Raw genomic sequence first — 103,754 nt, 5'->3', positions numbered from 1 at the left:
GTAAAACCTTTGATTGCAAAGTTGGGGGGGGGGGGGGGGGGGGGGGCGAGAGGATTGGACGATTGACGTTCACTATTCCACTTCTCTGGAGTTTGCACTTTTAAAAAAAAATCTCAGGAGTCTATTCCACCTATTGAGAAGGGATGGTGGAAGATCTGATGAATTATATATTATAAACCTGTACTCTACCCAAAATTACCCAATTATATAATTACACTAGCATTGTTTTAAATTTATTGTGATTTAGGAACAGAAGAACAGGAGTTGACCATTCAGTTTCCCTCAAGCTCACTCTGCATTCCAAATAGATCAGTGCTTTTCAAACGTTTTTTCCTGCGACCCCCATTCACAGAATGGCCGACTCTTGCGATCCATCCAATTTCACAAAATATTCTCCATAGTTACTTTTAAAAACGTCACACTCATTGTTGGCACTTCTGTATTATGATTGCAAAATTGTAAATTGACCTGCTGTTTCACCTGAAGCGACAGCTCCACCCTGACCTTTCTAATGGATGTAACTCAGCATTCTTCCGTATCTTCGCACCCATTATTAGCATTTGGACATTTGACAGCAAGTGCTGGTAAGGTTATCAAGCTCAATATTGCACAGTTTTAACAACGTCATGTTCACTCGTTCAACACCCAACACGATCTCAGATAGGAAATTAAACTCAAAACACCAACTTCAGAAACAGGAATCCTCACAGCTGAACTAAAAACACTCAGACAGAATGTCATTGGACACCTGTTAGCATTTGATTGGGTGGAGTGGCGGTACTTGTTTTGGGAAGGTTTGGGTTTGGGCTGAGATTTGTGGCATGGGTGCGGTTGCTGTATGTGGCACCAAGAGCGACGGTGAGGACGAATGATATGAGCTCACGAAGCTTTGACTTATACAGGGGTATGAGGCAGGGGTGCCCGCTGTCACTGCTGCTGTTTGCGCTGGCCATAGAGCCATTGGCGATGGCTCTCGGGGGTCGGCAGAGTGGCAGGGGATAATGAGGGGACAGAGGGAGCATCAGGTGTCGCTCTATGCCGATGACCTCTTGCTGTATGTTTTGGATCCGTTGGAGAGTATGGGAAGGATTATGGGCCTGTAGGGGAGTTTTGGAGGGTTCTCGGGCTACAAGCTGAATGTAGGGAAAAGCGAGGTATTCCCGGTGCATGAGCTGGCACAGCGGGCTAATTTAGGGGGGATGCCATTTACGGTAGCGAGGGATAGGTTTAGGTACTTGGGGATTCAGGTAGCGAGGGAATGGACGGGACTCCATAAGTGGAACTTAACGAAGCTGGTGGAGGAGGCCAGGGAGGATCTTAGGAGGTGGGATACACTGCACTTAACATTGGCGGGGAGGGTCCAAGTGGTGAAAATGAATATTCTGCCGAGGTTCTTGTTTATCTTTCAGGCTCTCCCAATCTTTATACCAAAGACCTTTTTTCGGAAAGTGGACACAATTATCTCTGACTTTGTATGGGCGGGGAAGGTGCCGAGGGTGGGGAGGACTCTGCTACAGATGCAGAGGCAGCAGGGTGGTTGGTGTCGCCAAACTTGCGTCATTATTATTGGGCGGTGAATGTGGGCATGGTGCGGCGGTGGTGGGAAGGAGAAGGGGTAGAGTGGGTTAGGATGGAGAGGAATCTTGTAAGGGGTCTAGTTTGAGGGCTATGGTAACTGCAGCATTGGCAATGGCTCAGAGTAGGTACTCAGGGAGCCCAGTGGTGCGGTCCACGGTGAAGATTTGCAATCAGCTGAGGAGGCATTTTAGGGTGGAAGGGATGTCGGTGCTAACGCACCGGGGGAGATGGATAGTGTACACAGGAGGTGGAGGGAAGTGGGACTGGTCAAGATGAGGGATTTGTATTTGGAGGAAGGGTTCGCCAGTCTGGAGGAGCTAAAGGAGAGGGTAGAGCTGCCGAGGGGTAGTGAGTTCAGGTATCTACAGGTTAGGGACTTTGCACGAAAGGTCTGGAAGGGGTTCCCTAGATTGCCGGGATACACCCTGCTGGAGCGACTGTTGCTTCCGGATGTGGAAGGGGAGGGAAGAATTGGGGATATATATAAGTGGCTGGGGGAGCAGGGAGGCGAGAGGGTGGTGAAGATCAAGGAGAAATGGGAAGCGGAGTTGGGAATGGAGATCAATTGGGGAGTATGGAGTGAGGCACTGCAAAGGGTAAACGGGACCTTCTCTTGTGCAAGGATGAGCCTGATACAGTTTAAGGTGGTGCACAGGGTACATATGACTCGGGCAAGAATGAGTGGGTTCTTTCAGGGGATAGCAGATGAGTGTGAGAGGTGTGGGCGGGGGCCAGCGAATCATGCGCACATGTTTTGGGGTTGTGAAAAATTGGGAAGATTCTGGGCGGGGGTGTTCGTGGTCTTAGCCAGGGTAGCGGAGGAGGAGGTGGACCCGAACCGTTTGGTGGCGATATTTGGGGTTTCAGAGAAGCCGGAGCTCATGGAGAGGAGGAAGGCCGATGTCTTGGCCTTCACCTCTCTGATTGCACGGCGATGAATTTTGCTGGAGTGGCGGTCGGCATTGCCAGGGGGGTAGCAGCTTGGTTGGGTGACCTGTATGACTTCCTGTGGGTAGAGAAGATAAAGTATGAGTTAAGGGGCTCAGCGGGGGAGTTTGAGAAAAGGTGGGGGATGTTTGTGACCGTGTTTGAGGAGCTGTTCGTCGCAGGGGGGTGGGGGGGGGGGGGGGTGATGGAGAGGGGGTGGGGTGAAAAATGAGAAAAATCTGTACAAACTGTATAGTTGATTGCTGGGAAGAATGTTTCCCGGGGTGTTTATTTGCTGTAACCTACTTTGATACAAGTTTGAATAAATGGCTTTAAAAAAAACCGAAGTACGTCATTCAGGCGAAGGAAGTAGTCTACCTGGGTTATCGGGTGGACCGCGAAGGTTTGCACCCCGTCGCGGAGAATGTGCGCGCAATTCAACAGGCCCCCGCCCCGACTGACACTGCGCATCTTTGTTCTTTTCTCGGCCTCGTAAACTATTATGGGAAGTCCCCCACCCGGCAACTACGCTGGCCCCATTGCACCTTCTGTCAAAGAAGAATCACACATTGTCTGGGTTACTAACCCACTATGATCCTGGAATGCCTTTGCTCATCACGTGTGATGCATCCCCGTATGGTATTGGGGCCGTCCTGGCCTACAAGATGGAGAACGGGGCTGAGCGTCCGATAGCTTTCACCCCCCGCACATTGACTGCAGCGGAAAGGAACTACGTGCAGATTGAGAAGGAAGGTCTGGCGGTGGTCTTTGCGGTGAAACGCTTCCACCAGTGTGTGTATGGCCACCACTTCACTATCGTGACTGATCATAAGCCTCTGCTGGGACTTTTCCGAGAGGATAAGCCAATACCGCCCATTCTCTGGAGCACAAACCAGGAACCCAGCTAGGGAATGCCGACACACTGACCCAATTGCCTTTATCAACCGGCCCCATGTCGACCCCCACGACCGGTGAGGTGGTTGCAATCCTAAATTTTATGGACTCCTTGCCTGTCACAACATCACAGATCCGTGAGTGGACCCAGATGGAGCCAGTCCTATCAATGGTTCGGCACATAGTCCTGTATGGTGAACAGCATAGACAGCTCCCAGGCGAGTTGCGGGCATTTTCCTTTAAGCTGCCAGAATTTAGCGTGGAAGACGGTATCCTCTTGTGGGGGACGCTTGTGATTGTCCCGGAAAAAGGACAGGAGCGGATGCTAAGAGACTTGCACAATGGGCATCCGGGTGTGACCAAAAGCAAAATGTTGGCCCGGAGTTATGTCTGGTGGCCAGGCCTCAACAACGACGCTGAGAAGGTGGCCCAAAACTGCTCCATTTGCCAGGAGCATCAGAAGCTTCCGCTGGCCGCGCCCCTACATCACTGGGAATGGCCAGAGCGGCCTTGGGCGCGCTTGCATGCGGATCTCGCCGGCCCTTTTCAAGGATCTATGTTCTTTCTATTAATCGATGCCCAGTCTAACTGGTTGGAGGTGCATAAGATGGTAGGCACAAAGTCCTGCACAACAATCGAGAAGAAGCGTTTGTCTTTCAGTACGCATTGCCTCCCCGAGGTGCTGGTCACAGACAACGGCACTCCGTTCACAAGTGAAGAGTTTGCAAGGTTCATAAAGATGAACGGCATATGCCATAGCCGCACTGCTCCATACCACCCGGCTTCCAGTGGGTTGGCGGAGCGCTCAGTACAGACATTCAAACGAGGCCTAAAAAAGCAGTCTTCCGGGTCTACGTTTTTTGTTTTCATATAGGACCACTCCACATGTGGTGACTGGGGTAGCTTCTGCGGAACTCCTAATGAGCTGGAGACTTCGCACCCGCCTTAGCATGGTTTTCCCGGACATTGGCGCAAAAGTACGCTGCACTCAAGAGCGGCAGGGACGTGGTTTTTCTTGGCATCGGCCGATTCGGCAGTTTGCGCCCAGTGACCCAGTGTTCGTTCGGAATTTTGCTGGTGGTGCCCAGTGGGTCCCTGGCATTATCTTTCGCCAAACGGGCCCTATCTCTTCCAAGGTGCAAGCCCAGGGCTGTCTCCAGCGCAAGCATGTAGACTACGTTCGGTCCAGAAGACCATCTCTTCCCCGTCCCAGGAGCTCATTTCTACAGCCACAGAGACCAGATACAGTGGAGAGTATTCCTCACAATCTTCCTCTGGTGCCGCACTCAAAGCCTGCGCAGGTCGTTGCAGAACCGCGTGGAGATAGAGAAGCTGAGATGACGGAGACAGCGGACACCGACTCCGAGATGGAGACACAGGACGCCTCGAAGGGGGAGTCCTCAGGCCCACGGGGCCGTGGATGTACAACCATTACACCATTCATCATGAAAGCGCCGTTCTCCGTCTCGTTACACGCCGCCCGATCCAGCGCCTCGTACAAATGGTGTCCGGCCTGCGGCAAAACGAGTCCAACACCCTCCTTCGCCAGGGTCTTCAGTAGATTCCTTGGACTTTGGGGGGGGGGGGAGGGATGTTATAATCTGCCTGCTTACCATTGGCTGGGGACTAATGACAATCCCACAATCCTTTGGGAGTATGAGCTTCCCCAATGAGGGGGGCGGAGAAATCATTAGCAGATTCCTGCATAAATAAAGCTGGCCAGTTTGGAACCAGGTAGAGAGGAGAGGAGCAGCAGCAAAGGAGTTGCTGTTGCTGCTATTGTGTGTATATATGTTATTGTAAATAAATGTTATTTCTTTCTATCCTTCAACTCGTGCTGGATTCTTCGTGGCCCTCACAAAAGAGGTGTTTAGCGTAATCTCTAAAGTGGTGCACGTGAAACTAGACCCGGACCCTTGGGAGGCCATATTTGAGGTGTCGGACCAGCCGGGGTTGGAAACGGGCGCGGAGGCAGATGTTGTAGCCTTCGCCTCGTTGATCGCCCGAAGGCGGATCCTGTTAGGGTGCAGATCAACCTCTTCACTCTGTGCCCTGGAGTGGTGTGGGGGTGGAAGGATGGAGGGATTCTACAATTCATGGGTGTTATTCATTACGCACTTTCGAGAATTGAATCACATCGAACATTAGGGGGGTTGGGGGCTGGAAGGGTTGGGGGGGTGGGGGGCTGGAAGGGTTGGGGGGTGGGGGGCTGGAAGGGTTGGGGGGTGGGGGACTGAGTGTTAATGGGGACTATGGGTGCTTCCTGATTCCATTTTGCCTTTGTTTATGTTAACATGCGAGCCAATGTCTGGGGTTTGGTGGGAGGATGGGATCGTTGATATGGGGATTGACATTTCATTCGTTACTGATTATAGTTTATTGCTGGGTGTAAATTTGGGAGAAAATGTGAAAAAGGAGGAGAATAAAAAATATTTTTATAAAAAAGAGACAGGAAAGCTGTAGTCCATGTCCGTGAGGAGACGGATCTGCGACCTCACATACGCGCCGCAGGACCTGACAAGTTGCAGGTCCCGCAGCGCGCTCTTCTTCTCTCACCAGCCCCAGGGCCGGGTCCTCATCGAGCTCCGTAAGGCGTGACTCCAGATCGAAGATCTCTCCGGCCAATTTGGTGATCTTGGATTTCCGCGTCGCCGTCGACCCCTTCGCGTTCCCCTGACAGAAGGCACGGACGTGAGTCTTGCCTAGGTCCCACCATAGCCTCAAAGCAGAGGAAGCCTCCCAGCTTTCTTCTCCAGCCAGCCCAGAAATGGCGAAACGAGACCAGGAACTGCTCCTCCTCCATTAGCAAGTTGTTGAAATGCCAGTATACGGACTGTTTTTGATTCCGGGTTGGGGCGAGCTCTGCCCACACCACGTGGTGATCCGAGCATGGCACCTGCTCCGCAGAGGCCTTCGGAATGCTGGCCAAGAACGTCTTAGAAATGTAAAGACGGACTTCCGGTGGCGGCGATGTCCGAGTGAGCCGCACATTCGGTGGGCTCTCACTCCGGCGGGACTGAACAGCTGTTTCCCCGCGATAGCGGGACCACGGAGGCGGCAGAAAGGCTGCCGGGAACAGAAGAGGAGAGCGGGCTGCAGAAAATGAAAGTGTGGGAGGCCAGCAGATGAGGAAGAAAGAGAGAGAGACGGAGGCAAGGAGGAAGCTGACCTGCAGGGTAAGATGGCGGACCCACGGACCTTCCTTCCTCCAGGACAAAGGGAAAAAAAAGTTTGGAGTTGCTGAGGAGGGACAGCTTGGACCCACTTCAGATGCCCAGGAGGGGGTAAAAATTTAAGGTGCTGGGCAAAGGAAAGCGGCAGCGAAGGCGCTGAGGAGCGGGCTGCGGCATATGGAACAGCGGGATTCCAGAAGGCAGAAGAAGAAGGAGAAAAAGGGACAGAGACAAGGACCTGAAGAAAATTACCTGGGACCTAAGATGGCGGACACACGGACCCCGGACTCAGCAATCCAGTTGGCGCTGGATAACATGCTCCAGGTAATGAAGTCCAGTTTTGAAGCGCTGAAGCGGGACAGCTTGGACCCAATCCAGAAAGCGGTGGATCAGCTGAACCAGAGGATGGACGCCCAGGATGTGAAAGTTAAGGAGCTGGGAGAGGCGGTGGAGGAGCAGGCGGATGCGCAAACGGTTGCAGCGGTAGAAGTGGACGGCCTGAAAGAGCGGCAGAGAAGACTGCTGGACAGAGTGGAGGAGCTGGAGAATAGAGTCCGCAGGAACAATCTGAGGATGGTCGGCCTCCCGGAGGGGGCGGAGGGAGCTGATGCTGCAGCGTTTGTAGCAGACCTGCTGAAGCAGCTGATGGGAGCCGAAGCCTTTCCACGACCGTTGGAGCTGGAGGGGGCACACAGAGTGCAGGCAAGGCAGGGGCGGCCGGGCGGACCCCCCGCCCGATGGTGATTAGGTTCCACAGGTTCGTGGACAAGGAGCGGGTGCTGCAGTGGGCAAAGAGCGCCAGGAGCAGCACGTGGAACAACAGTGTTCTCCGCATTTATCAGGATCTAAGCCAGGAGGTGGCTCAGCGGCGAGCAGCCTTTAAGAATGTCAAGGAGGTGCTGTTCAAGAAGCACGTGAAGTTTGGTCTGCTGTTCCCAGCCCGGCTATGGGTCACGCACCAGGGTCAACACCACTACTTCTCCGAGCCCGAAGAAGCGATGGATTTTGTGAGGGACCTGGGGCTGGTCCCGAAAGGAGGCCCCAAGGACGCGAGTTAGGGCCCGAGGATTTTTGTGGGAAGGAACGCCGAATGTGCCTGGACCGCTGCTCAACGGTTTGCTGGGCCAAAGGGGCCAAGCGGAACATTTGAGACTCTTTCCTTTGTTCATGGACATTTATGTGCTTTTTCTCTTTTTTCTGTGGTTTTTTTTCCCTTTTTATGGGTTTTTTTTGTTTTTTTTTTATTTTTATTTTTTCCTGTTTGGGCTTTTTGTGCAGCTCGTGGAAGACACTGGAACCGGCTTGCCCCAGTGGGTGGGGAGGAGGGCGGGGAAACAAGGGGAATGGGACAGGAAGGCGCCGGAGTGTTGAGTCACCGGGCTAGCAGATTGGCTAGTCAAGGAAGTCAGATGGGGGGGGAAGTAACAGCCAGTAGATGGCGGGGGTGGGGGTATCGGGGGATGGGGTTAGGGGAGGGGGGGGTTGTTCTGCTGACGGGAGAGGGACTTGAAATAGGCACTGGAAAGGAGGTCGAGGGTGGAGGCAGCCAAAGGGCGGGCCTGGAATGGCGCGACGCACGGGTCAGGGGCCGGCCCGAGAAAGGCTATGGCTGACCGGCGGGGTGGGGGGGGTGGGATGTGCCCCCCGACCAGGCTGATCACCTGGAACGTCAAGGGACTGAATGGGCCGGTTAAGAGGGCGTGGGTGTTCGCGCACTTGCGGGCCCTGAGGGCGGACGTAATTATGTTGCAGGAGACACATCTGAAAGTGTCAGACCAGACCAGGCTAAGGAAGGGCTGGATTAGCCAGGTCTTCCACTCGGACTTGGACTCGAAGTCCAGAGGGGTGGCAATCATGATCAACAAGCGCGTGCAATTTGAGGCAGAGGGCATATCTGCAGACAGGGGGGGCAGATACCTGATGGTACGGGGCAGACTGGAGGGGAGAAGGGTGGTGCTGGTGAATATATATGCCCCGAACTGGGATGATGTGGACTTTATTAAAAGAGTGCTGGGGAAGATCCCGGACTTGGATTCTCGCAAGCTAATAATGGGAGGGGACTTTAACATGGTCCTTGACCCGACTTTGGATCGGTCGGGTCCCAGAACGGGTAGACTCTCAGCAATGGCAAGGGAGCTGAAAGGGTTTATGGGGCAAATGGGGGCAGTGGACCCCTGGAGAGAGGGACAGCCAACAGGAAGGGGCTACTCGTTTTACTCGCACGTCCATAAAGTATATTCCAGGATAGATTTCTTTGTAATAAGCAGGGACTGTATGGGGGAGGTAAAGAACACGGAATACTCAGCAATTACCATTTCAGACCATGCCCCGCATTGGGTGGACCTGCAGTTCGGGGGAGCGAGTTATCAACGCCCGCAATGGAGGCTAGATGTGGGACTGCTGTCGGAGGAGGGGATCTGCGAGAGGCTTCGGAAATGTATAAAAAATTACCTGCAGGTGAATGACACTGGGGAGGTCTCAGCGGCGACCGTGTGGGAGGCGCTAAAGGCAGTAGTTCGGGGGGAGCTGATTTCAATTGGGGCCCACAAAGCCAAGGCAGACCGGGCAGAGATGGATAGATTGGTCAGGGAAATGGGCCGGATAGATGAAGAGCACGCGGAGTCCCCGGGGGAGGTTTTACTCAGGGAAAGGCGGAGGCTACAGGCGGAACTGGGGGCACTATCCACGAGCAGGGCCGTGGAACAGCTTAGGAAGGCGAGGGGAGTGGTGTACGAGTATGGGGAAAAGGCTAGCAGACTGTTAGCGCAGCAACTCAGGAGGAGGGAGGCGGCCAGGGAAATAGGTAGAGTGAGGGACGAGGGGGGGCGCAAAGTGGAGGATCCGGCAGAATTGAATAGGGTATTCCGGGACTTCTATCGTAAGCTGTATACTTCGGAGCCGCCGGAAGAACCGGAGGGGATGAAAAGGTTTCTGGACGGGTTAACATTCCCAACAGTTGGGGGGGGGCAAGTGGAAGAGCTGGGCGCCCCGATTAGAGTAGAGGAGGTATTGGGGGGCCTAAAGGCCATGCAGTCGGGGAAGTCCCCGGGGCCGGATGGATACCCAGTAGAGTTTTATAGGAAGTTCTCTGAGCTGGTGGGCCCGGTCTTGGCGAGGGTTTTCAATGAGGCAAGGGACAGAGGGACCCTGCCGCCGACAATGTCACAAGCCACCATATCTCTGATATTGAAGCGGGGTAAAGACCCGGAGGTGTGCGGGTCGTACAGGCCAATCTCCCTGATTAATGTAGACGCCAAGCTCCTGGCAAAGGTACTGCCGGGGAGAATGGAGGACTGTGTACCGGAGGTGATTGGGGAGGATCAAACTGGGTTCGTTAAAGGTCGGCAGCTGGCGGCCAATCTGAGGAGATTGCTCAACGTGATAATGATGCCCCCGGCGGGTAGAGATGTGGAGGTAGTGGTGGCAATGGACGCCGAGAAGGCCTTTGACCGGGTAGAGTGGGACTATCTATGGGAGGTGCTCGGACGGTTTGGGTTCGGGGAGGGATTGGTGGATTGGATCAAATTATTATATCAGGCCCCGAGGGCCAGCGTCAGGACTAACAGAGAAGTGTCGGAGTACTTTAGGTTGTACCGAGGGACCAGGCAGGGCTGCCCGCTCTCCCCGCTGCTGTTTGCGCTGGCCATAGAGCCGCTGGCGATGGCGCTGAGAGCCGCAGAGGGTTGGAAGGGGATGGTGAGGGGCGGGGTTGAACACAGGGTTTCTCTTTATGCAGACGACCTGCTCCTGTACGTGTCGGACCCAGTGGCCGGGATGGGAACTATACTAGGAATGCTGAGGGAGTTCGGCCAGTTCTCAGGATACAAATTAAATACGGTCAAGAGTGAAATGTTTGTGGTCCAGGCAAGGGGCCAGGAGAATAGATTGAGAGGGCTACCGTTTAGGCTGGTTGAGGAAAATTTCCGGTATTTGGGAATCCAGGTGGCACGAGACTGGGGCAGGCTGCATAAGTTAAATTTGGCCAGGGTGGTGGAGCAAATGAAGGGAGAGTTTCGGAGATGGGATGCACTCCCGCTGTCGCTGGCAGGGAGGGTGCAGACTGTAAAGATGACAATCCTCCCTCGATTTTTGTTTATTTTTCAGTGCCTCCCGATCTTTATCCCACAGTCCTTCTTCAAAAGAGCTAACGGGCTGATCATGAGCTTTGTCTGGGCGGGAAAGTCTCCGCGGGTAAAGAAGGCGATGTTGGAGAGGAACCGCAGCGAGGGAGGGCTGGCTTTGCCGAGTCTGGTCAATTATTACTGGGCGGCCAACATCGCTATGATAAGGAAGTGGATGGTGGGTACGGGGTCTATTTGGGAGCGGGTGGAGGCGGCTTCGTGCAGGGGCTCCAGTTTGGAAGCCCTGGTCACGGCTCCTCTACCGCTGCCGCCGGCCAAGTACACCACCAGCCCGGTAGTGGTGGCGACCCTGCGGATATGGGGCCAGTGGAGGAGGCATGTGGGGGAGATGGGGGCGTCTGTCTGGGCGGCAATCTGCGACAACCATCGGTTTGCCCCCGGCAGTATGGATGGGGGGTTCCGAGTATGGCGGCGAGCAGGGGCGGGAAGGGTGGGTGATATGTTCCTGGAAGGGAGCTTCGCGAGTTTGAGGAGCTTGGAGGAGAAATTTGGGGTGGTAAGGGGAAATGATTTTAGATACCTACAGTTGCGGGACTTTGTTCGTAGACAGGTCCCATCTTTCCCGCGCCTCCCGCCAATGGGGATCCTAGACAGAATAGTCTCTGGGAGGGATGAAGGGGAGGGTAGAGTCTCGGGTATTTATAAGGTGCTCATGAGGGAGGAAGGGTCCCAGACAGAGGAACTGAAACTTAAATGGGAGGAGGAGCTAGGCGGGGAATCCTAGGAGGATGGGCTGTGGGCAGAGGCCCTGAGTAGGGTAAACTCGACCGCGACATGTGCTAGGCTCGGGCTGATCCAATTTAAGGTCGTTCACCGGGCCCATATGACGGTGGCTCGGATGAGCAAATTTTTCGGGATAGAGGACAAATGCGCTAGGTGTGCGGGAGGACCAGCGAACCATGTTCACATGTTTTGGGCATGCCCTGAGCTGAGGGGGTACTGGGAGGGATTTGCGGGGGTCATGTCCCAGGTGCTAAAAACAAGGGTGGTGATGAGCCCAGGGGTGGCAATTTTTGGGGTTTCGGAAGACCCGGGCGTCCAGGGGGAGAAAGAGGCCGATGTGCTGGCCTTTGCTTCCCTGATAGCCCGGCGACGAATACTATTGGCGTGGAGGGACTCAAAGCCCCCGAAGACGGAGTGGTGGCTTGCGGACATGTCGAGTTTCCTGGGGATGGAAAAAATCAAGTTCGCCTTGAGGGGTTCTGTGCAGGGGTTCACGCGGAGGTGGCAACCATTTATTGACTTCTTTGCGGGAGAGTGAGCGTCAGCGGGGGGGGGGTTAGAGTAGAGTAGGAGGGAAAATATGGCGGGTAGTACCGGTGGGAGGGGAGCGGGCTTGTGCAATATGTTATGGTGGAAGTATTGAAAGAACGTGGATGCTTGCACATTTTTGCCTTTTTCGCTTCCTTTCTGATGATGTCTGTAACTGTTTATAAAGCCAAAAACTACCTCAATAAAATTGTTTATTAAAAAAAAAAGAAATGTAAAGACGTTAATTTTGGACGCTCTGACCAGAGGGCGCACAAAAGTGTACACCCTAGAGTCAGGATGGAGAGTTTGCCAGATGTCCACCAAGTCAAAGGACCTGACCAGGTTCCTCAACTTTACCGCCGGTGAGCTGTGCTGGACTCCATGACGATCCATGTCCTGGAGGGTGTAGTTAAAATCCCCTCTTGAGGATGATGCACATGCCCACCAGGATGGTGCCGAGAAGAGTGGACACTTTGTCGAAGAACGTCGCCTGCTGCGGCCCGGCCTGGGGAGCATAGACATTCACAAAGTGAAGCACCACGTTCCCGTCACGGACCGTTAAGTGCAGCAGGTGACCTGGCACTGGCTCCTTGACCCTTCAAGATCTCTGACTGAAAATGCGGAGCCAACAAGATAGCCACCCCGCCCTAACGTGGGGCCAAGTGACTCATGAAGACTCCCCGCGCCCCCCGTCACTCCAGGTTCCACTTAGCTTTGTCTCCCGGAGTGGTGTGGGTTTCTTGCAGGAAGCACACCCCGTGCTTTCTGTCCCGGAGGACAGCGGGGGAACAATGGAATCGGTGATGCGTGTCGCTGCTGAATTGGCTATGGTTACCTCCATGTCAGTTGTAGTGTGTGTCCGTCACCAATCACCCATAACTCAGAGCTCGGAGGGAGCAGAGGGATGCCTGTCCCTCCATTCCCGAGGAGCCCTGCGAGGAAGAGGACAGCTTGGCGCTGCTCTTCCGGTCCTGGTCGAACTCCCGTGCCTCCTTGGCATAGGCACGGGTGGATTATAGGAGCAGCGCCAAATTGGACCAACTGCTCAGGGCCAGCCGCACACAGTCTCGGTGACCGTGATGTTGTTTCAAAAAGGCCTGGAGTTCCCCCAATGGGATGTGGGGAGACTCAGTGCCGGGCAGCAGGGCGCCCTCAGCCTCACTGCAGAGAGTGTCAAAATCCTCCTTCTCGCCCGCCACCGAGTAGCCGTCCTCCTCCGAGCAGTCACTGCCCGGGCCCGAGTCCCCCGCCAAACAGAATGTGGCGAGCGGCACGGGCCCATCAACTAGCCCTTGGCCCGAGTCGATCCCACTCCCAGGATCGACAACAGGCGGGGTCCCTGCCGACAACTCCCGGGATTCAGGGTCTGTGGGCGGCAACGGCTCTGACCCCGCCTCCACTCCCAATGCTGGACCACCGGAGAGATCCGGGATAAACCCCGGAAAAAGATCCGGAATGGTAGCCGGTCGTCCTGGCATCGAGAGCTGGGATGGAGGAGGCAGGGGATCTCCATCGCTGGCACCTACCCGTGACCCAAAAATAAACAAGTCGCCGCTTCCCTCCCCGGTGTCGAAAGGAAAGGTGTCCGGGTGTAAAACTGCACCGGGCGGAACGAGTCCTTGGGGGTCACATCTCCGCCAGACCCCTGTGCTCGGGGACAACAACAACCCGGGTGTCTTGGCAGCCTTGACGGCCGTCTTGACTTTCTTCCTCGTGGGGCTGGCCGTGATGTCGATGGGGATGTACTCGGGCAACACCCATCCCTCGCCTGGGGAGGGGGTAGCGAGGGATGGGCGTCGCCCAAGTACATCCCTTCCCTGAAATGAACATGTCCAATTTCCGAAAAATGGTATAAAGATCCGGAGAGCCTGAGAAATAAACAAGAACCTCGGCAGAATATTCAGTTTCCCCACTTGGACCCTCCTCAGCAACGTCAACTGCAATGTATCCACCTCTTATGATCCTCCTTGGCTTCCTCCAGCAGCTTCGTTAAGTTCCACTTATGGAGCCCGTCCATTCCCTCGCTACCTGAATCCCCAAATACCTAAACCTATCCCTCGCTACCGTAAATGGCATTCCCCCTAAATTTGCCCGCCATCCCAGATCATTCACCAGGAATACCTTGCTTTACCCTACATTCAATTTATACCCCGAGAACCCTCCAAGTCTCCCCAGCAGGCCCATAATCCTTTCCATACTCACCAGCGGGATCCAAAACATACAGCAAGAGGTCATTGGCATAGAACAACACCCAATGCTCTCTCTGTCCCCTCATAATCCCCTGCCACTCCTCCAACCCCCTGAGAGCTATCACCAATGGCTCTATGGCCAGCGCAAACAGTAACGGCGACAGCAGGCACCCCTGCCTTGTACCCCATGTGTAAGTCAAAGCTCCGCAAACTCATATTCTTCGTCCTCACGTTCGCCCTTGGTGCCACATAGAGCAACTGCACCCATGCCATAAATCATGGCCCAAACCTCGAACAAGTAGAGCCACTCCACCTGATCAAATGCCTTCTCCGCGTCCATGGACACCACCATCTCCGGTACCAGAGCCCCCGACGGATTCATCACTACATTCAACGGCTGTCTTATATTACTCGTGAGCTGCCTGCCCTTCACGAAGCCTGTTTGTTCTTTCCAGAACTAACTCCTGACCTTTTTTTGTACAAAGCCACTTGGCCTTTTACAAAGTCAGGTCATTGTAATGTGTGAGCAAATTGAATAAAGATTTTGTATTCACACATTATTGCATTACTATGTTGCCATTCAGCATCTGAATCTGTTGTTTTGACATCGACCATCTTTATAGGCATATTGGGATACCTAGGGATGGGGTCTGCTCAGCTATTACGAACACAAAAATTTGGAGGTGGTTCCCATTTTACTGTGTATTAAATAGCGAAAAACTGCAACTCCAACACAAAATCAGAAAGTGTAAAGTTAGTGTGCCTGAAATGTTCACTTCGCTGTTCTCTCCAGAGATGCCCACTGAGCTGTTTTCAACAATTTTGGAAAGAAGGAGTGATTTGTTTCTGCAACCCTTTCTCTGGAATGTCTCCAAATATTTGTTCATCCAATCACATTATGTAATCTGTACTGGTGAGTGTGGGTGGTGTTTGTGCCTTTCTTGATAATCCTTTTGAGAAGACAGACTCCATTCAGTAGGAGAAGCAGCTGTCTGCAATTACAGAGGTATTTTTAAGTAGAGCAGGAATAACCACTGGATCAATTGCAAGAGGAATACATTTACCTGGGCAGTTAATGGGCAGGGACATAGGAAAGTCAAGATCTTGTAGAAGGCTTATTTTCCCACAGGCTGTGAGTTATGTAGAAAATGGTTAGGTGGGGTCACGGGGATAGGGCAAGGAAGTGGGGTGCTCTTTCTGGGGGTCAGTTTAGACATGATGGGGCAAACGGCCTCCTTCTGCACTGTAGGGTTTCTATGGATAATCTCAGTTCAGGTGAACTAAACGGAACATGACCCCAAATAGTTCCAGGTCTGCAGGAAAACCAGTTAAGACAGCTTGGGAGGATAAATATTCACCGTGAGCGTCACGTAAAGAAAATAATAATTAGACTTGTTTTAAGACTACGGGAGTCACAAAATGGCATTAATTCCAATTAGGACTTTTGTGATAAGAAAGTCCTTTAAATGGGGATACTTTTCCTAAAACAGATTAATTGTTGACGGATTTAAATGACTGAGAGGAGAATTTAATCATAGGAAAAGCACTTGATATATGAGACTGATTTGGTTTCATTGAATAGTTCCCTACAAACAGGTTACGTGACATAAGTAAATGCTATAGGAACAGGACTCTGATTGAACAGATTTGGCAATTTGTTGGATGATGAATTCCTAAATATATCAATATTGCAGACGGATGTAAAAGATTGAGGGATGTGTGAGCTATTTTATTGGATTACACTAAATTATAGATATTTCTTACACCTGAAGACAGATGACGAGGGAGACTGGTGCCTGTAGGTTGTGATTGCAAGCAGAGCAGTGGATGTTTGCAGATAAACTTCTACTTGAGCTGAAACACCGACTCTTATTCTGCAGAGACCTGTAAACCTTCACTATGTCCAAACAAAGGACCCTGCGCGTGGAATGTGGGAAACCCAACCAGGTGATTTATGTGCTGGGAACTGTGCTCAACATCGATGTTTACAAGTAAGTTGCTAAAATGATTTGACTTTACTCCCTTACTAGTTGATCCTTGTACGTATGTTTGATGCTCTTTCAAACATCCTTCTTGCAAATGCTGGACTCCTGAAATCTGAACTGTGAGGCTCCACGGCTGGTGTAATCATTTTCCACTTGCTGCCTCATTTTCTAGTCCCAGCTCCTCCAGGACATTTGCGTTGTGTGTCACCAAGTGTAGTCCCCTCTGACTCGCTAACTAAGCCTGTCTTGAGTGGGTGTCTTAGGACTGCTGCTTGTGAGGGTGAATTGTAGTGACAGGATTCACGGAGAATGCTGAGGATTGCTGAAGCAGAGAGGCCAGGTTTCTCTTGCTAATCTCGTAAAAGTATAGTATCATTGCGTCTGTTGCTGAAACCTTCATGCATGCAAGGGCATGACTACTCCAATGCTCTGTCACCAATTTGCCACCCATATAAATCATCCACACCTCAGGTGCCCCCATCCTAGCTCTTGGTCTGTAACATTGTAGATCAGGGGTGGGCAAACTACGGCCCGAAGGTCTTTATGCGGCCCACCAAGATCAAGTCATAAAAAAATTTTTTTTTTTAAAATAAAAAAATAAAAATTTTTTTTTTTTTAAATTTTAAGGTTAATGGGGGGGGGGGGGCTGTTGGGTTACTGGTATAGGGTGGATACGTTGACTTGAGTAGGGTGATCATTGCTCGGCACAACATGTGTTTCATGTGAAGTTTCTACTTTAAAATATTAATTAATAAAAATTAATTGCTTTTTTTCTTTAAACTGAGTTACTTTGTTTTTCAAATAAATGTGTTTCATGTAAAGTTTCTACTTTAAAATATTAATTAATAAAAATTAATTGCTTTTTTTTCTTTAAAAACCTTTTATTTTGGCTATTTTAAATATTAATTATTTTACTTAATATACTATGCGGCCCTTTAAAATTGTGAATTTCTGAATGTGGCCCTTGCACGGAAAAGTTTGCCCACCCCTGTTGTAGATGGTAGATTAGAAACATACTAGCCATGATAGAATGGCGGAGAAGACTCGATGGGCCAAATGGCCTAATTGTGCTCCTATATCTTATGAACTTATGAGTTCAACCACGTTCCATTTACCAATCACCCCTGTGCATGTTGACCCACATTGGCTCCCAGTCCAGCAACATCTCAATTTTCAAATTATTATTAATTATTATCATTGTTTTAAAATTCCCGTTTTTTTTCAAACTTTTCTGTCATAATCTCTGCAAACGGCTCTCGTGCCCCTTAACCCTCTTGGGTATCTGCGCTCCTCAGGTTCTGGCCTGTTATGTATTCCTGTTTTAATTATTTTATGATTGTCAGCTCTGCCTCACCGCCTGAGGCCCTCTAGAAATCCTAACCTGAACCTCTGTTCACTGGAGGAGTACTGGCTTGTCAGTTGGGAAAGGTATTGGGCAATAAATGTATGAATTTAAATTTGGTATTGCACGCCCTGCTCAAATAAGAATCCAACTTCAAATGCACTGAAGTTGAATGGCTGTCTTGACTAAAACTACTCATGCTCTCTTGGTCCTCCATGTGCAATGTGTATACTTCAGCGTTTTGTCCTTATAAAAGCTGAGAAACTGAAGGGAGAAGTTTCTTCTATCTAGATCATAGAATAGAACAGTACAGCACAGAACAGGCCCTTCGGCCCTCGATGTTGTGCCGAGCAATGATCACCCTACTTAACCCACGTAACCCGTATCCCAACAATCCCCCCATTAACTTTACACTACGGGCAATTTAGAACAGCCAATCCACCTAACCCGCACATCTTTGGACTGTGGGAGGAAACCGGAGCACCCGGAGGAAACCCACGCACACACAGGGAGGATGTGCAGACTCCACACAGACAGTGACCCAGCCGGGAATCGAACCTGGGACCCTGGAGCTGTGAAGCATTGATGCTAACCACCATGCTACCTTGAGGCCCCCAACAGCAGTTCTTCATCAATTATTATTGGTGTCCAGAGCAATGTTTTTTTATGATTGTCGATCAGCACCCTTTTGATTTGTGTCCAGTCAGTTGAAAATATATTGAAACCAGCAGAATGGAAGTCACTCTGTTTTGCACAGTCAGGATTTGAATGTTTGCAAATCTAGCAGGGATTGGAATGGGTGGGGTGGGGGGTGGCGGTGAAGGTTTTCATGGAGAAGTAGTGAAGAAAACAATAAACTCATTACTTCTCTGAATCTAACTGATTGAACTCGGGTGGCACAGTGCTTAGCAATGCTGCCTCATAGCACCAGGGACCCGTGTTCAACTCTAACTCTGGGTAACTTTTTGTATGGAGTCTGTATTGTTAAAGGTAAAAATTGTACATGGAGAAATTAAAATTAAGGGTCTCTCTGTTTTAATTATGCTTGCAATTGCGATTCTGCAAAGATCTGGTGCAGCTTGCAATAATGTGATTGGAAGATTCTGCAAAGTTCTGATACAAAAGTGCAACAAACTAACCGTTTGCTGTTGAGATACCTGCTATTCTTGTAACTGAAAACAAGACGTTGTGGACATCAGTTATCAAATGTTTTCAGAAGAATGTGATTGGAAGCTAATTGTTGCTAGGGAGACCGAATTGGTCATGTATGTAACCCCTTCAAGCTAATGAGGAACATGTATAAAGAAGGCTAACGGCGGCTGTGAAATAGAGAAGGTGACTGCGAGCACTGTGGAGTGCCCGCTCTTCCCCCAAAAGCTTTTGCTGATAAATGGACTTGACTCAACTCTTTGGTGTGGATAGAGAAAAGCCCTAGCTCCCTCAACCTTTCCTCATAAGACCTATTCTTCAAACCAGACAGCATCCTGGTAAATCTCCTTTGCACCCTTTCCAATGCTTCCACAACCTTCCTATAGTGAGGTGACCAGAAATGCACACAATACTCCAAATGTGGTCTCACCAGGGTCACGAACAGTTGCAACATAACCCCACGGCTCTTAAACTCAAGCCCCCTGTTATTAAACACGAACACACTATCGGCTTTCTTCACGGCTCTATCCACTTGAGTGGCAACCTTCAGAGATCTGTGGACGTGAACCCCAGGATCTCTATGTTCCTCCACATTCCTCAGAACACTGCCGTTGACCCTGTAATCCACATTCAAATTTTTCCTACCAAAATGAATCACCTCGCACTTATCAGGGTTAAACTCCATCTGCCATTTTTCGGCCCAGCTCTGCATCCTATCAATGTCTCTTTGCAGCCATAACACCATAATCTGAGCCAAGCTCATTAAAGCTCCAAAACCTAGGACTTGGCTCTCCACTCTGCAACTGGATCCTCCAGTTAAACATTAAAACTTAAAAGTTGGATTGGAGGGAGAGAGCAGCGGGCAGTGTCAATTTCAGCGGCCGGCTGATTGTTTCAGTGAGAGAGCAGCTTCCCTCTCCGGATCAAAGTGAGCAGCCGCTGAAATTGACACTGTTTTAATTAGATCCACGATGGGGGTTTTAAATTTATTTAAAAATCTATGCTAGCGCTTCCCATTGTGAGTCTACGGGGGTCTGACCTCTCCCCCCGCCCCCCGTAGACTCTCAATGGGAAGCGCTAGCATAGATTTTTAAATAAATTTAAAACCCCCATCGTGGATATCCGCGGCTCGGTTGCAACGCGGGTGGCTGTCTTGGACCCCAACACCCGCGTTATAAAGGGGGACTACTGTAGTACTAACTTTAACCTCACAAAGAAAGTAGCTTTCAATTACCAGTTAAACAATGCATAACATTACAATGAAACAATAAATTCTAACTGCTAACTTTATCTCCACTCAAACAAAACGCAACTCACATCAAAATCAACTTTTCAATACAGTTAGCAGACCCAGGAATACTTGCTTAATAGAGATCCCTTTAAAAGGCCTATTGGAGAGAGAGAAATCTGGTCAGGAAACAGTCTGCAGATTCTTGCCTGTCTGAGTATTGTTTAACCTGACAGGCTTTGAGAAACTGCTCCTCTCCTGTTCACAGGCAAATCTGTAACTCACTGTTTTGAGGGAGAAACTGCTAGTCTGTCCATAGACAGATCAAAACTCACTGAAGAGAGGGGGTGGGGGTTAGGGGGGAGGGGCTGGGGGGGTCCCTCAACGACCCCATAGCAGGATGTGCTCACTTTGGGGGGGGGGGGGATTGATGGGTGTAGGTTGGGCCACCCTCATGCCAGCATTGTGTGTTTCTGTGTGTGGGTGAGGGGGGGGGGGGGGGGGGGGGGGGGGGAGGGGGGGGGGGGGGGGGGGGGGGGGGGGGAGGGGGGGGGCGGGGTCGTGTGGACGGAGGGGGGGTCGCAATATCTGTGAGTGGGAGGTATGGAGGACCCTCAACCTCACTTTAAAAAGGGCGCCCGATGTCTGAGGGAGCCGTCTTGTAGTTAATTAAGAGGTTAATAAATGACCACTTAAGGGCCTCCTCCTGACATTGCTGGTACTTTACCAATGGTGGTCTTGCCCAATCCACATGCCAAGGCAGTCAAGTCCTTGTTTGGCCTTGGGGGTTGTTGGCAATCACAAAGGTTCGGGCACCTTATACCTAAAGGAGACCTTCCTGTCCCATGATACTCTTCCCACTAGTTCTTCCCCCCAACCCCCCAATTACCTGGGTCTCCAGCTCCATCAACAATTATCACTGGGAACTCCCTTCATTCTTAGCAGTGGTCACCACTTACAGTGGTGCTCCTGGGAATAGGGAACTGCTGGCCATTTGAGGGACAAACTTCTTTAGGGGCTTGTTTAGCACAGGGCTAAATAGCTGGCTTTTAAAGCAGACCATGTCAGGCCAGCAGCGCGGGTTGAATTCCCATATCAGCCTCCCCGAACAGGCGGCAGCATGTGGTGACTAGGGGCTTTTCACAGTAACTTCATTTGAAGCCTACTTGTGACAATAAGCAATTTTCATTTCATTTCGTTTCCCGAGATAAAAGAAGAAGTCTTTCCCCGAGTCACTTAACTGCCTGACAGTTATGTCAGCTAGTGGCTACTCTTTCGAGCGGCGACAGGCTCACCCAGAGTTTTCAGCCAGGTGACCTGTTACCAGCTGCATGCGAATTCTGCCCCATGTCATCATGGCCTTTCACAACCTGAAACATGGGGAGCGATCTAACGGGAAAAGCACTAAGTGTGGTAGCGAGCGAAACTTGCCGTGTGCTTCCCAACCGCCAACCCAGCAGGACTGCGACTGGTATCTAACGTCAATTTGGGCTGGCTGATTTCCCTGCAGCTCCCCACTAACAAAGGTTGGAGCAGCTCTTAAACCGCTCCCTCCGAGCAAACCCCAAACAGCACGCAGCCATGCCACCAAGCAGCCCAGTCCCACGTGGTAGTGATGCCGACCTGGCCCAACTGTTGCGTGCGGTGGGGTCTCGACGGAACGTCCTGTTCCCCCGAGGGGGTCAGAGGGTCAGCCACAGGTAAGACAGTGCCACCTGGGAGGCAGTGGCAGTGGCCGTCAGCTCAGGGAGTTTCACAAGGACAACCACCATCCAGTGCGGTAAGAGGCTCAGCTATCACCCTCATCTTCCACCAGGGCAGAGACACACACTTTGATGGGGGGCACTAGTGGAAAGGCCTCTGGGGTACGATCTGGTGAATACCACACAGTTGTCAATGCACATCAGGTGGAAGTAGGAACTTTGAGAGGAGACAGCATCACCGCCACGTGGGACTGGGCTGCTTGGTGGCATGGCTGCGTGCTGTTTGGGGTTTGCTCGGAGGGAGCGGTTTAAGAGCTGCTCCTCCTTGTTAGTGGGGAGCTGCCGGGCCCGGTCCAGGATGTTTCTTTGTTGGCTGCTGCCTCTGGGGTGTTTTTTCAATATTTTTATTGGAATTTTTGCACTTAATATCAAAACTTTGCAGAATATAGAAAGAATAATAATAACCAAAACAATAACAACTCCAACACAAGTATCACAAGCTGCCACTGCGTCTGTGATGTGGTCCCAGTTCTATCACTCCCTTACATCATTTACATTTGTGTATTTCATGCCACTTTTTACAAATGTTCTTATTGGGATTTTTAACAGTTAGTAATAAGAATTACCCACAACTTTACATACGTTTTTACAATTACCACCAGGACTCTTTACATTGTTTATAATTACATTCATTTTGCTGAGAGTGGGGGTGGGGGTGGGGGGGGGGGGGGGGGGGGGAAGAGTCCTGGCCGACTTGAGTTCTCGATGGGGCTTAGGATGGTCCGCCTTCTCGATTTGACACGTGTGGGAGGGATCCGTGTCCCCCTCCTACGAATGGCCTTCCTCCCGTTCCTTCTTTGCTATACGTGAGCTCCCTTTCATCCAGACGGTGCACCCTGCCTCTGTGGTGTTGACACACCCAGTGTTCAGGCAAAGTTTCCAGGCACAGTCTGATCGGGATGCTAGGCAATAACACTTGCTTGCAACATGGCACATCTACCTAGGGGAATCCACTTGAGAGCTTTGAAGTGCACATGTAACTAACAATGCCTATTCCCCATAGCTGTTAGTCTTCAGCTGTGCCAGAGGCTGCCATTGTCAGAGGAAGTTAAAACGGCCGTCACCATATTACCATGGACAGGGCTCTCCTTGGGCTGTTCGGTGGGATCGACAGGCAGCAACTGAAGTTGACCCTGTTACAGGTATACACAATCCAGCGGGTGGCCTGTTGGACCCACAGGTGCTGAGCCCATCGCTCCCCCGACTGCCCCGCCCCCTCCAGCAGCGGTGGCAGCAGCTCCAGAGCCCCCGAGCTGACTGCTCGAGTTCGAAGGTGGCCACTCACCTCCTCCGATCCCCTCAGCAGCAATGTTGCCAGCTTGATGTTTTTAAGTAGGTGTGCTAAAGGCCACCCGCGTGACCGCTCACTGGGGAGCCGGTTAGATCACAAGAGGCCAATAGATAGGGGGTCCATCCCATTGACGATGTGGCGATTGGCTCAATTGCTGCTATCGCCACATCAAGGCGGGATCTAGAACCAGCCAATGGGAATGGGCCGATTTTATTTTTTTTATAAATATTTTTATTCCCCTCCTTTTTCACATTTTCTCCCAAATTTACATCCACCAACAATAAACAATAATCAGTAACGAATGCAATGTCAATCCCCATGTCAATAACAACAATCCCATCCTCCCACCAAACCCCAGACATTAGCCCGCATGTTAACATAAACAAATGACAAAAAGGAATCAGGAATCACCCATAGTCAACATTAACACTCACAGTCCCCCTCCCCCCAACCCTCCCAACCAACCGCCCCCCCCCCCCCCCCCCCAACTAATGTTCGATGTTATCAGGTTCTTGAAAATGCATAATGAATAATGGCCATGAATTGTCAAACCCCTCCGTCCTTCCCCTCAGTTCAAACTTAACCTCAAGAGTCAAGCATTCCAACAGGTCCCCCCGTCACACCAGGGCACAGGGTGGAGAGGCCGCTCTCCATCCCATCAGGATCTGCCTTTGGGCGATCAACGAGGCGAAGGCTACAACATCTGCCTCCCAAGGGCCCGGGTCCAGTTTCACATGCACCACGTTAGAGATTACCCTAAAAACCTCCTTCCAGTAATCCTCCGGCTTTGGACAGGACCAAAACATATGAACGTGATTTGCGGGGACCCCCCCGCAACGTTCCTCATCCTCGCCCCCCGTGAGGTGTGCACTATATACCGCCTTCAACTGTATCAGCCCCAAGCTCGCTCACGAGGTGGAGGCATTCACTCTCCGGAGCACCTCACATGAGAATCCCTCCTCCATATCCTCTCTCAACTCGTCCTCCCACTTTGCTTTGATCTCTTCCAGTGGTGCCTTCTCCTCTTCCAAAATAGCTCCGTAAACCCCCTTCTCCACCGGAAAACTCTGTATCTCCTCTCTAGCAAAATCTCGAACCTGCATGTATCTAAACATTTCCCCCTGCTCCAGCCCATACTTCGCTTCCAGCTCCTTCAATCCTGCAAACCGACCCTCAAGAAACAAATCTTTTAGTGTCATAATCCCCTTCTCCTCCCATTTCCATCCCACTTCCCTGGCTGAAATCTGTGGTTCCCCCGAATCAGCATTTCCCTTGACCCTGCCCCCAACCCGAAGTGTTGCCGAAACTGCCTCCAAATTCCCAATGAAGCTATTATTACCGGACTCCCTGAGTATTTCCCCGGGGCTATCGGGAGCGGCGCTGTTGCCAGTGCTTTCAGTCCTGACCCCCTGCACAAACTCTCCTCCATTCTGACCCACTGGGAATCAACCCCTCTGACCCAGCTCCGCACCTTCTCCACATTCGCCGTCCAGAAATAATACATCAGGTTCGGAAGACCCAAACCCCCTGCCTGCCTTCCCCTCTGTAGCGGCACCTTTCTAACTCTGGTCACCTTCCCTCTCCATATGAACGAGGTAATCATTCCTTTAATCGCTCTGAAAAATGTCTTTGGCGGGAAAATCGCCAGGCATTGAAAAATAAACAGAAATCGCGGCAACACGTTCATTTAAACCGCCAGTGACAGAGGGAAACCATCCCATCTTGCCAGATTAGATTTCACTCTCCCCACCAAACTAGAAATGTTGTACCTGCGGAGCACTCCCCACTCCTGGGCAACCTCAGGTATCTAAAGTGAGTCCCTGCCCTACGGAATGGCAGCCCCCCCAACCCTGCCCTCACCCCTGGCCGAGACACCACAAAATACTCACTCTTGTCTAGATTTAGTTTGTACCCCGAGAAAGACCCAAACACCCGAAGCAGCTCCAATATTCCCCCTATCGACACACTCAGTTCCAACACGTATAGCAGCAAGTCATCAGCATATGAGGACACCCTATGCTCTATCCGCACCCCCCCCCCACTATTCCTTTCCACACCCCCGAACTTCTTAATGCAATGGCCACCGGCTCAATCGCGAGTGCAAACAACAGGGGGGACATAGGACATCCCTCCCTAGTCCCACTGTGGAGAGAAAAGTATCTCGAGCTGATGTTTTTTGTGCTCCTTATATGGTAGCTTTACCCAGTCCACAAATCTTGGTCCAATCCCAAACTGCTCCAGAACTGCCATCAAGTACCCCCATTCTACCCAGTCAAATGCCTTCTCGGCGTCTGATGCCACCCTCCGCATAAGCACGTTCAATACCCTTCTAAAGAAAAGAGCTGCCTCATTCTCACGAACCCAGTCTGATCTTCACCTATCACCTTTGGGAGGCACTCCTCCAGCCTACCTGCCAGTACCTTCGCCAATACCTTTGCGTCCACATTAAGAAGTGATATGGGCCTATATGACCCACACTCCGTCGGATCCTTATCCTTTTTAAGCAACAGTGAAATCGAAGCCTGCCCCAAGGATTCCGGCAGCACTCCCTTCCCTATCACCTCTTCAAATATCCCCACCATCAGGGGTGCCAACTTATCCTTAAATTTTTTATAATATTCCACCGGAAACCCATCCGGCCCTGCCACCTTCCCCGACTGCATCCTCCCAATCGCATATTTTATCTCCTGCTCCAGTATTGCTCCTTCTAATGTCGCCCTGTCCCCCTCCCCTAGCCTCGGGTACTCCAACCCATCTAGAAATTGCAGCATCTCACTGTCTCCCCTGGGTGGCTCTGACCTGTACAACCTCTCGTAAAATTCCTCAAAAACCTTGTTAATCAGCTCCGGAGCCACAACCAACTTCCCGGCCCCATCCCTTACCTGAAGAATTTCCCTTGCCGCTGCCTCCCTCCGGAGCTGATCTGCTAACATTATCTTATCTCCATGTTCATAAACTGCACCCCTTGCTCGTCTCAGTTGGCGCACCGCCTTCCTGGTGGATAGTCAGTCAAAGCTCGCCTGTAGTTCCTTCCTCTTTCCCAGCATCGCTGGGTCTCCATCCTCTGCGCAACTCCTATCTGCCTCCAACATCTCATCTATTAGCCTCTGCCACTCCAACCTCTCCTCTTTGTCCACCCTGGCCTTGAACGAAATTACCTCACCCCTCACCACCGCCTTTAGAGCCTCCCAGACGACTGCCTTCGACACCTCACCCGTACAGTTAAATATTACATATTCTTTAATTACCTTTTCAATTTTCTCACAGAATACTTGGTTCACCAAAAGCCCCACATCCAGTTTCCACCCCGGCCTCCGCACTACCCCCTTCTCCAGCACCATATCCACCCAATGTGGCGCGTGATCTGACACTGCAATTGCAGAGTATTCTGACCCCTTGACTCCAGCCAGCAAAGCCTTCCCCACCACGAAAAAGTCGATCCACGAGTATATCTTATGGACTGCTGAGAAAAACGAGTACTCCCGCTCCCTCGAGTGCAAAAACCTCCAAGGGTCCACCCCTCCCATTTCCACCATTAGCTCAGCCAACACCTTCGTCCCCTCTGATGGAACTAGCGAGCGCGGCCGTGACCTGTCCAACCTTGGCTCCTGCACAAAGTTCCAGTCCCCCCCCCCTCCCCCCCCCACACACAATCAGTTTGTGTGTGTCCAAGTCGGGGATGGCCCCAAACACCTTCTTCGCGAATCCCACATCGTCCCAATTACCAGCGCCACTAACCTCCCCTCCAGCACCCCTGTCACAATCACATATCTACCCCCCCCGATCTGCAACCACATTCTCCATCTGAAACGTACTCTTTTGCTGACCATTACCGCTACCCCTCGAGCCCTTCCGTTAAATCCAGAGTGAAACACCTGACTAACCCAGCCCTTTTTAAGTCTCACCTGGTCCTTCGCCCTCAAGTGAGTCTCCTGCAGCATTGCTGCATCGGCTTTCAAACTATTAAGATGCGCAAATCTCACCTGTACAGTTGAAACCTACATATTCCTCAATTACCTGACTGGACCTCCTAACCCCCTCATGTTCCACGTGACTATCCTAACTGGGGCTCTCTCACCCCCCCCAACCATTGTTATCCACCATCATCATACCACCGTGCCCTGCCCCATGAGCGAGATCTGCCCCTGCCCATTATTAACATTGAATCCCTTCCCCCCCCCCCCTTGCTTGCCTCGTAGGCCCATCGAAACCTGCTATCCAGGCTCCACCTCACCTCCGTTCACTAACCAACTTTAATTAGCTAGCGCGGGTGGCTCCCCCCGCCAAGATATACCGTCTCCTCCCACCCAATCCCAGAGAAAGCAAAACAACAATCCAATCCATACTGTGGTGGTATGATTAGCATAGCTGCCTGCCATTGGTGCAGAACATCGGCTTACCATTGGCCCTGGTCGATCATGTGCCTCTCGACCGATTGGTTGAGACCAGTCATGTGACGGCTCCCCGATTGGTCGAGAGGCTGAGTTAACCCCGCCTCCAGGGCGGGGTATAAATACCCAGTACTCCCGGCAGTCATCCATATACTGTAATCGACCGCAGGGCTAACATTTAGCTGATTAAAGCCATACCTTTGTACAGCAACTCGTCTCGCGTTCAATTGATGGTACATCACATACAATGCACTAATATAAGATATAACCGTCGCAACACAGAATGCCAATCAACCCAACCAATAACTTCAACTCTGTAACAATGTGATGTGAAGTAAATTACAATACACATCAATGAAAAGAAAGTTGCAGCATTTATACATTTTCCAGCTCCCCAATCACAGTCCACAGTCTCTCTTCCAGCTCCGCTCCTCACGTCTGTCCCAAGCCTTCTGCCCTCATGAATGGCTCAGCCACCTCCACTGTTTCAATATAAAAGTCTTGGCGTTATACGTCACCCTCAGATTCGCCGGGTATACCATACCAAATTGCAGCCTCTTGTTGTATGGTGTCGTCTTCACTCGGCAGAACGCTGCTTATCTTTTTGCCAACTCCACCGTCAAGTCCTGGTAAATCTGAACTCTAGCACCATCCCACTGCACCTCGTGCTTCTGCTTTGCCCAACTTAACACCTTCTCCTTCATGCGGTATTCATGGAAGCTGATAATTACTGCTCTTGGCGGCTCATTTACTTTGGGCTTCAGCCTTAATGACCGGTGAGCTCGGTCCAGCTCATACCGGGAGGGGTTCTCATCCTCCCCCCATCAACTCCGCCACCCTCTTAGCGAAGCACTTTGTTGGCCTTGAGCCCTCTGTCCCTTCGGGCAAGCCCACAATTCTTAGATTGTGCCGCCTCGAGGGGTTCTCCAAATCCTCAAGCTTTGCTCGGAGTCCTCTGACCTCCACCACCATCCGCAGCTCGTCCCCCACCGAGGTGACCTGGTCGCTGTGCTACGACAGGGCCTCCTCCACTTCCTTCATCTTCTCGCCCTGCTCTCTCACCTCTTTGCCACAGCTACCCTCACCGGGGCCATTGTCTCCTCCACCAATGGCTTCAATGTGACCGTCATCTCTTTCTTCAAAACCTCCATGTGCCTCGCTAACTGCTTTTCCAGCTCCACAGCCATCACCTCGGTCATCTTCTCCACCGTAGGCAGTGTGGCCTCACCATGCGGTCAGGCATCCGCCATCTTGTCAGTGCTTTTGCTGGTCCTCTCATTCAACGGCGAGCCTGCATTTCCTCCCTTCTTCGAAGCTGCTTTTCGCATCCTTTAACGAAATCTTTTTTTTTTAAATTCTTGCTTCAAAAAAAAGCTTTCTTTAAAGATTTTTGCTCTTTTTTTATTTTCCTCAAAAATTCCCCTGGGACCGGACTTCAGACTTCTTTAAACAAACACATTCTAGGCGGGAGCCACCCGATGTGCAACATCTCCAGTACATCGCGCCCTGGCTTCGGGCCGGCCGCCTCGCCTTCTGTTTGGCTTCACCCCCGCTGCTCCAAACGCCGCTCCCCCTGGGCCCGATGCCTCAGCTCCAGCCGCCCAACATTTGTGCGAGGTTCCCTCGCCGGTTCTCAAACCGGCCTGGCTTGGTGCCCGGGACGGCCCCAAAGGCCGACAACATTCGGGGGGGGGGGGGAAACCGAAAAATCGGGGAAACCCCCGAAAGCATCGTAGACAGTGGCCACAGGCGGGAGTTCCTCTCAATGCGGCCGACCCGCTCACAAATGCCACCGGATGTCCGGGAGTGGGCCGATTATATTGGAAACCGATTGGCTCCCAACGTGGATCCTGATTTCGGCCTCTCCTACGATCCAACCAGCTTGCACAGAATCGCACCGGGCACAACACAGCCATTAAGATCACGCTCATGAACTCTGTTTATCTCCACAGATGCTGCATGACCTGTTGAGTATTACACAACATTTTACTGTTTAGTGTGTGACCCTCATGGTCAGGACAATACCCTTTTTTGACTGAATTACGTTTCCGTTTTGGAAGAAGCAAATATCTCAACTTAAGTATTTTATCTTCCTTCAGGCCAGCACCTGTCGGATCCAAGTCATTTGAAGTGCACTCCAGTCCTGGTGTCAAATGTTCCATTTCAGACCTCCACAATGTAACTATTGTAGCTCAACATGCAAAAAGGTGGATCCTCAACAATGGGACTTTGCTTGTGGTCACAATGGGAAAAAGAAGCAATTATCTCAATGATAACAAGGTAATATTGCAAACAAAAGATGGTACAATGACAGAAGTGATATCATCATGAGATATTAGCAGCCTAATGAGAGAAATTAGAGATGTTCCTGATGCCCAGAACCTGTTAACAGGTGGGGAGGAGGCAGGTGTAAATGGAAGGATGTAAAACTGAGGCGAGGTTAGGAGATTTAAAAGTGCAGGTCGATACCAATTGTCATGACATCCTGACAGGTGGTTCCCCCAACCTACTCTGAGACAAGCCAGCAAACCCATCCCACATCATCAGTTTTTCTACCAAAGAGCAAGTGGGGCTAGTTATCATTTGAAATGATTAAAGTTAGTATTAAGGCTGGAGGATTGCAAAGTGCCCAGTACAACATTGCTGTCAATTCAGCTTACATTGGGCTTCATTGAAAGAGTGTGGAAGGGCAAAGATAGACAGATCAGACTGGGAGAGTGGTGGGGAAGGAAAGCGACATGCAACAGACAGTTTGAGTCACGTTTGTCGACCAGGGTTCATCACTGCGGCCAACTAATCTGGTTTATGTCTTTCGATCTCCATCCATTTTTCAACTCTCTTCTCAGCTATTCACATGTCTGCATTAATGTTTACACAGCAGAGTAGCAACAGGGTCCACACTCACCACTTTCCTGCTGACTAAATGTCCCTCCACTACCAAACTTGCCTCAGGGAGGGCATTTAATTCCACCCTATCTGGCAACTCATTATTCCTCCTATGATTTATTCTCGTTTATAACTAATCACCTTACTGGCTGGTATAAAGATGGCCTGTAAAGAAGCATACTCCGCAGCCTACCAGACTGTTAATCAGCCTGAGAGCAAATCCATCCAGTGCTTCACTCTATTCTTCAGCAGAAGAAGATTAAATATAAGAGGCAGAGTGGGGAGGTTACCATCAACGGTGAACCGACAACACTACACACCCTTCAATATGATATGCTTTATTTTTCATGACAAATCTTTTTTTAAATGTTTTTATTAAGGCATTTATATCAAACATGACCAAAACCAAAAAGAACAAACAGGAAATCACATGACAAATGTGGTAGTATGGCTAGAGAGATCATATTACCGGAGAACCAAGCTGCCATTGGTACAGCAGCCTCGCTGCCCATGGCCCAGGCAAGTCATGTGCCTCTCTGCCAATTGGTTGTGGCTGGTCATGTGACTCCCCGCCGATTGGCTGAGAGGTTGGTAGCTCCGCCTACAAGGCAGGGTATAAGAGCTCGTGTTGGCTGGCAGTCGGCCTTTCTCTGTATGACCACTGCCGGGCTCACATCTAGCGTATTAAAGCCTGTTGTTTGGAACTTCACTACGACTCGAGTCCAATTGATGGTGCATCAACAAATAAATAACCAAAACCCCCCCACCCCACCCTCCCGGCCATTACTCTCCACCCACTCTGCCTCCTTTTTTAACCCCAAACCACCCCCCCCCCCCCCCCCCCCCCCCCCCCCCCCCGCTGACTTCTTAACTATCCTTGAACAAGTCGATAAACGGTTTCCATCTCCGGGCAAACCCCTCCACAGTCCCTCTCAAGGCAAACTTGATTTTTTTCCAACCTAAGGAATTTTGCGACGTCACTCACCCACACCCGCCATTCTGACAGGATCTGTCTCTGGGCTACCCCAGGGAGGCAGAGGCCAAGATGCCGGCCTCTCCCACCCCCTGGACTTCCAGGTCTTCCAACACTCCAGAAATCACCACTTCTGGACTCAGCGCCTCAGAGATCACGTCAACAACCCCCACCAAAATCTCTCCAGCTTTGGCCAGGCCCAAAACATGTGGACATGGTTCGCGGAACCCCCCCATGCACCACCCTCACCTATTCTCTACCCTCTCAAAAAACCTTCTCATTCTGGCCACTGTCATATGCGCCCTGTGGACTACTTTAAATTGAATGAAGCTCAGTTTAGCAGAAAAAGAGAATGCACTCACCCTCCTCAGAGCCTCTTCCCATAACCTAGCCTCCAACACCCTTCCCAGCTCTTCCTCCCACTTCCTGCCAGTCCATTAATTCTTTGTTATTTCTGACACCCTGCCCTCAACAACCCCTGTTTTCGACACCAACTTGTCCTGCAACCCCAGGGGTGGCAGGTCAGGAAAGGACGGCAATGTAAGTACCGAAACCCATTCTCGCTGGACAGCTCATACTCCTCCACCAGTCCCTCCAAGTGTGGGAAGCTGGCCCCCCATGAACAGGTCTCCAAACCACTCAATCCCCGCCCACTGCCATCCCCGAAACCCTGCGTCCAGCCTCCCCAGAACAAACTGTGATTCCCAAATCGGAGCCCACACCAAGGCACCTTCCAGCCTCAGGTGCTGCCGTTACTGTCCCCACACGCTCAGGGCTGCCGTCAATAATACACCTAAACTAGTGTCCTTCAAATAGGCTGCCTCCATCCGCTCCCACATGACCCTTCCCCTTACCCACTCTGACCATGGCTATGTTTGCTGGTCAGTAGTAGTTCATCAAATTTGGCAAGGCCAGCCTGCAAACCCCCCCCCCCCCCCCCCCCTCCCCCCGCCCCCACCACGTCCCCAAGCGAGCAGCACCTTCTTCACCTGTGGGGCTTTCCCCACCCGCACAAACCCCAAAATCAATGCATTAATCTTCCTAAAGAAGGCCTTTGGAATAAAAATCGGAAGGTTCTGGAACACGAATAAAAACCTCTGGAGTAGTGTCATTTTCACAGACTGCACCCGCCCTACCAATGGCAACCGGAACACATCCCGTGTTAAAATTCCCCTTCATCAGCACATCCCACGTGGTAAAATCCCCCTTCATCAGCACATCCCACATGGTAAAATCCCCCATCATTAGCACATCCCACATGGTAAAATCCCCCTTCATTAGCACATCCCACGTGTTAAAATCCCCCTTCATCTGCTCCAACAACTGCAGCAGATTTAATTTATGTAGCTGCTCCCATTACCGTGCTATCTGGATGCCTAGATACCTGAAACTCGCCCTCACTGCCTCAAGTGGCATCTTGTCCAACCTCCTCTCCTGGATCGGAAAGGCATCACTCTTCCCCATGTTTAAATTATACCCAGAGAACAGGCCGAATTCCACCAAAATATCAATGATTCCTCCAATACATTCCAATGGGTCCGATATGTAAAGCAACAGATCGTCCACATATAGCAAGGCCTGTGCTCCCCCCCCCCCCCCCCCCACCCCCTGCCCACACCACAATATCCCTTTCCAACCCCTTGACACTCTGCGCCATTGCCTGTGGATCTATCGCCAAGGCAAAGAGCAACGACGAGAGTGGGCATCATTCCTCGTCCTACAATGTAGCCTAAAATACCCCAAACTCATCTGGTTCGTCCTTACACTCGCTGTTTCTGCCCGATACAACAACCATCCAAATCCACAAACCCCTGCCCGAACCCGAACTGCCCCAGTACCTCCCACAAATATTCCCATTCTACCCGATCAAAGGCCTTCTCGGCATCCATAGCGACCGCCACCTCCACATTCCGTCCCTCCGACGGCATCATTATAACGTTCAACAGATGCCTAACATTAGCTCACAGATACAGGTGAGGTTTTGGCCGCTACACTGTGGGAGGCGCTCAAGGCAATGGTTAGGGGGAGTTCATATTGATCTGGGTGCATAGGGAGAAGGAGGAGCGAGCAGAGATGGCAAGGTTGATGGACGAGAGTCTGCGGGTGGACAAGAGGTATTCGGAGGCCCTGGAGGCAGGAGTGTCGAAGGAGAGGCAGAAGCTTGAGATGGAGTTTGGGCTGGTATCTCCTTTACAAACCCCGTCTGGTCTTCTGCTATCACCCCCCGGCGTATAGTCCTCAATCCACGAGACCAAGAGCTTTGCCAACAACTTGGCGTCCACATTCAACAGTGATATAGGGTGGTAGGACCCACACTGCTCTGGGTCCTTATCCTTCTTCAAAATTAAAGATATTGAGACCTGCGATAAATTGCGGGGAGCTCCCCCTTCTGCCTCGCCTCATTAAATGTCCTTACCAGCAGGGGCCACAAGTCTCCCAAAAACTGTTAATAAAATTCTACCGGGAAGCCATCTGGGCCCAGGGCTTTCCCTGCCTGCATCACCGTCCTCCATCTTGGGGAACTCCAACCCATCCAGAATCACTGCATTCCCTCTCCCCCGGTCAGGGGCTCAGATTCATAAAGCCTCCTATAAAACTCAACTACACCGTTCATTCCCACCAGTCCAGAACCACTCTACCCCTCCCGTCTTTCACCCTTCCAATCTCCCTCGCCGCCTCCTGCTTCCTGAGTTGGTGGGCCAGCATCCTACTCACCTTCTCCCCGTACTCATATACTGCCCCTCTGGCCCTCCGCACCAGCCCTACTGCCTTCCACGTGGATACCAGCCCAAACTCCATCTCAAGCTTCTGCCTCTCCTTCGACACTCCTGCCTCCAGGGCCTCCGAATACATCTTGTCCACCCGCAAACTCTCGTCCATCAAACTTGCCATCTCTGCTCGCTCCTCCTTCTCCCTATGCACCCAGATCAATATGAACTCCCCCCTAACCATTGCCTTGAGCGCCTCCCACAGTGTAGCGGCCAAAACCTCACCTGTATCATTTAGTTCCACATACTCCTGGATGGCGTCCCTTACCCGCTCACACACCTCCTCATCCGCTAACAACCATACATCCAGCCTCCACTGCGGTGCTGGTCCCCCGTGATCCATTTGCAAGTCCACCCAAATGTGGCGCGTGATCTGACACCATGATCGCCAAGTACCCTGAGTCGACCACCCCCGCCAATAACGTCTTGCCCACCACAAAATAATCAATCCGCGAAGTGCGAAACATACTTCACCCTCAGCCTCCTAAACCTCCACGGGTCCACTCCCCCATGCACTCCATGAACCCCTTCAGCTCCTTCGCCGACATCCTCCCCGACCTCAGGCTCAACCGGTCCAACCCTGGATCAATGCCCATGTTAAATTCCCAACCATAATCAACCAGTGTGAGGCCAGGTTTGGGACCTTCCCCAGCACTCTCCTCATAAACTCTACATCGTCCCAATTTGGAGCATAAACATTTACCAAGACCACTGGCATACCCTCCAGCTTCCCACTTACCATCACGAACCTACCCCCTGAATCTGCTACTATTTTTCCCACCTAAAAAAGCCACCCGTTTATTTGCCATCACCACCAGCCCCCGCATCTTTATGTCTTCATCCTGAATGGAACACTTGTTCCACCCACCCTTTCCTTAAGCCTTTTATGACCCCTCCGATCTTCAACTGTGTTTCTTGTAAAAAGGCCACATCAGCCTTCAAGCTTCTCGGGTACATGAAAACACCTGACTGTTTAACTGGCCCATTCAGCCCCCTCCATTCCATGTGACCATCCCAATCGGAGGGCACCCCGCCCCCTCCCCTGTGGATCAACCATACCCCTTTTTAGGCCAACCCCTCGCCCATGCCACCTGACCCTCCAGGCCCACTCTCGGTGTTCACCATCACCACTCCCTCCCATATTACACCACAGCACCTTTGTCAGCACCCCCCCCCCAACAAAACAACAACCTCATCCCCCTCTGCTTCACTAATCACCTGATCAACCCCCAATGCATTCCTGTTAACTTGCCCATCCAGCTAGCCTTTCAGCCTCTGCCCAAAGCGTCTGAGCCTCTTACCCCACCACCCTGCCGAATCCCCTCCCCCCCCGCTCGCACACCTCACAACAACAATAAAACAAGAAAGATGTTCTCACCCACAATGCAACAAAACATCTCGAAGGAGAAAAGTTTTCCAACAACCAACAAATGAGAAAAAAGGTACAAGAAAAAATGGGCAGAAAGAGCCCCCATCTCCTCACATCTCTTCCTCAGTTCAATATCCTCCTTCTGCCAGACCATTGTCTCTTAAAAACTCCTTTGCCTCCTCTGTTGTTCCAAAATAATGTTCTCGGCTATTAAAAGTCACCCAGAAGCGGGCCGGGTACAACATCCCAAACTCCACTCCCTTTTTAAAGAGGGCAGCCTTCGCCCGATTAAACCCGGCTCTCCTCTTTGCCAGGTCCGCGCCCAGGTCCTGGTATACTCTAAGCTCGCTCCATTCCCAGGTGTACCTCCTCGTCTGCCTTGCCCACTGCAATGTCTTCTTGTCGAAGAATCGGTGGAGAAGCACCACCACCGCCCTCGGCAGCTTGTTCCCCTGTGGCTTTCTCATGAGTGCCCTGGATGCTCAGTCAACCTCCAGGGGCCGGTCAAAGGCTCCCTCCTCCACCAGCATCTTGGCAACATACATGCCAGAGTCCGCTCCCTCGATGCCTTCAAACATCCCCATGATTCTTAGATTCTGTCTCCGGGAGCGATTCTCCGGGTCCCCCCCACCTTCTCCTTTAACCGCTTCTGGGACTCTCGCATCAGATCCACTTCAGCCACCAATGAGGCAAACTCCCCCACCGCCTCCTCCACTTTCCGAATACCCTGGCGCTGAGATTCCGGCCTGTGCTCCACCCGGTCAATTCCCGCTTTTAACGGTTCCACTGCCTTGGCTAGGTCCTCCTGGGCCTCCCCCCTCTGTTGGCTAAACTTCTGAAGTCCACCAGGTGCTCTGTCGACCATTAGGCAGGCAAGGCAGACCCTTTAACCTCCGCCATCTTGATCTGCGGCGCACAGAGATTCTCTGGCTCCAACTGCTCCCTTCTTCTCGACCCACTTCTGGTCCCTGGCCCCATCCACCAGCCCCATTGGTGGAGTTAAACTTTTCTCCAGTCATCCCCTGCATCCTTTTTCCACAAAACATCCACCCTACAAACAGGGAAAAGTTTCGAAAAAACAGCCTCGGCTGGAGCTGCCAAATGTGCGACCGCTCACATCATGGCCGCCACCGGAAGTCCTTCATGACAAATCTTTTTGATAGAATTAATTTGCTCACTAACTTCATCAACATTCTGGTTCTCAAGGTTTAGCACAAATAACTGGCCTATAATTTGATGACATATCTCCTTCACCTTTCTTCAATTGATTTTGGTGGAAAAGGAAATTGGGCACAATGTGTGATGGGTGGCTGATCCATTAGGCCCATTTTAATAGTTCTGGCACTGTATATTTAAAAAAAAAGTTAGAGTATCCAATTATTTTTTTCCAATTTAGAGGCAATTTAATGTGGCCAATCCACCTACCCTGCACATCTTCGGGTTGTGGTGGTGAGTCCTGTCATGATATGCAGACATGCACATAATGAGATACAGACAGGCAGCTAATGAACACAGAGGACAGGACATAACCAATCAGCAGGCAGAACACTTGGGGGTGGTTTCCCACTATAAAAGGCACGAGGCACTCACACTCCGCCTCTTTCCACTGGGGACATCTACAGAGTGAGTCAGGGTGTATATATCGCATAACACCTCCAGCACATGGCTAAGAGCTAGTCTGGTTCAGTCAGGCAGAGAGATCACACTTAGGTTAGCAGAGAGTCCCACTCACAGAGAACTGTGCTAACTGTGTGGCAGGTTCAATAAATCGTATTGAACTAACTTCAAGGTCTGGAGTATCTTTCAGTTAAAGCTGCATCCAGTTGTAGCGCGTGTTATCTCAGTGTGCTTAATACGACAAGATCCACGCAGATACGGGTTGAATATGCAAACTCCACACAGACAGTGACCCGGGGCCAGGATCGAACCGGGATCCTCGGCGCCGTGAGACAGCAGTGCAAACCACTGCACCGTGCCTCCCGTCCCTGCACTATTTCTAATCTGTTGTCTGATTTCTCCCCGTAGGTTACAATTACCTATTACGGAGACAAGTTGGATCAGCCAATTGACAAGATTATCCTCCAGCTCACGGCTGTCTGTAAGTAACTCACACTTCCAGGTTCAACAGACAGGTCTGGAAATTTCATGCGATGAGCTGAACTACTATTATGTTTGTGGGAAATGAGTTGTATTTGGGACGGAGTCGGAGGGGTACTTAGACACAGAATGTTGTGTGTCAGTTCAGTCAGTTGTAATCAGTGTACACCTGATGTAGGCAGGGATAATACGCCGGATGCATGGAAACTACAGAACAACATTCAGCAAGCCAGTTCGGGCTGAAAACTGAGGGGCCATGTTCGGCTCAGTCAGTTGATTGTTAACCAGCTCGAACGGATGCTTCATGACTGCGCCACTTTACACTGGGCAACCCATGAAATTCCCTCGCTTCTATGGTGGGATTTAAGCTCATGGGCAGGACATTCTGTTCAAACCCGCCATTAGCCGGTGGCGGGATCTTCTGGTCCCGCTGTTGTCAATGTGGTTTCCCGCTGAATGCCCCCCTTGCCTCCGGGACCCCACGGCAGGGGGTGCATCGTGAGCAGGATATGAAGATCCCACCAGCGTGAATGGCCAGAGATTTCGGTCCATGTCTCTGGATCATTAGTCCTAGCCTCTGGATTACTAGTCCAGTAATATAACCACTCTGTTAATGTACCCCCAAGAAGCAGTGGCTGTCTTTGGCAGGAAAGCTGTCAAATCTCTCCTCAGGCAGCGGGAGGTGTATACAGAACCAATGTGAGGGTGGCAAGCTTGTGTGATGCGTTGGGCTTTTTTATTATAAATTTAAAGTGCCCAATTAATTTTTTTCCAATTAAGGAAAATAATAATACGGCCAACCCACCTACCCTGCACATCTTTGGGTGGGGGTGAGACCCACACAGACACAGGGAGAATGTGCAGCAAACTCCACACGGACAGTGACTTGGCACCAGGATTGAACATGGGTCTTCAGTGCTGTGAAGGAGCAGTGCTAACCCCTGCGCCACCGTGCCGCCCAACAGCAATTACTTATGTGCACAACACTAAAATGCTTTCCTCCAGTTTGACAGGGTGTTTGCTCCATGTCTTATTTACCCCATGCCAATTAGCACACTGTCCCCAATTGCTTGTTAATCTCTGCATCCCTTCTTTAACAGACATATCCCTGGATGTGGATGCAGATCGTGATGGTAAAGTTGAGAAGAATAATCCAAATAAGGTGATTAAATGAAAACTTGTACAGTTTATGTTTTAGAACTCACTTGGGGTGAATTCCATTGAATTCTCCCTCTGTTATTGTATTGTTGGTGGAAGAGCTGGAGAACTGCAGAAAACAAGAACGTGTTGCATTTCCATAGTTTCTTTCACATATTAAAGCAAGGGCAGCATGATGGCACAGTGGTTAGCACTGCTGCCTCATGGCACCGAGGTCCCAGGTTCGATCCTGGCTCTGGGTCACTGTCCGTGTGGAGTTTGCACATTCTCCCCGTGTTTGCGTGGGTTTCACCCCCACAACCCAAAGATGTGCAGGATAGGTGAATTGGCCACGCTAAATTGCCCCTTAATTGGAAAAAATGATTTGGGTACTCTAAATTTATTTTTAAAAAGAGAAAAAAAAATTAAAGCAGCCTGAAGTAGCACTAGATGCTTCACAGCATTATCAGTGAAAGATCGATCCTGATATATAAGTAACAAAAAACTTAGTCAAAGATTTAAATGAGCAGAGAGAGGTCGGGATCTTTCGGGAGGGAATTCTAGATTTTAGGACCTATACTGTTGAAGGCACAGTAGTCCACAGTGGGGCGAAGGAAATTGGTGATGTCCAAGTGGGCACAATAAGAGGAACACAGAGATCTCAAAGGGTTGTAGGGCTGAAGGAGGTTGAAAATGAAATGAAAATCGCTTATTGTCATGAGTAGGCTTCAATTAAGTTACTGTGAAAAGCCCCTAGTCGCCACATTCTGGTGCCTATTCGGGGAGACTGATACGGGAATTGAACCGTGCTGCTAGCCTGCCTTGGTCTGCTTTCAAAGCCAGCGATTTAGACCAGTGTACTAAACCAGCCCCTAAGGTTACAGAGATAGGAGAGGGTGAGGCCACAGAGGGATTTCATAGAATTTACAGTGCAGAAGAGGGCAATTCAGCCCATCGAGTCTGCACTGGTCCTTGGAAAGAGCGTCCCACTTAAGCCCACACCTCCACCCCAGTAACTTCACCTAACCATTTTGGACACTCAACACTAAGGGCAATTTTGGACTCTAAGGAGCAATTTATCATGGCCAATCCACCTAACCTGCACATCTTTGGACTGTGGGAGGAAAGTGGAGCACCCGGAGGAAACCCACACAGACACGGGAAGAACCTGCAGACTCCACATTGACAGTGACCCAAACTGGGAATTGAAGCTGGGACCCTGGAGCTGTGAAGCAACTGTGCTAACCACCGTGCTACCGTGTCGCCCCCTCGTAATTTTTTTTATGATTGATCATTACAGATTGTGCATTGATTTCTAAAGATTGATCATGATTGATCTTTACAGATTGTGCATTGATTTCAGATGGTTTATCATTGATCATTGTTGACCGGTGACTCTGCCCATCTAATTAGTACGATGATGAGTTGCTAATCTTACGCGCATCTCATTATATGCATGAGCAGGCCACTCTCCTGCCCACCCACTGCTCAGTTTCACATTCACTCCCCCCCCACACTCTCTATCACGGTGGCCGGGCCCCGCGGGCCGCTCGGTTTCAAGGCCACGGTGGCCGGGCCCCTTACATCCCAATGGCCAACGGCCGGGTCCCGCGCGCCGCTCGGTTTCAAGTCCCGGTCCATCACACCAGCCGGGTCGCGCGCCACTTGGCTTCCAGTCCTCCCCATCTACATCACACTGGCTAATGGCCGGGCCCTACAGTTTGAGCACAGGAATTACATTTTCTTTTTGGAAATCTTTTTATTGGCTTTCTCATATTTATAAACAGTTGTTGCTTATATACATTACATTTTTCTTGCCCGCGCTAATTTGCTTTATTTTACAGAGAGGTTTGTTTTGTCCTTCATTTAACTAACTGTATATACAGGACGTACAGTACGTACAGGGGCTGGTTTAGCTCACTTGGCTAAATCGCTGGCTTTTAAAGCAGACCAAGCAGGCCAGCAGCATGGTTCGATTCCCGTACCAGCCTCCCTGCGCAGGCGCCGGAATGTGGCGACTAGGGGCTTTTCACAGTAACTTCATTGAAGCCTACTCGTGACAATAAGTGATTTTCATTTTTCATTTCATTTTGTTGCCCTCTGGATCGGTCTATGATATCCTCTCCTTCCTCCTCTCCCCCACTCCTCATTGGTTTCAGCACCCTACCTCTTCTCTTGTACTTTCCCCATTTTCCTCCCCCCTCCGCCCCAGGTTGCGCAGTCTTTTGGTTCTTCATCTTGTTTTTTCCTGGCTTACTCCTCTTTGCTGGCCTCGAACAGGTTTTGGAACAGGCCGATGAACTGCCCCCAAGTATCCAGGAAGCCTTCGTCTGACCCTCGGATGACGTACTTAATCTTCTCCAGGTGGAGAAATTCTCAGAGGTCAGCGAGCCAGTCTGCAGCTTTGGGCGGTGCTGCCGATCGCCAGCCGAGCAGGATTCTCCGGCGAGCGATTAGGGAAACGAAAGCAAGGGCGTGGCCCCCTTCCCCATGTGTAACTCTGGCTGCTCCGATACCCCGAAGATTGCCACTATTGGGCATGGCTTCACCCTCACCCCCACAACCTTGGACATTGCCTCGGAGAAGGCTGTCCAGAACCCAGCAAGCATGGGGCAAGCCCAAAACATGTGGGTGTGGTTGGCCGGGCCCCTCTGGCACCGCTCACATTTGTCCTCCACCTCCGGGAAGAACATACTCATTTGGGTTCTGGTCAGGTGCGTTCTGTGCACCACTTTCAGCTGCATTAGGCTTAGCCTTGCGCAGGAAGAGGTGGAGCTCACCCTGCTCAGTGCTTCGCTCCAGAGTCCCCATCCTACCTCTGTCCCCAGTTCAACCTCCCATTTTTGTCTGGTCCCGTCCAGTGGTGTTCGGGCTCTGTCCAGTATCTGTCCGTATATCCCCCCCCCCCCCCCCCCCCCCCCCCCCCCCCTCGCTGCTTATGCCTATCAGGTCCTCTAGTAGTGTGCTTTCTGGGGCACCGTACTGTCTCTTTGCGGAGGAAGTGCTTTATTTGGAGGTGTCTCAATTCCTGTCCTTTTACTAGTTTCTGGAATGACATTTTAAGAAGCTAAGCCTCTCTGCCAGACTAGGGTTTGATGCAGGCTCGCAGGTACAGGTGTTCGGTGAGCTAGACTTGGTGAAAGTTTGGATATGGGCAGCAACAATTTGGATAGGGAATTTGAGTCATTTGAAAATGGCGCCCCCATCTGGTTTAGCACAGGGCTAAATCGCTGGCTTTGAAAGCAGACCAAGGCAGGCCAGCAGCACGGTTCAATTCCCGTACCAGCCTCTCCGAACAGGTGCCGGAATATGGTGACTAGGGACTTTTCACAGTAACCTCATTTGAAGCCTATTTGTGATAATAAGCGATTTTCATCTCTCGCTATACTGAGGAGTTCCAGCGAGCAGAGCTCCTCGGTGTAGAAAATAGGGCCATGTGCGGTATTGGCGTGCGTTCCCCGCTCAGGCCCCTTATCTGACACGGGTGGTGTTTTATAGCCATTGTCATAATATACATCCAGGTATATGATGGTGTGCAGACAGGCAGTGATTGACACACAGGATGACCAGTGAACACACAGAACACAGCAGCCAATCACCAGACAGGACACGACCACTATAAAGCCAGAGGGCACTAGTTTTCCCGCTCTCTCGGGATCCAACCTCTGAGACAGTCAGAGCTCGTGAGCAGCAACTAGAACAAACACCATGTGGTAGTCAGTTAGTCTGGTCAGGTTAGCCTCTGGTCTCCAGTCAAGTGAGCATAGTGTCAACCCACAGTTAAAGTATGTATTATAGTTAAGTGTTCAATAAAATCGAGTTGCATTTCTTCAAGTGTTGGAAGCCTGTCTCTCTCACTACTGCAGTAAATGCAGTCCTCGCAGACCCAGCTTACCCAACACATCAGCCATGTGTTTCTTTGTGCTGCCAACGCCAGGAAACACGGAGCTAAATGCGCTTGCTGTGGGACTTTGTTCACATTTATTGAATCGCGCCCGTTGTCTTTCAGCCGAGTAAGATTTCTTTGAACTTAGGCCATTTTCACATTCAGTGATATCGATCAGTAGGAGGTGGGATTTGGATGGCTGCTGAGATGTGCAGTGGAATTCTCCGTCGGCTGGATCCTCTGGTCCGCCTGCAGTATATCCAGGCCCTGCGGGTTTCCCGACGACGTGAGGTGGCCACAATGGGAGACCCCATTGGCTGGCTGCAATGGGAGGGTGTGGATTGAGGCACTGGGTTGGGTGGTGTGGGGTGTTGGGGGGGGACAACCACACGCGGCACCACCATGCCAACCCTTGGATTGAGTGAACTAGTCCGTGGGCAACCCTTGCTCCTGCCCGACCGACCACCCATAACCCCCACGAACTGCCAAGGCCTCTGGCCGAGCAGCTGAAGATTATTGCTAATAGGGAATTGGCAATCGTGGTTAAGTTAACACTTCACACAACCCAAGTGGATTTCCGTGGGTAGGCGGGCCATGTAGCATGTGGGGATCATTACAGAGCATCCCAATCAGACTGTGATGCCTGGACACTGTGCCTGAACACTGCGGGAGGCAACACCACACACGCAGCAGCCAACATCCAAACACCCAGGGGATAGGACAATGCTCCAGGGACATATCCACGTCCGGAGGATGGGGGGTGCAATGGAGAGCGGACCAGCGCCCGGTCCAGTTGAAGTTGTAAGCAGGTGTGCGGGATACAGGGTCCGGGGTTCGCTGTTGGGAGCCTGCTGCAGCCGAGTGTGCTTGGGCGCCACCACTGTTTGTCAGTCAAACACCCTCTCCAAATTCCTTACAGATATTGAAAAGTATGGACATTATTTTGGACCCCGCAGACCTTACCCCAGTGGTGCTGCTGCTGGGCCGAACAGCCAGACGCCAGAGACGGTGGCAGCATCAGCGTCAGCAGATGCTCGAGGTGGCGGCCCATGTGCCGGATCCCGCCCCACAGCCTGAGGACCCGGATGCCCATCAGGCCAGGGAAGGACCTGAGGGGAAGGCCCACAACCGCCCAGGGTGTACAGGCATCACTGGTCGTTTGAACAGATGATGACAGTGTGTGCCGCAGGAGGCTCGGCCTCCACAAGGAGATGGTGTGGAACCTGTGCCATGTCTTTGGCAGCACGGGGAGGAGGAGGACACCCGCTCCCAGTGGCCATCAAGGTCACTGCAGCTCTGAGCTTTTAAGCCTCAGGATCATTCCAGGGCTCGAGCGGAGACCTGTGTGGTATCTCGCAGGCCACAGCCCACAGGTGCATCTGACAGGTCACGGATACCCTGTATGCCCGAGCGGAAAACTATATGAAAATGAAATGAAAAATGAAAATCGCTTATTGTCACGAGTAGGCTTCAATGAAGTTACTGTGAAAAGCCCCTAGTCGCCACATTCCGGCGCCTGTCCGGGGAGGCTGGTACGGGTCCATATCAACTTTGACATGGACCCAACCCAACAGGATGCCCAGGCAGCAGGATTCTCCCGCAATCTCCGGGATGACCCAGGTCCAGGAACTGATAGACTCCACACATGTCACCTTGTGCTCACCGGGCTATCTGGGAGTGCTCTACGTTAACAGAAAGGAATTCCACTCCCTGAACATAGAGCTCATGTGTGACCACCACATGCAGATCATGTACATGTGTGCAGGTTTCCCAGGAAGTGTGCACGACATCAACATCCTGGGGCAGTCAGACAACCCGGTCTCGTCGAGGACCACCCCAAGATGGGCATCTGACTCTTGGGGGATAAGGGGTACTCGCTGAGGACCTGGCTAATGGGCCAGATCTGGCTAGTACGGAGGCCGAAGACTAAGGCAGAGATCCGATACAAGTAGGCCTATGTGGCCATCCGGGCTGTCATTTGAGCATCATCAGATGCTCAAAATACGGTTCCGATGCCTCGACCACTCCGGTGGTGCCCTGCAGTACACCACCCAGAGGGTTATCTGCTTTATGGTGTCTGCTATGTCCTCCTCAACCTGGCACAGCAGTGGGGTCATGAGCTGGAGGTTAGGGATGAGGAATATGTGGCCACCGAGGAGGAGGATGCGAGGTGGCGCCGGACCAGCAAGAGCTGGAGGATGATCCCAGGGAGGAACTGAAGGACCAGTTGGAGGCTGCAGGACACGTGGCAGCGGCTCTCCTTCGAGGAGTTCTGCTGGGAGGTAGGAGAGGGGGCCACCCAGGGTGGGCTGACGACATCAGTTGGAGGACCGTCAGGAGAATGGGTATGTGGTCAGTGGGAGGGATGTGCCAGACAGGATGGTAATAACAACTCACGTTTGACATGTTCTCCGGGTGGAGTCTGGTGGATCCTCACCTCTGCAGCTTCCGCCAACCACCGTGTTGGTGACTGCTCTGTCTTTGGTCACCCCCATCACTCCAGGGCCCATTCCTCGAAGGTGATGTGGATCTGTATGTCTGGCACACTGCCAGTCTGGGTCCTCTCTTGACGATTGTGGGAGAGCTTCTCCTGCAGAGACACAGAGAGTGCGCCATTAGACACACACGTGGTTCACAGTGAGCGGGGCCTGTGAAGGAAGTGTTGGGGGGTGTTGAAGGGAGGATTGGGGACCGCATGGAGAGTTGGAGGGGGTGGATGCTCGCTTGGGGGCAGAAAGGTCTCGGTGGGAGGTGGGGGGGGTATTGGTGTCAACTCACCCTTGTTGCCCGGTTGAGGTCATTGACCTTCTTACAACACTGGAGGCCAGTCGTCCTGGTCACACTCCCCGAGCTGACAGCTGCTGCCACCTCGTCCCAGGCAGCACTGACTGCTTTGTGACTCATCTTCCGGGATCTTCAGGGGAACAGGACATCTCTCATGGCCTTCACCATATCGAGGAGCCTCCCCAAGTCTGCATTCCCGAATCTTAGGGGCCGGTCTTCTCGGCGCCGTGGCTGCAGGCTGAGTGGGGCTGGCTGGTCAGCTGCCTGTTTAAGTGCTGCTCGATCTTGTTAGCGTGGGTTGGGGTCCCAGCGAGTCGGCTGGTGAGCCTTCATTTGCTGTGAGCAGCCCGTGGACCAATTAACACTGAATAACGTTGCTGGCCTCGCTGGGTCGAGCACTGGGAAGCTTGCGGCAGTTCCCACTCGCTACCACACTTAGAAATATTTCCAGAGAATCGGACTCGGCGTTTTCGTTTTCTCCATGCTATTGTGAAGTGACTCAAGACACCTTTTGCTAAGCTGAAGATACTATACCAATGCAAGTCTTTTTTTTTTTAAACCAGGGTTCTTGGAAATGGGGTCCAAAAGGACATGGAGCTATTCTTCTTGTGAACTGTGACAAGGATGCACCTGGAGCTGCTGTATCTGACAGAAATGATGACACAGTGCCCATATTTGAAGGTGACAATTAACCTGTATTGAGATACTGCTGGCTGAGTCATCAGACTGGAATTATTTTTTAGGGGGTAAATGAAAGTTGAGATTTTATTGATAAGAACAGTCATTTTAAAATATCACTGTTTTGGGAGGTAACTGAAACCATGCGAAGAAAAGTAAATATTTCTGGTTAGTTGACTCATTGTTCAACTTAAGAATATAGCTACCACCATTATTTTACTGTCATATGTGGATATTTTGTTTTTTCAGACCTTGGTGATATGTCTCAAATGATCTTACGAACTGAAGGACCCAACTCTCTGCCACCTGACTACAAACTCCAGCTGTATATTTCAGCTTCTGATGAAAAGAAAGTACATGTCTTTCGTCATGACCTAAGTGAGTCTGTGGCCTTGATTTTCAAATCAGGGTCCCAAAGGTTGGATCATTTTCAGATCCTGACTCTATGTTGTTACCATATCACTCATGTGATTCTATCCTCAAAGTGCCCAAGTAAGTGGCACCAAGTATAACCAGGAATGATCCAGCACCAGATCCCCAGCTCATGATATTTTTCAACATTACAAAAAGCTTTAACTTTTGCCCACTTTGAATCCAACAGCAGTGCACTAATATGTACTGTTAGGATGCTGGACAAGACCCCAACTATTTGCAATTTGTAAAATTGTGAGGAAATGTTATTGCAGTACTAACCATGTTAACAGCACAGAAATAGCTTTGCAGTTAACAGTTACTGTTCTTACTTCCTAAATCTGCTTATGTATTCCAATTAAGCAAACCAATATAGTCCTAATACCACTCGTGAATAACATTAACAACCAGCTTTCCACTTGTTTTTCTCTGCGCAGAATCTTTGAAGGGAGAACCTTTCAGGACAAAAACTGAAAAAAGTTCAGATCAAAATCCTATAGAGCTAACTTTTCAGACAGACCTGGCTCCCCTTAATTGTATGATCTGTACTCAAAGCATTCATAGAATTTACAGTGCAGAAGGAGGCCATTAAATAAGATATTTTGTCTCCTGCCACAAGATGCTCCATGGCCTGTTTAGCCATCAATACCCCACATAAAGTATCTACACCACTGTTGTCCCTAAAACATAAACGCTAATGCATTACTAGAACATTTCAATTATAAAATCAATGATGATCTCACTAGTATGGCCCCTTAATCACAACTTTAGCAGACATACTGGGTGCGATTCAGTGACCGCGTTGCAACCAGCACGGATCTAGGTGAATAGCGAGAGAGGGAAAAATCAAGATTTGCGTTGGGTGCAACCCGTTTTGTGTTTCACCTGATCCACTTCTGATGGTGAGTTCCGGACCATGCACAAAAATGGCGAGAATATCATTAACCCTCATTTGCATTCATTTCAATCTCATTAACAAGATTGAAGTCAAATGCAGCAGCCTCCGATGAATTACCCATGTGTCGTTTAGTACTCCTTTTCAAAAAAAGGAAGCTATCGCAATGGCTACTGAGGGGAAGTGAGGAGGCGAGTAGCCGTTTCTATTTTCCGGCATGCAGTTCAAGGGCACCGGAACTGCTGCCCCAGTGCTCGGGGAGGCGGGGGGTGCGTGGGGCCTCGGTGGTTGGGCTTGGTCAGGAGATTTAAGCGTTCCAGGTCGAGGGTCTCCCTGGGCTGGGGGTGTGAGGGGTTTTGCGTCTGTGAGGCCTTCAAGCTATCTTTAAATATTGTGAAGATCCATAACAAGGGCAAGCAGAGCTGCAGACTGTCTGTCCTACCAAACACTTCCAGGACAGATCCCTGCTCTGGCTTATATCCTGAAATGCAATTTCACTCCCTTTAACTGTGAGCAGCCTCTAGCTTCACAGATGAAGGCTATTTCAAATGAGGAATTAACCTTATTAGTTATTACAGCACATCACACTCAACTCTCAAGTGCCTCATCAATGGCACACATGCCATGTCTCAGGAGTATGATGAGTGCATTGCATGTCCAGAAAACTTTGATGCCTGAACAGTATGCCTGAACTCTAGGAGCATCAGCATCATAGAGGCAGCTGCCAACAAACAGACACTTAAGAGGAGGGCTTCACCACTGTGGGTCTTCTCGCAACCCGAGATAAATGTGTGGATGAGCGGAGGGCAGCTGAGCACGGCCTCCCTAATGTTCCCAGCAGAGGTCTAGGGTCTCCTGATGTTGCCAGGAGTGTGTGTGTGCAGAGCAAGGTTTTCCTGCACAGCTGGCTCACTGGATGGCATTCCAAAGAACAAAGAAAATTATAGCACAAGAACAGGCCCTTCGGCCCTCCAAGCCTGCACCGACCATGCTGCCTGTCTGAACTAAAACCCCTCTTGAGAGAAGGCGTGACACAAAGGGTTAGGGAGGCTTGGGGGATTTGAAGGTCCCGGGGTGAAGTTCTAAGTGATCAGCAATATCTCTCCATCTCCAATTACGTCCAGATGAAACAATGTTTGCTAGTGGGATCACGTGGAGGTTGCCTTTGTGTTGCTTGTAGCAGCTGAGGCGGGTGGAGGTCGGAGACAGCAGCAATACCAACACAGGCTGGAGGGGGCACCACATATGCAGAGGGCCACTGAACACCCTGAAGACCCGGCCGTCCATCAGGCTGAGGAGGGACTCAGAAGGGCAGGCCACCGACAGGTGTCATTGGTCATTCAATGAGCTGACGAACATCATGTGTCACAGAAGACTGCATCTTAATAGAGAGACAGTGCGGCACCTGTGCCACATCCTTGCGGACTTGGCACCCGTGGAGAAGGAGGAGGACACTCACTTCTGGTAGCTGTGAAGCTCACTGCAGCCCTGAACGTTTATGCCACCCAGTCATTCCAGGGCTCAAACGGGGTCGTGTGTGGCATATCCCAATCTTCCACCTACAGGTGCATCCAGACTATACCACCTTCCAGCTAGACCAGGCCCACTAAGATGCCTGGGCTGCACAATTTGCTGCCATCGCCAGGATGCCCAAGGTCTGGAGGGTGATCGAATCCATGCATGGCACCCTGTGAGCACCGGGGCATCATATTAATCGGAAGGGGTTCCACTCCCTGAATGTTCAGATCGTGTGTGACCATCACATCTGAATCTTGCATGTGTGTGCCTGATACCCAGGGAGCGTGCATGACAGCTACATTTTGGGCATTCAGAGATCCCCAGTGTCTTTGAGGACCACCCCAGGATGTCGGGTTGGCTCATGGGAGACAAAGGATACCCGCTGAGGTCATGGCTGATGACTCTGGTGCAGAGGCCTGAGACGAGGAGGAGACTCATTATAATGGGGCCCACGTTCCCACCCATGTTGTCATTGAGTGGTGCATCAGGCTGCTGGAAATTCGGTTCTGATGTCTGGACCGCTCTGGTGGTGCCCTGCAGTACACCAGATTGAGGGTCTCCCACTTTGTGGTGGTCTGCTGTGCCCTCCACAATCTGGCACAGCAGTGGGGCGATATGCTGGGACATGCACCTCATCTGCAGAGGAGGCAGTCCAGGTAGGGCTGGAGGATGAGCCTGAGGAGGAGCCGGAGGATGGAGAACATGCAGCAGCAAAAAGGAGGCCCTCATGCTTTCCAGATTCTCCTTGGACGAGGTTGTGCCCATCAGTTCAATTCCCCGTTTCCCTCCCAGCCTCCCTCACCCCATTCCCCCCTTCCCTCCAATCCCCCCTCCCCCAATTCCTGTGCCTTCCGCCCCCATTCCCCACCCTGAATCCCCCTGCCCTCTCCTCTTTTCCCTCCCTCCTTCCCTCCCCCATTCCCCTCCCCCTCCATCACACCGCCCATACCCTGAGTTGGCACTGTCAGTGTGTCAGCGTACAAGGCAGGGGAGTGATGGTAACTCATTGTGATGAAAGCTCTGGTGCTTCTCAGTTTTTGCAAAAGTCTGACTTGTCTTTCTGCTGACAGCGTGCTCACACTATCCTGTGAACGGGGTCTGCATCAGAGGCTAGAAATCTTGGGCGATTGGGCGATTGTGCTCCGGGGGCGGGAGGGGGTGGAGCTTAAAAGGGGGGTGGAAGCAGGCACACTGAAGATTAAAATGACAACAGAGGCTTCACATGTATCAGGTGTGGCATGTTGTAATAGTGAACATTTTACTGTTACAGATTTCCATTCCCCAAAGCTGTAGATAGTGACCTCATCAGTGCCCACTCAGTGCTCGTCCCTCTTCTTGATCCTCCGTGGTCTTGAGCTCCATTTAGATATGTACCCAGGACGCACATCAGAGTTGGAAGCAGCCTGCGGCCTTCCGTACCCTATGGCCTTTGATGCCTGTAGTGGACGTATTCTGGAGGGCCTGGAGCCAGCGGGCTCCGTCCAACTTACCGGTGTCAATAGTGTTGCCATGCCACCCTGTTATGCCCACTTTGACATCTTTCCATTGAATCGCACCCGCTGTCTGCCAGTTTCGTAACATTACTGCAGAAAAAGAATGACAATTTCTTACATTCATCACAGTTCAATACTGTTCAGTGATTTCAATTTGAAAATTCCCTTTTCAGCCTCCCCCAACCTATTAACAAACCCCTTGAGGAGTTTAATGGGCTGGTAATTGGAAGCAATTATGTACCCAGTTACCCACCCCCACTCTCCCTTTGAAAACTGCATTGCATTCTGGAGGTGATGGGATGCAGTGCTGCCCACCAGGAACACAATTATTAAATTGTGTCTACACCGGTCCCTGACCTCACCAGCAATTGAAAATCCCTTCCTATTTGCCTGATGTTCTCCAGAAGGTGCAGATTTTCATTAATGTCCTTCATCCCTCTCTGACAATTAAAAAAAACTCACATTTGACAACACATCACTCCTGCTTTCTCATTTGTCTCTCTTTCTATTTTCTTTGGAGCCGTGGTGAATTTTGGATTTAGGCCACTCATTCCAGTTTCTCAATTTTCTAAATTAAAGCCAAATAGAATGAAAACCTCAACCTGTTTCTTGCTCACCCTCCATTTCCTCCCTGGCTTTCTCTTATTCAGGACCTCATTCCATTGTCATTGTGTCATTTTCCTTTTTTTCCCTGCACACTGCAGTAAAAATGACAAAGGTCCTGGGTGGCACCTTGCTGTCGACAGTTATGGATTATACAAAAGGGAACAATGAATATAATTTCTTCATCGAGGGGCTCAAGTTTCCAGATGAGGACACTGGAAGTCTGGTGACCGTCAACCTTAGCCTGCTGGAACCAATGGTAAAATTCTAACCTAATTCCAGTTGTATTTTATGAATGGTGGGAAGTTTGCATCAGTGGGTTAAAATCATTGAATTGATAGCCATTGTTAGATTTTAGCTGCCTTCTGGTCTCACTATTTTATGGGTGCTTGTGCCAGATAGTGCAATGCTTCATTACAAAATATAAGATTTTGTGTCCTCTCCCTGATCTTACATTGACATGAATCATGGGAAACCTGCAGGCTAATTTTCCCCAAGAAATGCCCAAGTGTAATTTTCGGCGTGAAAATTGTTGCGAGTTCCGCTGGCACGATTTGGATCACAATCTTGAGGCACTTTGAAAAATGTATTTTCTCCATGTGAAAAACATCGTTCCTGAGGCGCAGAGCACCTGATTCACACGCCCCAGGGGTCAGTTGAGCACTTCAATTAAGGGGCGCTGCATTTAAACATCTCCACAACAATTTGATCTAATTCAAGCCAGGAGGATGGCAGCAGGAAGACCAGCCCCCAGATTCTCGGAGGGAGCCCTGACTCGATTGCTGGATGCTGTGAGGAGAGATGGGCCACAATTTACCCATAGGTTGGGAGGAGATCACCTACACCATCCCCACCTGACCAAGAAGACGAAGGCTTAATGTAGAAAAAAATGAATGACCTGCTACAATCTGCAAGGGAAGTGTCCCCTGTCTCCCCTTGGCACTCCACCCTTCAGTCAAACCCTGGAATGTCACCAAGAACCCACATGTCACCATCTTGCAGGATCCCATCTCCCACCAGCACCCTCAAACCCCCGCCAGCACGCCTCATCAGAACCCTCCCTATTTGAGTGCAGTGCTCACACATGCCAGGTGCTATCGACCTCTGACCCACCAAGCGTCCGGCTCGAATTCCCCCTTTTGTGTCCCTGCAGGAGAAGACAACCACAAAAATAGGGAGAGAAAGCATCCAAATTAAAGACATTGGGCTACATTCACCATTTTTGAGGCTATGTGCGGAGGATCTGTAGCGTTTTACGTCAAACAAACCTGCGGCGCCCCCTCAGCGGTCACAGGATCGGCCCTTGAGCCAGCCCTGCAGCCCAGTGCCGCTGGGTGCAGCCATTTGTTGCTGGTATGAGCAGAATTGCCAACTCCACTGGCTCCATCCCAAGATTTCTAGAAAGCTGCGAGGGATGAGCGACAGAGCGAGAGAGAGTGAGGGAGAGAGTCTGGTTGGTGTACCAGCCCGCTACCTTCAGATCCTCCCCATACTCTCTGTCCTCCCGGTCCTGTAAGCAGCCATTCCTACTCCTTATCCGGCATATGTCTAGTGCTCTTCCCACTTCATCGTTTGACTGGCCCCGGTCAAGAGTCAGATGTGGCCTCCCGTCTGGTTGTCCCCTGCCTTAATATATACATTTTTGGGTATTCTGACAGGGTGTTTCAAAGGTCTCCCATACCTCATGGGCAGGGTCAACTGGATGTTTACGTATACCCTGAGGGCTAATGGATCCTCCATGGCAGACGCTGGGGTCCAGCAATACGCTTGCACATTCCCCCTCGATTCCCTGCAGCCAATCTTTTGTCCTTGAAACCTATCCTTGACTTAAGAATGTGGACAGCTGACATTGTTAAGGTGTAACACATGGTGGCCAATTAGTTTGATGACCATGAGTCTGAGGAACATTAGAGGGCACAATTACTCTCTGAATCAGGGATAGATAAGGCTAATGATGCACTGTTCTTACTTGGGCTGCACCATTCCGATATTTGATTGTTGCTGGCCTTTACACTTAAAACACCCCGACAGTCACTCCATGACCTTTAAATGTTTGCCCCTCACCCCCATCCGGCTCGCCGCTATCCTGCCTTCTCTTTCGGGGTCCAACCAGCCCCTTCGGCTGAGCTCCTTCAATCTCATCATACCCTTTCCCCCCACCTTCCCCTCACACCCACAGACCGCCCATACCCCTATGCCACTAATAGCTGAGTAACTCAGAACTCATTTTCATTTCCTGACAATACAGCTTGCAGACTAACACGGCGCTCTGAATACTTTAAAAAATAAAAAGCCTGCAGCCTTCAGGGCGACTAGCACCAGCCGCGACCCCCATCCCGAAGGAGGCCCTCAAACACCTGCACCTCCCAACACCCTTGAACCATCCCCCTCTGGAGCTGGCCAACAGAAACTGTCCCCTTGTACTCCCTGGTACAGGTGGAGAGGGGGAGCTCACTTCCTTTCTCCTTAGAACATAAGAACTAGGAGCAGGAGTAGGCCATCTGGCCCCTCAAGCCTGCTCCGCCATTCAATGAGATCATGGCTCATCTTTTGTGGACTCAGCTCCACTCCTTCTCAGACATCATGGCACCTGGTTCCTATTTAATAAAACTTAGTGATTCACACCCATATGACTTCACGCTGTGGGTGGAATGATTCAACGAGGTCTGAAGATTCAACTTTAAACTCACTAATGACATTGAAATGGATTCAGATTCGAAGGGCGAGAACCTGATTGCGTCATCAGGGAGGAACCGGGGACATCGTACTGCGAAATCTCACCGCTGCAAATCCTGTTTATGACCTCTTGCGATAGTTCATGGCCATTGGAGGATTTGCGCCTGCGGCTAATGGTCCTGCAAAATCGTGGCTGCAATCTTTAGTAGTAGTTTAACAGCATTGCAACTAGTGCATAAGGGTTAGGATTATCTCCAGACATTCTTCCTATGTTTTAAAGAGTTGGCAGGAGACACCTCCACCCAGAATTCTGAAATATGTTATATGGGGTGGAAATCTGTCAGGTATGAGTCCAGCCCAAAGGGAAACCCCTTCCCATTATCTCCCAACAGGACTGCTCAGGTTTCTGCTCTGCTAGGGCAGCACAGTGGCACATTGGTTAGTACTGCTGCCTCACGGCGCTGAGGACCCAGGTTCGATCCCGGCCCTGGGTCACTGCCCGTGTGAAGTTTGCACATTCTCCCTGTGTCTGCGTGGATCTCGCCTCGACAACCCAAAAAGATGTGCAGGCCCAAATGAAAGAGAAAATGCTGGAAAATCTCAGCAGGTCTGGCAGCATCTGTAGGGAGAGAAAAGAGCTAACGTTTCGAGTCCAGTGACTCTTTGTCAAAGCTAACAGACAGAGAAAGTGGAAAATATTTATACTGAGGGGATGGTGAGAATGAAAGATGAGTCATAGTCACAGAAACCCAGGGAAACCAGGTGCTAATGGCCACAGAAACCAAGGGAAAAGAGTGTTAATGGCAGTCCCCAGAGTGAAGAGCTAATCATCTGAAGTTGTTGAATTCGATGTTGAGACCGGAAGCGTGCCTAACCGGAAGATGAGATGTTGTTCCTCCAGTTTGCGTTGAGCTTCAGTGGAACATTGCAGCAGGCCAAGGACAGACATATGGGCATGGGAGCAGGGTCTTCTGTTGAAATGGCAAGCAACAGGAAGATCAGGGACCTGAATGCGCAGAGACCGAAGGTGCTCAGCAAAGCGATCACCCAGTCTGCGTTTGGTCTCTCCGATATAGAGGGGACCACAATGCAGTCAACCAGATTGAAAGAGGTGCAAGTGAAACGCTGCTTAACCTGGAATGAGTGTTTTGGGCGTGGGATGTTAAGCATGGAAGAGGTAAAGGGGCAGGTGTTACACCTTCTGCGATTGCATGGGAAGGTGCCATGGGTGATGAGGGAGGTACTGGATATGGTGGAGGAGTGGACTAGAGTATTTTGGAGGGAAGGTCTCTGCGGACTGCAGAGTGAGGGAGTGAAAGGAAGATGTGTTTGGTGGTGGCATCACTCTGGAGTTGACGAAAATGGCGGAGGATTACGGAGGCTGGTGGGATGAAATATGAGAACGAGGGGGACTCTATCCTTGTTTTGGAAGGGAGGGGAGTGGGCGAGGATAGTGGCGCGGGATGTGGACCGCACACTGTTGAGGGCACTGTCACCAGCTGTAGGTGGGAAATCGCGGTTGAGGAAGGAGGAACACATTTTCAAAGCACCATTTTGGAAAGTGGCATCATCAGAACAAATGCGAGGGAGGCGAAGTAGCTGAGAGAAAGGGATGGAGTCCTTACAGGGTGTCCTCTTCCATGCTTGACATCCCAGGCCCAAAACACTCATTTCACGTTCAGCAGCGTTTCACTTGCACCTTTTTCAATCTGGTCTATCGTTTCAGATTCTAGCAACCGCAGTAATTAGCTTTTATTAAGGTGTGCAGGGTAGGTAGATTGGCCACACTAAATTGCCCCTTAATTGGAAAAAGATTATTGGATGTTCTAAATTTATTTAAAAAAAATTTCTTGCCCTGTTTCACTACAACATTATGAAACTAAATCTTAAATTCACGGTACCAGGTTGTACTAAATAAAGTGCGGGAATACTGCTGGAAAATGAAATATCAATACAAATATAAATCCATAAGATGTTTCTGTAAACCTATCACTTTTTTAACCCATTTTTTTCCAGATTGTTGGACATGCTCCCATTTTCACAGAACAAGTTGTATTCCATTTGGCACCATGGATTATGACTCCTAATACTCTGGCTCCTCGGGATGTGTTTGTGTGCAGGTATGAGGTTGTCACTGAAAGAAGTGACTGGTTTTCCTAGTGGACACAGCATCAACTTCCCTCGTTGAACACAATGGTCAGATTTCCACGACAGCGGCAGTGAAAACCATGGTTCTCATCCTCAGACTCAGCAAACATTCATTGAACTCGCCAGTTGTGATTGGGTTTAGTCATGAGAACAACTGATTCACTGTCGGTGTGGTGGAAATCTGGGCCGGGCTTCTCCCCTACCCGGCGGGGCGGGGGGTCCCGGCGTGTTGGAGTGGCGTGAAACACTCCGGCGTCGGGCCGCCCCAAAGGTGTGGACGCCTCTGCACTTTTAGGGGCCAAGCCCTCACATTGAGGGGCTAGGTCCGCGCCGGTGTGGTTGGCGCTCCGCCGGCTGGCGTGAACAGCCTTTGGCGCCATGCCAGCCGGGGCCGAAAGGACTTTGCTGACCGACATGTGCCGAATGTCAGCGGTTGCTGACATCATCCTGGCGCATGCGCAGGGGAGAGGGTCTCTTCCGCCTCCGCCATGGTGAAGACCATGGCGAAGGCGGAAGAAAAAGAGTGCCCCCACGGCACAGGCCCGCCCGCCGATCGGTGGGCCCCAATCGTGGGCCAGGCCACCATGGGGGCACTGCTGGTGGGAAAATTCCAACTAGCCAATTGATTGTCTCTTCTTCTCAATATAGATTATACACGGCAATCTATTAGTGGAGGAGTTATTGAAAACTGCTATTAGGGAGAGTGATTGTGCATTTTGATTGATATTATAGCTGGATTTTTTGTCCATTCCGCCATCGGGATTTCTGATCCCGACAATGTTTAGCCCCCATTGTGGGATCCCCGACAGCGGGGGGGTGGGTGGCTGCATACAATGGAAAACCCCATTGACAGCGATGCGACCGGAAGATCCCGCCACTAGCCAATGGTGAGTTGCCTCCGCCGCCGCCCAAACACACCAAGGGGGCGGGGGGCCAGAAAAATCCCTTCCTATTGATTTGTAAATGCTAAATCATGTCGCACTAACCTAGATGAGAATGGAGAAACACAGGGGTGGCACGTTGGCAGAGAGGATAACACCGCTGCCTCACAGCGCCGAGAATCCGGGTTCGATCCCAGCCCCGGGTCACTGTCTGTGTGGAGTTTGTACATTCTCCCCATGTTTGCCTGGGTTTCGCCCCCACAACCCAAAGATGTGCAAGCTGGGTGGATTGGCCACGCTAAATTGCCCCTTAATTGGGAAAAAAAAAATTGGGTACTCTAAATTTATATAAAATTTATATAAATGGAGGGAGGTGGGGCTGGAGAGGGTTAGGGACTTACACTTGGAAGAGACATTTGTGGATCGATTTGAGCTGTGGGAGGGTTTTGTTTTGGAAAATATTTTATTGAGGCAGTTATAATTTTAAAACTTTAACACATCATCCCTAAACACAAACCCCAACAACATAGCTTATAAAAACGCACCGCCTGCCCTCCCCCCCCCCCCCCCCCCCCCCCCCCCCCCAAATGACATCCTTAAACCCCAGCCAAAAGCTCCTCAGCCTCGGACATGCCCAGAACATGTGTACATGATCCGTAGGACTTCCTCCACATCGCCCACACCTTTCCTCAACCTCCTCAAATAACCTGTTCACCCGGGCAACATATGAGCCCTGTGGACTACCTTGAATTGAATCAGGCTGAGCCTGGCATACGATGAGGATGTGTTCCCTCTCCGCAGGGCCTCCTCCCATAACCCAGCCTCCAACTTCCCCTACCCCCTCCCAGCTCTTCTCCTACTTTCTCTACACCTCCCCTATTGGGGCTCCCTCCCACTCCATCAGTTCCTTAAAGATCTCCGATACCTTCCCCTCCCCAACTCCTGTTCTAGACATCACTTTATCCTGTAACCCCCTTTGCGGGAGGCGTGGGAAGCTCGAGACCTGCCTCCGAACAAAATCCTTCACATGCAGGTACCGGATCCCGTTCCAACCTGGCAACTCAAACTCCTCCTCCAGGTCATCCAAACCCTCATCAAGGAAGAGACCCCCAAATCTCTCGATCCCTGCCCGCTGCCACCTCTGAAAGCCCCCGTCCAGCTCCTTGGAGAGAACCGATGGTTATCGCAAATCAGTGCCCACACCGACGCCCCTTCCAAACCCATATACTGCCACCACTGTCCCCACACCCTCAGGGCTGCCACTACTACCGGGTTTGTGGAGTACCGCGCTGGGGAGAATAGCAGAGGTGCTGTTAACAATGCCCTTAAACGCATGCCCTTACATGACGCCTCCTCCACTCGTTCCCACACCAACCCCTCCACCACTACCCACTTCCTGACCATCAATATATTCGCCACCAAGTAATAGTTAATAAAGTTCGGAAGAGCCAGCCTCCCCCTCCCCACACCCCGACTCCAGCAGCACCTTCCTCACCCAACGCCTTGGCCATTGAGGCGAACTGTTCATCGTGCTCCCTTGTCAGCTCCTCCAACTTCTGGATTGCTTGACCCTGAGCTACCAGCCTCGTCTCCATGCGGTCAACCACCACCTTGATCGAGTCCATTGCCTTGGCCAGGTCCTCCAGACGCTCCTTTTGTTGGCGGGTGAACTTTTCATTCAAGAAGCTCACCAGCTGCTCTGTGGACCATTGACCCGCAGGGCCGCTCCTTGCCCCTCCGCCATCTCCACGTGCGTTGCCAGCTCCTCACCCGCTTTGACCGACTTATTCCTTCTTTTCGGGCACTTCTGGTCCTCATCTCCATAAACTAGATGGTCAGTCTCCTCTACTCACACTTTTACTCCTTTTCCCATCTCACTTCCACTTGAAAACTGAGGAACAAAAACCCAAAAAGACTCCACGAGTGCGGAAATGTGCGACCACTCACTCCTTGGATGCCACCGGAAGTCCTGCGGAAGGCTTTTGAGTTACCACGAGGGGTCGTGAGTTTAGATACATGCAGGTGCAGGACTTTGCGCAGAAAGAGTGGAGGATGTTTCCCAGGTTGCCAGAATGCACTCTGTTGGAGCAATAGCTGCTCCTGGATGAGCCAGGGAGGTTAGGATAGGGGATATTTACACGTGGTTGAGGGAGCAGGGTGGGGCGCAAGAGGTGAGGATCAAGAAAAAAATAGAGGGGGAGTTGGGGTGGGAAATAGGCTGGGGATTGTGGTACGAGGCGATGCAGAGGGTGAACTCAATCTCCTCCTGCGTGACTATGAGCTTGATTCAGTTCAAGGTGCTGCAAAAGGTACATGTGATTCGGTCGAGAATGAGTGAGTTCTTCCAGGGGATGGCCAATGAGTGCGAGAAGTGAGGGCCAGGGCCGGCGAATCATGCGTTTATGTTCTGGGGTTGTGGGCAGGTGGAGAGATACTGGGAGGCGGTGCTCGGGACACTATCTAAAATACATGGGGTGGAGGTCAGGTCGGGCCTGATGGTGGTGATTTTGGGGTTGCCAGAAGTGCCGGAGCTGCTGGAGGGTAAGGGGGCTCTCTAATTTCCGGTGAAGGATCTTGCTAAATTGGAAGTCAGATACGCCACTGGGGGTGGTGGGTTGGCTGGGGACTTGTATGACTTTCTCCGGTTGGAGAAGATTAAGTTGGAGTTGAGGGGGGTCATAGAATCATAGAATTTACAGTGCAGAAGGAGGCCATTCGGCCCATCGAGTCTGCACCGGCTCTTGGAAAGAGCACCCTACCCAAGGTCCACACTTCCACCCTATCCCCATAACCTGATAACCCCACCCAACACGAAGGGCAATTTTGGACTCTAAGGAGCAATTTATCATGGCCAATCCACCTAACCTGCACATCTTTGGACTGTGGGAGGAAACTGGAGCACCCGGAGGAAACCCACGGACACATGGGGAGAACGTGCAGACTCCACACAGACAGTGACCCAAGCCGGGAATCGAACCTGGGACCTTGGAACTGTGAAGCAATTGTGCTAACCACAATGCTACCGTGCTGCCCTTTTTTTCCAGCCAAGGGCTTCGAGTTGCGGTGGGGGTTGTTCATGATGCTGTTTCAGGAACTGTTCATCGCAGGGGTGGGTGAGAGGAGGGGATAGAAGGGGAAAAACTGTACAAACTGTGGATTGTGATTGTATGGAATGTGTATTTCATATTTTGCTGTTTTTACACATGTTTGGAATAAAGTACTTTTGGAAAAAAAAACTAACCTAGTTGAATTTTGGTATTAAAATGATAGCTCAAGTAGTGGACAGGTACAAAAATATTTAGAAGGCTTGAATCAGGAAGTACATATTGGCTTAGGAGGAGATACAGTCAAGTTTGCAGGACTGAATAGTCAAATGATAAAGACAGATTGCATAGACTTTTCTTGTATATCCTAGAGTACAGAAAAGTAAGGCTGGGACAAATTCAGCTGCTCCCTTCTCCAGAATCTCATTTCTTTTTGCCTAGTGTAATGGATAATGCAACATTTCTGAAGGAATTCACAGCTTTGGTGGAAAAGGCAATGAGCAAGCTGACAATTTGTAACATGGATGTGAACCGCGGTGATCGCTGGATCCAGGTAAAACACTGAACTCTATTATTCTGCAGCAAGATCTCTAGGAAAACAAAATCTTCTTGTGAAATTTTGCTCATGGAAGTGCAGCAAAAAGTTCCTTTCTCCCCTCCTCAGTTGATCAGATGCAGCCCTATCTTTGTCTCCTTTCTCTTGTTCAGATACCAGGCAAGAACTCCAAACATCTTTTTTTTAATTTGTAAAACTGTAAGGAAAGGATACTTCGCCCCAGGCGTAATGACTCTGACCAATTGGTATCTTTTATGTTAAAACAAACTTTAATTTAAACACAGAATTAGCCACATTAACGGCAAGGAGATAGCTTCAGGTATATCAACTAAACATTTCTTAAACAAAAGGGAAACCTTGAACTTACCATCTATACCTGCTACTAACTCCAATTAAGCAACCCAATGTAGTTCAAATGCCACTTATAAATAGAGTTAACAGATTACTTACTTAGCTGTGTAGAGACGTTTGGAAAGAGAAACCAGCGGCAGGATTCTCCGTTCCTGAGACTAGGTGTTGAGGCTGGAGCAGGATCCGTGGACTTCCACGACTGCAAAACTGGCGCCGCACCTGGACCAATTCAGCCATTGTTAAGGGGCTTGCACTGGCGCCATGTGGAACACAGGTGATTCCCATGAGGAACAATGCCGGATTCGCAATTGACACTTAGGAGCTCGACCAGCTGCAGCCGCATATACATATTACAATCCCCACACACACCATCCCAGCCAACAAGACGGCACTGGTTGTGCTGGAGTGCGCCCACACGGCTGATGGGTCGGCTGGGGCTAGAGGGCACCGGGGGGGGGGGGGGGGGGGGGGGAGGCTGGAGGGTGGAGGGACACCCATATGACCCATGGCCCTAGGTTCACAGTGGGCAGTCAGTGGATTGTGCAGCTGCATGGCTGCCTTGCAGGCTGCGGCAATGGTGTTTCGTGTCCATCCAGCCCACCCCACAGTCCAACTACTGGTCAGCTCCCAATACTCCTCCCAGCCCTGGCAGAAGCCCCCTTCATAGCAAACTATGGCCATGTTGGGCACTTTCTGTACCCCCTCTCTCTTCCTCAGCAGCCACTACATCGGTTTCACAATTTTTGAAAGCACAAGTGAACCTCGCCATTGGGAATCTGGCCCTTTTGAAGGCAGAGAATTGCGGAGACCCCGGAGAATACCGGGTTGGGTGCGCTGATGATATACCAAGGGTGTTTACTGTACATGCGTTCTGGAATGCATTGACGCCGCTGTCGAGGTGATGGAGAATTGCGATTTGGCGTGAAATCAACGCCCGCCATGATGCTGGTGTAGGGACCGATTCTACACCCAATTACGTTTCCCGATTCCGGTGTCAGCCAACACAGAATCCCGCCAAAAATCTAGTATACATCTGGTCAACCTAGCACCATTTGGCAAAACTTAAAATCAACTTAAAATCCAATATCATCTGCAAAAGTACAGACAGACCTTGCTCCTCCCATCAATAACATCTTCTGCATCCCACTAAGTTCCATGACCTGCTTAGCTAGGTCTAAAAGTCACTCCCCCATAAATTATATATACTCTTGGGAATCTCCAGCAATCAAACACAATTCCATTAGCCCTTTACCTGTGACCAAGTAAGTGATTGGAATCAATCGTGATCTCACCTTTTTAGGATTCACACATACTGCCTGTATGTATTTTAAATACCAGCGTTTTTAATAACATCACTGCCACAAATACAAAATATAGAATGCGATCTAACCCCAAAAATATCAGAATCCATTCTGGGCGGGATTAGTGGGGTCGTTTCCGGCGCTTGTAGCACTGGAAATTACCCAGCTATCTAGCAGCACTCTGTTGGTATTTGGGGCGCCGATGGGAAATGCACCCCTCCCTCCATCCGAGGCCGTACTTAGTGTTGTTTCCTGCTCTGAGGAGGTCCGACGAGTGGTGCTCCACAGTGCAGGAAGAGAAATGGGGCAGAATTCTCCGTTGCCCAATGCCGATATCGTAATCGGTGATCAGGCGGAGAATCTCTTCCGATGCCCAAATCGGGGGCGGTGCCGATTTGACGCTGGTTTTTGAGTCTCCCCCTCATCTTAAATGGCGTGATCGCTTTGCGCACCGCATGCCATTGGAAAGGCATTGGCGCGTAATCAGAAGCCCCTCACCCGATGCTCCACTCCCGATTGGCCGAGTTCCGGATGGCACGTAACACTTATGCTACTTTTGTTTAGCCGACCTCGCTTGGCGACTGCAGTTTGTGTCCAGTGCTGCCATAGGTGGGGGGGGGGGGGGGGGGGGTTGGAGCCGTGCCACTGGCTGGGGGGACTTTGGCAAGGGCTGGGGGTCCTGGTGGGGAGTGGTCCGGGGGTAGCGAGCGGGGTTACTGGAGGTCATTATTTGGCAGGTCGGGTCCGCGCGTAGCCGGCACCATGTTGCATGGCGCGACTGCCACCGTCCACATACGCGACCACGGACCCGACCATTCTCCAGCTGTTTTTGCCGTGAGACTTACCCGCCGCGGCTACTAGCCCCCAACGGTCCCAGGATCGGTGCAGATGTTGCACTGTTTTTTATGGCATAAAACGGCACGATTCCCACACCGGCATCACCACAGTCGGAAAATCGGAGAATCCAGCCCATTGCGTCCCAATCTCTTGATCCCCTGACGCGACCCTGGACCCTCTTAATTCCACAACTCACCTGTTCACCCTCTCAGCACTCCATCACATACCGACAGGGCACTCCCGAGGCCGATCCCTGGTGCGGACAAAATTCCAGCTTGGCACCATGACACTGCCAGGCTGGTACCCAGGTGACACAGCCAGGGTGCCAGGGCCAAGGTACTCTGGTGGCACCAGCAGTGTCAGTCTGTCCCGAAGCTGACCACCCAGGGGCCTCTGATTGCCTGGGAAACCCCCCGAAGAAGAGCAGGTACACCAGGTCCCCATTTGTGGGGACCAGTACTAATCAGTGCCTGGCTAGCGTCTCCTCGGCGAGGCCGATAGATGTCGGGTGTCTGTTCCATCCGGTGACTGCAAAGCTAAGTGGGTTTTTAAACTCACTTAACCCTGCAACGCTAGACGGGACACAGATCGCGATGTCTCATGAGATCTGATTAGATCTCACGAGGAGTTCACGACCATTCGGAATCCCGAGGGCCTCTCCCAGGATCAACTGGCTGCGTCCTGCCCTGATTCCGGCGGGATGGGGCCGGTAAATCATACCCATAACATATATCAATTTCTGCATTCATCATATCCTCCTACTACTTTACATTGAAGGGTGCTAAATAACTCTCAATATGCCTAGGGAGCTTAATGCCCTTTATGGGCCAGATCAGACCTCTTTAAATATCTCAAGCAGAATCTTCAGAAAATAAACAGATTGAAATGTCCTAAATTGAAATAACCGCAAAATCTCCCGATTCTCCTCATTGTCCATTCTCACCAGACTCAAGTTCAAATCTGGAAACAGCTTGTTGATTCACTGCTAGCTATTCACAAAAGCCCGGGCCTGTCTGTTCTAGATCGGCCCTCTGTCTAATGTAATTAGAGACAGGGTGATGGACTATGTGACAATTAATGATGTAATCCAACCTTATTTTGTCTGTCCTGTGCTGCGTTCTATGATGGCGGGAAGGGCGCCCTCTTCTGTTTGCCTCACTTTGTATTTCTTTGTCTTTTTCTACCTTGCCTTTCTGAGGCTCTGCAAGCTGATCTTTCTTTCTTTCAGGATGAAATTGAGTTTGGTTACTCAGAAGCTCCTCACAAAACCTTCCCCATTGTGTTTGATTCTCCTCGGAATCGCGGACTGGAGATGTTGCCCTACAAAAAACTCCTGGTGAGGCACAATGTTTCTTCAGAATATTATTTTATCCCAACACTGGTCCTTTCTCTTTTTATGATCTTACATTCCACTTGTGTCTTGCTGGGTGCTTGAGATGCATTTCAAGTGTGAAGGGAAAGATAAATAAACAATCCCACCAAGAGCTGTATTTGAACCATTAAGCTGTCAATCTAGGCTAGTGAAAGGTATTTCTCTGTGAAATTGAATGGATGCTTAGCATTTCCGAGCTCACCCAGGGATCTCAGAGGTGGGCAGAGCTCTCGGGGACCGGGGGGGGGGGGGAGGGGGGGGGGGGGGGGGGGGGGGGGGGGAGACGACGACACGAGGGGTGGGGTGTCATACATGCCAGGGTTTATGTCATAATAATGCCAGGCAGTGTCAGGAAAGCCAGCTTGTTGCCAGTGGATGGTGGCGGTGCACCTGGCTGAAGGTTGTTTCCTGGTGTACTTACTGTGCACTGGGGTGGCCTTTAAAAATGGAGCCAAGATTATTGATTCACTGAATTAACGGATACAACATGAAACTCCTGTCTCCTTTCATTTCCTTCAAAGTCCCGCACTATATGGTGGAAAAAGCTGTCAATGCTATCGGTGCCCTCAATGCCTTTGCCAAAATCTCACCCTAAGAAACCAAAAGCTTTAATCAGTCGTAAACCTACATTTATAAATGTATACATATAATGACCCCCTCCGGGGAGAGAACACAAGAGGTGATCGTCTCCCTGGACGCAGAAAAGGCCTTCGACAGAGTCGAATGGAAATACCTCATAGAGGTACTGGAGCGGTTTGGGCTTGGAACAGGGTTCACCGCTTGGGTAAAGCTCCTATACAACGCTCCCATGGCGAGTGTACGGACCAACGATACCAACTCCCAATACTTCCAGCTGCACAGGGGCACCAGACAAGGATGCCCACTGTCCCCGCTGCTGTTCGCACTAGCAATCGAACCGCTAGCAATCGCGCTCAGGGCAACAAAAAATTGGAGGGGAATCCGAAGGGGAGGTAGAGAGCACAGAGTCTCACTCTATGCGGATGATCTGCTCCTCTATATCTCGGACCCACAATGCAGCATGGACGGAATCATCGGGCTCCTGAAAGAGTTTGGAGCCTTCTCGGGCTACAAACTCAACATGAGCAAAAGTGAGATCTTCCCAGTACACCCGCAAGGGGGGGGGGGGCAGCACTAAAGGGGCTGCCGTTCAAACAAGCCCGACACAAATTCCGCTACCTGGGGATCCAAATAGCCCATGACTGGAAAGGGATCCACAAATGGAACCTCACCAGCCTGACGGAGGAAGTTAAAAAGGACCTGCAAAGATGGAACACACTCCCGCTCTCCCTCGCGGGGAGAGTCCAGACGATCAAAATGAACGTACTGCCCAGGTTCCTTTTCCTGTTTAGATCCATTCCGATCTACATCCCCAAGGCCTTTTTCAAAGCGCTGGACAAACTTATCGTTCGTATTGGGGGGGGTGGGGGAAAAAATGCTAGGATCCCAAAGAAGGTCCTACAAAAAACAATATCCGGGGGGGCTAGCCCTCCCGAATCTACAATTCTACCACTGGGCGGCGACAGCCGAGCGAGTAAGGGGATGGATCCAGGAGCCAGAAGCCGAGTGGGTGCGTGCGGAGGAGGCCTCCTGCATGGGGACCTCCCTCCGGGCCCTCGCCACGGCAGCACTCCCATCCCCACCCAAAAAACACTCCAGCAGCCCAGTGGTGACAGCCACCCTCCAATCCTGGAACCAACTGCGGCAGCAATTTGGCCTGACCAAAATGTCGGACAAAGCTCCCATCTGCAACAACCATAGGTTCACACCAGCACTGACTGACGCCACCTTCAAAAGGTGGAGGCAGGACGGGGGGGACACTAACAGTCAGGGACCTATACACGGATGACAGGATCGCAACACTGGACGAACTGACAGAGAAATTTCAGCTAGCTGGGGGGAACGAGCTACGGTACCTGCAGCTCAATAACTGCCTACGAAAGGAGACAAGGTCGTACCCACAACCGCCACGACAGACACTACTGGAAGACCTACTGGACGCAAGTATCCTAGAGAAAGGGAACTGTAGCGACATGTATGACCGACTGGTAGAAAGGGACGACACCGTACTGGACGCAACAAGAAGGAAATGGGAGGACGACCTGGGGATGGAGATAGGGTGGGGACTCTGGAGCGAAGCACTGCATAGGGTCAACTCCACCTCCACGTGCACAAGGCTCAGCCTGACGCAACTAAAAGTGGTACATAGAGCCCACTTAACAAGAAACCGTATGAGTAGGTTCTTCCCGGAGGTGGAGGACAGATGTGAACGGTGCTAAAGAGGCCCGGCCAACCACGCCCACATGTTCTGGTCTTGCCCCAGACTTGTGGAGTACTGGACAGCCTTCTTCGAGGCTATGTCCAAAGTGGTGAGGGTGAGGGTGGAGCCATGCCCGATTGTGGCGGTCTTCGGGGTTTCAGACCAGCCAGATCTATTCCTGGGGAGGAGGGCGGACGCCCTTGCCTTTGCCTCCCTGATCGCCTGCCGTAGAATCCTGTTTGGCTGGCGGTCAGCAGCACCGCCCAGAGCTGCAGACTGGCTGTCCGACCTCTTGGAATCTCCCCAAATGGAGAAAATCAAATTCGCCATCCGAGGGTCGGACGACGGCTTCCACAGAACGTGGGAGCCATTCATGCAATCGTTCCGGGACTTGTTTGTGGCCAACGAACAAGAGGAAGAATAGTCGGGCGGTCAAGAATCAGGGGAAAATGGATGGGAATCGGGGGAAGGTAGGGGGGGGGGGGCTACGGGTTCGTTATGGGGGTTTGATGGCTAGCTAAGGCCCAAAACCAAACTGTAAATAAATGCCAATAAACATGTGCCTCGGCCATATTGGGGAATGTAAAATATGTATGCCGGCTAAAGGGGGCGGCCACAGTTATTATTACGAAGATGCTTACCTGTAAATATATATGTTAATTTTTGCGTGTTCTTTTTTTTTCTCTCTCTCTCTAACAATTTGTAATTTGTTCAATATAAAACATGAAAACTGAATAAAAACATTTATAAAAAAAATAAATGTATACATGAACTACATATTGGATGCTGGATGTCTTACCATGTGACATCCTGTCCCCATGCTTCACAATTGGATGAATAGAACATCCATCCTTCCAACAAGGTTCATTATTTGTCAATTCAATGATTTTTGGTGGCACGGTGACACAGTGGTTGTAGTGATATCATAATTGTGTTGTAATTCACTTCCGGTGGCGGCTATGAAGGAGTAAGTCGCACATTTGGTGGCTCCCGCTCGGGTCGGACTTTTGGACCTTTTGCCCCGATTTTCTACCGGACTTGAATTGAAAAACTGATGACAGAGGCAATTGTGTACTGAATTCCCACATCGGTGCATGGACAGAAAGACTAGAAGTCCTCGTAAAGGCAGAAACAGAAAGACAGAGAAGGCTTGGGCTGAAGCTGCAGCGGGAGACAGCATGGCGGAGGACCCGACCTCTGGTTTGTCAACCCAGCGGTCAACGAAGCAGCTGATGCAAGTTATTCAGGAAGGCTTTGCTAAGCAGAAACGGGACTGCTTGGACCCGATAAAAGAGTAGATTGAGCGGCTGGATCACAATCTCAGACCATGCTCTGCACTGGGTTGACCTGCAGCTTAGTAAAGACAGTAACCAGCGCCCGCACTGGAGGTAAGATGTGGGACTTGTAGCTGACGAGGAGGTGTGCGAGCGGCTGAGGAAATGTATTCAGAACTACCTGCAGGTCAACGAGACGGGGGAAGTTTCAGCAGCGATGGTCTGGGAAGCACTGAAGGCGGTGGTCAGAGGGGAGCTGATCTCAATACGGACCCAAAGGGAGAGAGTGGACAGGGCGGAGATGGACCGACTGGTTAAGGAGATACTCCAGGTCAACGGGTGAAATGCGGAGACCCAAGAGGCAGGGCTTTTAAGGGAACGGCGGAGGCTACAGGCGGAGTTTGGCTTGTTAACCACAGGGAGGGGGGTGGAGCAGCTGAGAAAGGTGAGGGGGGCTATATATGAGCATGGAGAGAAGGCTAGCCGAATGCTTGCACAGAAGCTTAGAAAGAGGGAGGCAGGCAAGGAGATAGGGAAAGTAAATGACGGAGATGGGAACCTGGTTGGAGATTCAGCAGGGGTGAAGAAGGCATTTAGGGATTTTTACAGTAGGCTGTATGGGTCGGAACCCCCTACGGGGCCGGAGGGGATGAGGCACTTTTTAGGGGGGCTCAATTTCCCAAAGGTGGACGGGGAGCTGGTAGAAGGGCTGGGGGCCCCGATCGGGTTGGAAGAGATAGGGGAGGGTCTGCAGGCCATGCAGTCGGGTAACGGCCCGGGGCCAGACGGATATCCAGTGGAGTTCTGTAAAACATTCTCTGGGATATTGGGACCGGTGTTGATCAGAATGTTAATGAGGCAAGGGAGAGAGAGAGGTGCTGTCACCGACAATGTCACAGGCCACGATTTTGTTGATACTGAAGCGGGACAAGAACCCGGAGCTGTGTGGGTCCTGCAGGCCGATATCCTTGTTGAATTTGGAAGCCAAAATGCTGGCCAAAATTTTGTCCTCCAGGATTGAGAATTGTGTTCCGGACGTTATTGGGGAGGACCAGATGGGGTTTGTTAAGGGTAGGTAGTTGGTGACCAACATAAGGTGCGGGATTCTCCGAAACCCCTCTGGGTTGGAGAATCACCCAGGGCCGGCGTCAATCCCGCTCCTGCCGCGTCCCAAATTTTCAGCCACCCGAGATTCGGCGCGGGCGGAAATCGCGCCGTGCCGGTCGGCAGGCCCTCGGGGCGATTCTCAGGCCCGCAATGGGCCGAAGTCCCGCTACTGACAAACCTCTCCCGCCGGCATGGATTAAACCACCTACCTGACCGGCGGGATTGGTGGCGCGGGCAGGTGCCAGGTTCCTGGCGAGGGGCGATCTGACCCCGTGGGACGCCCCCACAGTGGCCTGGCCTGAGATCGGGGCCCACCGATTGGCGGGCGTGCCTGTGCCGTGGGGGCACTCTTTTTCTTCCACCTTCACCATGGTCTTCATCATGGCGGGGGCGGAAGAGACCCCCTCCCCTGCGCATGTGCTGGTATGACGTCAGCAGCCGCTGATGCTCCGGCGCATGCCCGGACTTACGCCGTTAATCTCCCGGCGATTGGGGGAGCCTCCGGTTAGATTAGTGGGGGGGAGCTTTAGGTATCTAGGCATCCAGGTGGTGCGGGAATGGGACCGGCTGCATAAATTAAATCTTGCCCGACTAGTAGACCAAATAAAAGACGAGTTTCAGAGATGGGACGCTCTTCCGTTGTCACTGGCTGGGAGGGTGCTGACGGTGAAGATGACGGTCCTCCTGAGATTCCTGTTTGTGTTTCAGTGTCTCCCCATTTTGTTCCGCGGTCATTTTTTAAACGGGTAAACAAAGTGATCACTGGCTTTGTTTGGGCGGGCAAGACCCCGTGAGTAAGGAAGGTACTGCTTGAGCAAAGTCGGGGAGAGGGCGGGCTGGTGCTGCCAAATTTTCGTAACTATTACTGGACGGCGAATATAGCCATGATCAGGAAGTGGGTGGTGGGGGGAGGGCCGGCATGGGAGCGTATAGAGGCGGCTTCATGCAAGGGCATTGGTAACTGCGCCTCTGCTGTTCCCGTTGGCACGGTACTCCACCAGCCCCATGGTGGTGGCGGCCCTGAGAGGCTGGGGGGCAATGGAGGAGACATGTGGGAGCAGATGGAGCATTGGTCTGGTCCCCAATCTGTACTAATCACCGGTTTGCCCCGGGAAATATGGATGGGGGGTTCCGGATATGGCGGAGAGCCGGGATTGAGAGGATGGGAGATATGTTTATAGAGGGGAGCTTTCCGAGTTTGAGGGCGCTGGAGGAGAGGTTTGGGTTGGCGAGGGGAAATTAATTCAGGTACCTGCAGGTGCAGGACTTCCTACGCAAACAGACGTCAACCTTCCCGCTCCTCCCACCAAGAGGGATTCAGGACAGGGTAGTTTCCAGAGGGTGGGTAGGAGAAGGGAGCGTCTCGGACATTTACAAGGAACTTATGGGGTCAGAGGAGACGCAGACCGAGGAGCTGAAACGCAAGTGGGAGAAGGAGCTGGGAGGAGAGATAGAAGATGCCAGGCTTCGATCATGTGCCAGGCTCAGCCTGATACAATTCAAGGTCGTTCACTGGGCTCACATTGATGAGCAGATTCTTTGGGGTTGAAGACAGGTGTGAAAAGTGTGCGGGAGGACCAGCGAACTATGTCCACATGTTCTGGACATGTCCGAAGCTTTGGGGATTTTGGCAGGGGTTTGCAGGTGTCATGTCTACGATGTTAAAAACAAGGGTGGAGCTGAGTCCCGAGATGGCAATTTTCAGAGTGTCAGAAGACCCGGGAATCCAGGAGGAGAAAGAGGCGGACGTTCTGGCCTTTTCTTCCCTGGTAGCCCGGAGACGGATACTATTAGCTTGAAGACACTCAAAGCCCCCAAAGTCGGAGACCTGGCTATTGGACATGGCTAGCTTTCTCTGTTTGGAGAAAATAAGTTCGCCTTGAGAGGGTCACTGTCAGGGTCCGCCCGGAGGTGGCAACCGTTCGTTGACTTCTTTGCGGAAAATTAATCGTTAGCAGAAAGGGTGGCGGGGTTGGGGGGGGGGGGTTAGTTTAGTTTAGAGTTGGGGATTAATAAAGGTGGGACCTGTAAGGGTGGGAGACATCTTTTGCACTATGTTTATAGATTCATGTACATTGTTTATTTTGTTGTTGTTGTAACCAAAAATACCTCAATAAAATGTTTATAAAAAAAAAAGATATTTTGTTGTAATTCGCTGACTGACCACTATGAGTCTCATTAATATGTAAATAAATGTTAGAGTCAGGTGACCTCGAACTGACTCTGGAGTTGGGAGGTTGGTAGAGGTTGCTTGTGCATGTTCCTCCTGTTATTCATCTGTTGTTTTTGTGTAGTTGACCCACAGTTGTTGTGTTATTCACCCTGGGTAACACGGACTGCAACTGAATGCAGTTGTACTGGAAAGCAGACACCAAACTTAGACATTGGTTCAATATGATTCATTGAACTTCTGTAACAATGCACACAGCTTGCTGTGTGATGAACCATCAGTTGGACGTGAGACACGATGAAGATCCAAACTGTGGCTTTAATCAGCTAGTTGTTTGCCCGGTGGTCGACCAAAGAGAAAGACCGACCGCCGGGAAACCTGGGTACTTATACCCCACCTCGGAGGCGGGGTGTACTTGCCTCGCGACCAATTGGTGAGCAGTCACATGACTAGTCCCAGCCAATCAGACGAGAGGCACATGACCAGCCAGAGCTAATGGGAAACCAATGCTCTGCACCAATGGCGGTGCTCCCACTCATATCACCACACTGTGGGTTGACACTCTACTACTCTAAGTGTGCTAACTCTAACTAACTAGACCAGACTAGCTCTGAGCCACGTGTACAAGGTGCTAAATGATATATACACCCTGACTGTCACTGTAGTTATCACCAGTGGAAAGAGGCGGAGTCTGATGCCTCGTGTGTTTTATAGTAGGAAGCCCCCTTCTAGTGTTCTGTCTGGTGATTGGTTGTGTTCTGTCATGTGTGTTGATTGGCTAACCTGGGTGTCTGTCATTGCCTCATTATGTGTATGAGTGCATATTATGACATCCCCTCTTTAAAAAAAAAATTGTCGGTTGCTTGGAGCATATACAACATATATACAGATATAACTATTTACAGCGAATGGCGAGTGAATGCATATGTACATGGAAGGTGTCTAGCGTGCAGATACAGAACAATATGTACAAAAGAAATATCTACAAGTCGAATCTCTGGGGCTGGCATTGGATCCTTGTCAATCGCCTGAGCGGTGGAGGTGGGGACGACGGCGCCTTGACAGGCGGGATTGCAGCCGGAGTGGTGGCCTCGTGGAGCGAGGTGTCCGGGGAAGGCATAACGACAGCTGGAAAAGTGAGATTCGGTGGTGGGCAGGCAAGTTTGCGTAGTGCCCTTCTGTTATGCCTGACAATGGAGCCATCAGCCATGCGAACCACGAACGACCTGGGAGCAGCCTGTCGAACAACAACAGATGGAGCTGACCAGCCTCCATCAGGTAACTTGATCTGAACAGCATCTTCCGGAGAGAGCACAGGAAGATCAGTAGCATGAGCATCGTATGTCAGCTTTTGCCAGTTTCTGAGTTGCTGCACCTTTTGCAGCACTGGGAGGTGATCCAGATCTGGTAAATGATTGGCCGGAACAGTCGTCCGCAGGTCTCAATTCATAAGGAGTTGTGCTAGAGACATACCGGTGGACCGAGGGGTTGCCCTGTACGCCAGCAGCGCAAGGTTAAAGTCAGAAGCCGACTCCGCAGCCTTGCAGAGCAGTTGCTTCACGATATGGACCCCTTTTTCGACCTTCCCGTTAGATTGCGGGTAATGCAGGCTTGAGGGAATGTGCTTGAATTGGTAGAGCCTGGAAAAGTTAGACCACTCTTCGCTGTGGAAGCAGGGACCGTTGTCACTCATGACAGTGAGCGGAATACATGCCTGGCAAACGTCTCCTTGCAGGCCTTGATGACTCCTTGATGTGAGGTTGGACAGTTTCACCACTTCCGGGTAACTCGAAAAGTAATCGATGATGAGCACATAGTCACGCCCATGGGGGGGGGGGAAGGTCAATTCCCATCTTAGACCACGGAGAGGTCACGATCTCATGGGCTGAGCAGGCTGGAAATGCTGGCAGGTCGCACAATTGAGGACCATGTTAGAAATGTCCTGGTTGATTCCAGGCCAATAGACATCCTGCCGGGCCCTGCACCTGCATTTCTCGACACCGAGGTGTCCCTCGTGGATCTGTTTGAGCACTAGGCTCTGGAAGCTGCGAGGAATAACTATACGATCTAGCTTGAGGAGGATCCCCTCGAAGACTGTCAGGTCGTCCTTAACATTAAAGAACTGAGGGCATTGCCCTTTCTGCCAACCATTTGCAAGGTGATGCATGACCCGCTGCAGAAGAGGGTCCTGGGCAATCTCTCCTGGGGCTGGTTTAGCACAGTGCTAAAGAGCTGGCTTTTAAAGCAGACCAAGGCAGGCCAGCAGCACGGTTCAATTCCTTCTTTTCACAGTAACTTCATTTAAAGCCTACTTGTGACAATAAGCGATTTTCATTTCATTTTTCATTTTCTCGAATGTTGATCACTCTTTCACCTGAGGCCGGGAGGTTGCTGGCACACAGTTGCACCTGTGCCTCAATTTGGCGGATGAAGTCGACCTATTCACAGGGCAAGGTGATGGCACGCGACAGGGCATCTGCAATGATTAGCTCCTTGCCCGGTGTGTATACCAGCTCGAAATCATACCTGCGGAGTCGAAGGAGAATGCGCTGAAGCCTGGGTGTCATGTCATTCAAGTCCTTATGAATGATATGGACTAAGGGTCTGTGGTCAGTCTCTACTGTGAAGGTTGGTCGACCGTAGACATAGTCATGGAACTTTACAATGCCGGTTAGGAGACCCAGGCACTCTTTTTTTTCTATCTGAGCATACCTCTGCTCAGTGGGAGTCATGGACCCTGACGCATAGGCCACTGAAGCCAGGACGAGGAGTCATCCCTCTGGAGGAGCACCGCACCGATGCCGTCCTGGCTGGCATCCGTGGAGATTTTTGTCTCTCTCTCTGGGTCAAAAAACGCTAGTACCGGAGTAGTGGTGAGCTTTGCCTATAACTCGAGCCACTCTGCTTGATGTGTGGGTAGCCACTGGAAGGCAGTGGACTTCTTCACCAGATGACTGAGAGCTGTGGTGTGTGATGCCAGGTTGGGAATGAACTTTCCCAAGAAGTTAACCATACCGAGGAAGCATAGTACCGCCTTCTTGTCTTCCGGGGTCTTCATGGTGTTGATGGCCTTGACTTTGTACAAGTCTGGTTGCGCACCCTGCTGGGATATTTTATCGCTCAGAAACCTGATTGGTGACTTGCCAAAGGAGCACTTGGCCTTGTTCAACTTGAGGCCGTTTGCATGGATGCATCGAAAGACTTGTTTGAGATGAGATATATGTTCCTCTGAGGTTGTGGACCATATGATTACATCATCTACGTAGACACGTACACCCTCAATGCCCTCCAGCATCTGTTCCATGATCCTGTGGAAGATTTCAGAGGCTGAAACAATGCCGAACGGCATGCGGTTGTAACAGTACATTCCGAAAGGTGTATTAAACATGCAGAGCTTCCTGCTGGACTCATCCAGTTGTATCTGCCAGAAACCACGCAACGCATCTAGCTTCGGGAAGAATTTGGTGTGTGCCATCTCACTGGTTAGCTCCTCCCACTTCGGGATCGGGTAGTGTTCCCGCATTATGTTCCGGTTAAGATCTTTGGGATCTATACATATGCGCAACTCTCCTGAGGGCTTCTTCACACAGACCATCGAGCTGACCCAGTCAGTCGGTTCCGTCACTTTAGAGATTATGCCCTGGTCTTGGAGCTCCTGCAGCTGAGCCTTTAAACGTTCCTTCAGAGGAGCCGGCACCCGCCATGGAGCATGGATCACAGGAGTGGCATCAGGTCTGAGTAAGATTTTGTAGCGGTACGGCAGCATACCCATCCCACTGAACACGTCCGGGTATTGTGACAGGATTTCGTCAATGTCAGCCTGAAGATCCGCATTGGAAGAGGACATGGCATGGACGCACTGCACGAGATTGGGTAGCTTGCATGCATGGGCACCAAGCAGGGAAGCCTTGTCAGGCTTGACGATTTCGAATCTCAGTGTGGCATTGATGGTCTTGTTGGGGACAAACAGATGACAAGACCCTAACGCAGTTATGGCATTGCCATTATAATCAAGAAGCTGGCAGGCCGGCGGAAGAGTTTTTGGTTGCCTTTTGATGCGATCAAGGTCTGCTTGAGATATGAGATTGGCTGAAGCACCAGTGTCCAGCTTGAACCGGATACTGACTCCAGGCAGTCGTCCCCTGGATCCGTAGTGCTACCAGGATCAGAATCCATCACCCATGCTGCACACGTCGAATGCGTTTGTGTTGGAAATGGGATCGCTGGCCCACGATCGGTAGTGCAGACCTGCACAAGGCTGCATAACGTCCAGGCTTCCCACAATTTAAACATCGCCTGCCTCTGGCAGGGCATTGTCGCTTTAAGTGGGCGGTGCCGCAGTTCGGGCACGTCATGACTTTGACGTCGTTACGCTCCGCGCGTCGTCGCACATGCGCAGTGCGGTCAGCGACTGTTCGCAACTGCGCAGTGTGGTCTTCAGCCGCTTCGTTCTCCCGGTCTGTGGTGCGCATGCGTGGGACCCCGGGAAAAGCGCTCAAAATGGCCGCCTTCATCGATACTAAGGCACCGCATCCGGGCGATGGCCACTCTCTGCCTCATGGGAGGCAGATTGGTCCTGTTCTGCCGATTTAAGTCGTGAGTAACGACTTTACGCCTGTTCATGCACTTTACACGTCTCGATTGCGACTGGCAGGGTCATGCTTTTTATTTTTAGGTGCTGTTCCTGCAGGGCGTCGGAACGGACCCCAAATACGATCTGATCCCTGATGAGGAACTCAGCGGTGTCACCATAGCTGCAGGACTGTTCTAATATACGGAGATGAGTTAGAAAGGATTGGAAAGGTTCATCCTTACCCTAATAGTCGATAGGAGCAGCGCGATTTTCCTGGTATCGGACGCATCCTCGAGGCCCGAGGCCTCAATGTAGAGACTGAACTTCTGCTTGAAGACCCGCCAGTGGGCACCAAGATTGCCAGAGATCCGTAGCTGTGGAGGAGCCTGGATTTTCTCTATACCGCTGGAAGGCACTTGCTGGTCGTCACTGAATTATTCAAGGTAAATTACTTAGATGAAGTAGACTCCTGGAATCATGTTGTGTTATTCACCCTGGGGTAACACGGACTGCAACTGGATGCAGTTGTACTGGAAAGCAGACACCAAACTTGGACGTTGGTTCAATACGATCTATTGAACTTCTGTAACAATGCACACAGCTTGCTGTGGGTTGACGCTCTACTACTCTAAGTGAGCTAACTCTAACTAACTAGACCAGACTAGCTCTGAGCCACGCATACAAGGTGCTAAATTATATATACACCCTGACTGTCACTGTAGTTATCACCAGTGGAAAGAGGCGGAGTCTGATGCCTCGTGTGTTTTATAGTAGGAAGCCCCCTTCTAGTGTTCTGTCTGGTGATTGGTTGTGTTCTGTCCTGTGTGTTGATTGGCTAACCTGGGTGTCTTTGCCTGTCTTTACCTCATTATGTGCATGAATGCATATTATGATAACAGTTAATGTTTATAAATAGTTTGTCGCTTTAGCTACAAGTGCTCTTGTAATTTAAATCAGACCATCTGACAAGAACATTACAGTCGTTAGCACTTCTGCCTCAGCACTGAGGATCCGGGTTCAATCCCAGATCCCAGCTCCAGGTCACTGTCTGTGTGGAATTTATATGTTCTCCCCGTGTCTGCATGAGTCGCACCCAAAACCCAAGATTTGCTGGGGAGGTGAATTTGCCACACTAAATTTCCCCTTAATTGATAAACAAATAATTGGGTACTTGATACGACCATCAATTCACACGAGACGGAGAGTTGAAGTGAACAGTGGTTTTAATCAGCTGGAACTGTGCCTGCCTGCGACTGCTCTGCACTGAGTGCTGCCTACAGGCTGCAGATCTATATACTTCCCCCGAGGGGGGGAGCCAGGGGCGAAGCCCACAAGGGCACCAACATAATACAATGTAATGGAATGTAATACAATGGTCCATAGTTGGAGCCCATGAGGGCATCAACATAGTACACTGTAATGTAATACAGTGGTGAATGGTTGCCGTAATACATTCACCACAGTACTCTAAATTTATATTTAAAAAATAAATCAATGAATTTTGGCTGTCAGGAAATGGCCTATATCCCATCGCCCATATTTTAATAGAACTAATAAATGAAAGCTTGCCAAGAAAATGAAAAACACACATTTTATGTAAGTCCCTTAAGATTTGTCTGTTGGATTGCTTGAGGCAGTGTTCAGGAGATTAATGTTTAATTGCTGGAGATTCCAGAGTGATGCATCATCAATTGGACTCGAGTCGTGAAGAAGTTCCAAATATCAGGCTTTAATGAACTAGTTGTGTGCCCGGCAGTCGACTTACAGAGAAAGGCCGACTGCCGGATGCTACGGGTTCTTACGTCCCACCTCGTAGGAGGGGCTACTGGCCTCTCGGCCAATCGGCGAGCAGTCACATGACTGACCTCAGCCAATTGGCAGAGAGACACATGACCTGCCTGAGCCAATGGGCAGCGAGTCCTCTGCACCAATGGCAGCACTACTCTGAGGTACCGTAAACCTCCTAGTCATACCACCACATTCACCCCTTGTGGAGAAAGATGCCGGGGGGGGGGGGGAGATGAGGAGAGGAGAAAAGGGGGGGGGGGGCGTTGAACTGGTAGTATGACTAGAGAGAACGAGGTGTACCGAGATGTCTGGTGGCTGCCCACTGGCCCGCGACGAATGTACAAAAGAACAACAATACCGCGCATAATGCCCTTATGAACAATCGAGGAACAAACAGGCAAAAAAAAACGAAAAGGAAGATGCAACAGTGTACACGGGAATGCTGAACAACATGAAGAGTCCGACACAAAGTCCAGTGGAACATCAAATCGACTCGATCAGTCTGACGGGTGCCTTCAATGTCCTGCTGGACCTGCGCAGCGGCGCCGGTGACGTTGGAGCGGTGGTCGTCTGTGACTCCGGGAGAGGCGGTCGTGGTCCTGTGTCCATACCCCTGGTCGGTGCCAGCGAAGCTCTGGCCGGGGGAGTGGGTTCCTGTGCGCTGGGTTGCGGGGGCGCTGGGGGCGCCGGGGGGGGGGGGGGGGTTGGGACTGGGGGGGGGCGGTGTTGGTGTGGAGGGTTGTGGCCGCACGCCGGCGGGTGCCAGGTCCCGAAGGGAGACCGTGTCCTGCCGCCCGTTGGGATACTCCACGTAGGCGTACTGCGGGTTAGCGTGGAGTAACTGGACTCATTCAACCAACGGGTCAGACTTGTACACCCGCACATGCTTCCGGAGCAAGATGGGCCCGGGGGTGGCCAGCCAAGTCGGGAGCAGGGATCCTGAGGACGACTTCCTGGGGAAAACAAGAAAACGTTCATGAGGTGTTTGGTTTGTGCCAGTACAGAGGAGAGACCGAATCGAGTGGAGGGCGTCTGGGAGAACCTCTTGCCAGTGGGAGATAGGGAGATTTCTGGACCATAGGGCCAGTAGGACGGTCTTCCAGACCGTACCGTTCCCCCGCTCGACCTGTCCGTTACCCCGGGGGTTATAACTGGTCGGCCTGCCCCTGCTGAGCAGGAATTGACGCAGCTAGTCACTCATGAAAGAGGACCCCCGGTCGCTGTGGATGTATGCGGGGTAACCAAACAGGGAGAAAATGGAGAGGAGGGCCTTGATGACGGTTGTTCTGGTCATGTCGGGACAGGGGATGGCAAAAGGAAAGCGGGAGTACTCGTCAATCATACTTAGAAAGTATATGTTGCGGTTGTTGGAGGGGAGGGGACCCTTGAAGTCCATGCTGAGACGTTCAAAGGGGCGGGACGCCTTTAGCAGATGCGCTTGCTTGGGGCGGTAGAAGTGCGGCTTGCACTCCACGCAAATGTGGCAGTCCCTAGTTACAGTCCTGACCTCCTCGATGGAGTAGGGCAGGTTGCGGGTCTTAATGAAACGGTAGAAGCGGGCTACCCCTGAATGGCAGAGGTCCGCGTGGAGGGAGCGGAGGTGGTCTATCTGCGCGCTGGCGGAGGTATCGCGGGACAGGGCATCAGGAGGCTCGTTGAGCTTCCCAGGACGATAAACGATATTGTAGTTGTACGTGGACAACTCGATCCGCCACCGCAAGATCTTGTCGTTCTTGATCTTGCCCCTCTGTGCATTATCGAACATAAAGGCCACTGACCATTGGTCTGTGAGGAGGGTGAGCCACCTGCTGGGCAGATAGTGCCTCCAGTATCGCACAGCTTCAACTATGGCCTGTGCCTCCTTTTCCACCGGGGAATGGCGGAGTTCGGAAGCGTGGAGGGTCCGAGAAAAGAAGGCCACGGGTCTGCCCGCTTGGTTCAGGGTGGCCGTCAGAGCTACATCGGACGCGTCGCTCTCAATCTGGAATGGGAGGGACTCGTCGATAGCACGCATCGTGGCCCTTGCAATGTCTGCTTTGATGCGGCTAAAGGCCTGGCGGGCCTCCATCGACAGTGGAAACATGGTGGATTGGATGAGGGGGCAGGCATTGTCGGCATAGTTCGGGACCCACTGGGCATAATAAGAAAAGAAGCCCAGACAGCGTTTGAGGGCTTTGAGTGAGTTGGGGAGAGGGAGTTCCATTACGGGGTGCATGCGTTTGGGGTCGGGGCCTATCACTCCGTTACGCACTACGTAGCCGAGGATGGCTAGACGGTCGGTGCTAAACACGCACTTATCCTTATTGTATGTGAGGTTAAGGAGTTTTGTGGTACGGAGGAACTTTTGGAGGTTGGTGTCATGGTCCTGCTGGTCGTGGCCGCAGATGGTGACATTGTCGACATAAGGGAAGGTTGCCCGTAAACCGTGTTGGTCAACCATTCGGTCCATCTCCCGTTGGAAGAGCGAGACCCCATTTGTGACACCGAATGGAACCCTGAGGAAGTGGTAGAGGCGCCCATCTGCCTCAAACGCGGTGTACTTTCGGTCACTCGCGCGGATGGGCAGCTGGTGATAGGCGGACTTAAGGTCCACCGTGGAGAAGACTTTGTACCTCGCGATCCTGTTAACCAGGTCGGAGATACGGGGGAGAGGATACGCGTCCAGCTGCGTAAACCTATTGATGGTCTGACTGTAGTCAATGACCATCCGGTTTTTCTCCCCAGTCCTAACCACCAGCACTTGGGCTCGCCAGGGACTGTTGCTGGCCTCAATGACTCCTTCCTTCAGCAGCCTCTGGACCTCAGACCTGATGAAGGTCCGGTCTTGGGCACTGTATCGTCTGCTCCTAGTGGCGACGGGCTTGCAATCCGGGGTGAGGTTCGCAAACAAGGAAGGGGGATCCACTTTGAGGGACGCGAGGCTGCAGACAGTTAGGGGGGAATAGGGCCGCCGAATTTAAAGGTCAAGCTCTGCAGGTTGCATTGGAAATCCAGTCCTAAAAGTGCTGGTGCGCAGAGACAGGGAAGGATGAGGAGTTTGTAATTTTAAAAAACCCTCCCCTGGACTGTGAGGTCCGCTACGCAGCACCCGGTGATTTGGACGGAGTGCGAACCTGAAGCCAGAGCGATTTTGTGCTTAACCGGGTGAACAGGGAGCGCGCAGCGTCTTACCGTGTCAGGGTGGACAAAACTCTCTGTGCTCCCGGAGTCTAGTAGGCAGCTCGTCTCGTGAACGTTTAGGAGGATTTGCGTAGTGGCCGTGGAGAGCATGCGGGGCTGCGATTGGTCCAGTGTCACAGCAGCGAGTTGTGGCAGGAGCTCTGAGTCATCTTCTCCCATGGAGTATTCACTGGTGGGGTCCTCTGTGCCGACAAAAATGGCGGCGCCCGGGGCCCGCACGTGGCGTCAGGGCCCCAAAATGGCGCCTCCCGTGGCCTGCACGTGGAGCCGGGCCCCCAAAATGGCGGCGCCCGGGGCCCGCACGTGGAGTCAGGGCCCTAAAATGGCGGCACCCGTGGCTCGCATGTGGAGCCGGGCCCCCAAAATGGCGGCGCCTGGGGCCCACACGTGGCGTCAGGACCCCAAAATGGCGACGTCCGTGGGTCACTCGTGGTGGCTGGGAGCGGGGGTAGAGAGGTCTGTGGGCCGCCTAGGGCCTTGGGGGGGCGCGGGGGGGGTGATCCCCAGTCACTGCACGGAACAGCAGCACCCGACCTGGACTGGCAGACCACAGAGTAGTGGCCCTTTTTACCGCAGCTCTTGCAGACTGCGGAGCGGGCCGGACAGCGTGGGCGGGGGTGCTTGGCCGGGCCACAGAAATACCAGCGGGGCCCCGTGGGCTTATCGGTGCGTCCCGCAGCGCAGGCCAGGGGGGGGGGGGGGGCGGAATCGGCGGGGGTGAGGACGGTGCGTGCCAAGTTGCCCAAGGGATCGCCGCGCGGCCGGGGGCATATATGTGCAGGCGTTTCGGTCGGCAACCTCCAGGGAGGATGCGAGGGTCTGTGCCTCAATAAGGCTCAATGTGTCCTTCTCTAGGAGCCGCTGGCGTATCTGAAAGGATTGCATGCCCGCGACGAAGGCATCCCTGATTAGCAGTTCAGTGTGCTCCGCCGCGGTAACTTGCAGGCAGGCGCAATTTCTCCCCAGGACAATGAGGGCCCGATAAAACTCATCAAGGGACTCACCGGGGAACTGTTGCCTTGTTGCCAGGAGGTGCCACGCGTAGACTTGGTTTACAGGCCTGAGAAAATGTCCTTTCAGGAGATCCATGGCTGCGTCATAGTCCTGTTCATCCTCTATCATCGAATAAACGGCGGTGCCCACGCACGAGTGGAGGATGTGGAGTTTCTGCTCCTTTGTTGGTTGATTGTCTGTAGTGGTGAGGTAACTATTGAAGCACGCCAGCCAATGTTTAAAAGTTGCTGACGCGTTTGTAGCATGCGGGCTGACGCGGACGCAGTCTGGTTTGATCCGAAGCTCCATTTCCAAATTCTAGCTCATTAAATTGATGCACCATCAATTGGACTCGAGTCGTGACGAAGTTCCAAATATCAGGTTTTAATGAACTAGTTGTGTGCCCGGCAGTCGACTTACAGAGAAAGGCTGACTGCCGGCTGCTTATACCCTGCCTCGTAGGAGGGGCTACTGGCCTCTCGGTCAATCGGCGAGCAGTCACATGACTGACCTCAGCCAATTGGCAGAGAGACACATGACCTGCCTGAGCCAATGGGCAGCGAGTCCTCTGCACCAATGGCAGCACTACTCTGAGGTACCGTAAACCTCCTAGTCATACCACCACACAGAGCAATCCCAACTATCAGTGGACCTGCAAAACAGGATAGTAGTCATCAGGAATGCTTGATGGTGGAAGAGGGAGAAGTCCACTGTGTATCTAGCCCAGGTTGACCATGACTGAGGAATACTAAATATGGACAATACAGAGTGCTTTGTTCTGCATCTAACTCATGTCATTCGTGATTTCAGAGTGTTTAATAATGTTAATGGGGTAAAAAATATATGGGGGGAAATCCTTCCTTTCTCCTTGATGAACATAAAATCATCGTCAGTGAAATTTGATGACCTGATTATTATCAATGTAACTGTTGTATACCTTGGCCTGGCAGGTTATGTAACTGAGGCCAATTGCCATAGACTTCAGAAGGCTACATTTGTACTAAATATCGGTCGGTAAATATCAAGATATTAACTGATTTAAAACTCTATCGTTGATGAACTGATTTTCTAAGTAGTTTCAATTTGAATACAATCTCTTCTATTATTGTGTATTTATCTAGGGCCCGGATTTTGGACATGTAACCAGAGCAGCTGATAAGGTCAACAGCCTGGACTCCTTTGGAAATCTAGAAGTCAGCCCTCCAGTAACCGTGAATGGAAAGGAGTATCCAATGGGAAGGATTATCATCGGAAGTGCTTTTCCTACGTAAAACTTTTTATTAATTTTGGAAGGAAGGAAATCAAGGTTAAGAGTTCTTGCCTCGCCTCTCAGGGGGCTGGCTCCACAGACCACGTGACCGGCTCGTGGCCAATTGCGTGGGAGCACGCAATCCCCAGCCAATGGGGAATTTGCGCGGGGCCCTGGGAGCAGGACCCCGGGCAGTGTGGACCAGGGTGTCGAAGTGTTAAGACCTGTCATATCGTGTTCTGTGCCTGTTACTTAACTGCCTTTGCCTTTCATTAGTAAACCCCTTTGTTAATTACTGGAAGCCTTCAGTGTATGTCTCGAGCCATCACATTGGCAACGAGGTTAAAGTTTTCGATCGCAGCTGTCAGACGTCCTGATTGAGGGGAGAAGAAAGGAGCAATTGAAACAATAAAGAAGCTCCAGCAAATGTCAGAATCATTCAAACCGTGAGTGGAAATGCTTATCATTGGTAAACTAGATTCATTTGATCAAGGGGCTGAGGACTGGAGTCAGTACATTGAACGGCTCCACTTTCTTTGACCTCAAACGAGATCACAAGCAAGGACAAGCAGAAGGTGGCACTTCTGACAGTTTGTGGGCCCCAAACAATGCATTTGATGAGAAATCTCACATCCCTGGAGGCACCCAGCTCAAAGACCAACCCAAGGTCCTTGACTATCCTCCAACATTATAAGTTTAACTCTGCAGTGAGGGGCCATGAAGAGTCTCTCAGACTTCACATCCAGGCTTCGCCAGCTCACTGAGCTCTGTGAGTTCGGGACTTCGCTTTGAGTTACGTTGTGCGACCGACTGGTTTGTGGAACCATAACCTTAATATCCAGAAGAAACTTCTGCTGAAGATTATGACAATATTCGTAAATTTCAATCGAGATAGCTCAGGCGACAGACTGTGCCGAGAAAGACGCCATTGAGTTCCCAAAGCATAGCTGAAGGGGAGGCTAACCAGTATGGGGTGGCATGGCCGTGAGGTCCGCGATAGGATCAAAAGGCACAGGGAAAACCAGACATGATTCCTCGGGACCGGATTGAGTTAAAGGATCAGGAACAATTCAACTGCTATATTGTGGGGGAGATCATCCCCAGGAGACCTGTCATGTTCGGAAGATTGTGTGATTCGATGAAGCTGAAGGGGGCACATTGAAGCATTTGCCATGCAAGGCAAAACGCACCACTGCAAAAACAAACAGGAGCAGCAGCAATCCACAATGCGACTGAATATAGGGGAGAAGAACTCTGAAGAAGAGCATGCAATGTATTAGTTAAATGCAGTCTAATTGAATAAGACGGTCCTGATTAAAATTGTCTTAAAATGATAAACGACAAATCCCTTAAAATGGATGTTGACATCAGGGCTTCAATTACCGTAGTGGGGGAGCAGACATTCCTATTTCTTTGTGCATGAACTCGTGTTTAAGCTTGGAGTACGATAGCCAAGCTTTCCATGTACATCAGGGAAATTTTAATGATAATAATAATCTTTATTATTGTCACAAGTAGGCTTACATTAACACTGCAATGAAGTTACTGAGAAAAATCTCTAGTCGCCACACTCCAGCGCTTGTTCGGTTGCACAGAAGGAGAATTCAGAAAATCCAATTTACCTAACAGCATGTCTTTCAGGACTTGTGGGACGAAACCGGAGCACCCGGAGGAACCGACACCGACATGAGGAGGAACGTGCAGACTCCACACAGACAGTCACCCAAGCAGGAATCGAACCTGGGACCCTGCCGCTGTGAAAAAAAAACAGTGCTAACCACACTGCCACCATTCCATTGGAGCCACCAATACACCAGTGGCCCACAAAGGGCAGGAGGCCAATTTGCCTTTGGTTGTCGTGGAGGGCATAGATCCAGTCTGATAGGAATTACTTGGTCACGGAGGATTAGGCTCAATTGGTTGAAATCTTCAAACTGTCCAACAGGGTCCTCCAATACGTCCTAAGGAGGTATGAAGATTCTTCCACAAGGAACTGAGCTGGATTAAAGGCATCAAAGCCAAAATATATGTCAATCGGATTCAATGCCAAGTTCTTCAGAGCAAGATCAGTGTCATTTGCACTGCATCAGAACGTTGAAGCAGAGCTAAAGAGATTGGAAGAGCTGGACATAATCAAGCTGATTCAGAGTGGGTGGCGCCAATAGTCCCGGTCCTTAAACTAGATCGTTCAATAAGAATTTATGGAACTATAAACTGACCATGAACTCCCTCCCTAATAGCACAGTGGGTGTACTTACACCACAGGGAGTGCAGCGGGTTAAAAAGGCAACTCACAACCACTTTCTGAAGGGTAACTAGGGATGGGCAATAAATGCTGGCCCAACGAGCAACGTCCACATCCCTTAAATGAATTGTTAAAAAAAAAATCAGGCTGCCCAGGTCAATCAATATCCGGTTCCCCGAATCAAGTACCTCTACGCTCACTTGGCAAGGGGCCTTACCTATTCAAAATTGGACCTTAGTTATGTCTACCTGCAACTAGAGTTGGATGATGGGTCTCCGAAGTTTGCCACAATAGGCCTCTTTTAATATACTGGACTACCATTTGGCATCGCTTCATCCAGCACTATGTTAGATTTGAGACCAGGAAGAGATCAGCCATGATCTGATTGAATGGCGGAGCAGGCTCGAATTGCCTACTTCTGCTTCTAATTCCAATGTTCCTATGTTCCAAAGTACGATGGAAAATCCCCTCCATGGAATTTGCAAGATGACGACCTTGATGATGTGTTAGTCTCCGGCACTACCCCAGAAGAACCTGTGGTCACCCTAATAATAATAATAATCTTTATTGTCACAAGTAGGCTTACATTAACACGTGCAATGAAGTTACTGTGAAACGCCCCTAGTCCCTAGTCAGAGGAAGTATTAAAGAGATTACAATTCCAGTGTTCTGTGTTTGGTGGAGAAGCTTCTAGTTCTATTTTCAACTGCGGTGTTTGCTGACTTAACTTCTTTGATTGACTTCCACAGTCAGAGAGAGAGATTGAGATTGAGTATACCTGCAAAATGGCTATTTTCAGGGGTACTGGGTGTGTGCTTCCTGGCTGTACTTCTGTGTCAAACGTCCAGAACTTGTGCTCGCACAACATGCACACCGACAGACAACCTGGGGCAGCTTTTCAGCTGGCTTTGAACCCATTCTTTATATATTCCAAGTGGGAAGGCGAATCCACAAAAATTCATCTGGGCATTACGCAGGAAATCCCTTGATGAGATTGTCATTCTGTCCGATTGTCTCTATTGGAGATGGCGATTAGTTTCTGGATGCTTTTAGAAGTACCTTTGACATAAATCAAACATTTCTATTTTTTGAAGATACTTTTAATTGCAAAAATATGGAGCACAATCAGAATTAAACTGAACACGGGATCACAACTTTCAATCTGTACAGTTTTCACTTTGGTACCAGCTTTCCTGTGCAATGCAGCACATTTTGCGCTAAAGTGCCCTGCCCAATGTGAGCTTGTTTGGGTCAACACAGATGCATAGGTGTCACCAGATGGTTGTTAATTCACTGACGGAGCGTCCAGAATAAAAACTGAAAATGCCAGAGGTTAATTACTGACTAATCCTTAAAAATTCATGCATAGGGCATTCGGGACTTTTATATACCCAACCCAATGTGATTTAATGGAGGACTGTACCCCTCCACTCAGTTCCAGTCACCAAAGAAATACTGAATTCTAACTGTGCAAAAGTGGAAACTTTTGCCTTGTGATTCCCTGCCCCTTGCTCCTTTTCTGTATTAAGTGACAGACCAAAGACAGCAGCAAGGAAACCCCCCAAGACTGCACAGTTTCACTGGGCAACCCATCAGAGTTACAGTGGCAGGTTTGTTGAACCCCTGATGAAATTAAGTGCCTAAATGCGAAGCGGAAAAGGAAGCATTCTGAATTGTCCATTGGCTCCCTACATGTTATCACCCTGCCCTTTTCCCAAATGCAGATAAAGTGTCCAACATGCAATGGGCAGCTAACAGCCCTTGATTGCTTGCTGGTAATTAAAAATGCAACACGGGTACCCCGGCATTTATAAATACCCCACAATAAATTAGTAAGTTGTGCAAATGAGCTGACTATTCTTTGCAGGCGAATTAAGCTCACGATATAAAGTTGCCAACACTCCAGGATTAGCCTGGAGTCTTGCAGAAATGAAGATCAATCTCCAGGACACTGCTATGTGCAACGCTGGAGAAAAATCTTCAGGACGCTGAAGATTGTGAGTGGAATTTTCCGCCAGTGGGATTTTCCGCTCCTGTCGAAGTCAATGGATTTTTGAATGGCTTGCCGCATTTCCCAGACCTACCCGCTCCATGACAGGACCATACTGTGTTTTGGTCATTGAGATAGTGGTGCAGTGGTAACATCACTGGACTGGTAATCTAGAGAGCCAGGCTAATGGCCTGGGGTCACAAATTTAAATCCCACGACAGATGGTGGGATTTAACTTCAAATAATAAAAAGTGTGGAATTGAAACCACAATTAATTGTTGTTAAATATCCATATGGTTCACTAATGGCCTGTAATATATACCTGGTCTGGCCTGTATTTAACTCCAGACCCACAACAATGGAGTTTACTCTAAACTGTCCTCTGAAATGGATTTTCTTTATAAATCCCAAGGAGAGAGGTCTTGTGGGAAGGAGAAAGAAGGACAGTAGGAATGTGTATGCTTGGATGTCCTAGGCCCATGTAGCAGAGCAGAGTGTCCAGTTGTTTTGGACCACCTTGCCTCTGGACCAAGGCCTTCCTCCATCAAGCCCGTCTGGTAGCAGGTGTGCAACGGCCACATCGTGTTAAAAGAACTCACACATAGGCATTTCCACCCCTTTAAAAGAAGTTTGGGTCCTGAAACATCAGGATCCTCATGGACAACCCCAATAGCAGCAAACCTGAACAACATACTGGTATTGTTGTCCCGGAGCTCAGGCATTTTGACATTGACATTGCTACTCTAAGAGAGGCCCAGTGGCCAGGTGAAGGCCAGTTCAAGAAACAAGGTGGCAGTTACACCTTATTTTGGAAAAATAAACCAGACGAAGATCTCAGCCTCAATGCGGTTGACTTAGCCATTAAAAACAAACTAGTCGGAGTGTTCTATAGGTCCCCAAACAGTCCAAGAGAAATAGAAGAGCAGTTATGTATTTCAGGGAAGTGTAAAAGTAATAGGGTAGTGATAGTGAGGGATTTCAACTTCCCAACATTAACTGGGGTACTCATAGTGTGAAAGGTTTAGAAGGAGCAGACTTTGTAAAATGCATCCAGGAGAACTTTTTAAGCCAGTGTGTAGATAGACCTATAAAAGAGAACATAGAACATACAATGTAGAAGGAGGCCATTCGGCCCATCGAGTCTGCACCCACCCACTTAAACCCTCACTTCCACCCTATCCCCGTAACCCCTCCTAACCTTTTTGGGCACTAAGGGAAATTTAGCATGGCCAACCCACCTAACCTGCACGTCTTTGGACTGTGGGAGGAAACTGGAGCACCTGGAGGAAACCCACGCAGACACGGGGAGAACGTGCAGACTCCGCACAGACAGTGACCCAGCGGGGAATCGAACCTGGGACCCTGGTGCTGTGAAGCCACAGTGCTAGCCACTTGTGCTACCATGCTACCCCTGGGGTGGGCAGGGGGTGGTCCTGGACTCAATTTATCGGTAAACAAGCTGAGCAGGTGATTTAAGTATCAGTGGGGGAACATTTTGCAGACAGTGATCATAACTCCATTGGATTCAAGATTGTTATGGAAAGTGACAACAATAGGCCTGAGATCAAAGTTCTAGGGAAGGCCGATTTTAATAAGATCAGATTGGATTTGGCCAGAGTGGATTGGGATGGACACTTTTAGGTAAATCTGTGACAGAACAGTGGGATGCATTAAAGAAGGAAATAGGGAGCATGCAGGGCCAACATGTTCCAATAAAGAAAAAAGGTAGGACCAACAAATCCAGTGAATCCTGGATACTGAGGGATAGACAGCATTGGAGAAGGAGAGAAAGGGAGGCTTATGGCAGATATTGAGGGCTCAAAACAACAGAAGCTCTTGAGGAGTATAGAATGTGCAAGAGGTAACTTAAAAAGGAAATTAGGAGAGCGAAAAGGCAACATGAAAGGATACTGGCAGGCAAAATAAAGGAAAATCCTAAGTTGCTTCACAAGTACATTAAGAGTAGCGGCCTTAAGGACCGCAGTGGTAATTTGTGCCTGGAGCCGGAGGATGTCGATAGGGTTCTAAATGAATACTTTGTGTCAGTGTTCACTCGTGAGAGAGACAGTGTGGGTATAGAAATCAAGGAGAAGGACTATAATAAAATTAAAGAGATTAACATTGACAGAGAGGAGGTTCTGAGTAGTCTGGCAGGCTTAAAGGTAGACAAATCTCCAGGGTCCGATGAAATGTATCCCAAGCTGCTGAATGAGGCAAGGGAGGAAATAAAGGGGTGCTGACAATACTCTTTAATTCCCTCTGGCCACAGGCGAGAGGACTGGAGGCTAGCCAATGTGATACCATTATTCAAGAAATGCGGAAGAGATGAACCAGGAAACTACGGGTTAGTCGGCCTAACCTCAGTGGTGGGGGAACTATTGGAAGGAATTCTGAGAATCAGAATTAATCCGCATTTGGAGAGATGCGAGGGAGAGGGAGAGGGAGAGATTTGGAGAGGGCCTCACGGTAGCATGGGGGCCTCACGGTAGCATGGTGGTTAGCATCAATGCTTCACAGCTCCAGGGTCCCAAGTTCGATTCCCGGCTGGGTCACTGTCTGTGTGGAGTCTGCACGTCCTCCCTGTGTGTGCGTGGGTTTCCTCCGGGTGCTCCGGTTTCCTCCCACAGTCCAAAGATGTGCGGGTTAGGTAGATTGGCTATTCTAAATTGCCCGTAGTGTAAGGTTAATGGGGGGGATTGTTGGGATACGGGTTACGTGGGTTTAAGTAGGGTGATCATTGTTCGGCACAACATCGAGGGCCGAAGGGCCTGTTCTGTGCTGTACTGTTCTATTCTAACAGTCAGTGTGGTTTTGTTAAAGGGAGGTCATATCTGATCACCTTGATTGAGTTTTCGAAGAGGTGGTCAGGTATGTAGGTGAGGGAAATGCATTTGATCTAGTCTCCATTGGACCTCAGCAAGGCTTTTGATAAGGTCCCACATGAGAGACCGATAGCGAAGGTAAGAGCCCATGGGATTCAAGGAAATTTGGCAAATCGGCTCTAAAATTGGCTGAGTGACAGGAAGCAGAAGGTGATGTTCGAGGGGTATTTTTCTGACTGGAAGCCCGTGTCCAGTGTGGTCCCACAGGGATCAGTGTTGGGGCCCTTTCTGTTTGTGTTTTATATAAGTTATTTAGATATGAATATAGGAGGATTGATCAGTAAGTTTGCAGATGATATGAAAATTGGTGGTGTGGTAAATAGTGAGGAGGGTAGCCTTTGATTACAGGAGGACATAGTCGGAATGGTCAGATGAGCTGATCAGTGGCAAATGGAATTCAATTCGGATAGTATGAGGTGATACATTTGGGCAGGATAAACAAGGCAAGGAATACAGGATAAACAGCAGGACCCAGGGAAGCACCAAGGATCAGAGGGATCTTGGTGCGCATGTACACTGGTCCCTTAAGGTAGCAGAGCAGGTGGATAGAGTTTAAAAGCAGGGAGGTTATGTTTGAACTATATAAAACGTTGGTTAGGCCACAGCTAGAGTATAGTGTGCAGTTCTGGAATTCACATTACAGGAGGGATATGAGAGCACTGGAAAGGGTGCAGAGGAGATTTACCAGCATGTTACCTGGCCTGGAGAGTGTTAGTTATGAACAGAGATTGGATAGACTTGGATTGTTTTCCTTGGAGCAGAGGAGACTGAGGGACGACATGATGTATAAAACTATGAGAGGCATAAATAGAGTAGACAGGAACAAAGATTTCCACTTGGTGGAGGGATCAATGACCAGGGGGCATAGATTTAAGGTAAGGGGCAGAAGATTTAGAACAGATGTGAGGAAAAACCAGAGGGTGGTGGGAGTTTGGAATTCGCCGTCTGAAAGGGTGGTGGAGGCATAGACCCTCATAACATTTAGGAAGTAAAGGGCGACATGCGGCGTGGTGGTTAGCACTGGGACTGCACCACTGAGGACCCGGGTTTGAACCCCGGCCCTGGGTCACTGTCCATGTGGAGTTTGCACATTCTCCCCATGTCTGCGTGGGTTTCACCCCCACAACCCAAAATCTAGGTTAGGTGGATTGGCCACGCTAAAACTGTCTCTTAATTGGAAAAAATAATAATTTGGTACTCTAAATTTATATTAAGAAAAATAAATAAATAACATTTAAGAAGTATTTAGATGTGCACTTGCGACCCCAGGGCATACAAGGCTATGGGCTAAGTACTGGGCAATGGGATTAGAATGGTTAGGTGGTTGTTTTTGACCGGCGCAGATGTGATAGTCTGAAGGACCTATGACTCTCCTGGCTCACGACAAATTAGCTCACCGTAGCCCAGAATCAGTTTACTATATTCTTCAGGGCATATGACCCAACACTGGAAGCTCAGATGAGTCCAAAGAGAAATTTTACTCCAGCCTCAAACAATCCTTGGCCTGAGTCCCAATGGGCAACAAGCTGATCTCCTTGGCGACTTGCCACCGACGTTTCGCTGGTGGCACACTCGCGCTCACAGATGTCCCCATGGTGTGGGGTGCCCACAATGGGAAACCCTATTGGCTGGTTGGTGAGACGGAGGATCCCGCTGCCGGTGGGGGTGTGGTGCACTAGAAAATGGTTGTGGCGGGACGGAGAATCCCACCCATGGGCTTTGCATCCTGATTTGCAATAGCAGAATTAATAAACCCACACCTCAAGTAATCATCTTTATGCTGCTCTGTTCCTGTTTTCAGCTTCTTCTTCATGGGTTGTTCACTACAGGCTCTGGAGTTCACACCAGCACTGTTGGCTGCTGTAAAATGGAGGAATGTCTCTCACACCCAGAACACGTGACGTCAGTATACGGGACGCATGGCCTGCTCTCTGCCACCGCTCCAGGCAGGACAACTCCAGTGATTTAGAAAAAAATTTGCTCCTGGGTCAGTGTGCTGGCACCAAGAGGAGGCATTCTGCCCCATTGGACTCTGGGCCTGTGCACTGCTGAGGGGCACACATGCGGAACAGCTGGCATTCTGAAAGCTGGTCGTGGCTGGCATTTTTAAAAGCTGATCGTGCCATTGGGCACTACCTCTTGTGATTGGGAACTTTGCGACACATGGCCCCGCAATCGGGAACACTGCAACGCATGGCCCCGCGATCGGGAATGCCACAGTGCATGGCCCCACAACCCTCTTGGTACCCACACGTGAACCACCCATGGGTCGCGACGCTGGGTTTAATAATGACTGGCATCGAATACAATCTTGTCAACACCTTGTTCCATCAGAGAGACAAATACAAGGCCTCATGGCAACACCGTCTCTCCAAGCACTGGCAGCTGCTCGACTGTGTCATTGTCCGAGTGATGGACCACAAGGACATGTATCTTCCGCGTTATGACAGGATCTGGTGACTGCTCGATGGGCCACTGTTTAATCGCTCTGTGAGCAACATCAATGTAGCCCCAAAAGAGGAACAGCAACAATGCCACAGAAAAATCAACACTGAGTCACTCAAAGACTCTGATAAGAGGGCCCTCTTCAGCCAGTGCCTCATTGCCAACCTGACAACTCCCAGTGACCCAGACACGCAGACTGTCCACAGCACCTGGTCTGCCCTCAAAGCCTCGATAATCAGGACTTGCAAAGGGACGCTTATTTACTCAACCATGAAACACCAATACTGGTTCGATGAGAACAACCAGAAGGCCCAGGAGCTGATAAGCCTCAAGCGCCAGGCCCTTCAGAAACTGAAACATCAACCTAACTCGAGAATAAGAAAGTAGCTGTACAGAGGGCTGAAGGCTGAGATCCATGACCTAAGGAACAGATGGTGGATGGAGAATGCACAGGAAATCCAGCAGTTAGCCAACAACCATAAAGCATGAGGATTCTTTAGCACAGTCAAGGCCACATACGGCCCAAGCCCCACCCCACTGCTGGCCAAGAATGGAGAGGTGGTCATCAAGCACTCAGTGCCCACTGGAAGGAGCACTTCGAAGACCTCATTCCCACAGATTCTGTCTTCAATGCAAGTGTCCTTGACGCCATCCTACCACCATCTCAGCACAACCCAACCCAGTAGAAAAGACCACCCGATAGTTAAAGAAAGACAAGGCATCAGGAACAGATGGAATTCCTGACAAAGCACTAAAGCATTGTGGGGAAGCACTATTGGCACGAATACATTACCTCATTTCCCTTATCTGGAAGGAGGAGAACATGCCAGGGGGTCTCAGAGATGCCGTAATCGTGGCCGTCTTTGAGGTAGGTGACATGTCTGACTGCAGTAAATACTGAGGAATTTCCCGGCTATCGGCCACAGGGAAGGTCATTGAAAGAGTCAACCTTAATTGCCTTTTCCATGTGGCTGAAGAGCACCTCCCAGAGTCGCGATTCCACTGACTGTGGGACACAACGGATATGATCTTCATTGTTCAGCAATTACAAGAGAAATACAGGAAACAGCACCAATCCTTGTACATAACCTTCTTTGACCTATCGAAGGCCTTTGGCACTGTTAATTGCAAGCGATTATGGAGGGTCCTGATCTGTTTTGGTTGCCCCAAAGGTTTGTCACAATCCTCCGCTTGCTCCATGATGACATTCAAGCTGCGACCCTGACCAACGGATCCACTACAGACCCAATTCATATTCGGACGGGGGTCAAACAAGGCTGTGTCATTGCACCAACGCTCTTCTTGATCTTCCTTGCTGCAATGCAGCCCCCCGCTGGCTTGGAGAACAAACAGGAATCTGTTTAACCTCTGCCATCTGCAGGCCAGTTCCAAGATTGCCCTATCCTCTGTCACTGAACCACATTGTTAGACAATGCTCGCATCTGCGCACACTCGGAGGCCATTGTCAACCAAGACCAAAAGAGCATGGGCCTTACTCTAAACATCCATAAGACAAAGGTCCTCTTCCAACCCAGGAATACCTTTAATCATTGTCATCCATCCATGCTATCCATCTCAACACAGACAGATATAGCACCTGCGTCAGTGTGTTCCACAACTCGCATTATGATGCCTTAGGAACTTTCTCTGTGCCTCAGACGTGCCCTGGTATTTGCTAAGGGTTTGCTGTCTTGATCAACAGGTCAAAGCTTCTGATTGTAATCAAGCATAGATACTCATGTGATGTTGGTAAAGGATATAAATGAACAACGAACAAGAACTCAGTACGTAATAACCATGACAGAATTCAGCTGAACTAGAGGAGTTCCAACAGGTTTGACTATCTACCGGAGTTGGTTTTCATTCCTTGATCTAGGTTTTGCCATTAATTTGAAACAGCGATGACCAATGACTCAAGAAAAATGACAGCTCTGTTCTTGATGGGGCAGCACGGTGGCACAGTGGTTAGCATGGCTGCCTACGGCGCTGAGGACCTGGGTTCGAATCCCGGCCCTGGGTCACTGTCCGTGTGGAGTTTGCACGTTCTCCCCGTGCCTGCGTGGGTTTCACCCCCACAACCCAAAGATGTGCAGGTTAGGTGGATTGGCCACGCTAAATTGCCCCTTAATTGGAAAAAAATAATTGGGTATGCTAAGTTTAAAAAAAAAAGCTCTGTTCTTGATGTATGAAAGTTAAATCTGTATTTTCTTTTTATTATTGCTCCAGTACTTCTCATGGGAGAAACATGACAAAGGTAATTCGGAACTTCCTATATGCTCAAACAGTGCAGTCTCCAATTGAGCTATTCTCCGACTGGTTGTATGTAGGCCATGTGGATGAGTTCTTGACCTTTGTTCCAGCCCCTGACAGAAAGGTAACCAATTAATTCTACCACGTGAGCTGAGCTGCCTCAGTCTGCTGTGTACGTATTTTGTGGCTTGTGGTATATTCTGAATTTATATTTGAAAGGCAAATGTCGGCGTGCAGATGGGAAGGAGTTTGTAGGAAGGAGTTACGTTGATGTAGCTTTGGTTCAAGATCTGTGGAAATGTAAACAACATTTGCATGATTTCCCCAACTCTTGATGGTCGTGGTAGACAATTGAGAGAAACCGTATGGCAAAGCAACCCTACTGATACGCAGGAAATGTGTAAACAAATAAAACTGACACTAAATACAGCAACCTGTTCTCTAATTTCTAAGGCCAGCAGGAAAATCCCTCATTCTCAAATGTAGGCAGGCCAAGCATGGTCTACATATTGCAATGTTATACCTGAGAGCAACACCTTTCAGTGCAACTATTCCATCAATGGCAGAGCTTATGTTTAGCAGACCAGTGCGTATCAATTTACCTACTCTCACCCTTCCTACACTCATGCCGGAGTTCCTGCCAGCAGTACACCCCTGCCATGGGTTTCCCAGCAGCATGGGGGGGGGGGGGGGGGGGGGGGCTTCAATGGGAATTCCCATGGTTGATGGTGGGACCAGTGAATCCCGCGGCCAGCAAATGGCACACCGCCTCCCGCCACCAAGAAGCATATGGCTGGGAGGCCTTAGAATCCCACCCAATAGTTTGATGCAGTTTTAGTTTCAGTTTTGCTTTTAAACAGAGCACAAACATGGACAACTCTAATGCTGGTGTAACTATTTACAATACATGTTCATGTTTAGTTACCTTTACATAACTATATAGAACTGGTGAATCTATGAGTAGCTAAAGTGGAGAGGTAATCTGCTGGTACATCCAGTTCTTGTAATGGTAACCTTGCCTGGGGGGTCTCTTTAACTGCGATGTTGTGGAGATGCTGGCATTGGACTAGGGTGAGCAGAGTAAGAAGTCTTACAACACCAGGTTAAAGTCCAACAGGTTTGTTTCTTTAACTGCGCACAGTGATCTGTGGGATTGTCATTCTTGAATATTCTTCCAGGTTGCATTTGGAATCTAGTCTTCAATGCAATAGGATTGTATGGAGGTTGAGGATCCGGAATGGATCTGATTGGCCTCGGTTGGACGTGACCATTTTGTCTTTTCATGGAATGACTTCATAGGACCTTGGTACTGAACACATTTGAGGCACCTCGACTTGTTGCCATATATCTTCTGTGGAATCTTGGATGCAAACTCATTGTCCCAACTATAAACCTGGCAATTCTGTACCTGCACATTGGTCATCCTCCCTTCAAGTTTTAAAAGTTTATCTCTAGTTTCTGAGAGTGTAGTATGAATAAGAGTAGTTAGATTGGTACGCACTGGTCTACCAGCAACCCTGCTGGTGATGCAGTAGTTGCACTTGAAACATGTTACTCTCGGATGTAACATTGCAAAGTGTAGATCTTGCTTGGTCTGTCTGTTATTGCACAAATCATTTGTTCAGCTAGGCTATTGGGGTAATGAGAAGAGGCAGTGCAATTGATATTCCACTTCTCACACATATCCTAAATTGGCTTGCCAATACATTGCAGATGTTGTCTGTACTTATCTCGCTAAGCACACACAATAAACTGAAAATAGCAGTGTGTGTGACAGTTATGCTTGATGTATTGTGCACTTGTTGAATAAAAGGGGTATTTGGTCATCAACAATGAAATCAGCGCCATGGACATGAATGAGGTCAGATGAGATTTTGGACCAAGCATAGTAGGAACTATGTTGAAGAATATCAGGTCGTGAAAATTCTGGTATGATGACCTGCTTTCCCTGCAAAATGACTCCTGGGAAATGCTTGGTTTGTTCTTATAGGGCCCAGATTCTCTCAAGTGTTTGTGGATATGCTGAAGTGAATCTGGTAATCCTTTAATTATGGTTTTCCAGTTTCTGTAGTGTAGAAAATGTCACCATTTCTTCTTATAGCTGCTGGCATTTGCATTGTGCAAAATGTACCAGATCAATTCATGGAGTTGCATTCTCCTGCAATAAAACATTACAGTTCCTTGAAACTACCAAGTTTGCGAAAACATTCTAGATATCTCAATGTTCAGTCATGAACTGAAGTGATAGGAGTAGTTCTTGAGATTTATCTGCCATATGAGGTCTGACTGATTCCATGGATTATCATTAGTGTGAGGTTACGGCATGCCAGTAAATCAGTGATTGCCAATCCTTTAGTCTCCCTGAAGCAGAATATCTGTGACACCCAGGACGACTGATTGAACTTTCACTTTAGGGCTATGGAACGCTCGTGTGGAATAAGTGAGCTGTACACCAAACGTTGCACCGTAGCAGGTTGTTCCATGACCTTTCATGCCTATGGATAAGGTTCCTTCGACAGCACCTTCTAAACCTGTGACCTCTACTGTCTAGAACAGTCTGGGCAGCATATTCATGGGAAGACTACCACCTGCAAATTCTCCTAAGCCACACACTATCCTGATTTGGACTTATAGCATCATTCCTTCACTGTCATGGGTTCAAATGCTGGTAATTCGCTCCTAACAGCTCTGTGAGAATGCCTACACCCCATGTACTCCAGTGGTTCAGGAAGGCAGCTGACCACCTCATTCTCATGAGCAATTATGTATGGGCAAAAATTGCTGATACCTTAGGTGTAACGATAAGATCCTATGGGCGCGATTCTATGGCAGCGCTGCGCTCGAGAGAGAGAGAAAATAACACGATGAATCCTGGGCGAGCCATCTCACGGGCTTCCTGGCAGCCTCCGCACATCACGGGATTCACCAAAGACCACCGAGGCATCGGATTTGGAACTCGGCCCAAAAGGGGCATGACCAAACAGCGCTCCCAGAAGTAGATCTTAAACCTACTTAAAACTTACTCACCCGGGATACACTGTCCTCTCTCAATTCTCCAGCCTCCCTCAGGAGGCTGCAGCCGGGCGCCGATCAGTGCTGGTCCACAAGACCGTGGACCAGGCGAAATGGCAGCCGGGGGGTCTCCCAGGTTATCTGGATGGTGAGGGATCGTGCAGGGTGGCCCCCTGGCCTTCCCCCTCGAACAGGGAAAACTTGGCACTGTCCAGCTGGCACCTTGGCACTGCCACCCTAACACTGCCAAGGTGACCGGGTGGCACTGCCAAGCTGGCTGGACCATTGCCTGGGTGACAGTGCAAGGGTGCCCAGATGCCAGGGTGGGACCGCCAAGGGTCAGTGCCTGAGGGGGGGCCATGCCCATGAAAGGAGGGTTTGAAGGGTTGTGTGCAGGGCAGGTAGGTAGGGGCGTCGGGGAGGTTGGGGGGGTTGATGGTGGGGGTCTTAGAAGGAAGGGGGAGCTGTGAGACGGCTTGGGGGGGCTGACTAGAGGGCCCCCAGGGACGCCATAGCGGGGTGGCCTGACATGGGGGCGTATAGAGTAGTGCCCATGTGTGTGGGGGGGTGACATTACCCATGGCTGGGGGGTGTGGGGGACCCACAAGCTCGTTTAGAGATATGGGAACACTTTCTGTGGCCTGATCTCTGAGTTCAGCTCCCTAGTGCTAAAAGGAAAGTATGGGCTAAACCGGTGAAAAACTCCCCAGTGTCCAAAAAAGTGATTAAGTGCATGAATAGTTGTGGGGAAGTCGCTGGCAGAGCCGGCAGGAAACTCCCTGAAAACACACCACAAATGAACTTGGAAATGTTTGGGAAGAACTGCTCACTTTGTTTCAGGTGGTTGTTTTGAGCACACCTTCCTTTAAGGCTTTCAGTTCGAGATTTGTGTTCCCTGTCGAAAATGGTTTTCGCTGTAGATTGATTCAGGTCTCTGCAGTTTTTGAAATGCAGCAGCTATCCAGCTTTTCTGGAGAAAACACAAGGGAGAGAGAGGGAGCAGGTCCTTGACTCTCAGCACCCAACTTTGCTTTCCTTAGGTCTCTGGAAATCATCCCACACAGGCAGGATCCAATCACTACCTGTTACCAGGCAGAATATTGCCTTTTGGCCAATTCATTGGCCACCAGACAACAAATCGAACCGTGTCCCAACCCAGTTCTTAGGTGCCACAAAGTCTGAGTGTTGCTCGGAAACTAGTACCATATATTATGTTGCAACTTTTTGAATTCTTCATTCTCTCTGCTGCTTGACTTAAAGATACATGTCCATTAAGCATCCATGGATCAAAATGATAATTGAAAAAAATAAAGGAAGGGGGAATAAGGGAATCAACAGGAAGGACCCTTGCAGTACGTCAGACAGGATGTTCTGCTGAGAGCACGTCAGTGTTCAAATACTAACATTTGGCTCGTGTTCCTTCAGGGTTTCCGACTTCTCCTGGTCAGTCCTGATGCCTGCTGCAAATTATTCATGAAGCTCCAGCAAGAAGGTCACGGTGCAGCAATGTTGTTTGAAAGTGAGTTTCTAACCAGTTGTAACATTTCAACAGTTGCCATGTGCAACCCAATTCCTCCCTTTCCCTGAACTTGTCGTGGCCTGTTCTCCATCAGGCAAAGGCACCTTTTGATATGTTCGTAATAAAAATGTTGCATCTGGCGTGCACTTGATGGACTGAATGGCCTCTTTCTGTGTTCTAATGACTTCATGATTATGATAGAAATAGCAAGCCGTAGTAGCTATTTCTATACAAACTCACGGAAAGTTGACAAAGAGATGTCCCAAGAGTAGAGAGACACAAGAGTTGCACGGTAGCACAGTGGTTAACACAGTTGCTTCACAGCTCCAGGGTCCCAGGTTCGATTCTCGGCTTGGGTCACTGTCTGTGTGGAGTCTGCACATTCTCCCCATGCCTGTATGGGTTTCCTCCGGGTGCTCCAGTTTCCTCCCACAATCCAAAGATGCGCAGGTTAGGTGGATTGGCCATGCTAAATTGCCGTTAGGTTAGGTGGGGTTACGGGGATAGGGTGGAGGTGTGGGCTTATGTAAGGTGCCCTTTCCAAGAGCCGGTGCAGACTCGAGGAGTCGAATGGTCCAAATCTGCACTGTAAATTCTATGAAGGGTTTGTCGATTCGATTGTTTAGATATTCCTGATACCAATTAGGTATAGATCATGCAGAATGGAGGCCAGATGCTTTTCCATTGATGCTACTTTCCAGGCATCTTTTTTTGTGAACCAGTACGTGCTAAGGTGTTACTCCACTAAGATTACTGATAAACAGAAATTGAAGACCATCGGCAGACGTCGACAAGGCACGCAATCAGGAATGAGAGGCAGGTAGCAAATCATTAATAGGTGGGATGGTTGGTCCCACAAACCTCACTGTAAAGTTAATGAGGAGATAATGGGAGAAAACAGCTGAATATGAAACAGTAATATTGTTTTTTGTATTTCTCATCCAGACCTAAATCCAGGCCTAAATAAAACACCTATTAAAATTAATGAAATCCTAAACAATCAAGCACTACTCAGAGATAATGCTTACGTGCAGGTGAGTCATTATGATATAAAACAGAATATAAATGTTTTCATGTGTGAAAATTATTGCAGAACTATTCCAAATTCTGTTTGCCTTTTTCTCAGAAATGTGTTGATTGGAACCGAGATGTCCTAAAGAAGGAATTGGGATTGGATGAAGATGATATTATTGATATCCCCGTGTTGTTTCATATAAGAGAGTATTTCGAAAGGGCCGAAGCATTATTTCCAGATATGGTAAGTAACAAGTGGTGGGTGGTGGGTGGCTTGAACTCAGTATCTGCTTTCAGCTCTGGTGTATAAAGGTAGCCATTGGAATGAACCCCCAAATGCCCACCCTTTGCTCAGCACCTCAGTAGGAATCAAGTCTTTTATAGATGAATTGCAAACATAAAATACAACTTATTTTAAATGTCGTAAGTATTTTAAATAAGTATTTGTTTTATCTGCTTTCCCCTCTTCCGCTTTCAGATTTATTTTGTTAATTTTCCATTTGATCATCATTGCCTTTTTCCTCATCAAACTGTAATTTCTGTCTTCCGCTGTTGTCTCTCTTTTCCTGGTTACCTCCTCGTTCTATCTCTTCTTCTGTCTGTCTGTTCCTAGTTATATTATTTTTCTGTGTCGCTCTTCGTTGCCTCAAGACTTCATTCTCTTTATTATGAGTCCAACAGTTTGAAAGTGCTCGTGAGCAAAATGACTGATTCGCTGTGTCCCTTTAGGTGAATATGATAGTCCTCGGCAAATACCTGGGCATTCCAAAGCCGTTTGGGCCTCTGATAAATGGAAAATGCCCGTTGGAATCTGCGGTGCGCGCAGCACTGGAACCACTCGGCCTGGATTGTAACTTCATCGATGACTTTGCTGCCTATCACCTGCAGCTTGGTGAAGTTCATTGTGGTTCCAATGTTCTTCGGAAGCCATTTGCTTTTAAGTGGTGGAATATGGAGATGTAATTGGCTCTTACAATTGCCATATGCCATAAGTAACAAAACAGGTTTTATTTTACTCTTGTGTAACTTGGCAACATGCAACCTGTTGGTAAAATATTAGCACTTAACATTACCTGTACATTGGCATGCAACTTATGCCACGTAACGTATGAAGTGCTGTAGTCGGATGTCAAAATCTATGTTCAGTCAGTTTCTCTTAATAGTTAGTTGAATCTTAAGATAAATAAAGCCTGTGCTTTGAATTCCTGTGGGTCTCTATTCAGATGTAGTTTTGCAAACGGAACTAATTTTCTTTCAAGTAAAAACAGAAACTTGCATTAACATAGCACCTTTAACCTCAGAGAACTTCCTTAAAATGCTTCTTAGGGGGTATTAGGAAAATCAGAATGGCACAAGTTGATGCTAGTTCCCTTGTGTTCATTAGATTTTTTAAAAATGTATTTTATTACAAGCACGTTATCAAAACAGGTTGCAGCAAATAAACACCCTGGGAAACATAATTCCCAACAATCAACTATAGTCTGTATAGATTTTCCCCCTTACCTTCCCCTCCCTCCAACCCCACTGTGACGAGAAGCTCCTCAAACACGGTCACAAATGGCCACCTTTCCTCAAACCCCCCGAGCTCATACTATACCTTCTCCAACTGCAGGTAGTCGTATAGGTCACCCAACGATGCTACTACCTCCGGTGGCGATGTTGACCGTCACTCCAGCAAATTTTGTCGCCGTGCGAGAGGTGAAGGCCTTCCTCCTCTCCATGAGCTCCGGCTTCTCTGAAACCCTAAGTATCGCCACCAAAGGGTCCGGGTCCACCTCTTCCTCCACTACCCTGGCTAAGACCGCGAACACTCCCACCCAGAATCTCTCCAATTTTTCACAAACCAAAAACATGTGCGTGATTCACTGACCCCCGCTCACACCTCTCTCACTCATCTTTTACCCCCTGAAAGAACCCACTCATTCTCGCCTGAGTCATATGCACCCTGCGCACCACCTTAAACTGTATCAGGCTCATCCTTGCACAAGAGGAGGTCCTGTTTACCCTATGCAGTGCCTCACTCCATACTCCCCAATTGATCTCCCCTCCCAACTCTGCTTCCCATTTCTTCTTGATCTTCACCACCTGCTCACCTCCCTGCTCCCCCAGCCACTTATATATATCCCCAATTCTTTCCTCCCCTTCCACATCCGGAAGCAGCTCCAGCGGGTGTATCCTGGCAACCTTAGGAACCCCCTCCAGACCTTTTGCGCAAAGTCCCTAACCTTCAGATACCTGAACTCACTCCCCCTCGGCAGCTCTACCCTCTCCCTTAGATCCTCCAGACTGGCGAATCCTTTCTCCAAATACAAATCCCTCACCTTGACCAGCCCCACTTTCTTCCACCTCCTGTATACACTATCCACCCCCACCGGCTCAAACCCATGATTCTCACACAGCAGTGTTAACACCGACATCCCTTTCACCCTAAAATCCCTCCTCAACTGAAAAAAGGCCTTTGGTATAAAGATCGGGAGAGCCTGAAAGACAAACAAGAATATTCATTTTTACCACTTGGACCCTCCTCGCCAATGTTAAGTGCAACGTTAAGTGCAGTGTATGCCACCTCCTAAGATCCTCCCTGGCCTCCTAAATCAGCTTCGTTAAATTCCACTTATGGAGCCCCGTCCATTCCTTTGCTACTTGAATCCCCAAATACCTTAATCTGTCCCTTGCTACCCTAAATAGCATCCCTCCTAAATTAGCCCGCTGTGCCAGCTCATTCACTGGAAATACCTCTCTTTCCCTAATTTCTTTATACCCCGAGAACCCTCCAAACCTCCCAGCAGGCCCATAATCTTTTCCATACCCACCAGTGGAACCAAAACATACAGCACAAGGTCATCGGCATCGAGCGACACCTGATGATTCCTCTGTCCCTTCATCATCCCCCGCCACTCCACCGACTCCCTGAGAGCCAACAGCGACAGTGGGCATCACTGCCTCGTACCCCTGTGCAAGTCAAAGCATCGTGAGCTCATATCATTTGTCCTCATCCTTGCCCTTGGTGCCACATCCAGCCGCACCCATACCACAAACCTTGGCCCCAACTCAAACCTTCCCAAAACCTCGAACAAGTACTGCCACTCCACCTGATCAAATGCCTTCTCCGCGACCATGGACACCACCACCTCCGGTACCAGAGGCCCCGACGGATTCATCACCACATTCGACAGCCGTCTTATATTATTCGCGAGCTGCGTGTCCTTCACGAACCCTGTTTGATCTTCTGCACCCACCCCCGGGACACAATCCTCCATCCTCCCCGCCAATAACTTAGCCAATACTTACACATCCATGTTCAATAGTGATAAGGGTCTATATGACCCGCATTCCACCGCGTCCTTCCTTTTTTGGGGATTAGTCTGATTACTGCCTGCATCAGACTCTTAAACGACCCTCTTATGGACTGACCTCATTAACACTACACCCCTGTATGCTTCACCTGATGCCGGTGTTTATCTAGTTACATTGTGCACCTTGTGTTTCCCTATTATGTATTTTCTTTTCTTTTATTTTCATGGACTTAATGATCTGTTGAGCTGCTTGCAGAAAAATACTTTTCACTGTACCTCGGTACACGTGACAATAAACAAATCCAATCCATTCTTCATTAAACGCCCCCAACAGATGTGGTGCCAGATCTGTCGTAAGTTCCTTATAAAATTCCGCCGGGCACCCATCCGGCCTAGGGGCCTTCCCCGACTTCATACCCCTGATATGATTAGCACCTTCCTCAGTCCCAGGGGCTCCTCCAACGCCTCCCTCTTGGTTCCTCCACCTGGGGTAATTCCAGCTTGTCCAGAAACCGCCCCATA

At 50.3% G+C, this 103,754-nt stretch overlaps 1 protein-coding gene across 3 annotated transcripts; it reads left to right on the top strand.

Moving 5' to 3' along the window:
* Window positions 1–15,101: 15,101 nt before the first annotated feature.
* LOC119979628 (protein-arginine deiminase type-2-like) lies at window positions 15,102–101,142 on the top strand. Of its 3 annotated transcripts, none has more exons than XM_038822134.1 (17): window positions 15,102–15,160; window positions 16,035–16,145; window positions 29,403–29,583; window positions 37,325–37,397; window positions 38,497–38,558; window positions 45,767–45,884; window positions 46,131–46,259; window positions 50,903–51,060; window positions 55,494–55,597; window positions 59,992–60,103; window positions 63,824–63,931; window positions 82,452–82,597; window positions 94,368–94,515; window positions 98,829–98,922; window positions 99,868–99,956; window positions 100,049–100,180; window positions 100,666–100,899. In XM_038822134.1, exons 2-17 carry the CDS (start codon window positions 16,054–16,056, stop codon window positions 100,897–100,899), a joined length of 1,980 nt encoding a protein of 659 aa, XP_038678062.1. In that variant the 5' UTR covers window positions 15,102–15,160; window positions 16,035–16,053. The 3 variants fall into 3 exon arrangements, with proteins under 3 accessions (XP_038678062.1, XP_038678063.1, XP_038678064.1); XM_038822135.1 differs by having other exon boundaries at window positions 15,145–15,160; window positions 15,927–16,145; XM_038822136.1 differs by lacking the exon at window positions 15,102–15,160 and having other exon boundaries at window positions 15,620–16,145; window positions 100,666–101,142.
* The last annotated feature ends 2,612 nt before the right edge of the window (window positions 101,143–103,754 follow it).

This window comes from Scyliorhinus canicula, chromosome 16, assembly GCF_902713615.1.
Source record: "Scyliorhinus canicula chromosome 16, sScyCan1.1, whole genome shotgun sequence".
Taxonomy (NCBI): domain Eukaryota; kingdom Metazoa; phylum Chordata; class Chondrichthyes; order Carcharhiniformes; family Scyliorhinidae; genus Scyliorhinus; species Scyliorhinus canicula.
This window is presented reverse-complemented; position numbering and strand designations above follow the sequence as displayed.

Coding starts and splice junctions, on each gene's coding strand:
- LOC119979628 (XM_038822136.1), top strand. CDS start 16,054: ATGTCCAAACAAAGGACCCTGCGCGTGGAATGTGGGAAACCCAACCAG. Junction 29,584..37,324: donor ATTATCTCAATGATAACAAG/GTAATATTGCAA, acceptor TTCTCCCCGTAG/GTTACAATTACCTATTACGG. Junction 63,932..82,451: donor TGCCCTACAAAAAACTCCTG/GTGAGGCACAAT, acceptor GTATTTATCTAG/GGCCCGGATTTTGGACATGT.